Source organism: Pongo abelii, chromosome 22 (genome assembly GCF_028885655.2).
Source record: "Pongo abelii isolate AG06213 chromosome 22, NHGRI_mPonAbe1-v2.0_pri, whole genome shotgun sequence".
Lineage (NCBI taxonomy): Eukaryota > Metazoa > Chordata > Mammalia > Primates > Hominidae > Pongo > Pongo abelii.
Window position 1 is genome coordinate 43503842 of NC_072007.2, and position 121906 is coordinate 43625747.

General features: G+C 44.1%; 2 protein-coding genes across 9 annotated transcripts; both read left to right on the forward strand.

Moving 5' to 3' along the window:
- The first annotated feature begins 21196 nt into the window (after positions 1–21196).
- On the forward strand, positions 21197–56750 carry IFNAR2 (interferon alpha and beta receptor subunit 2). Of its 4 annotated transcripts, none has more exons than XM_024239377.3 (9): positions 21197–21525; positions 32993–33082; positions 34798–34839; positions 36077–36200; positions 37857–38029; positions 39840–39985; positions 43804–43972; positions 51683–51813; positions 53652–56750. In XM_024239377.3, the coding sequence occupies exons 2-9, from the start codon at positions 33028–33030 to the stop codon at positions 53805–53807; spliced, it is 996 nt and encodes a 331-aa protein (XP_024095145.2). In that variant the 5' UTR covers positions 21197–21525; positions 32993–33027; the 3' UTR covers positions 53808–56750. The 4 variants fall into 4 exon arrangements, with proteins under 4 accessions (XP_024095145.2, XP_024095143.2, XP_024095142.2 ...); XM_024239375.3 differs by having other exon boundaries at positions 53884–56750; XM_024239374.3 differs by having other exon boundaries at positions 21221–21866; positions 53884–56750.
- A 505-nt stretch (positions 56751–57255) lies between these two features.
- Positions 57256–103965, forward strand: IL10RB (interleukin 10 receptor subunit beta). 5 transcript variants are annotated; one of them, XM_054542774.2, is made up of 7 exons: positions 57256–57600; positions 59445–59568; positions 67639–67796; positions 70818–70984; positions 74124–74271; positions 79164–79321; positions 103813–103965. In XM_054542774.2, exons 1-7 carry the CDS (start codon positions 57552–57554, stop codon positions 103948–103950), a joined length of 942 nt encoding a protein of 313 aa, XP_054398749.1. In that variant the 5' UTR covers positions 57256–57551; the 3' UTR covers positions 103951–103965. The 5 variants fall into 5 exon arrangements, with proteins under 5 accessions (XP_054398749.1, XP_024095149.2, XP_024095147.1 ...); XM_024239381.3 differs by lacking the exon at positions 103813–103965 and adding an exon at positions 90836–92248; XM_024239379.3 differs by lacking the exon at positions 103813–103965 and adding an exon at positions 87628–88660.
- Positions 103966–121906: the final 17941 nt, after the last annotated feature.

Genomic DNA, 121906 nt, shown 5'->3' on the forward strand with positions numbered 1-121906 from the left:
ATTCTCAGTCATATAAGACCTCAAAACTTGAATAAGTAGAGAAACAAATAAAAGAGTTGCTGCAAGAAACAAATAAAAATAATCAAATACCTTACAAAAGTTGGTTGTAGTAAACAACAAATTTTTTAAATTCTAAGACCAGGCTGGGTGTGGTGACTCATGCCTATAATCCCAGCACTTATGGCGGCCAAGGCAGGAGAATCGCTGGAGGCCAGGAGTTAGAGACCACCCTGGCCAACATGGCAAAACCTCATCTCTACTAAAAATACAAAAATTAGCTGGATGTGGTGGTGTGTATCTGTAGTCCCAGCTACTCAGGAGGCTGAGGCATGAGAATCACTGGAACCCAGGAGGTGGAGGTTGCAATGAGCCGAGATCAAGCCACTCCACTCCAACCTGTGTGACAGAGCGAGACTCTGATTTAAAAAAAAAAAAAAAAAAAAAAATTCTAAGACCAATGAACAAGAAAAAAGAGACTTACACTTGCCCGGACTTAAAAGTATAGATCAGGAATATTTGTGTTATAATGTTAAATTATATAAAATTAGATTTACTGTATATAATTGTCTAAATCAGAATACCTTTGAGAGTAAAAGGTATTATTTAAGAATTGTATCAGGAAAAGACAAAGTAAACTAGGCCTGTCTCAGGCAAATCAGGACATATGGTCAGTCATGGTATATAAAATAGATCAGAAAATATGAAGGATGAGGAGGGCCCCCAAAATGATAAAAAGTTTAATTCCCCAAGTATACATAAAGCAAAAATTGATAGAAATATATACAGATAAATTGAGAAATCCACCTTCACAGTGGGAGATTTTAGCATACCATTGTAAATAATAGGTCAAGTAAACAAAAAAACTCAGCAGGAATGTAAAAGATTTGAACTTCACCTAATGAATACAGAAAGTTATGCCTCTAAAACTTAAGTGATACGTTTTTAGGTCAGGTGCGGTGGGTCATGCCTGTAATCCTAGCACTTTGGGAGGCCGAGGCGGGCGGATCACGAGGTCAGGAGATCGAGACCATGCTGGCTAACACGCTGAAACCCCGTCTCTACTAAAAATACAAAAAATTAGCCAGGCAAGGTGGCAGGCACCTGTAGTCCCAGCTACTCGGGAGGCTGAGGCAGAGAATGGCGTGAACCCGGGAGGCGGAGCTTGCAGTGAGATGGGATGGCACCACTGCACTCCAGCTTGGGCAACAGACCAAGACTCCGTCTCAAAAAAAAAAAAGATACATTTTTAAGCACACATGAAACTTTTATTAAAATGGATCACATACTAGACCATAAAAAACTAAACAAATTTCAAAGAATGCATATCACATAACCAGGTCTTCCAGTCACAGTATAATTAAGATGGAACCTAATATTAAAAAAAAAAAAAACGCTTGCATATTTGCTAGTGGGGATATACATTAATGCAAGAACATTGGAGAAAAGTTTGACATTTCCTTCTAAAGTTAAAAATTCACATATCCGGCCGGGCGCGGTGGCTCATGCCTGTAATCCGAGCACTTTGGGAGGCCAAGGCGGGCAGATCACGAGGTCAGGAGATCAAGACCATCCTGGCTAACACGGTGAAACCCCGTCTCTACTAAAAATACAAAAAATTAGCTGGGCGTAGTGGTGGGCGCCTGTGGCCCCAGCTACTCGGGAGGCTGAGGCAGCAGAATGGCATGAACCTGGGAGGGGGAGCTTGCAGTGAGCCAAGATCGCGCCACTGTGCTCCAGCCTGGGCAACAGAGCCAGACTCCGTCTCAAAAAAAAAAAAAAATCACATATCTTATGATATAACAATTTCAGTCTAAGAATTATACCTAAAATGCTTGCACAAGTACAAGAATATTCATAGCACCACAGTTCTCAATAACCAAAAACTGGAAACAACTCAACTGCTCATCAAGAAAAGGGAGAAGAATAAACTATGGTTGTATTCATTTTCTATTGCTACATAACAAATGACAAACGTAGCAGCTTGAAACAGCACCCATTTATTATCTCAGTTCTATAGGTCACATGTCTGGACATGTCATGGCTGGGTTCTCTACTCAGGGGCCCACCAGGCTGAAATTAAGCTGTTGGCAGGGCTGCAATCTCATCTGAAGGTGAGGGCCCTCTTCCCAGCTCACTGGTTGTTGGCAGAATTGAGTTCCTAGAGGGTGAAGGAGTGAGTCTCCACCATCTTGCCAGCTGTCAGCTGGAGCCATTCTCAGCTTCTAGAGGTTGCTGGCCCCGTGGTCCTTTCCACGACACGATAGTTATCTTCTGCAAGGCTGGCAGGAGATTTTCACTGCTACTTTGGATGTCTGACTTGCCTGTCTCTGATTCTAGACCCAGGTTTAAAGTGTTCACATGTGATTAGATCAAGCTCCCTTCCTTCAGGTCCACCGATGAAGGGCATTAATTATGTCTGCAAAACCCATCACAGTAGCACCTAGATTCAAGTTTGATTGAACACTGTATGTTCCCCAGGGCCCAGAATCTTGGCAGCCATCTTCAAATTCTGCGTCCTACAATGGTCTATTCACACAGTGAAATATTACACAGCAGTCAGGTAGAGTGGATGATAGCTGCCTGCAACAAAGGGATGAGGCTTGGCAATTTGACATGTAGAAAATATAGACCCAAAAGACTGTAAATTTAAAACAACTAAAATTTTAAAAGTACATTTAAGGAACACATATAGAAAATATAAAGCAATATAAAAAAGAAAGGAAGGAGAGGAACTGGATTCTGAATTCATTGCCCAGATTTTGGGGAAGCAGGAGGAGGGGTCTGTGGGTTCATAGATGCCATTATACTATTTAAAATAACTACTGAATAACTAACTAAATTAAAGCAGGAGAAATATGGACCAGTGAGAAGAGAATGTCAAGAATGAATGATTATGATTTTTCCTATTCTGTGCAACCTGATGTCTAACAATGAAGAAGTTCGGCCTCGATGGCTCACACCTGTAATCCCAGCACTCTGGGAGGCCAATGGGGGTGGATCACTTGAGCCCAGGAGTTTGAGACCACCCTGAGCAATATGGCAAAACCGTGTCTCTACAAAAAATACAGAAAAATTAGCGGGGCATGGCGGGGCGCACCTGCAGTCCCAGCTACTGGGGAGGCTGAGTGGGAGGATCACTTGAGCCTGAGAGTTTGAGGCTGCAGTGACCTGTGGTTGCACCACTGCACTCCAGCCTGGGCAACAGAGCAAGATCCTATCTAAAAAAAAAAAGATTAGGAAAACAAAAAAGATTTAAAAGATTTGAGAAATGAAAGAACATATTATGGAATTACAAAATGTATTCCCTCCAGGGCCGGCGAAGCAGCTTGGTTTCCAGATAGCACCAAAGAAGCGCCAAGGGATTTGTCTCCTCAGGTCAAACCTCTCTCCCTGGAAAACTTCCAAAATGTAAGTCAAAAGTATTATTTGTTCTTGGAGAAGCCTAGTCAGAAAATACTAAGGATAATCAGATGGCACTGTCACCCCTCAGACCTCAGTCGGCCTCTTACTCCTGTTTCCTGTTTCCTGTTTCCTCCACCCCCGCCCAGGCACCACTAGTTCCTTTGCATCAGCATTTAAAAACACTCAATGGCGCACTGTGGGAGGCGGAGGCAAGACGATCACTTCAGCCCGGGAATTAGAATCCAGCCTGGGCCACATAGCGAGACCCTGTGTCTATTCAAAAAAAACATTCTTTTAATTATAAAAATAGAAAAATAAACACACTCAAGACTTTCCCATTTGGGGGAGAAAAAAAAGAAAGAATGAAGCAGGACCCCTCTCCTCCCCCACATCTGCCTCCAGCTGCAACATATCTCCTTTCCTTGCCTTCCTAGCAAACTTGTCGAAAACAAGTCCTCTACATTCTTATCTCGTCCCCTCCCCGTTGCGCAAAACCTGCACTCAACCAAGTCACCAGCGACTTGTTCAGCACTTAATCCTCCTGATAACTCAGTGCCCTTGGACTCTGTCACCCACTTCCTCCCAGAACCCTTTGTCTTCGCAGCTGTGATGGCACTCTGGTGGCTTTTCTATAATCTCTCTGCTCCTTTTCTGTCTTGTCTGCTCGCTGTTGCCCTAGATCTGCCCTCACATCCTCAGTTTCTGTTCTCCCATCTCTCTGGAGTAGTTCATCTGCGCTCACAGGACCAACTGTTGCCAGACACTGCTGGTCTCCAGATCCATTCTCGCAGTCTAAATCGTGTTCACTCTGGACATACGGAAGCAGCCGCCTCCAGGAAACCTCCGCAATGCCTTTAGCAATTCCACCTCTCTGTGGAAATGCATCATTTCTTTCACCCTCAGCATGCTGCTTCTTGTTGTATACTATATTAGGGTTCTCCAGAGAAACAGAACCAATGAGGTATGTGTGTAGAGGGAGAAAGAAGGGGAGAGAGGGAGAAAGAGAGGAAAACTGATTGGTTTTAAGGAGTTGATTCATAAGATTGTGGGGGCTGGCAAGTCTGAAACTTGCAGGACGGGCCAGCAGGCTGGAGACCCAGCGGAAGGTTGATGTTGCAGCTTGAGTCGGAAGGCAGCTAGAAACAGAATTCCCTCTTGCTCAGGGACTTCAGTCTTTTCTCCTTAGGCTGATCTGATGAGGCCAGGCCCTATTATGGAGGATAATCTGCTTTATTCATGGTACATGTTTTCACATCTTTAAAATACCGTCACAGCAACATCTAGGCTGGTGCCTGACCAAACAACTGGGTACTGTGGCCCAGCGAAATTAACACATGAAATTAACCATCACACATACCATCTTAGAAAATGGTTCCACCATCTAACAGATGCCTTAATCCAGGATCCTGGGAGTTTGCCTCTCAGTTCCTTATATGACCCAAACTTCACACAGCCAATCTAGCACCAAATTTTATGTACTCCTCTTCCTCAATATTTCTCATCCATCCCCACTGCCTCCTAGTCCAGGGCTCTATTACATCTGAACTGCTACAAGAGCATCCTTGCTGCACTCAAGTTTCCAGTCTTACTTTCTCCAAATCTTTCCTAGACACAGCAAAAGAGAGAGAAAGCTTGTTAACTTGTGAATCAGATCATGCTGAATTTTCTACATAATCTGGATTCCTCGCAAATGCCACAGCTGTCACACAGTCTGGTACAGGTGGGATCTATCATTGATTCAGACATCATGAGTGTTATTGGGTGTGATTTTCCAAAATGGAGAAGAACTCATGGTAAATTTCTGAGCAAGACAGAGTACAATCTTCTCTCAATTTACACAGCAGTTACAATTCTGGAAAATGCAGTGATATTAAAACCCTACTATCTGAGTCTGCATGGCTGCTATAATAAAATGCCATCAAATGGGTGGCTTAAGGAACAGAAATTTCTTTCTCACAGTTCTGGAGGCTTGGAGGGCAAGATCAAGAGTTGGTTATTGGTGAGGGCTCTCTTCCTGGCTTGTGGATGGCCGTCTTCTTGCCGTGTCCTTACTCGTAGGGACAGTAAGAATTCTCTCCTGTCCCTTCTTATAAGGGCACTAATCTCATCGTGAGGGCTCCATCTTCATAATCATGACTTAGTCGCCTCCCAAAGGTTCAACATTCAAATACCATCACATCAGGTGCTAGGACCTTAACATATGAATTTGAGGGGTCACGATTCAGAAAGTATGGTAAAATGTAAAACACAGTTAGGTTCTAAGCTCAACTCATTAGAAACATATTTTGTTTTTGTTTTTGTTTTTTACCTACATAAAGATCTAACCATGGATTCAAGAGTCTTGAAGAGCTCAGAACTACTTTCAACATGGGAGACCATCCTGAAATTACAGAATATTTAGCATCTCTGGCCTCTACCCACCAAGTGCCAGTAGCACCTGCCCACCATCATGATAACCAATTTTGATCCCACAACTTTCCACAATGCCTCCGGGGGGGTGAACATACCCCACCACTGGACTTCTACCACTAACCCCAACCCACACCTGTAGCTTAAGCCCAACTTTCTAATCACATATCTCAGTCCTTTAGCCAGGAATCCCATTTTCCTACCATGGCAGTCTCTACTCCAGAGTCATTCATCACGAACCCTCCCCTCAAAGCTTTGGCATTCTTACTGAATGCTGATTTTTGCTGAACGCTTATTCTTCCTTTTTTCTTTTTCTTTCTTTCTTTTTTTTTTTTTTCTTTTGAGATGGAGTCTTACTCTGTTGCCCAGGCTGGAGTGCAGTAGCACGATCTCAGCTCACTGCAGCCTCTGCCTCCTGGGTTCAAGCAATTATCCTCCCTCAGCCTCCAGAATAGCTGGGACAGGCATGCACCACCACATGGGCTAATTTTTTGTATTTTTAGTAAAGACAAGGTTTCGTCATGTTGGCCAGGCTGGTTTCAAACTCCTGACCTCAAGTGATCCGCCTGCCTCAGCCTCCCAAAGTGTTGGGATTACAGGTGTGAGCCACCATGCCCAACCCTGAATGCTTATTCTTTTGCTGACTTTATCATCCTCATCTTTTTTCCTTCCCAATTTCCAGACCCAGTGGAAATTCCTTCATCCCTCCCCAATCAGTTAATCAGAAACAAAATAATCCAGTTTGGGCTCTGAACTCGAGGGGTTCAGTAAATATTGTTTGCAAACAAATGTCATCCTCACTTTTCCTGGCTACACCTGCCCGAGGGATGAACAGGAAGAGGTCTGGACAGCAACAAAATGATCCTGGAAACATTACTTGGTTCTTCTCTCACACCCAGAGAAATTATTGAAATTTCAAGTGCAAGTTCGCTCCCTGCCAGCATCATAGATCATTCGAGTCCCCAAAGTGTGGTTTAGAGCTCTCCAGAATTGCACTTTTGGCAGGATTCCCTACAGCATTCTTCTGTGAGTTTCCTACAGCTCTCCCTGTGGGGGACACTGACTGCATTCTCCCTGGGGTGAGTTTGGGGACCTTCGAAGGGTCCTATACCCAAAACCTAAGATCAAGTCTAGGCACCTTCATTAGCCCTTACCAGTCTCATTTGAGCAGCGTGCCCACTGGGGCTACTCCCATAGAAGAGCAGGATCTCCTACAAATCCATCAGGTCCTCATGCACGGCGATCTCCCAGCAGATGGGCATGGGTCATTGGGAGACCCAAGAATCTTGAGAAACAGTTGATGAGACTTGGGTTGTTGTTGTTTTTTTATGAATCTACATTTCTGTAGTAACTCACTGAATGATATTCAATAATGTCTATGCAAAATTAACTCACTGCCACAATCTAAAGCAAGCTTGAGAAATGGTCTGGACACCACAGGACTGTGGCAGCCACAGAGCCCTGGCACCTTCCCCATGAGAAGGCTGGTGGGGTGAGGCTGTGTGCAGAACCAAGCCCAAGTTAGTACACTAGCTTAAAAAGAGAGTGAAAGAGGAAGCCAATGAGCAATTCTGAGAATCAGAGGTGGAGAAACCAGGTCATGTGCATGTGGTTAAGTCACTGAGACAAAGATGGGTGTGCTGGAAGCTGTTGCCTCTTTCTCAATCTTACAAAGCCAGGAGCTTGCCAAGGCTGCAATGCCCTATTAGTAAAGGTTGAGCATCCAAATCGCAAATCCAATATGCTCCATAATCTGAAACTTTTTGAGCACTCAGCGGAACTCCTGGAGCATTTTGGATTTGAGATGTTTACATTAGAGTTGCTCAACCTGTAGCAACATGTAGCAGCTGAGCAGAAAGAAGCACTCCCTCCCCACCTCACTTCCTTCCACCTGCCTGGGGTGGCTAAGGAGGGCAGTTGGCGAAAGAGAGAGGCTAAGTGTGGTCAAATTTTAGTCTGTGGTTTCTCAGTCAGAGACTCAGTGAGGGAACTGGCCCCCACTGTCCTCACATGTGCAAATTTGAAGTTGACCTCATAGCTTCTCATGAACAATGCCATCTGGAACCTCAGCCAGGGCCTACCAAGAGGAAGCCAGAGTTGAATATTTGGCCTCACAAGCAAATGTGACCAATGAGAAGTTCATGCCAGAGTCGGGGCTAGATTTGGTTCTCCTAATTTGGCACTCCTTCCCCTGACCCCCCGGGAGACTAGAAAGTTGTAGGAGTATGGATTTTATGAAGAGAAGGATCAAACCCACATTAGTAGTCTCTCCAGCCCAGAGAAATGCTTTCACTGAGTCACCTTCCAACAGGCAGTCTTTGATATGCAAGAGTATTACATATTTAAAATGTTCTTTCTCCACCAACCTCCTTCGTGATCCTCTCGGCAGATAATATTGCCACATATTTCCTGTTAAGAGCATGTAAGCCTAAAATATCTGAGACAGGTCTCGGTCAATTTTGAAAGTTTATTTTGCCAAGGTTAAGGACACACGCATGACAAACCCATGACACAGCCTCAGGAGGTTCTGACAACATGTGCCCAAGGTGGTCAGGGCACAGTTTGGATTTATACATTTTAGGGAGACATGAGACATCAATCAATATGTGTAAGATGTGCGTTGGTTTGGTCTGGAAAGACGGGACAACTCAAGGCGAGAAGGGGGCTTCCAGGTCATAGGTAGATAAGAAACAAATGGTTGCATTATTCTGAGTCTCTGATGAGCCTTCACTGAATACACAATTTACACATGAAAGGAGAGTAGAGGAATAGTCTGGCTTAGTGAAACAACAGGGCAGAGGAAACAATCAGATATGCATTTGTCTCACGTGAGCAGAGGGGCACTTTGAGTTCTGTCCTTTGTCCACACAAGGAATTTCCTTGTGGACAAATTGTGAGAGAAGTATGTAGCTTTTTTTTTTTTTTTTAAATCATTGTTGCTGTCTTATTTAGGAATGAAATAGGAGGCAGGTTTGCCTGACACAGTTCCCAGCTTGACTTTCCTTTGGCTTAGTGATTTTGGGATTGTTGAAAGAAAAACTTTAGCTGAATTAAATTTAAAGGAGTTTAACTGAGCAATGAATGATTCACTGCAAATCGGGCAACCCCCAGTATCACAGCAGATTCAGAGAGACTTAAGCCCCTCCACATGGTGGGAAAAGTTTGATGGACAGCAAAAAAAAAAAGTGACCTACAGAAAATGGAAGTGAGGTACAGAAACAACTAGATTGGTTACAGTTCAGTGTTTGCCTTATTTGAACATGGTTCTGACAGTTGGCTACATTGATTGGCCAAAATTCAGTGGTTGACACAAGTGTAGGCTACAGTCAGTTTATACCTCCACTTGTTATAGTTCACAATGTACAGAAAAACCTTTAGGCCGAACTTAAATATATAAGAAGCCAGCTTTAGGCTAAACTTGATTTAACTTTCCCAGTGGGTTTCAAGATCAAATAAGTACCTTACTTTGGTAATAATGACATCAATGACTACAGTTTTGGTCAATCTCTCAAAATTGAGAAAATGACCAAAAGGGGGGAATTGTTAAATCAGTTGGGTCCATCAATGATAGCAAACATTTTGCACAAATGCAAGATGTTGATAATAGGAAAATTGACAGCATGGGCTGTGGGTGGGGAGTTCAGAGGAAGTATATGGAATTCTCCATACTTTTCACTCAATTTTTCTGTAAACCTAAACCTGCTTTAGAAAACAAAGTCTATTAATTTCAAAATATAAAAATAAAAATATCCACCCTTGCCCTGCAAGGCCTCCTTTGGTTCCCAGCCCATTCTTTTGCTCACTTATACAGCAAAACTTCCAAATTGGTTCCTGTCACCTCCAATTTTTTTTCTCAGCCCTCTCTCTGTAGCAGTTTCCTACTGCAGCTGTCACAAATGATCACAACCTTAGTGGCTTAACACAAGTTTATTATCCTATAGTTCTGGAGGTCAGAAGTCAAGGTGCTGGCAAGGCTGCGTTCCTTTTGGAAGCCTTCTGCATTCCTTGGTTCATGGCCCCTGACCCTTCATCTTCAAAGCCAGCAGCACAGCCTCTTTCAGTGTCTGGCCTCCTCTTCTCTCCTTTCATCTTCTTTATCTGACTTGATTCTCCTGCCTGCCTTTTATGAAGACCTTGTGATTACTTTGAGCCCACCTGGATAATCCAGGATCACATCCCTATCTCAATATTCTTCTTTTGGTCAAATCCGCAAAATCCCTTTGAACATGTAAGATATTATATTCACAGATCCTGGGGATTAGGAGGTGGACATCTTGGGGGACCATTGATCAGCCTACCACCTTCTCTAACTGGTCTCTCCTGAAATAGCTCTTTTCAGTAGGTTACCGGCAGCCTCTGGGTTGCAAAGGCCCAGGGTCACTCCCTCATCTTGCTTGAGCCCTCAGCCACATTCAGCAAGAGTGATCTCTCCCTTCTTCTCAAGAAATTCTCTCCTCTTGGCTTCCATGACATCCAGTCTCCATGCTCCTGGGTCCCCTGGCCTTGCTTCTCTACTGGATGTCTAAACATGGTCGTGACTCAGGGCCCCACCCTCAGCCCTCTTCATCTGTTCTTTAGGTGAACCCATGCAAATGATGGCTCCAGCTCTATGCTGATGATTCACAAGTTTATATCTCTAACTCATACTTTTCCACTGAGGCCCGAAGTTGTATATATCCTTGATGCTGTCTTTATATGTCTTCAATACCTTTTTATTATTATTATTTTTTTTTAGACAGGGTCTCATTCTGTCGCCCAGGCTGGAGTGCAGTGGAACGATGACAGCTCATTGCAGCCTTGACCTCCCAGGCTCAGGGGATTCTCTTGTGTCAGGCTCCTGAGTAGCTGGTACTACAAACATGCGCCACCATGTCTGGGTAATTTTTAAATTTTTCTAATAGAGACAGAGTTTCACTATGTTGTCCAGGCTGGCCTAAAATTTCTGGCCTCAAGTGATCCTCCCACCTCAACCTCCCAAAGTGCTGGGATTACAGGCATGAACCAACACACCCTGCCATTGTTACTTTTAGACAATTATAAACTTCACAGAAAAGTTGAACTACAATACAAACAAGTTGTTTTCTGAGCTATTTCCTGGTGCCCCATCACCCCTAAAGACTTTTTGTGTGTATTTCCTACAAACAAGGACATTGTCCTACCTAACTATAATACCACCATCAAAGCAGAAAATTAACTTTGATTCATTAATACCATCTAATCCCCTTCAAGTTTCACCTGCCATGTCTGTTATGGTAAAAGGATCCAGTTCAGAATCATGCATCACATGTAGTGGTTATGTCTCTAGTTTCCTTCAGTCTTGAATGGTTGCCCAGACTTTGGCCTTCAAGACTTTGACACTTATGGAGACTACAGGCCAGTTATTTTGTAGGGTGTCCATGATGGGCTTCCATGGACATCTTTTCCTTCCCCCCATGGAAAGGCCTCCGTAGAAAGGTATAAGATGGAAGTATATATTTGTGCATCATCAACATAGAGCTGAAACATTAAGCCACCAGTTGCAGGAGTCACCTAAAGAACAGATGAAGGCCGGGCACGGTGGCTCATGCCTGTAATCCCAGCACTTTGGGAGTCCGAGGTGGGTGGATCACCTGAGGTCAGGAGTTTAAGACTAGCCTGACCAACATGGTGAAACCTCGTCTCTACTAACAATACAAAAATTAGCTAGGAGTGGTGGCAGGCACCTGTAGTCCCAGCTACTCAGGAGGCTGAGGCAGGAGAATCGCTTGAACCCAGGAGGTGGAGGTTGCAGTGAGCTGAGATCGCACCATTGAACTCCAGCCCAAGCGACAGAGTAAGACTCCGTCTCAAAAACAAAAACAAAAACAAAAAAATCAGAAACAAAAAACAGATGAAGAGGGCTGAGGGCTGGGCCCTGGGCCAATTTGGTATGCACCTTTGGTGGAAGGATCACACATGAGGTGCTGCCTTGTTTTCTTCACTTCCTGTTGCATGATGCACAGTTCTGCTTTGTCTCATTATTGATGACGTTCAATTTTACCATTTAAGATGACCTCGCCAGGGTTTGCCACTGTAAAATTATTCTTTTCCCCTTTGTAATTAATAAGCATTTTTGTGATGAGACACTTTGAGACTATATAAATGTATTGTTCTTCATCAAATTTTCTATTTATTCAGTATTTAAAAAGGAAACCACAGATGTAAACTCCCAATACGTAGCTTGTCTTTTCATTATCTTAACAGTGTTTTTGACAGAGCAGAACTTTTTAATTTAAATAAAATCCAATTTTTTTTTTTTATTTCATGGATTGTGCTTTTGGTGTTGGATCTAAAAGTCATCACCAAACTCAAAGACACCTAGATTTTCCCCTTTGTTATCTTGTAGAATTTTTTGAGTTTTGCCTTTTACATTTAGGTCTATGATCCAGTTCGAGTTAATTTTTGTGAAAGGTATGAAGATGTGTGTCTCAATTCATCTTTTCACATATTCAGTTGTTCCAGCACCAATTGTTGGGAAGAGTATTCTTTCTCCATTGAATTGTCTTTACTGCTTTGTCAAAGATCAGTCTACTGTATTTTTATGGGTCTATTTCTGGGCTCTCTATTCCATTTCTTAGGTCTATTTGCTTATTTTTTCACCAATACCACACTGTCTTGATTATTGCAGCTTTATAGTAAATCCTGAAGTCAGATAGTGTCAGTCTTCCAGCTTTATTCTACTTCAGCGTTATGTTAGCTATCTGGGTCCTTTGTCTTTTCACATAAACTCGAGAATTAGTTTGTCGCTATTCACAAAATAACTTGTTGGGATTTTGGTTGAGATTCCACTAAATGTATATCAAATTGGGAAGAATTAACATTTTAACACTACTGAGTCTTCCTATCCATTAACATGGACTATCCCTCTATTTTTTTTTTAGATCTTTTATTTCTTTCATTAATGTTTTATATTTCTCCTCATACAAATCTTCTACATATTTTGTTAGATTTCTCTCTCTCTCTGTCACTCTGTGCTAATGTAAATGGTATTGTACTTTTAATTTCAAATTCTAATTGTTCATTCTTGATATATAGGAAAGCAATTGACTTTTGTATATTAATCTTATATCCTGCAACCTTATTACCATTTAAAACACTTACTATTTCTAGGAGTGATTTGTGAGGGTTTTTTTTTTTAATCAGTTCTTTGGAATTTCCTACATAGATAATTATGTCATCTGCAAATTTAAAAAGTTTTATTTATTCTTTCCCAATCTGTACATCTTTTTTTTTCTTATCTTATTGTATTACCTAGTACTTCCAGTACATTGTTGATAAGACTAATGAAATAGATATCCTTGCTTTCCTCCCAATCTTAGGGAAGATGCATCCAGTTTTTCACAATAAAGCATAATATCAGCTGTAGGGTTTTTTGTAGACGTTCTTTAGCAAGTTGAGAACATTCTCTCTTCCTAGTTTGCTCAGAGTTTTTATCACAAATGTTAGATTTTGTCAAATATTTTATCTTCATCTATTGATATGTGATTTTTCTTCTTTACCCTGTTGATATGATGGATTACATTAATTGATTTTCAAAGGATGAGCCAGCCTTGTATAACTAGAATGAATCTTATTTAATCATGGCCTATAATTTCTTTTATATATGGTTGGATTTGGCTTACTAATATTTTGTTGCAAATTTCTGCATCTATGAACATGAGAGATATTGGTCTACAGTTGTCCTTTCTTGTATTGTCTTTACTGGTTTTACCATTAGGGTGATGCTGGCTTCACAGAATAAACTAGAAAGTGTTCCCTCTACTTCAGTTTTCTAGAAGACATAATAGAGAATTGCTATAAATTCTTCCTTAAATATTTGGCAGAATTCACCAGTACAATCATCTGAGCCTAGTGTTTTCTTATTGGAAGGTTATCAATTGTTGATTCAGTTTTTTTTTTTTTTTTTTTTTCTTTGAGTCAGAGTCTCACTCTTATTACCCAAGCAGGACTGCAATGGCTAATTTTTGTGTTTTTGGCAGAGACAGTGTTTCACCATGTTGGCCAGGCTGGTCTTGAACTCCAGATCTCAGGTTATCCGCCTGCCTCAGCCTCCCAAAGTGGTGGGATTACAGGTGTGAGCCACCACGTCCGGCCTTGATTCAGTTCTTTAATAGATATAGGACTATTTTGACTATCTATTTCTCCTTGTGTGAGTTTTGATAGATTGTGTCTGTCAAGAAATTAGCCCATTTCATCTAAGTTAATAAATTTGTGGGCACAAAATTGTTCATAATATTTCTTTATTATCATTTGAATGTCCATAGGATTAGTAGTGATGACCTCTCTTTCATTTCTAATATTAGTAATTTGTGTCTTCTCTCTCTTTTTTTCCTTGGTTAGCCCACCTAGAGGTCTATGAGTTTTACTGAGCTTTCAAAGAACGAGCTTTTGGTTTGGTTGATTTTCTCTATTCATTTTCTGTTTTCAATTTCTTTGATTTCTGTTTTAATTTTTATTAATTCTTTTCCTCTGTTTGTTTTAGGTTTACATTGATCTTCTTTCTCTAGTTTCCTAAGGTAGAAGCTTAGTTTTTGATTTTAGGTCTGTGTTCTGTCAACAAAAAGAGTCAAACTCTGTAAAATACTTAAAGAGGTTTATTCTGAGCCCAAATGTGAGTGACCAATGGCCCCTAACATAGCCCTCAAGAGATCCCAAAAACATGTGTCCATGGTGGTCAGGGCACAGCCTAGTTTTATACATTTTAGGGAGACATGAGACATCACTCAGATATGTGTTAGATGTACATTGGTTAGATCTGGAAGGGTGGGATAACCCAAAGTGGGGTCAGGCTTCCAGGTCATAGGTAGATTTAAATATTTTCTGATTGGCAATTCGTTGAAATAGTTATTATCAATAGAAAAGAATGTCTGGGTTACAGTAAGGGGTTGTGGAGACCAAGGTTTTATCATGCAGATGAAGCCTCCAAGTAGCTGGCTTCAGAGAGGATAGATTGTAAATGCTTCTTATCAGACTTAAGATCTGTATTGATATTAATGCTGGTCAGCTTTTCCTGAATTCCACAAGGGAAGAGGGTATAATGAGGCATGTCTGACTCCACCTTTCATCATAGCCTGAACAAATTTTTCAGGTTAACTTTGGAATGCCCTTGGCAGAGAGGACAGATCCATTCAGATGGTTGGGGGGAGGGCGGGGGCTGCTTATAATTATATTTTTTGGTTTACACTTCTTTTCTTGTGTATTCATTTAATGCCATACATTTTCCTCTAAGCACTGCTTTCATTTTATTCCACAAATTTTGGTGTTTTATTTTCATTTTTATTCAGTTAAAATATTCCAATTCTTCCTAAGTCTTCTTCTTTGACCCATGTGTTATTTACAAGTTTTTGTTTAATCTCCAAATATTTGGGGACTTTTTCTAGCTATCTGTTATTGATTTCAAGTTTAATTCCATAAGATCTAATAGTATATTTTGTGTGATTTCTATTCTTTCAAATTTGTTAGCATGAGTTTTATGGCCCAGAATGTGATCTATTTTAATTAATGTTTCACATGAACTTGAGAATGGGTATTCTGCTGCTGTTAGATGACATATTCTATAAATGCCAGTTAGATCAAATTAATTGATGGTGCTGGTCAGCTCAACTACACCCTTACTGATTCTCTCCCTGCTGGCTCAATCTGTCAATTACTGATAAACAGATATTGAAAATTCCAACTATAATGATGGATTTGTCTATTTTTCCTTGCAGTTCTATTAATTTTTGCGTTATATATTTAGACACTTTGGAGTTGGGTGCATATACACTAAGGACTGTTATGCTTTCTTGGAAAGCTGACTTTCTTATCATTACATAATTGCCTTTTATCCCTGATAATTTTCTTTGTTCTGAAATCTGCTTGCCTGAAATTAATACAGCTACTCCAGCTTTCTTTTGATTAATGTTAGAATGTCATATATTTCTCCATTTTTCTTTTTTTTTTTTTTAAACAGGATCTGCCCTGTTGCCCAGCCTGGAGTGCAGTGGCACAATCGTAGCTCACTACAGGCTTGAACTCCTGGGCTCAAGTGATCCTCCCATCTCAATTTCCTGAGTAACTAGGACTACAGGCACCTGCCACTACACCCAGCTAAAATTTTTTTGTTTTTTGTTTTTTGTTTTTTGGTAGAAACAGGGTTTTACTATGTTGGTCAGGTTGGCATTTTTAAACATGTAATCTATCAGTGTCTCTATATTTAAAGTGGATTTCTGGTAGACAATATATAGTTGGCCCTTGATTTATTTTTAAATCCACTCTGTTAGTCTCTGTCTTTTAATTGGTACATTTAGACCATTCACTTAAATATACTATTGATAGTTAGATTAATATCTACCATATTTGTAACTGTTTTCTATTCAATGCACTTGTTCTTTTTATGTTTATTGTTGTTGCTGTTATTGTTTTTCTTCCTTTTTCTGCCTTCTCTGTTTTTTTTTTTTTTTTTTTCTTTTGAGACAGAGTCTCACTCTGTCCCCAGGCTGGAGTGCAGTGGCACAATCTCGGCTCACTACAAGCTCTGCCTCCTGGGTTCACACCATTCTCCTGCCTCAGCCTCCCGAGTAGCTGGGACTACAGGTGCCTGCCACCACACCTGGCTAATTTTTTGTATTTTTAGTAGAGGCAGGGTTTCGCCATGTTAGCCAGGATGGTCTTGATCTCCTGACCTCGTGATCCACCCGCCTTGGCCTCCCAAAGTGCTGGGATTACAGGCGTGAGCCACCACGCCCAGCCCTTCTCTGGTTTTAATTGAATATTTTATATGATTCCATTCTCTCCTCACTTAGTGCATTAATTGTATTAGTCAGGATTCTGTAGAGGGACAGAACTAATAGGACAGATGTATATATGAAAGGGAGTTTATTGGGAGCATTGATCCACATGATCACAAGGTGAAGTCCCACGATCAGCCATCTGCAAGTTGAGGAGCCAGAAAGCCAGTCTAAGTCCCAAAAGCTCAAAAGTAGGGAAGCCAACAGTGCAGCCTTCAGTCTGTGGCCAAAGGCCTGAGAGCCCCTGGCAGATCACTGAAATGAAGTCCAAGAGTCTAAAAGCTGAAGAACTTGGAATCTGATGTTCGAGGGCAGGAAACATCCAGCATGGGAGAAAGATGGAGGCCAGAAGACTTAGCCAGTCTAGTCTTTCCCCCTTCTTCTGCCCGTTTTTATTCTGGTCATGCTGGCAACTGATTAGATTGTGCCCACCCAGATTGAGGGTGGGCCTGCCTTTCCCAGTCCACTGACTCAAATGTTAATCTCCTTTGACAACACTCTCACAGACACCCCCAGAACAATACTTTGCATCCTTCAATTCAATCAAGCTGAAACTCACTATTAACCATTACATTAATTATACTTCTTTTTAACAAATCTTTAGTGACTGCCCTAGAGTTCACAATAAGCATTATAACTAATCTAAGTCCATTTTCAAATAACAATACACTAATTCATGGGTAGTACACAGGTATCTTAGAAAACAGTATTCCCAATTTCTCCCTCTCAACCCTTATAACATTGCTATTATACATTTCACTTATTCATAAGCTATAATCACCCAATATGTTGCTGCTATTATTATTTGGACAGTTATTCTCAACCTGATAAAGAACATCTACAGAATCCCTACAGCTACTCACAGAACTTAGGAAAGCACTTTACTTACTATTACTGGTTTATATAAAAGATGCAACTCAGGAACAGCCAAGTAGAAGAGATACCTAGGACAAGGTATGGGAGAAAGGGGCACTGAGCTTCCATGCCCTCTCTAAGTGTACCAACCTCCCAGAACTTTAATGTGTTAACCAACCCAGAAGCTCTTCAAACTCTGTTTGTTGTTCAGGGGTTATTTATGGAGGTTACATCATGTAGGCATAATTGATCATTAACTCAATCTCTAGTCCCTCTCTCCTTCCTGGAGGTTGGGGTGGAGGGGGTAGGGCCGAAAGTTCCAGGCTTTATTGATTATTGGGCTTGGTCTTTTTGGTGACCAGCCTCCATCCAAAATCTATCCAGGGGCTCACCAAGAGTAGCCTCATTGCTGGGCGCGGTGACTCACACCTGTAATCCCAGCAGTTTGGGAGGCTGAGGCGGGCGGATCACGAGGTCAGGAGATCGAGACTACCCTGGCTAACACGGTGAAACCCCGTCTCTACTAAAAACACAAAAAAAAAAAAAAAAAAAAAAAATTAGCCGGGCGTGGTGGCAGTCACCTGCAGTCCCAGCTACTCAAGAGGCTGAGGCAGGAGAATGGTGTGAACCTGGCAGGTGGAGCTTGCAGTGAGCCGAGATCGCACCACTGCACTCCAGCCTGGGTGACAGAGGGAGACTCCGTCTCAAAAACAAAAACAAAACAAAAACAGTAGCCTCATTATAACACCTATCACCCCTATTACTCAGGAAATTGCAGGAGATTTAGGAGCTCTGGGCAGGAACCAGACCAGATATTTTTCTATGATAATACAAAAACCTTAGCATAGCAATCATCGTGATTTTAAATTCCTAGTCTGATTTGCAAATTCTCTGCCATCTCTGAGTCTTATTTCTAAGCTTGCTTTGTCTCTTCCAATTGTGCTTGGCATTGTCTGCCTTTCAGCATGCCTTGTAATTTGTTGTTAAAAACTAGATATAACATATCAGGTCACGGGAGCTGAGATAAATTGCCCTTTAGGATAAGGTGTTAGGTTTATCTGGCTAAGAGTTAGGCTGTGTTAAATGTTTGCTGTAGTTGTAGGTGCCAGAGGCTTCAGTTTTATTCAGTGTCCTCATTTTTGTCTCCTCCATTGTCTTTGGGTTTTCCTAGAAATGCCTTCTTAAATGGAGTTGTAATCCACCGTTATTATACTACAGAGTCCTGTTGATGTGGTGGTAAGATACTGTGGAGACAAAACATTCTACAGTCTTATGATTAATTCCCAGAGTTTTCTTTAATGGGCCTGAGTCTCTGGGCTATGACCTTCCGAGAAGTTTCTTAGCTTTTGCTTTTTTCCTCCAGTCATGATAGACAGGAAGGCTAGAGGGGGCTGAGTTGTCTAATTGCCCTTCTGCTAGGTCAGTTTAGGCTCCAGTAATGTAATTCCCTTGAGGACAGGTTTTTGTTACAGAACACTCTGGGCATATCTCAAAATGGTTACTTTTCCCCTCCCACTGGCCAGTCAGGAATTTTTCTGTGGTCTTTACCATGAGAACTTGGTAGAGCTTCTTGGAGTAAACCTTTAACAAGTTGGGGAGTATCCCGCTAAGACTGAGTACCCAACAGTGTTTAATTCTCAAGCTAGTCCACACTCAGTCTCTAGCAATTAGTCAATTACAATTTAAGTTTTGCTATGATTTCAGAGGGTTCTGGTCCCTGTAAACTGTGATTCTTTGCATTTGCCTGTCTTTCAGTTTTTGCAGTTTGCCCTGTGACTCAATTCACTGATACTGAAACAAGAAGAGTTGTTAATCTTCAATTTGTTCAGCTTTTCTCTTGTTGTAGGGAGTGGAGTGACAGCTTTCAAGCTCTTCACACCTTGGCATAGACTGCATTTGCTTTTGTTTTGTTTTGTTTTTTGTTTGTTTGCTTGTTTTGAGACGGAGTCTCGCTCTGTCGCCCAGGCTGGAGTGCGGTGGCGCAATCTTGGCTTACTGCAAGCTCCACCTCCTGGGTTAACGCCATTCTCTCGCCTTAGCCTCCCGAGTAGCTGGGGCTACAGGCACACACCACCACACCCAGCTAATTTTTTTTTTTTTTTTTTTGGTATTTTTAATAGAGACGGGTTTCACCATGTTATCCAGGACTGCATTTGTTTTTAAAAAATCTTTTTCCTAATTATATAAGTAAGGATGTTTACTGTAGAATGTTTGGAAAGGAAACAAAATAAAAATCACCTACTATCATCCAATCTGCAATAAGTCATAGTTAAGGTTTTGACATAGTTTTATTTTTAATATATATGTTTATATAAAAGAGTGCATGTGGCACATGGAGTTTGGTATTGGATTTCTCCTATTTTCAGAGGGTATTTCTGCACATTCTCTAAAACTGTGGCTGAAAATATTTTCAATGTTGAATGTCTTTTATAAGAAATAGGATCCTAGATGAGTTCCCTTCAAATCGTATGGGGCTGGTGGGAATTCTGCCACGGGTCACATGACAGGCAGGACCGTGACATCCTCTTTATGATCACCCTTGTGCCTAGCCTTAAAGGAGTATCAGCAAATGTTGGTTGACTTCATAGATTAAAAGTCTCATTTTTCCCATCTACAAAAAGTATGAAACATCCTCCTCCTCCCTTTCGTAGGAGGCCAGAAAGCTGAAAGAGAGATTAAATACTCAGTTAAAATAATTTAGGTGGTTAGTGTATCTTTTCCCTCTCCTTCAAAAAGATATTAACATTTCCATTTTAGTAGCCGTAATGTTTAGAATATACATACATTTTACTTGAAAGCTGCTTCATAGTCTATTTTGGTTTTGGAATTTTTTTTTTTTTTCGTTTTTCTTGAGACAGAGTTTCGCTCTTGTCTCCCAGGCTGGAGTGCAATGGTGCAATCTCAACTCACTGCAACCTCCACCTCCCAGGTTCAAGCGATTCTCCTGCCTCAGGCTCCCAAGTAACTGGGATTACAGGCGCCCGCCACCACGCCCAGCTAATTTTTGTATTTTTAGTACAGACAGGGTTTCACCATGTTGGTCAGGCTGGGTCTTGAAGTCCTGACCTCAGATGGTCCATCTGCCTCGGCCTCCCAAAGTGCTGAGATAATAGGTGTGAGCCACCGCTCCCGGCCTCATAGTCTATTTTAGAAGTTGACAGGGTATAAATAACAAGTAGACAAATTAATGAAGAATATCTGTCTTTCTGCCTATCCCGAAACACGTTGATCAGTGGGGGGTTGAGAGAAGGGCAGGAGTATGGAGGAGAGACCCGCGGAGAAGAGGGGAAAATCTACAACGGATAATGTTGTAGATATTTACAACATGTACTCAATGGTAGGTATTTTTATCCTTGTTTTACTGGTTGGAGAATTATATCATGCAGGTTTATACAACTAACAAGTGGGGGAGCCAGGAGAGAACCCATTCACTCTTTAGTTCATTCATTCATTCATTCAGTCAACACATTTTTGGGTGTCTTCTAAATGCCAGGCACTATTCTATCCCCTGAGGATACTTCAGTAAACAAAACAGTCCCAAATTCTTCCCCTATGAAGCTTTCTCGGCGAAGGCGGGATTGGTTAGGAGCTGACAATCGGCAGCAGACGCTTTTAAATGACCGGACCTTTTTAGTATTCTCCTGCCCAGCCCCCGGCCCGGCCTCCGCCTCCGGCCCTGCTCCAGCCCCGCCCGCGGCTCAGGACCCGCCCCTGTCCCCGGCCCCGCCCCCGGCTCCGGCCCCGCCCCCGCGGCGGCGCCGGCGCCCGCGCTCCCGCAGGGCTCCTAGTAGGCCGGGGCTCGGCGCGCGCAGCCGCACTAAAGACGTTTCTTCCCCGCCGGTAGGAATCCCGCCGGCGAGCCGAACAGTTCCCCGAGCGCAGCCCGCGGACCACCACCCGGCCGCACGGGCCGCTTTTGTCCCCCGCCCGCCGCCTCTGTCCGAGAGGCCGCCAGCGGGGCGCATCCCGCCAGCGGGGCGCATCCCGACCGCGAGCGTCCGGTCCCAGAGCCGGGCGCGGCTGGGGCCCGAGGTTAGCGTCCCTCGGGAGCCGCAAGGCGAGAGCTGCAAAGGTAACGCGGCGTGGCGGGGACGCGGGAGCGGAGCGCGTGGCCAGCTGACTGGAGGGAAAACGCCGCCTCCCTGTAGCGGTTCCCGGAATCGCCTCCGGTTCCCTCTCGCTCTCCCCGACTCCTCCTCCTCCTCCTGCCCTTCCTCCGCGTCCTGAGTATGCGGCTAGTGTGCCCTTCCTGTCTCCCGGGGCCGCACCTGCGACCCCAGGACCCCTCCCGGCCCCTGCCCGGCGCCCTCCACGCGTCGCCCCTGCTGGGAGTCCGCTTTTGTTGCACCCCTCCGCGTCCCACCCCACCCCACCAAGGATGCCCAGGACACCGGGCACTTGCCACTGCAAGATGTGAGTCGTTGCTAAGTTTGAGGGTCACATTCCTCCAGGTCCACCTCGCCTTGCAAAACCGGCTCACCAGCCCGGTGCTTAGGTTCGGGATCTCCAGCCCGCCTTCTTGAGGTCCCCTGGGATTAGCCCACCTCGACCTGCGTGAGGGTCACAGACTGCAGCCTGGGCTGGAGTGGCCTACACTCCTCCGGATCCGCTGCGTGGAGGCAGGAGGGGGAAGGGGCGAGGGGACGTGGCCGCGGAGACAGAAGGGTGCACCCTCCCAGGGTCGGAGAGGGGAGATACTGGGAAGATACTCCGCGAATATGGAGAGGCGATCGGCACTTTCAACCCTGAACAAATCAATCCGTTACACGCAGTAGCGAGTTGACTCCATCAGCCCGTTTATTTGGTTAGCGATGGTTATATTGACTCAGAGTATTCCCACCTCCTTTCTTTTAACTTTTTTTTTTTTATTTCCTTGTTTTGTTTAGCAAGAAGTCTTAGAAAGGAATATAGCATGCTTGGGCGTCGAGTCAGTGGTGAGAAGTGCCCGAGCTGGCTCAGGGAGACGTGGAGTTTCCCATGTGTGCTCACTGGCCCAGGGGCTAAGTCCCACTGCTTGTCAAGGTTTCTCAGTATCCTGTCCACCCACCCCCAATCCACCTGTGCAGGCTTGAGGGGGTGAGGGGGTAGCAGAGACCCTATCAAAATCTACCCTAAGGAAAATATTCGATAAACTCCTCTAGCAATTAGGGCATTGCTGATAAGGCTTGATCTGTTCGTCTCAGAAAATGACTTGAACTTGTAAGTTCTATTGTTCATAAAGTTGTTTTCCACAATTTTAGATAATCAAAAATGTACATGACTCATTTTTCTTACCTATATTTCCTCTAAAGTTTCTCATGTATTTATTGAAAAGTTAAAGAAAATCTGATTTGGGTTCACATAATTTGACAATGGTGATTTGTCTAAAAGTCGTTTCAAAAAGTAGTATGAAAAGGATCGTAACCCAAGAGGTGCTGTCTTAGAAGTGAAACATTTATTAAAATATATATTCCATGGCTCACACTTGCACACTCAAAGCCACATTGGACTCATTTTTTCTGCTACCTTTATAAACCTTCAAACTGTTCAAGAGTCAATGGTATGTATCATCTTCTGTTATCAATCATCATGTTTGGTTTGGTTTGGTTTGGTTTGGTTTGGTTTGGTTTTTGACAAAGTCTCGCTCTGTCGCGCAGGCTGGAGTGCAGTGGCACGATCTTGGCTCGCTGCAACCTCCCCCTCCTGGGTTCAAGTGATTCTTCTGCCTCAGCCTCTTGAGTAGCTGAGATTACAGGCGTGTGCTACTACGCCTGGCTAATTGTATTTTTAGTAGAGATGGGATTTCCACTATGTTACCCAGCCTGGTCTGGAACTTCTGACCTCAAATGATCCACCTGCTTTGGCCTCCCAAAGTGCTAGTATTACAGGCTAAATCATCATGTTTTATCAAAGCTAAAACCCAAACTAAAATGCCATTGCTTATAAGATGCACTTTCATTTTATGTAATGAAGTAAGAAAAAACACTGTCAATCATGCTATGCCATGCCACCAGAATGAAAGCATTCTGATTTCAGAAATGCTCAAATGTTAAAAGAAAATTGTGCATTTTATAATTTGTGAAATATTAGTGAGTTAAAGCAGAGCTTGACGGCACTGGCCCTGAGGGTCCTTCTTCCTTTGGAAGAATGAAACTGGGGGCTATGCAATTCAGGGAAGAGTAAAGGAAAAACAGGTAATTGGCAGAGGAGATTGGCTGACTTAGAGGTACAGAAAAGACAAAACAAAGGAGGGAAAAAGAGAGGTATGTATGATGGGGAGGAGTTCAGAGCCACCGAAAATTTTCTCTGGCCCCAACAGGAAAACGAGTTACCCCACAAGCCAGGGTTTTACCATCTGGTACATGGAGATATCCATCAGCGTTGTCATTGGTTTTCATTTGTTTGTTTTTAATTCTCAAGTTTAAAAAAAAATTTAAAATTTAAATATGTCTCAACCACCAGAAACTATAGTGAGATTTCTCTGTAATAAATAGGAAAGAAGGAAACTGATCCAGTCCTTGTTTTTTTTTAAAAAAAAAAAAAAAAAAAAAAGAGGAAACTGAATCACAACATACTTTGCTTTTTTCTTTTCTCACAAAGGAGCAGTGGGCCCTTATGCTGGATGAAGGTGGTGAGTGAGATGGGGGAAGGTTCACTGGGCACCAACTTTCTGGGCTAGAGAAATTGCCCAGGCTTTACAGAACAAGCTGGAATCAGGTGCAGTTGTAAAAAGGAAGTCAGGGTTTCACTCCGCCATATCAGTAGGAGGTACTAAAGCCAAACTAGCACCAGCAAAGTGAACAGAAATGGTAAGGGGGGAAAAAAGGAAAGGAAAGAACAACGTGGCTTGCAAGGCGTCTTACTAAAAACAAAGAATTACACTTAAAAGAAATTCGTTACCATTGCCTTACACTGTACAACAACTTGATAAAAATATAAATCCAATAAAACAAACTCAAAGATGAGAAAATTGTAAATTGGAGATGAAAAGGGAGATTGCAGACCTAAAGGAAAATTGAAGACCGTAAAAACATAGTGACAGAATAAATAAGTCAGGAGAAAGAACAGAAGCAATACTGCTGAAAATAAAAGTATTTTAATAGAAGAAAGCCCAGTAAGGAAGCCCAGTGAATTCAACTGAAAAGGGACAAAGATTAAGAAGAAAGAAGCTATTATGAAAGACAAAATACAATCAAGAACTGGGACCACTGGAGTCCAAGATGTAGAGAAGTCAACAAATGGTACAGAAAATTCAAATAAAAATAAGTCGAAGGAAAGCTTATTGAGATGAAGAAAAAATGGTCTGTAGGCCAAAGGAACATGCCATGTTCCAGAAAATGTCATGTGGGAATACGGAAGCACTAAGATATCTTAAACTATTTAAATTCAAAGAAAAAGAATTATTTAGGAATCTAAGAAGAAAAAGTAAAGTAGGGAAAAACAAAGTCAAGCTCGCCTCAGACTTCAGTGCAGCACTAAATGCCAGACTATGATGGTTGTGAGGGAACAGTTCCAAGGGAGAGAAACTTTTCCGAGGGGCATATTTTTTTTCTGGAAGAACAAAGGGAATTCAGCACCCATGAACTGTTTTTGGAAAAACAAAAACTTGCTGAGTAATAAAATCCAGGAAATAGCAAATTAAGAGATAAATCAAAATAAAGAACTTAAGAGTAGAGAATGGTAAAAAGACTTGGTGAGTATTTATTCTATTTAAATATAGAAGTAATACATCTGTAGAAATTGTGGGTAGGATAGAATGGGATTGTTATTAATCTAGACAAAAATATACAGCCAAAAAAAAGGGAGGAAGATGGAAGGAAATATGAGAATACCAATATTCTCTTCTTTCAAAGAATGGAATAGTAAATATGGTATAAAATTAAAAGACGCTATGTGAATATATAATACTGCAACTTTTAATATCTTTCATAAGTTTTATTTAAAACCTTAGAGGGATATCATAGGAAATTATACTTTCTTATGGACAAAAAAATTTAAATTTTAACAACTCCTTTGACTTTATTTTAGTCTTTTCCCAAGTAACATTAAACAGCAACACCGTGTGTGTGTGTGTGTATGTGTGTGTGTTTATGCATAGAAAGATCTGTGGGATTATGTTCACCTAATGTTAATGATAGTAATAGTTTTTACAGAAGAAAAAAGAAAGATGTTTGAAAAATAAACTAGAATCAAATATGCCAAGATGTTAACAGTTGTTGATGCTGGATGGTAGGAATAAGGATGAGTGTTACTTTCTTATTTGTACTTTTTCATGCTTTTCTGATTTCCAGAAAAAGATACGTAATTGTTTTTGTCTAACATTTCTGAATCCAGTTCATTCATTATTCATTGCCTCCTTGACAATGTGCATCAGTCTGTGTCAGACAGAAGGAAAGACACAGCCATACTTTACCAGGAGACCATGAGGCAGCGAGTTCTTGGAGGGTTGTTTGTCCATCTAGGAGGAGTTGGAATTCAAAGAATCACTTCACCCAATCCATCCATTTTATCTGGGCCTTGAAAATTGGCAGGGTTTGTCTGGTCTTAGGGTGAATAGCAGGTAGAGCTCTTCTTTCGGAATGGAGAAGGCCAGAGTGTCACAGGGTGAACCTGTGACAAAATTGGGGTTCAGCCTGGGAAGCCACATGAGTTGTTGGCTTCTTACAGGAAAGAATTAAAGAGCAAGCTGACAGAATAAAGTGAAAGCAAGTTTATTAAGAAAGTCAAGGAATAAAAGGGTGGGTACTCCATAGGCAGAGAAGCAGCATGGGCTGCTCCACTGAGTATACTTATGGTTATTTCTTGATCGTATGCTAAACAAGTGGTGGATTATTCATAAGTTGTCTGCGAAAGGTGTGGGAGTTCCTGGAACTGAGGGTTCCTCACTTTTTTCGACGATATAGGGTAACTTCTGGATGTTGCCGTGGCATTTGTAAACTGTGGTGGCACTGGTGGGAGTTTCCTTTAGCATGCTAATATATTATAATTAGCATATAATAAGCAGTGAGGACACTTTTGTCACCATCTTGGTTTTGGCAGGCTTTGGCCAGCTTCTTTACTGCATCCTGTCTTATCAGCAGGGTCTTTGTGACCTCCTGTTTTATCCTATAACTAAGAATGCCTAACCCCCTGGGAATGCAGCCCAGCAGGTCTCAGCCTCATTTTACCCAGCTGCTACTCAAGATGGAGTCACTCTGGTTCCAACACCTCTAACAAGAGCAGGGGGTGACCTGTCACCTGGAGCTCAGCAGGACAATAACTCTAGGAAAAACTGGAAAAGCTGATAGCCTTGAATTTAACCCAAGGAGCTTGGTGCATTGTCAGGCAACAGTGAGCTACAGACTGAGCTGACTACATAATTCACAGGGCCCACCCAGAGCCAAATAAAAATGCATAAGAAAGTACCACTAAAGGTACTAAAATATAAAGCCTTTTCTTCCACAGTCCCTCTCTCTCAACACGTAATGTTTTTTTGTTTGCTATTTAGTATCATTCTAAGTAAAAAAATAGGCCGGGCGTGGTGGCTCACACCTGTAATCCCAGCACTTTGGGAGGCCAAGACAGGTGGATCACGAGGTCAGGAGATCGAGACCATCCTGGCTAACACTGTGAAACCCCGTCTCTACTAAAAATACAAAAAATTAGCTGGGTGTGGTGGCGGGCGCCTGTAGTCCCAGCTACTCTGGAGGCTGAGGCAGGAGAATGGAGTGAACTCGGAAGGCAGAGCTTGCAGTGAGCCAAGATCGCACCACTGCACTCCAGCCTGGGGGACAGAGTGAGACTCTGTCTCAAAAAATAAAATAAAAAATAAAAATAAAAACTTGAATTATTAGCATGAATATTGCAGTTCTTTATATTATGCAAAACGAGATTTAAATAAGAGCATTTAATTCATATATGGAATTGCCAAGTTATACCATTAGTACTTTACAGCATATCTTGGGAGGTTCCCTTGAACTAGCCAGAAGAAGCAAACTGAAGCCAGACAGAGGAAGTTTGCAAAGAGGAAGAGAGGGTCTCCACCAGGCACAGAGCCACCCAAGGGAGCCCTCCCTCAGGCACAAGGATACCGAGGGAGCCAGAGCAGATTCGCACAGGTCCCCCCTCTGCCCTGGTGACTCTAGGATGCATGTACTTGCACCTGACTTCTAGGCATCCCCCTCCTGCTAGCTTCCCCTCGATCCAGCCTGGGGCAGGCTCTGGGGAAGTCAAGCCTTGAGTCTCCCTTTCCCAAGCACCTACCATCCTAACCCACAGTGTAGTGGCCACGTCCAAGGGTCTTCACATCTCTGCCTCAGACGTGCTGGGTACCTAGGTCAAGAGTGACCCAGAGACTCATCCCTGCCAGACCCAACCTCCAGCCAGTCGCCCTCTGACTCCAATCCATGGGGCGAGGCTGGAGTGCTGACCCTGACCTCTCCAGCATCTGCACCAGGAGGGCTTCAGTGGAACGTTGTCCCAGTTGACACCCCGTGCCAACAGCAGCAGCAGTTGTTAGGCATAGAGACTGAAGCCAGACAGGGCCTGGGATTCGTCTGCTGGGAGCCTAACCTGCAGGAGATGGGGAAGGATCCAAGTATGAGCTGGGGCTCCTAGCACAAAACACACATTGAAAGATAAAATGGTTAAGAATTTCAGGATAGCCACAGGAGAACCTTAAGCCAAGTGTAAGATCCTTCTAGCTGCAGGGCCCGGGGGGACAGACTAGCCCTATTGACAGGAGCCATGCTTTAGGAAGACTGATCTATTTGTAGTCAGCAAGAGTTTTAAGGAGCTCAATTAACAATTTAGGCAGGATGCCAAGATGGGATATTATATTTTCCAAGCAAGAAGAATCTAGTAATCAGGCATATGGTTCCAAGTGAAGTATAAGTCACCAGAAAGCAAGGGAGGAAGCCATCCCCTGGCCCAGAGGGGGAGAATGGGACTTGTGTGTGTGTGTGTGTGTGTGTGTGTGTTTTCTCGGCTGCTGAAGAGACTGAATGTTCTGCACATATATAACAAAGATGAAGATGTGCCACCGTTGGAGACAAACGGAGGGACCAGAGGCCACATGTCAGAGGTCAGGTCAGGTGTTCAAGTATAAAGGAGTTGCCCTCGCTGGGCATGGTGGCTCACATCTGTAATCCAAGCCCTTTGGGGGGCTGAGGCTGGAGAATCACTTGAGCCCAAGAGTTCAAGACCAGCCTGGACAACATAGCAAAGCCCCATCTCTAAAAAAAAAAAAATACAAAAATTAGCCAGGTGTAGTGGCAAATGTCGGTAGTCCCAGCTACTTGGGAGGCTGAGGTGGGAGAATCGCTTGAGCCCAGGAGGCAGAGGTTGCAGTGAGCTGAGATCGCACCACTGCCCTCCAGCCTGGGTGACAGAGTGAGACCCTGTCTCAAAAAATAAAATAAAGAAGTTGCCCTTCTACAATCTGGATGTGGTGGTCTCTAGGGGAATGTTCACAACTAGTCAACGCCTCTGCTGTGGAGTGATTATGGGAGATGATGTAGCACATCAAGATATCTCAGCAGATGTTTCTCAATGGGTACAGTATTATGGGATTAGTTCCAGGCAGTCATGCTTGGATATCTCATGGGTGGTGGAGTCTGTAGCAAGGCTGGAAATTTTGACTTGGAATCACTTGGATTTCTCTAAGAGAATACCCCAGGTTGGACGTGTTACTGTGGCATCAGAGAAGACTTAAAAATTACATTGTTTTTAGCTTGAGCTTGGTCTTGTGAAGTCCTAATTAGGGAAGAGGAGTCAGGCTGGGGGTCTAGGGGAAAGCAAAGAGATAAAGCAGATAAGCCATAGGTCTACCTTGCTTCATGGTCCAGGACTTACAAACAAAAAGAAGAAGCAAATAAGCTATAGGTCTGCCTTTCTTTATGGCCCAGGACATACGACCCTCCTGCACACATAACTCACAAACTTCCTGCGTATCATCAAATGCTTCAACTTATCATCAAACATCTCGGCTGACAGAAGAATGCAAGTTAGCTCCCTGCTACCTTGGCGTTGTCAGTCCTCCACGCAGCACTCTTCAGTTCAAATTGCATTTTATAAAATCCCCAGCAAGCCTTTGTCTCCTGGCAGTCAGCTCCTCTCTTAATGACCTGCCCATTGCTCCCTTGCAATGTATTTTCCTACTTTCTCTAATAAATCTGCCTTTCTTGACCTAAACTGTCATGGTAAATTCTTCTTACCCCTGTGTCACCAGCCACAGACGGTCGCCACAGGCCATGACAAGTCTGATTTCATGGTCTTTTTTTATTTTGATGATATTTCCCCAGTGTTTGGGGAACAGAAGAATGCCCACAATCTATAGGTCTTAGTCACGTGGATGGGGACAAAATAGAGAGAGAAGGAACAAGATCTACTGGGGCTCCTTAAAATTCTTCTTGAATTCCTTTCTCACCTTGGAGTAGGGAAGACTTTCTGATTATGACTCAAAATTTAGAAGCTAAGAAAGAAAATACCTTTAAATCTGAAAACATAAAACTCAAAAACTTCTGGGTGTTTGTTTTGGGGGGAGGGTTGGTTTTTTTAAACAGCACAAGCAACTCAAAGGGCAAGTGACAAACTGGGGAGAGAAGAAAAATATGTGACTCATATCACAGTTTCCCTTCTACTTAAAAAAAAGCTCCTGCAAACCAGTAAGAAAATAGCAACAGCTCAACAGAAAAATTGCCAAAGGCACGAGCAGTTAATGAGAAGGAAATGCAAATCGCTCTTAAACCTATGAAAAGATGAAGATGTTCCATCACAAAGAGTAAGAGAAATACAAATTAATATTAATGTGAAAGACAACTTTTCATTTATGAATTTGAGAAAAATCCAAGAACTTGATGATATACCTCTAAGAATAGATGGTAGGGAAACCAAAATTCTCACACATTACAGGTGGTTATGTAAATTGGTATAGCCCTGAGGGTGGCCGGTGTGACCATTTCTATCCAAATTACAGATGCATAGTTTCCTTGCCAGGTCTCTTCTGTCTGCTTCTTCAGACCCACCCTCCCCTCTCCCTACTCTTTAGTTGGCCCAGGACCCTGTCTGGTAAGGATACAACTCCAGGCCCCTTGCCCTATGGCTTCTGGTTGTGTTCAGCCGATGGGGAGCCCCAAATGAGAGAAGGGAGGGACACAGTGAGGGATATTTATCCCTCAGCCTCCTGCCTGCACTGTCCTCTTGGTCTGGCTGTGTCCAGTGGTCTCATGTCATAGCTGCTCATACAGGAGTTTCTCCTTACAAATTGCAGTGTTGGCTTCTTCTCTTCCCCCTCCAGCCCAGAGTGATTACAGCCATCAATGTTGTGAGCTACAGGTTCTATACCCTCCCTTCTGCAGGCCCAGAATGGTTACAGCCCTCAATGTTGTAAGCTGCAGGTTCTGTACTCTCCCTCCTGGGGCCCAGAGTGGTCAAAGCCCTCAATGTTGTGAGCTACAGGTTCTGTACTGTCCCCTCCTAGGGCCCAGAGTGGTCACAGCCCTCAATGTTGTGAGCTACAGCTCTCAATGTTGTGAGCTACAGGTTCTCAACTCTCCCTTCTGCAGGCCCCGAGTGGTCACAGCCCTCAATGTTGTGAGCTACAGGTTCTCAACTCTCCCTTCTGCAGGCCCAGAGTGGTCACAACCCTCAATGTTGTGAGCTACAAGTTCTATATTCTCCCTTCTGCAGGCCCCGAGTGGTCACAGCCTTCAGTGTTGTGAGCTGCAGGTTCTGGACTCTCCCTTCTGGGCCCCAGAGTGGTCACAGGCCTCAATGTTGTGAGCTGCAGATTCTATACTCTGCCTTCTGGTTTGCCTACAGCCCGCTCACACATTTGTAAATATAGTCCTGCACCCCCTAATGATGTCTTTGGCAAAGATGGACCCTTTATATGACGATAGCCCCGTAAGATTATACCATATTTCTACTGTACCTTTTCTGTGTTTAAATATGTTCAGATACACAAATGCCACTGTGTTGTAACTGCCTACAGTATTCAGCACAGTACCATGCTGCACAGATTTATAGCCTAGGAACAATAGTCTACACCATATAACCTAGATGTGTAGTTGGCTGTGCTATCTAGGTTTATCTAAGTATACTCTATGATGTTCCCACAATGAAATAGCCTAACAATGAGTTTCTTAGAACATAGCACTGTTCACGGTTGCAAAGATATGGAATCAACCTAAGTATCCATCAACAAATAATTGGATAAAGAAAATGTGGCTAGGTGTGGTGCTCACATCTGTAATCCCAGCACTTTGGGAGGCCAAGGCGAGAATCCAGGAGTTTGAGATCAGCCTGGGCAACATAATGAGACCCCATCTCTACAAAAAAAGTTTTTTTAATTAGCCGGTGTGTGGTGACACATGCCTGTAGTCTCAGCTACTTAGGGGGACAGGCAGGAGGATTGCTTGAGCCTGGGAGGTTGAGGCTGCAGTGAGCCATGATTGCACCACTGCACTCCAGGCTAGGCAACACAGCAAGACCCTGTCTCAAAAAAAAAAAAAAAAAAAAAAAAAGTTACGTATATATACACACAGTATATTCAGCCGTAAAAAAGAATGAAATCATGTTTTTTGCAGCAACCTGGATGGAACTGGAGGCCATTATCTTAAGAGAAACAACTCAGAAACAGTCAATACCACATGTTCTTATAAGTGGGAGCTATTAATAAATAATGTGCACACATTGACATATAATGTGGAATAATAGTCATTACTGACTGAGAAGGGTGGATTGGGTGTGGGGAGTTAAGGAATGAGAAATTACTTAATGGGTATAATGTATACTATTCAGGTGATGGATACACTAAAAGCCCAAATTTCACCACTGTGCAATATATCTATCTAACAAAACTGCACTTGTACCCCTTAAATTTATTTTTTTAAAAAGTGTCTATCCTAATTTGAATGAGCTGTTTCCTGCCAGAACCCTAACTGATATGTCCTTTGTCTAGCAATTCTACTTCTGGAAATTTTCTCACACTTAAACTGGCACATGTGCCAAATGAAAGAGATTTCCTTGCAGAAGAGACTGGAAATAATTCAAATGTCTATAGTAGGGGTACTAATTATATAAATAGTGGTGTGTCTATAGAGTAGAACTCTATCCAGCTATTTAAAAAACAAGGTTAGAAAGATCTTCCAAATATATTTTTAGGTGGAAAAAGCAAGGTGGAACAGGGACTATACATGCTATGTCTTGTCTAAAAGATGGGGAAATTAGGAATATCTATTTGTTTTTGCTTATGCATGAAGATATACTCTGAAGGATTCACAAAAGAAAAAAAGGTTTTCTAAAGGGAACAAGACTTTTCACTATTTCTTTTTTGTATGCTTAAAATTGTTGAACCCAACGACTGTTGCCTGTTCAAAAGTTAAATTTAAAATTCCTCCCTGACTAGGTAGGGGATTGGGCCCGGACGCTGAGACCAGGCTCACTTGAATAAATGGGGTAAATGACTAGGAATTTTACTATTCCTTACAGGTCTCTCCTTATCTTGTCTTTGCTCCCATTTTTATATTTGCAATTTAATTAGACACTTCAGAATTTTGATCACCTAATGTTGATTTCAGATGTAAAAGTCAAGAGAAGACTAAAAATAGCAAAGATGCTTTTGAGCCAGAATGCCTTCATCGTCAGATCACTTAATTTGTTTCTCATGGGTAAGTGCTGCTTTTTATCTTAGCTCTTATAGAAGCAAGCTGTGATGCCATCCTCACTGAGAGCCCTGGCAGGAAGTCGCAAACTCATTTCCCTGACTAGAGAACCCAGTACCACCCTGCCTAGTGTCAGGAGTTAAGTGGAAATCAAATAGGAAACCTACGCTAGTAGTTTAGATTCAATGTAGATTCCTGTCCTGTTGTTAATTTTAGGAAAACAAATGAGTGACTTAAGGCAATAATGATCAGGACTATCCTCGCCTATAATTTGAAGAGTAATTTCTCCTAACACCCTTTCTTCCTCCCCAATCTTTGATAAATGTCTTTTACCTCTAAAGTTGATTAATTAGCAACATGCGTATTCATATTCTGTGAATATTTCTAGGATGGCCAATTGCCTCTGAGGACCCTCCCTCAGCCAGCCCAAATACTTAAACAAAAACAAGAAAATTCTTTGGTGTTAAAGATCTCGTGTGTGGCCGGGCGCGGCGGCTCATGCCTGTAATCCCTGCACTTTGGGAGGCCGAGGCGGGTGGATCACGAGGTCAGGAGATTGAGACCATCCTAGCTAACACAATGAAACCTCGTCTCTACTAAAAAATACAAAAAATTAGCCGGGCGTGGTGGTGGCTGCCTGCGGTCCCGGCTACTCGGGAGGCTGAGGCAGGAGAATGGCGTGAACCCGGGAGGCGGAGCTTGCAGTGAGCCGAGATAGCGCCATTGCACTCCAGCCTGGGTGACAGAGCGAGACTCTGTCTCAAAAAAAAAAAAGATCTCGTGTGTGTATGTGTGTGTGTGTGCGTGTGTGTATGTGTGTGTTTTGAGACACAGTTTGTGTGTGTGCGTGTGTGTGTGTATTTTGAGACACAGTTTCACTCTGTTGCCCAGGCTGGGGTGCGGGGCGTGATCTTAGCTCACTGCAGCCTCCACCTCCTAGGTTCAAGCGATTCTCCTGCCTCAGCCTCCCAGGTAGCTGGGATTATAGCTGCCACCAGGCCCGGCTAATTTTGTATTTTAAGTAGGGACAAGGTTTCACCATGTTGGCCATGCTGGTCTCAAACTCCTGACCTCAAGTGATCCACCTGCCTTGGCCTCCCAAAATGCTGGGGTTACAGGCGTGAGCCACTGTGTCCAGCCTTTTTTTTTTTAGACAGAGTCTCCCTCTGTCATCCAGGTTGGAATGCAGTGAGCGATCTCTGCTCACTGCAGCCTCCACCTCCCGGGTTCAAGCGATTCTCCTGCCTTAGCCTCCCAAGTAGTTGGGACTACAGGTGTGCACCACCACACCCAGCTAATTTTTTGTATTTTTAGTAGAGACAGGGTTTTGCCATGTTGGCCAGGCTGGTCTCGAATCCTGACCTTGTGTGATTCACCCACCTCGGCCTCCCAAAGTCCTGGGATTACAGGCGTGAGCCACGACTCCCAGCCCCAAATATATTTTTAAGTGGAAAAAGCAGGGCAGAACAGGGACCGTACATATTGTTGTTAGTGTCAGCTCCCAAATGGATCTTATTTTAGCTGAGATCACAGTCCTTGCACCATGTGCTGCTGGCACCAATGTAGAGTAAAAACCATCTATGTGGGCATTTTTTTGGCACAAGAAAAGTCTCAATCTGATACCAATAAATGTGTGTTAAAGAATTCCAGACTTAGAGTAATCGTTGCAAGTTGAGCCCAGATAAAACTATTGCCTCTCTAATGTGTTTTCTTCCTTCTAGTGTATATCAGCCTCGTGTTTGGTATTTCACATGATTCGCCTGGTAAGAGATGTTTTTTGGCTTCACTAAATTTTGTATAAGAGTGAAAGTGTTGGGGCAACCATTCAGAGGTATAAAATGTGGGAGATTTGATTTCTGATTGTATATCTGTTGCATATTTTATTGGGATTCTTTCTCTGTAAAAGGAGCTAAAATGAGCTAACTCTGGTTTTTTGAGGGATACAAAACTAGTCTAAGAAATGAACACTAGAGATCATTTTTAAACTTCTTTAAAGAATATTCAAACTCTTAATAATCTCACTAATAGAAGAATGAGGAGGCGCAGACTGTGCCAAACAAAAAATGGCCCCGAAATATTTGCTGTTTAATTTACATTCTTCCACCCTGAGGGTTCCAGACAAAGGACGATAATTTTTTTTTAACTAAACTTCTTCCTATGTATATAAATCTGTCCACAAAACTTCACTAAGCATCAAATATGTGTCCAACCTGGTGCTAAGCTTTGGTTGGGGGTGAAGAGTTGGCAGTTGAGAAACAAAGGCCTGGGTCCTAACCACAGGGAACTTAGGTGATCTTTAAAAATTCAACCATATAAGGCAGAATTTGGCAAGTGTGGCTTTAATGTCTCGTTTATCACTGCCACTTCCCACCTACATGACATTGTATAATTCAACTCAGTTTCACAGTCTGTAAAATGAATCTCTTCATAGCGCCTGCTTCAGCATTGTTTTGGGGTTTAAATGCTTAGAAAGGGCCAGTCTGGGCTCATGTTATACTCTCCTGCTCTCTGTGATCCAGGGAATAAGAGTGCTGGGGAATCCAGAGGAAGGAAAATTTGCAGCGGGCTGAGCTACTAAAGGAGGACTTCATGGAGGAGCTGGGAGCTGAGTTGAGAGAACGGCTTGGGGAGGGAGAATGGGTAGAGGAGAGTGAAAGGAAGTGCACCATTTGGGCTGGGATGGCCTGGGTTATTTTGGTCCAGTGAATCATGGAGAGGCAGTCCAAGGGCATTGTAGAAGCCCTTGTCTCGAGACTCTGCTTACACAGTGCACAGTTCCTGTTTCCCATGCTTGCCTGCCCTGATAATATGTTGCTCGTTAATTAACTTACCAGTTTATTTCCCATGTCCTGTAGACTTCCTGTTTTCAAGACACCAGGGCTCTCTGGAGGGGTTATCTGCCAGAGGTGTGGGTTCTAGATCCCAAAAAATGACTGAACAGTGGCCAGAATACAACTGTGGGTTCCAAATTTCAATGCCTTTTTTTCTTCTTCTCTTTAGATTACACAGATGAATCTTGCACTTTCAAGATATCATTGCGAAATTTCCGGTCCATCTTATCATGGGAATTAAAAAACCACTCCATTGTACCAACTCACTATATGTTGCTGTATACAATCATGAGGTTGGTTTGATATTTCTTTTTCTCTTGGTAAACATATTATTGTTCTGTTATATGGGGAGTGGGAGAAGGAGGTGATCTTTTCTCTCTCTCTGTCTCTCCCTCTCCCTTTTCCTATCTACCTCTCCTTCTCTCTGTGTTTCTTATTCAGAGCCTTAAAAAGCCAAAGACAAAACACTATCACGCATCCATTTTTAATTCAATTGAATACTTTAATAATCCAAATCTGTTTTGACAAAGCTTGTATGTGTCATCAAAGCCAATTTCTACAGGTCAGAACCTCACATACATAATAATTCTTGTGTATGGGTTAGGCAATGATTTCTCTAATTCAGTCAGTCTGAGTGTTTAAAAGTCCTGTTATCTGAGGACAGGAATCTAAAGGTCTATTGACCATATTGATGGTTTATGTTCACTTTTCTTTACTCTGGTGGGACACCAGAAAGCTGCCTGGCCTAGTCTGGGACAGGCCCGGGTCCAAAGTCTGGTTTGGTCACTAACCAGCTTGACACTTGGCACGGACCTCAGCCCCTAAGCTAATGCCTCTGCTGAGGGGTTGCTGCAAGGATTCATGACATAATGGATGGAGTCCTGTTTGTCTTTCTTCTTCCCACACCTACCAATCACTCTTAGAAGTCATTGCTTTGATCCAGCAGCCCCTTGGAGTGTCCTTTTGTTGGTTATTTATTTGGCCTAGAGCTGCTGCTGCTACTGCTTACTGACTGAGCCAGTGGGAGACCTCTTGTGAGTTTCTCTTCAGTGCCTGCTAAAAAGTTTTTCTCTGCATTGAGTGGTCACATGTATCATCCAACTAACTGAAGCTTGGTAGATGAGATATCTGCATTGTCCCTGAAATAGCCCAGGTCTGACTTAGGACTGGATCATCTAGTCTTAGCCAGAGAGGGAGGGGGTCTCAGGGAAGGCATTCATGATTGTCCCATAGAGGGAGGGAGATCCGAGGCCTCCACCATGAGGGCCCAAATTTCATTCATTCATTTACTCATCCGGCAATTTTTTTTTTTTTTTTTGAGACGGAGTCTCACTGTGTCACTGAGGCTGGAGTGTAGTTGTGCAATCTCGGCTCACTGCAAGCTCCACCTCCCGGGTTCACGCCATTCTCCTGCCTCAGCCTCCTAAGTATCTGGGACTACAGGCGCCCGCCACCACACCCAGCTAATTTTTTGTATTTTTAGTAGAGACAGGGTTTCACTGTGTTAGCCAGGATGGTCTCAATCTCCTGACCTCGTTATCCGCCCGCCTTGGCCTCCCAAAGTGCTGGGATTACAGACGTGAGCCACTGCACCTGGCTGATCCGCCAAATTTTACTGAGCACCTACTACATGCCAGGGGGTCCAACTGTGAACCAAAGTCCCTGCCCTCCTGGAGCAGACATTATGTAAATGGAGACATCAGTAAACAAAGGTATAATGTGACAGGTGTGGGTAAATGCTACGATCAAGAAGAGAGAGAGAGATTGAAAGTGCAGGGGTGGGGAGGGCATAAGATGTTCCATTTTCAGTAAGATGGTTGGGGAAGATCACTTAATACAGTGATATTTGGGCAGAGCCCTAAAGGAAACAATGAAGTAAGGCGCCCAAAAATAGATTCTCATTACGTCAATGCTAACACTTTCCTTTTTCCATTTTTTTCTTTCCAAAGTAAACCAGAAGATTTGAAGATGGTTATGAACTGTGCAAATACCACAAGATCATTTTGTGACCTCACAGATGAGTGGAGAAGCACACACGAGGCCTATGTCACCATCCTAGAAGGATTCAGCGGGAACACAACCTTGTTCAGTTGCTCACACAATTTCTGGCTGGCCATAGACAGTGAGTTTATCTCTGTTTCTCCACTTTGTCCCCATCATCAAGATCATTATTATTTGCTATTCCATGATAGAGGAGGTCTACAAAGGTATTTTAGACCTGGGGCTGGGCTCACCTCTTGGCCCTGCCACTTCCTAGCTCTGTAACCGTGGACTGCTTTGCTTCTCTGGGCCTTGGTTTTTTAAATCTGAAAAGTGGAATGATAATTTGTACTTTGCAGATTTGCCCAGTGCCTGTATAAGGCAGTAGGAGCTGCTGTTTTTCGGTTTCACAGCCTGACAGGAAGTGTGGAACCAGGTTCAGGTGGGCTGGATCTAGCTCTCTCATCTCTCGCCCAGTATTTTCCTTTTTTTTTTTTTTTTTCCGAGATGGAGTCTCACTCTGTCACCTAGGCTAGAGTGCAGTGGTGCAATCTCGGCTCACTGCAACCTCCACCTTCCAGGTTCAAGCGATTCTCCCACCTCAGCCTCCAGAGTAGGTGGGATTACAAGCACACACCACCACGCCTGGCTCATTTTTTATACTTTTAGTAGAAATGTTTCACCATGTTGGCCAGGCTGGTCTCGAACTCCTGACCTCAAGTGATCCGCCCACCTCAGCCTCCCAAGGTGCTGAGATTACAAGCATGAGCCACCACACCTGGCCCCAGTATTTTCTTAATACAGCAACTCCACCCCCACATTATAACCCAATATTCTTTTGTGTGTGAACACCAAGTGTGCATGCACCTAGTACCCAAAACTCAGAGGAGAAGACTAGACCCCAAGAACAGGTCTACCCCTTCTTTCTTTCCCTGTGACTCAAGTCAGCTCCCTAACGCACTGTGTTAACAGCCCCAGCTCAGTTACTTTTTCAGTTTCCCACTTTACAACGAGTTTCCAAGAGAACCATTTGGTCTCAGCTTCCTGTTGTAGGCTATGCGGGTGCGCACGTGCTCATACGTGCTTAGCAAGGTGGTAAGGATGACTGAATCCCACTGTGGCAAACAATTCGGATACGACATTTGCTGGATTTGTGTGCATGTTTACGTATGTGTATAAACAAACATTTGTGTGTACACACAGACAAGAAAGAAAATCAGAATTTATAGTTCATGGTATTTGGGTTGTTAAAGAATGCACATTAAAGTAACAGTGACATATGTTTCATGACTCAAATGATAAATATGAAAAATACATAAATATCCAGGTTTAGAGGGAATACAAAGAGTATGCTTTGGCATGGTCCATCTGAAGTAATTGACAGCATGTATTAAAAACCTTAACATGTGCTTACTCTAATCCAGAATTCTTTAGTAATTTGTCCCAAAGAAATTATTAAGGCCAGGCACAGTGGCTCACACCTGTAATCCCAGCACTTTAGGAGGCTGAGACCAGTGGATCAGTTGAGCTCAGGAGTTCAAGACCAGCCCAAGCAACATGGGGAAACCCTATGTCTACATTAAAAAAGAAAGAGAGAAAGAAAGAAAGGGCGGGGGGAGAGAAGGGGGGAGGGAGGAGGGGAGAGAGAGAGAGAGAGAAAGAGAAAAGAAAGAAAGAAATTATTAAGGACAAATGCAAAAATTTAATTCCAAGAATATCCCATGATACGTTAAGTCTTTAATAAAAATCAGAGACAATTTAAATGTTCAAAACAGTGAATCAATTAAATCATGATACAGTCACTTAGTGGAATAGCATTAGCATGAAAAATTATGATGTAAATCAGGACTTGGCAGATTTTCTGTACGGGGCCAGAGGAGAACCACTTTAGACTTTGTGGGCCACATATGGTCTTTGTGACATATTCCTGTCTGTTTTTGTTTTCTGAACAGTGTCTTTTGAACCACCAGAGTTTGAGACTGTTGGTTTTACCAACCACATTAATGTGATGGTGAAATTTCCATCTATTGTTGAGGAAGAATTACAGTTTGATTTATCACTCGTCATTGAAGAACAGTCAGAGGGGATTGTTAAGAAGGTAAGTGGCTTCTCCTGTTAGGATCAAAACAGTTCTGAGTGGGCAATCAATGCACTTGACTGTCTCTTTTGAAAGGAAATTTGCAGTTGAACAATTAAAGCTAAAAGGTCAGGCTTCAGTATGGTCCAACTTAGGGAAGAAGTCACTATGGTTCATTCACTATTGATCTAAACCTGCGGCACAGTCTTCTTTAAAAGAATAAGCCACGGCCAGGCGTGGTGGCTCACGCCTGTAATCCCAGCACTTTGGGAGGCCGAGGCGGGCAGATCATCTAAGGTCAAGAGTTTGAGACCAGCCTGGCCAATATGGTGAAACCCCATCTCTACTAAAAATACAAACATTAGCTGGATGTGGTGGCAGGCACCTGTAATCCCAGCTACTCCGGAGGCTGAGGCAGGATAATCGCTTGAACCTAGGAGGCAGAGGTTGCAGCGAGCTGAGATTGCACCATTGTGTTCTAGCCTGGGTGACAGAGCAAGACTCCGTCTCAAAAAAAAAAAAAAAAGAATAAGCCACACGCACATCAGGGAACACACAGGAGAGAGGGTGTGGGAGGGAGATGCAGAGTACAGCCAAATTTCAGTGAACCCTGGAGAGATTTCTTTGGAAAGGAGGGTTTAGCTGAGCCACCCATGAAAAGCATCTGTCGTTGCCTCTCGGGCCCTCACACACAGTAAGGAAGTGGCTTATCTGGCAGGTTCTGTCCTCTCCTAATTTCTGCGAAGGACCTGACTCTCAGCAACCTCAGGGTAATCTGGTATCAGACAGCCCTGCATCTTCAATTTTTGTTGTCCTTATCCCTCCGAATGCTGGAATAAGTGGAAATGGACAAATTGCTCTCACGGGTGTAGCAGCAACTTATGTCTGTAGAGCCCTTTGCCAAGTATAAAACCCTTGCAAGTAAGACCAGCCTGAGAGATAATCAGGGTAGATGCATTTCAGGCAGAGGGCACAGGAAGTTCAAAGGCTCTGAGGCTGGAGTGGGCCCGGTGTGTTTCAGCAACAGCGGAGAGAGGTGGCTGAACTGGAGTGACAAGGCAGGAGATGAAGAGGAGGTGAGGTCAGAGGGTAAATGTGGCTGGACCTGGTAGGAGTTTGTGGGTCTGGGTCTTCTGAGTGTGATGGAAGCCTGTGGAACCCAAGGCTTAACAGGGCATCCTGGCTGGGCTGTTAAAAATAGACCACAGGGGCAAAGATGCGAGTTAGGAGACCAACTAAGACACAATCCAGGGTGGCAGTCACTTAAGAGGCAGTGACAAATTATATGATTATTATCATTTTTCTTTTAATATCAACATGGATTATAATCAGTACTCTAGGAAAAGGAGCAAAAATGGGGGAAAAATAAGTTTATGTGGCCTAAGGACTATGTGGAGTGTCATTAAATCTCCTGTTTCAATCATGTCTCGTTTGTGTTCACCCCATAAGCAACTAACTCTGTTTTAGATTATGATTCCTAAAATAAGAGACTGATGCTTATTAGGATATTGACTACTCTATAAGAGGAAAAACTGTAGTTAATAGGCATCTTCTTCATAAAGAAAATTAGCCTTTAAATTAAATCAAGAAAAAAAAATAAGCTACTAGTATAATCTAAGCAACAGATGGTGGTGGCTTGGACCTTGATAGTAGAGGGGTAGTGAGTAGTGAGAAGCCATCAAATTCTGCATATATTTTGAGTTTTGTTTGTTTGTTTTTAAGATGGAGTTTTGCTCTTGTTGCCCAGGCTGGACTGCAGTGGCACGATCTTGGCTCACTGCAACCTCCGCCTCCCGGGTTCAAGCGATTCTCCTGCCTCAGCCTCCCTAGTAGCTGGGATTACAGGCACCCGCCAACACACCCAGCTAATTTTTTGTAATTTTAGTAGAGACAGGGTTTCACTGTGTTGGGCAGGCTGGTGTCGAACTCCTGACCTCAGGCGATCCACCCACCTCAGCCTCCCAATGTGTTGGGATTACAGGCATGAGCCACCATGCCCAGCTCATAATTCTGCATATATTTTGCATGTGGAGCAAGACTAACTTCCCCATTAACTATGGAAGATGATGAATGAAGCAGGTGAGGGTTAGATAGGGTTAGAGGGTTTGGGACATGTTAAATTCCAGTTGTCCGTAAGGAATCTAGGAGGAGACGTGGGGAAGGAGCTGAGATGTGCCAGTCTGTTGTCCAGGGGAGAACCCCCAGCTAGAGAGAGAGCCTGGGAGTCACTGGCTTCTTGGTGCATGTTGAATGCCCTAAGACCAGATGAGATCACCTGGGAATAGACACTCAGAGAGAAGACAAGACATCCAGTGACAGAGCCCGGGAACATTCCAAAATTTGGAGATCTGGCAAATGAGGAAGAAACAGCAAAATTGACTGAGAAAGAGCAACCAGCATGGTAGGGAGAGAAGCAGGTGAGAGTGATGTCCTGGTAGCTGAGAGAAGAACGTTCCAGAAGGTGAAAGTGGTCTGTTGAGTCCAGTACTGTAAATGGGACAATTGAAGAGGACTGACTGTTGGATTTAGCAACATCGTGTCCTTGATAAAAGTAGTTTTAATAGAGTCGGAGGCGAAGAGCTGGTTGGAGTAGATTCAAGAAAGAGTGGGAGGAGAAAAATTGGAGACAGTGAAGACAGCTCATTCTTCCAAGGAATTTTTCCAAACAGAGAAGGAGATTGTGTGCTGGCCAGTGGAGGGGAAGCTTTTAGTTTGTTGGGTCGTAAGTTTGTTTGTTTACTAACTCCTCCTCCCAAACAGAAATTTACAGAAAAAGATTATTACTGAAGGCTGTATTTGAGCTGCTAGGAATCCTCATTTATTAAACTGCTAGTAAGAATGTATTTTAAAAACTGTAAAACATGATAGAAAACTTATTATTCATGAAAGAGCCTTCATATCATCTTTTAAATTCTGAAGTGAAATGCAGCTACAGGAAAGAAGAGGCAAGGTGTTTAAAGGGAGATGGCTGGGCACGGTGGCTCACGCCTGTAATCCCAGCACTTTGGAAGGCCAAGGCAGGCAGATCACTTGAGGTCAGGAGTTCAAGACCAGCGTGGCCAACATGGTGAAACTCCATCTCTACTAAAAATACAAAAATTAGCCAGGCATGGTGGCGGGCGCCTGTAATCTTGCTACTCAGGAGACTGAGGCAAGAGAATCTGTTGAACCCAGGAGGTGGAGGTTGCAGTGAGCCAAGATCATGCCACTGCACTCCAGCCTGGGCAACAGAGTGAGACCCCATCCATCTGTCTATCTATCTATCTATCTATCTATCTATGTATCTGTCTATATCTGTCTATCTATTGATAAAGGGAGAAGATGAGAAACTAGACAGCAGTCAATTTTGTCACAGACAAGCTCTGTGACCTTGGAGAAGTTACTTAGCCACACTGAAGTACAGTTTTCTCATCTGTTGAGTGGAGGTAATGCCTATTTTGCAGACTGTTTTGAAAGTCAAAAGAGTTAATGTTTATGAAAGCACTTTCTCAAGTGTAAAGTAGACACATACTGTCCATGAGAGAAGATAATCTTGTAAAAATGACGTCACAGAGACTTTTATTCCTCTTTGAAGACTTTTATCTCATTTGTAAAATGAAGGCGCTAGACTAGATGTCATGGTTATAAAATATGTGTGTGTGCGGGTGTATATTAAAGTGCATGTAGGTGTAGTTTTCTGATAAATTACTTGCTCCAGGTGACTTATAAATCCTTTTTCTTACCAAGCCTGTGATAAATCTAACCCTGTTTGAGATTTGAAGACAAATCCTGAAAGAGATTAAGGCCTGCCTCTAAATGAAATTCGCAGAGTCTTACTGATTTTTTGCTTATGTTTACAGCATAAACCCGAAATAAGAGGAAACATGAGTGGAAATTTCACCTATGTCATTGACAAGTTAATTCCAAACACGAACTACTGTGTATCTGTTTATTTTGAGCACAGTGATGAGCAGGCAGTAATAAAGTCTCCCTTAAAATGCACCCTTCTTCCACCTGGCCAGGAATCAGGTATGTTCATTTTTTTAAATTCATGTTTTGAGTATTCATGCTTTTACTCTGAGGGCAAGCCTATTTAAAGAAAAGAATCTGAAAAGAATTCATAGAGCACTAAAGGTCTTTCTTCCAATAAACACCTCACAGAGATGTTTTCTGTTGGTTCGTGTGTACGATCTGGTAGAGTCACTTTTATGTTGTCGTACCAAAAAACAATCAGATACTACTCGATGAGATCAGAAATCTTGAAATGGAAACGCTTTTATTTCAGGAAGTCAGGATTAAATTCAGCTCTGTGTGCCCTTTGTGTGGCCATTGCTGAAGCCAAATGCCAGAAGAGGTGGAGTTGCTTGAGACAGTGGTATACAGTGGCATTAAGGGGTGAAAAGGTGGAAGCAGCGAGGTTGGGTGCAGTTCATGGATGTGATCTGGCATCAGCTCTCGCTCATAGATGAAAGAGACCCTTGCCAGGGTGTACGAGAAAATCACTGATGAAGGCTGAACGCCTTTCTGTTACACAGACATCAGAACAGTAAACAGTGTGATCCCAAACCTTCTTCCCCTTTGGAGTGAGAACAATCAAGCCTCGGAACTCCCTGCTGATTGTTTTCTCAGGAAGTAGCCAAGTTTCCACCTGTTTTACCAAAAGTGAGAAGCTATGCAAGTCTCCCTCAAAGAAGCCCTTCTAAATGTCCCAACCACAATGTTAGGGGAAAGAGGTCCCAATCCATACCGCAAGAGAGGGTTCTTGGATCTTGCGCAAGAAAGAATTCAGGGCGAGTCCATAAAGTGAAAGCAAGTTTATTAGGAAACTAAAGGAGTAAACAATGACTACTCTATAGACAGAGCAGCCCCGAGGGCTGCTGGTTGCCCATTTTTATGATTATTTCTTGATGATATGCTAAACAAGGGGTGGATTATTCATGCATCCCCTTTTTAGACCATGTAGGGTGACTTCCTGACATTGCCATGGCATTTGTAAACTCATGGTGCTGGTGAGAGTGTAGCAATGAGGATGACCATCTTGGTTTTGGTGGGTTTTGGCCGGCTTTACTGCAATCTGTTTTATCAGCAAGGTCTTTACCAGCGTTATCTTGTGCCAACCCCCTATCTCATCCTGTAAGTTACAATGCCTTAACTGTCTGGGAATGCAGCCCAATAGGTCCCAGCCTCATTTTACCCAGCTCAAGATGGAGTTGCTCTGGCTCAAATGCCTCTGACACCAATGGAAGAATCTTTAATGTTCTGATTTACCAGAATAAAAATAAGGTAGGATCTATAAAGAAATTACTTTAGTTGTAAACCAAAATAAAATTCTAAGCCCCCCAACCAACTGAATGGATCCCTCCTCTTAGCCAAGGGCCGAGTAAAGTAAAGTAAACCTGAAACACTAGTTCAGGCCATGATGGGAATGAGTGTCCAGACATGCCTCACTGGACCTTCCTACCTTTGGAATTCAGGCACAGCTGGCCAGCACTAATATTAAAACAGAAACCTTAAGACTGACAGAAAGATGCTTTGTAGCACTAATACCAGCATGATGGATAGCAGGCCCTAAAAGAAACCAAAGTATTTTACCCCAAAATACATTTCTTTGACATATTTTTAAATGGCCCTGCAAAGCTGTCTCTTGCAGGGAAAATCTGCTTTCTATAAAGAACCTCCTTCCCAGTCCAGGTCTTCTTCCTAATCCAAGAGAGAATTCACTAAGAGTCTGGCACTTTTTTAAGTCCAGTAAGAAACATTTACAATCTATTCTCTCTGAAGCCTGCTACCAGAGGCTTCATCTGCGTAATAGGAACCGTGGCCTCCACAACCCTTTGTCTTAACCCAGATGCTTCCTTTTATTAATTCCAAGTTTTTAATCAGAAAATCTTTGAATCTACCTATGACCTGGAAGCCCCTCCACTTCAAGTTGTCCCACCTTTCCAGATTGAACCAGTGTACATCTTAACATGCATTGATTGATGCCTTATGTCTCCCTAAAATGTATAAAACCAAGCTGCACCCTGACCAAGGGTTCTCGGGATCTCGTGGGGCTGTGTCATGGGCCATTGGTCACTCATATTTGGCTCAGACTGAATCTCTTCAAGTATGTTACTGACTTTGGCTCTTTTCATTGACAAAGTGATATGGTCACTTGTGAATGAAGTGAGCCACGGAACATTGCCTGGCACATAACAGTGCTGTGTGTTGGCTTCACTACAGGGCAGTATGATTTGATTCTCTAGTGTTCTTCAAGACCAGGTGATGCACAGGCTGGTTCTAAAGGAAAAAATATATCAAACACCTTTAGCGTAAGTTATTTTTATGTCAACAAATACAGGCAAACCTAAAACTGCATATAGATTCTGACTATAGCTCTTTCAAAAATATAAATCCAAAATAAATGTGCATATATTTGTGCTAACACCAGCTATCTGACACTAACTAGTTGTCCAATGATTCCATTCGTTTCTGACACTACCCGAGGTTAGCACAGACCCCACAGGTTAAAGGCTCAGTCTCACAAAACTGCCTGCCCCCACTTGAGATGCCAGCCACAAGTCCTGGGTGACAAGGTTACCTGCACTTCCATCTGACTTGGCTACAAATTCAGGAGTTCCCATGACCTCCCTTTAGGTTTTATAATTTGCTAAAATGACTCACAGAACTCAGGAAAGTGTTATGCTTATGATTACCATTTTATGATAAAGGAATTGATGGACAGCCATTGAAGAGGTGCACAGGACAAGGTCTGAAAGGGTCCCGAGTGCAGGAGCTTCTGTCCCTGGGGAGTCAGGGTGTACCACCCTCTCTGTACATTCATGTGTTCATGAATTTGGGGACTCCCCAACCCTTGGTGTTCACAGTTTGTATTGGGTTTCATTATGTATGTGTGATTGATTAAATTACTGGCTGCAGGATTGAACTCAGTCTCCAGCCCACTCCCCTCCTTGGATAGAGGTCAAATGGGGGAGCTGGAAGTTCCAACCGTCTGATCATGTGGTTAGTTTTTCTAGGGACCAGCCCTCATCCTGAAGCTATCCACACCCTGCCCCGTCACCTCACAAGCATAAACTCATATATGGCCCCTAAAGGGGGCTTGTTAACAAAAGACACTCCTATCGTTCAGGAAATTCCACAGGTTTTTGAAGCTCTGCTCCAGGAACGAGGGACAAAGACTGGATATATATGTATATTTTATTATATCATTGATCTCACATACAAATGAAACTCTTATAGACAATAAAAACTGAAATTAGTGACCTGGCAGACAGATGGTGGTTTATTGAAACTCAGTCCTCAGTTCCAAGGTGAACGTGTTGCTGATGAGAAGGCACAAGCTCCTTGGAGGCTGATGAATTCTGGATGACTCACCTTCTCCCCTGACTCTTTTCCATTTCACCTACTAAGAAATGTTCACGTAACAACATCCTCTCAGGTCATTCCATTTTTACTTGGTGTGAACGCGTCATGTTGCACATCAAGTCAGCCCTCATTCTTTGATTATTACCCAAGACAGGTCAAGTACCGCTCTCTTTAATTATCCAAATACTGTACCTGATGTCAAATTCTTGTTTGAAACTCAGGAAGCAAATAGGTTCAGATAATGTGGCCTCTGTCACTACGTGCTTGCCATCTGACCTACCCTTAACTGGCCAAACTCAGAAACCAGACAGGTTTGGATGGTGAGGGGTCTTGGAAGGATAGCCTGAGACCAGCGTTAACATAGGCTCAGCAGTAAGCACTGCGATCCAATCCTAGGGCAGACAGATATGGGGGGATTTTAGCCCAGAGATCTGGAGAAACACCTTCCCCTTGTCAAGCCCTAAAATTAATTGTTTGGCTCTTGTATTAATATTAAGGCCCTAAGGAAAAGCTCTATTCATTCATTTGACAAATGTTTATTGGGGGCCTATTATGAGCCAGATTCTTTTCTGGATATTGAGGATTTAGCAGTGAACAAAATAGATTAAAAACTTCTCACCTTGTGGAGCTTACATTGCAGTAGGAGACAGAATAACAAGATCAACATGTAAAATAGACAGTATGTTAAGTAAGTACCCCGGAAAAAAATTACGCGGGAAAGGAGGTGAGGGGGATGTTAGGTGGAGGAGAGTGGGTTGCTATTTTTAATAGGATAGTGTCTTGATTTGCATTTGCTAGAAGCAGACCCTGGGATGTGAATTCATATTCAAGTGTGATTTATTGGTGGGGGCATCTTAGGAGAAGGGGAAAGAGGGAACAGGTAGGGATAGGGAGAGAGAAATTAAGCAAGCATGTGGCTCTCAGCCAAGCCTGATCCCAAGGGTTTCTCTAAAGCATGAACTGTATCCTCAAGTCAGCAGCCAGTCAGTTACTGGTGACGATCTATGGCATGGCCTCCAGATGAGGCAGCCCCCTTCTGGGCAAGGGCAGTTCCTTATGTGTCTGGAGTTGGTTCCTGCCAGTGGGTTCCTGGTCTCGCTGACTTCAAGAATGGAGCCGTGGACCTTCGTGGTGAGTGTTAACAGCTCTTAAAGATGGCACAGACCCAAAGAGTGAGCAGTAGCATGGTTTATTGTGAAGAGCAAAAGGACAAAGCTTTCACACCCTGGAAAGGGACCTGAGCGGGTGGCGGCTGCTGGCTGGAGGTGGCCAGCTTTTATTCCCTTATTGTCCCTTCCCATGTTGTTTCTGTCCTATCAGAGTGCCCTTTTTTCAATCCTCCTCGTAATTGGCTACTTTTAGGATCCTGCTGATTGGTGCATTTTACAGAATGCTGATTGGTGCGTTTTACAATCCTCTTGTGAGACAGGAAAGTCCCTGATTGGTGCGTTTTACAATCCTCTTGTAAGACAAGAAAGTTCCCCAAGTCCCCACTCCACCCAGGAAGTCCAGCTGACCTCACCTTTCACTTAGAGAAGGATCAGCTCTGAGATATATCAGCAGACACGTGCGGCAGCAGTAGTGGGTGTGCACTGACTGGAAAAGGGGACGTGGGCAGGCCACCCACAGCATCCACAACAGATGGCCAGAGATGGCCTTTCTGAGAAGGTAGCATTTGAGTAAAGACCCAAGGGAGATGTGGTAAGCAGAATAATGGCCCCCAAAGATGTCTACATCCTAATCCCAGATATGTGAACAGGCTGACCTCTATGCCGAAGGGGCTTGTGGGTGTGATGAAATTGAAGATATTGGCCGGGCGCAGTGGCTTGTGCCTGTAATTCCAGCACTTTGGGAGGCCGAGCCAGGTGAATCACCTGAGGTCAGGAGTTCGAGTTCAGCCTAGCCAACGTGGTAAAACCCCATCTCTACTAAAAATACAAAAATTAGCCAGGCGTGGTGGCATGTGTCTGGAGTCCCAGTTACTTGGGAGGCTGAGGCAGGAGAATCACTTGAACCCGGGAGGTGGAGGTTGCAGTGAGCCAAGATGGTACCACTGTACTCCAGCCTGGGCTACAGAGCGAGATTGTGTCTCAAAAAAAAAAAAAAGAAGCAGGAGACTCAGAGGCAGAGAAGGAGCTCTCACAGCAGCAGCAGAGGTCAGAGAGTGAGGACGAAGGAGGGGGCCATGAGCAAAGGAATGCAAGTGGCCTCTAGAAGCTGGGAAAGGCAAAGAAATGGGTTTTCCCCTAGAGCCTCCAGAAGGAGTGCAGTCCTGCCAACATCTTGATATTTTTTATCCCAGTGAAACCCATTTTGGATTTCTGATCTCCAGAACTATTAATATAATATATTTATATTGTTTTATGACACTAACTTTGCATCATTTGTTATGGTGGCAATGGGAAACAAACACAGGGCAAGGGAGTGAGTCACGCAGACATATCAGGGGAAGGAGTTCCATATGCGGGGTTCAGCAAGTGCCAAGTCCCCGAGGCAGGATATGCCTGGCATGGCACGGCACGGCAGGAGTGAACTGAAAAAGGGAAGAATAGTAACAGTTCGGGTCAGAAAGGATGGAGGAGCCTGAATGATGTAGAACTTAGAAGCCGTTGCAAGAGATGGGGGCCCTCAGAGGGTTGTGAGCAGGTTGCTCTCCATGATCTGACTTAGGATGTAAAGGGAACATCCACATGTCTTGAAGTGGGAGCCAGGTGACCCCTGGGCTGATTACTGCAGTCACCCAGGGGAGAGGCGGTCTTGCTTGTTCCAGAGAGGTAAGTACGGGAGGAACTATAAGAGACTGATGTTAGTCATCACCAATCTTTTCATGAAGTTCTTTATCTTTTCCATTAAAGATCATAGTGATCAGATATTACCAACCCCATTGCTCAGTTCGGCCCTCCGCTTGTGAGGTTTCTTATTTTTTGCTTAAAATATCTCCACAGTGAATCCAGAGACAGACAGGTTTGTCCAAGGCCAAATTTTTAAGACGCGACCTGGTCTCTCCTTCCCAAGATGGGTTGATCTGGCCCATCTTTCATGAAGAAGATAGTTAACAGCAGTAACATTCAATCACAGCTTCTCCTTTCTGAGTCAGAACATTGATGGGATTCATCTCTTCTCAAATATGAATATTTAAAAATAGCATGCATGTATAATTGTCATGACCCCAAGTGAGATTTGTATTTTTTAGATTATCATCAAGCTGAAAACAAACAAAAATTCTGAGTTCTCCTAAAGTATTCTCAGACGCATGAGAATACCCCAAATTGAGGAATATTATCCTAGCATATTAACTACAATTTACACAATTTGGTTTGGACGTAGAGTGCTTTGTAGCTGTTATATGCAAGTTGGATACATGAGTCACAATCTCTGTACTATGCCATTCCTTCACCAATGAAATCACTTTGGTTTACAGTACCCCTTTCAAGAATGTAAACGCTATACATGTCAGAATTTTGTATCCTTAAAGGCGTGCCTCTGTGGCTAGATCTGATTCTGGAACTGTCATTGATATGACAGTCCAATCCTTCACACTCTCTTGATGGAGGTGAGAGTGGCTTCTTGAAGCCTGTGCTATCTAACAGTGCAAGGTTTTTTACTGAACTTCTTTCTATTCATTCCTTAACCTTCTGGAAGACTTAGAGTACATAATCCATTTTGATTTCCTTTTTTCTCCCCTCTATCTATTTTTGCCTGAGGCTATAGTTCCAGGATTAATACTAATGAAGACCTTTCTGGAAGTGCAAGAGAGCCTTAGTGATACAACTACTGATTTTTCAGTCCGGTCGCGCTTCAGGAAAATAACTATGGTCAGTCAAAAAGTTGAAATTTTCCAAAAGGAATTTTGATGAGAAACTAAGGGGAACTGTTAATAGAGCAAGGCAGGTTCTGCAGAGGCCTGATTTGTGGCCCCGGCGTGGCTAAAGTCCAGCCTCAGAATGACCCAGTTGGTTGTTTTCAAGCAAACTTTCCTTCCCCACTTCTTCCTGCCCACAGCGCATGCCAATCAGTGTAGCTACCAAACGTTTGAGATGTGTTTCATGTAACTGAGAGACCGAGCTCTTAATTCTGTTTAATTTTGATCATTTAAATTCAGCCAACTGCAGCCAGTGGCTACTCCACTGGACAGTGCAGTTATAGAATATAAACTGAAGGAAATTTTACTTTTAAAAGCTAAGTCTGTTTTATTGTTTAAAAAATGCACACTTAGATCATTCTCCAGTCTTTGGTATTTCTCAATATAAAACTGTTTTTTCAAACCTTTGGTTTCTTGATCACCTTGTAACACCAGACCAATATACATTTATTTCCATCTGCAATTGTTGATTGCCTTTTTTGAAATAAAGTCATTTAATTTTTCATCAACAGAATCAGCAGAATCTGCCAAAATAGGAGGAATAATTACTGTGTTTTTGATAGCGTTGGTCTTGACAAGTGCCATAGTGACACTGAAATGGATTGGTTATATATGCTTAAGAAACAGCCTCCCCAAAGTCTTGGTAGGTAGTTTTTTTGGTTTTTTTTTTTCTATCTTTGTTTTTTATTTTAACTTAAGAATTTGTATTTATATAAATATTTTCACAGAAGAAAATCTCATTTTCTATAAACACCAAAATGCTTTCTCACTCTGAGTTCTTTTCCATATCTATAAATATATATTTCGCAGGGGGTTTTTTGTTTTGTTTTGTTTTTTGTTTTTATTATACTTTTAAGTTTTAGGGTACATGTGCACAATGTGCGGGTTAGTTACATATGTATACATGTGCAGTTGTAAGCATATCTGTGCATTTTATGTTTTCTTTTTTTTTTTTTTTTTTGAGACAGAGTCTCACTCTGTCACCCAGGCTGGAGTACAGTGGCGTGACCTCAGCTGACTGTAACCTCTGCCTCCTAGGCTCAAGCAATTCTCGTGCCTCAGCCTCTCAAGTAGCTGGGACTACAGGCGTGTGCTACCACACCTGGCTAATTTTTGCATTTTTCGTAGAGATGGGATTTTGCTATGTTGGCCAGGCTGGTCTTGAATTCCTGACTTCAAGTGATCCACCCGCCTTGGCCTCCCAAAGTTCTGGGATTACAGGTGTGAGCCACTGCACTCAGCAATGTTTTGGTTTTTTTTGTTTTTTTGTTTTTTTTATACTTCATCACCTATAATTTATAATGATCAGGTAGAATTTCATTATTATTAACATACCATTTTTCACTTAACCATTTCTCAACTATAGGGCATTTGGATTTCTTTTCCTTTTCTTTCTTTTCTTTGGTCATGATGAATAGTACAATAAACATTTTTATATGGATCATCTTTTTATTTTGGATTATGTCAGTGGAACATATACACAAAGTGGATTTATCCTATAAAAAGATTTAAAAAGGGCTGGGCGCAGTGGCTCATGCCTGTAATCTCAGCACTTTGGGAGACTGAGGCGGGTGGATCATTTGAGCCCAGGAGTTTGAGACCAGCCTGGGCAATATAGGGAAACCTTGCCTTAGAGAAAATAAAAATAAATTAGCCAGGCGTCGTGGCACATGCCTGTGGTCTCAGCTACTCAGAAGGACGTGGTGAGAGGATTGCTTGAGCCCAGGAGGTGGAGGCTGCAGTGAGCTGTGATCGCGCCACTGCACTCCAGCCTCGGTTACAGAGTGAGACCCTAGCTCTAAAAATATATAAGTATCTTAAAAATATAAAGAAGCAGCCAAAGGAGAGGAAGTTAAGAGGAGTAAGTCAGAACATAGTCTGTGTGGCCAACAGCCTGCCTGGTTTGAAAGGCAGCTGCTCCCACTCACTAGTCACAAACCTTGAGCAAGTTTCTTAACCTCTGCACCTCATTTTCTCATCTATAAAGTGGGCATAAGAATAGTAAGCCTGGCCAGGCACGGTGGCTCACGCCTATAAACCCAGCACTTTGGGAGGCCGAGGCGGGTAGATCACGAGGTCAAGAGTTCAAGACCAGCCTGGCCAATATGGTGAAACCCCGTCTCTACTAAAAATACAAAAATTAGCCAGGCATAGTGGCGAGTGCCTGTAATACCAGCTACTCAGGAGGCTGAGGCAGAGAATTGCTTGAACCTGGGAGGTGGCGGTTGCAGTGAGCCAAGACTGCGCTACTGCACTCCAGCCTGGGCAACAGAGCGAGACTCCGTCTCAAAAAAAAAAAGAATAGTAAGCATACCTCATAGAGCAGTTGCAAGGGAAAGGTAAATTATATATAAAGCACCAAGAGGAGTCATGCCCAGCATATAGTAAGCATGGTGTAACTGTTAGCTGTTATTATTGCTGTTATCATCATCATCTGCATCATTCAGTCAATCTCATTAAGTTTATTTTTTATTTTTTTAGAGGCAAGGTCTCGCTAAGGGCTGGAGTGCAGTGGCTATTCACAGGTGCGGTCATAATGCACTACAGTCTGAAACTCCTGAGCTCAAACAGTCGTCCTGCCTAAGCTTCCCCAGTAGCTGGGATTACAAGCGTGCATCCCTGTGCCCCAATGATTAAGTTTTATTATGTAAAAAATAAAGAGCAAACAGTCACAGCTGATATGGACTCTCTTCTTTTTTTTTTTTTTTTTAAGAATTTTCATAACTTTTTAGCCTGGCCATTTCTTAACCTGCCACCGTTGGAAGCCATGGATATGGTGGAGGTCATTTACATCAACAGAAAGAAGAAAGTGTGGGATTATAATTATGATGATGAGAGTGACAGCGATACTGAGGCAGCAGCGCCCAGGACAAGTGGCGGTGGCTATACCATGCATGGACTGACTGTCAGGCCTCTGGGTCAGGCCTCTGCCACCTCTACAGAATCCCAGTTTATAGATCCAGAGTCCGAGGAGGAGCCTGACCTGCCTGAGGTTGACGTGGAGCTCCCCATGACGCCAAAGGGCAGCCCTCAGCGCTTGGAACTCTTGAGTGGGCCCTGTGAGAGGAGAGAGAGTCCACTCCAGGACCCTTTTCCGGAAGAGGACTACAGCTCCACTGAGGGGTCTGGGGGCAGAATTACCTTCAATGTGGATTTAAACTCTGTGTTTTTGAGGGTTCTTGATGATGAGGACAGTGACGACTTAGAAGAAGCCCCTCTGATGATATCGTCTCATCCAGAAGAGATGGTTGACCCAGAGGGTCCTGACAATGTGCAATCAAGCCATTTGCTGGCCAGCGGGGAAGGGACACAGCCAACCTTTCCCAGCCCCTCTTCAGAGGACCTGTGGTCTGAAGATGCTCCATCTGATCAGAGTGACACTTCTGAGTCAGATGTTGACCTTGGGGATGGTTATATAATGAGATGACTCCAAAACTATCGAATGAACTTGGACAGACAAGCACCTACAGGGTTCTCTGTCCCTGCATCCTAACTTGCTGCCTTATCGTCTGCAAGTGTTCTCCGAGGGAAGGAGTAGGAAACTGTAGAGTGTTCCGTTCTTCCAGGTGATATCACCTATGCACATTCCCAGTAGGGGGACCATAGTATCATTCAGTGCATTGTTTACATATTCAAAGTGATGCACTTTGAAGGAAGCACGTATGCACCTTTCCTTTACACTAAATGTACTTAGGATGTTTCTGCATCATGTTTACCAGGGAGCAGGGTTCCCTGTGGTTTCAGAGGTGGTCCAGGACCCTATGATATTTCTTTTTTCTTTTTTTTTTTCTTTTTTTTTGAGACAGAGTCTGGTTCTGTTGCCCAAGCTGGAGCGCAATGGTGTGATCTTGGCTCACTGCAACGTCCGCCTCCCAGGTTCAAGTGATTCTCCTGCCTCAGCCTCCCTCGCAAGTAGCTGGGATTACAGGCGTCTGCCACCATGCCCAGCACATTTTTGTATTTTTAGTAGAGACAGGATTTTACCATGTTGGCCAGGCTGGTCTCAAACTCCTGACCTCAAGTGATCCGCCCTCCTCAGCCTCGCAAAGTGCTGGGATTACAGGGGTGAGCTGCTGTGCCTGGCTGGCCCTGTGATATTTCTGTGAAATAAATTGGGCCGGGGGGGAGCAGGGAAAGAAAAGGAAAATAGTAGCAAGAGCTGCAAAGCAGGCAGGCAGGGAGGAGGAGAGCCAGCTGAGCAGTGGAGAGAACGGTGGCCCTGCACAAGGAAACAGGGAAGAGCCATCAAAGTTTCAGTCGGTGAGCCTTGGGCACCTCACCCATGTCACATCCTGTCTCCTGCACTTGGAATTCCACCTTGTCCAGCCCTCCCCAGTTAAAGTGGGGAAGACAGACTCTAGGATCACGCATGTGACTAATACAGAAAGGAAACATGGCATCGGGGAGAGGGATAAAACCTGAGTGCCGTATTTTAAGGTTAAAAAAAGCAAACACAAAGATGCTTCAGGTTCTTCAAGAGAAGTGTGGCATACAAGTTTCAGAGACCCTATTTGACAATTTTCAGAGTGCTGTCTGTGCTGATTCTGAATCGAATGTGTCAGCTGTGATTACAGTTCCTGTGAATCTAGGCCGGGTTGGGGGTTGTGGGCGGGGGAAGGGAAGTCTGACCCCCGAGCAATTGCTTCTGCCTGTAACCCCAGCACTTTGGGAGGCCTAAGCAGGCGTATCGCTTGAGGCCAGTAATTTGAGACCAGCTCGGGCAACATGGCAAATTTGTCTCTACGAAACAAAATTAGAAAAATTAACTGGGCGTAGTGGCATGTGCCTGTTGTCCCAGCTACTTGGGAGGCTGAGGTGGGAGAATGGCTTGAGCCCAGGAAGCGGAGGTTGCAGTGAGCCAAGATCACGTCACTGCACTTCAGCCTGAGTGACAGAGCCAGACCCTGTCTTTAAAAAGGGGGTTGGTGGGGAGAGGTTCTAGAATGTCATGTAGCAACCAGTTTAAGGAGTGGGACTCAGGGATCCAGCTCCCACAGTTTCCATGTGTGACCCTAGGCATTTGACTTAGCCTCTCTGAGCCTCAGGTTTTTTGTTTCTGAAATAAAAGGATTGGACTAGGTAATCTCCAAGATCCTAGGAACCCAGGAGAAAGATGAGAAAATGTACAAGAATAAACACAGGTGGAAATGCTGCAACCCTGAGAAGCTCCCAGGATGAATGAAAGGCACAGGACCCTCTTACCCCTCACCCCTCCCCACCTCAAGAGCTGGTTTCTCAAACCTTTCTCTTAGGCCCCTTCAAAGGGGGAAAACTAAAAATTATACAAGTTATAGTTCAAGGACTTTAAATAGATTATATCATTGCTCAAAAGGATAGGGCTGTGAGGAGGGAACACCTTATTTAATCTAATGAAATTCCATAGGAAAGAGACCTTTGGTATTTGAATCAATTTATCTGCCTTCTCAATGCATCTGTCATATTCTGAAAGATTCTGGGTTGATCTTTTGGGATAACCTCTATGGCTGTGAGTGTGTGTGTGTGTTTGTGTATTTTTTAAAATTTTGTATAATGGTTGGAGGTTGGTAAAAACTAATAACAACAGTACTTTTTTAATACAAACTTGGTGTGGTCTTCAGTTTTCCATTGGAGAGCGTACGTGTGCCACAGATTGGTGCACCTGCCGGCATCTCTAGGATTGCACCAACTCCCTCTAGCTCTTCTTGGTGGCCTGCAGGGCCCTAGGGCGCATTCACTTCCCTCTGCTTGACTTTACGTGGTGTTCTGGCGTCAGACATCAGGCGATGCTTGTATGTTACCCAAGACATTGGACAGCTCCGGATTTTCCCGTCTAACCACTAATCAAGTTAAAAAGAGGAAATTAACGCTTTCTCCGTAGTCTCTGAAAGAAACTAGTTATTTGCGTAAAGATGACTTGGCTTTGTGTTGTTTATCCCTGGGGAGGAGAAGGGTAAAGAAGACCTTCAGACTGGATTTGCTGCTGAAGTGCTTTTAACTCACCTGTGCGGAGAGCGGACTTCAAGAGAGAGGGCGTGCCGGTGCTCCGAACAAAACCTGGGGAACACTGAAGGCCACCACCACCACCGTCATTCCAGCATCCACATCTCAGTCCTGGGTTGGTGTTGTAGGGCATTTATTTGACTTGACGGCGCCTTTCAAAGCTTGCGAGGATCCCTTCCTCTTCCTCGTGTGCATCTGCCAAGCCGGTGCCCCGCTCCTGGCGGGCGGACCCGGGCTGGTGGGCGGGGCCTGCAGCGGGGTAGGAGCCCGGTTGCCCTGCCCCTCCCCACTCCGCCCCGCCCCGCTCCGCTGGTTCCCGGAAGTCACCGCGGACAAGCGCTCCCGGGCGCGGACGGGGGTCGTGTGCTTGGAGGAAGCCGCGGAACCCCCCAGCGTCCGTCCATGGCGCGGAGCCTTGGGAGCTGGCTGGGTGGCTGCCTGCTGGTGTCAGGTGAGGGGTCCGCGGGGGGGGACGCGCTTGGGAACCGGGAGGCCCCGCGAGATACCACCCCGATCCCATCCCTGGGCGCCCTGCAAGTGACTTAAGAGCCATCGGGGCCTCGGGACAGAAGATGCAAACGCCACGGCCGGCTGCTGAGAGGCTACTAGGCTGCTGCTGCCGTCGATTCTGTAACAGGAGAAAGCCCCGTCCGCGCCCGAATTACAGACCGTCTGGGCCCTAAACTAAGGGGAGACTCCCGGCGTCTTTTGACTCCCTGTCCTCCTGCAGCTCTCTGCTGGCGGGCGTCTAAATAAAGTAGCTTCCCCAAAAGACCCAAGATCCCACCGTGGCTGTCATCTGCTCCTTCTGGAGACCATCGGTTCAAGTGGAGGCCCCCAGCAGCCCCCGAGTGCCCTGACAGCCCTCCCCGACCTCAGTGCCAGCCCTCCCTACAGATGTGCCTCCCATCACCCACTGCACCTCCCCTCCTTCCGGTTCAGGTCTCAGCACCCTGAAATCTGGATTCTGCCCCCCAGCGCCCCAGCTCCATGGCTTCTAAACCTAAATCCATTGAAACTTTTTCTGTTCTCCTCTAAATTGACTGTCTAGGTTCCAATAACACCATGGTCACCTCCTTCCTTTCTCATCAACTCTTCCCTGGCCTTCTGGGATACCCCTCCGGTTTCCCGCCCCGTCAGGCTGTCTCTGCTTGGGACCCTCCTGCTCTGTCAGGTTTCTATGTAGCTAATTGAGATGCCCAAGGCCTCTTCTCTCCTTCCCTGGCACTGTTCCTTTGGGGGATTTCAGCCAAACCCTGGCATTAAACACGGGCTATAGGCCCATGACTCGCACATTTATACCTCTCTTGGTACCATTTGGGTGATGGGTGGTGGTTTATTATAGTCTTCTACTTTTCTACTTGCATGTAGGTTTCAAATTTTCTTTTCTTTCTTCTTCCTTTTTTTTTTTTTTTTTTTTTTTTTGAGACAGCGTTTTGCTCTGTTGCTGTCGCCCAGGCTGGAGTGCAGTGGCTTGATCTCGCCTCCCTGCCACCTCCGCCTCCCGGGCTCAAGCGATTTTCCTCCCTCAGCCTCCCGAGTAGCTGGAATTACAGGTGTGTGCCACTACGCCTGGCTAATTTTTGTATTTTTATTGGAGATGGGGTTTCGCCATGTTGGCCAGGCTGGTCTCGAACTCCTGACCTCAGGTGATTCACCTGCCTCGGCTTCCCAAAGAGCTGGGATTACAGGCGTGAGCCACCATGCCTGGCCAGGTTTTGAATTTTCTATTAAAAGGTTTGGAAATAATTTCTGTCTCTAGCCCACATCTGTTCTTGGTGTGACCTCTGGGCTCATTCATCTGGCTGTCTCCCTGACATTCCTACTTCAGCCTCTCTCCAGTATCTCCAACCTAATGCAGCTCCAATGGGACTTGTGAGTTCCCCAGCTGAGTTCCAATCGGGGCACCAGCTGCTTAAGCCCAAAATGAACATTGACCTCAGCTTTTATGCATCAAATGTGTCAGGAAGTCTCCAGTTTGTTTTTAACTCTGGAAATATATCTGAAATCCATGTACCAACCCTACCCCCTCATACCTTTCTGCCACCGCACAAATCCAAAGCTCCTTTGTCTGTCCCCATTTTACTCTTGCCCCTCCAGAAATTTCTCCTCATGGCTGTTCAAAGAAAATCTAGACTCCTCAGCACAGCCAACCTGTCTCTCTCTCCCTCCCTCACCCACGTGGCCTTTGAAGACATGGAGCCATAGAGGAGAACCAAGTGCTGGATGTGGGCTTTTTCATGGGCATCCGTTTTGAGGAAAAAGGTTGTAAATGTTTTTGTCTTATTTTCATAGCATTAGGAATGGTACCACCTCCCGAAAATGTCAGAATGAATTCTGTTAATTTCAAGAATATTCTACAGTGGGAGTCACCTGCTTTTGCCAAAGGGAACCTGACTTTCACAGCTCAGTACCTAAGGTGGGTCTGGCCTCACTATTGGCAGGAACGCACCGGAGGAGCCAGCCCTGGGCTGGTCACTGGGTTGGGCCACAGGAGGGAGTCTGACTACTGTCACCGTGTGACTGTGACAGCCCTCAGGGAGCCTCCCTGCCAGCCTTTTTCTGTCTGGGAAATTCTCATGGCCATCTTTTCTCTTTTAGGTTTTCTAGTTGTGATGGTTGATGATTTGACTGTTGATCACAGGGCTGCTGGCAGATATAGACATTTTATCATGCATACGTAGATATAATCAGCCATAGTGGTAACCTCATGCTGTGCAGATCCTAGCTTGTTTGTCACAGTTGATACATTTTAAAAGAAAAATACCACTGCTGTCATCTCCAGGTATGAGTAGTATTGCTAGAAGTCAACAATGTTGAGTGGATGCTACCCAAGAAACTGAGATATGCAAAGCAGTCAGGAAGCCCCTTGCTACCATATATCACCTGTTCCCCTCCAATGGATTATAACATCATGCCCCAGTGCCATGTGTGATGCACATAATTTGCATAATGAGTGCTCAGTTTCTCCGTGGTTCCATCCTGAAATTAAAAGTAAGACAGCTACTGACTGTTAAAAACCCCATTCTCTGACAACAGCAGGGGCTGTGAAGGAAGAGTGTCACCCTAGACGGTCATCTCAGCGGTGATCTGAACGCCCTCTACCTCTCCTGCCTGTCAGTGTTTCCCTATGCCTGGTGAAGGAAGTCAGTGCCAGCACTCCCTTGGCAGCCTGCCACCATATGCCACATGCTGGACTGCAGGTGACACACCTTTAGGCCAGGCGCAAACAGCAGCAGGAGGCCCAAGGCTGACAAGCCAACACACCTGCTTTCTAAGTGACTCAGAAACATACGAAGATAGACAAGTCCTTCAGTGAGGTAGGAGGAAATTTGTTCCCAGGTCCAGCTGTCATTTCACAAAAATCTCCAAGGCCTGCTACATCAGAGAAGAAGTAGAAAGATGAATAAGATAGTCCTCGTCTGTGCGTTGCTGGCTTTTGTTTTTTAACTTTTAGTTCAAAATAATTCCAGACTAACAGAACATTTCAAAATTTTAAGTAGAATACAAAGAATTTCCAGATAGCCTACAATCAGATTCACCAATTTTTTTTTTTTTTTTAATGAGACGGAGTCTCACTCTGTCGCCCAGGCTGGAGTGCAGTGGCGCAATCTCGGCTCACTGCAACCTCTGCCTCTCGGGTTCACGCTATTCTCCTGCCTCAGCCTCCCGAGTAGTTGGAACTACAGGCGGGCAACACCACGCCCAGCTAATTTTTTGTATTTTTAGTAGAGACGGGGTTTCACCGTGTTAGCCAGGATGGTCTCGACCTCCTGACCTCATGATCCACCCGCCTCGGCTTCCCGAAGTGCTGGGATTACAGGCGTAAGCCACCACGCCCGGCCCAGATTCACCAATTTTTAATGTTGGTCACATTCTCTCCCTTCCTCTTTCTCTCTCATGCCCTTTGTGCTGTAATATTTCACTGTGTATTTCACAAGAACAAGGATAATCTCTTACATCACATGGTACAGTGAGAAGCTCAGGAACTTTTACATTCATACAATACTTGTATCTAATTTACAGTCCATAGTCCAGTACTGTCAGCTGTCCCAAGGATTAAAGGAGGTCATATTCTATAATTGATTTTTTTCCTGATGTGCATTTTCTAGTACTGATTGGCTTTATCATTTGCTTTCTGTGCTTTCTCTACTCAGTCTGAATAGCCACAGAAATTTTACTGTGGAAAATTAACTTTCTTCTCTGTCTGTCTCTCTCCCCTGTAGTTTATGTTTTTCTTGTTCTGTTTGGGTTTGTTTGGTTTTTTTCTTTTTCTTTTTTTTTTTTTTTTTTTTTTTGAGATGGAGTCTCGCTCTGTCGCCCAGGCTGGAGTGCAGTGGCGCGATCTCAGCTCACTGCAGCCTCCGCCTCCCAGGTTCACTCCATTCTCCTGCCTCAGCCTCCCGAGTAGCTGGGACTACAGGCGCCCGCCACCATGCCCAGCTAATTTTTTGTATTTTTTAGTAGAGACGCTGTTTCACCGTGTTAGCCAGGATGGTCTTGATCTCCTGACCTCGTGATCTGCCTGCCTCGGCTTCCCAAAGTGTTGGGATTACAGGCGTGAGCCACCGCGCCCGGCCTTTTTTTTTTTTTCTTTGAGACAGGGTCTCACTCTGTCACCAAGGCTGGAGTGCAGTGGCACGACCTCTGCTCACTGCAGCCTCCACCTCCTGGGTTCAAGCGATTCTCCTGCCTCAGCCTCCTGAGTAGCTGGGACTACAGGCACATGCCACCATGCCCAACTGATTATTGTACTTCTAGTAGAGAGGGGGTTTCGCCATGTTGGTCAAGCTGGTTTTGAACTCCTGGCCTCAAGTGATCCACCTGCCTCAGTCTCCCAAAGTGCTGGGATTACAGGCGTGAGCCACCACACCCAGCCCATGCCATGCTTTTTTGCCATTATAGTCGAGGCACTTGGCTTTGCATGTTTATCTTTTATGTTAGCGATCCCAATGACTTCCTGAAGTGACTTCATGAGGGTATCCACACCCAGGTTCTAGGTCTCCCCCGTGTGGAACTACAGAGTGAGTATGGCATGTGCTGGAGAAAACAAAATATGTGCTGGGCGTGTCCTTGGGGAAGATACTTGATCCCTAAAGATGTGATTGCCCTCATGTGGCTCTACAAAAGAGTTGTTTAGAGTTTAGCATCAGCAATTGCACAGCACAACCTCTCTGTTGTTTGAGTGCATTGGGGCAGGGTGGCCAGAGCAGGGGGCACTTCAGAGGATGTACTGGTGATTTTAATATAAAAACATCCAAAACAATTAGATGTAAATATGAGGAATGGGTCATATTACCTATTTAATGCGGGGGGAAATATTTGTACATGCAATAAAAATAACCTAGTGAAGGCCAGGCGCGGTGGCTCACGCCCGTAATCCCAGCACTTTGGGAGGCCAAGGTGGGTGGATCACCTGAGGTCAGGAGTTCAAGACCAGCCTTACCAACATGGCAAAACCCCATCTCTACTAAAAATACAAAATTAGCCGGGCATGGTGGTGCATACCTGTAGTCCCAGCTACTCGGAAGGCTGAGGCAGGAGAATCACTTGAACCCAGGAGGCAGAGGTTGCAGCAAGCCGAGATTGCGCCATTGCAGTCCAGCCTGGATGACAGAGTGAGACTCCATCTCAAAAAAAAACAACAACAACAACAAAAAAAACCTAGTGAAAAGGAAGTTATTGCAAAACAACTTTTGAAATACTGCACATGCTGGACAATTGATGCATTCGTTTAAAAGAAGGAAATGGGCCAGTAATCCCAGTACTTTGGGGGGCCAAGGTAGGATAACCATTTGAGGCCAGGAGTTCAAGACCAGCCTGGGCAACATAGCAGCCCCTTGTCCCTACAATTTTTTTTTTTTTTAATTAGCTGGACTTGAGTTGGAAAGAAGGAAGGTGGAAGGGAAGAAAGAAGGGAAGGAGGAAAAAAAATATGGCCACATGTAAGAAAACCCCCTTAATGAAATGACCACTAGATTTTCCAAATGATGAGATGTTAAGCAGCCGTGAAGAAATGACTGATTGACAAATATCTGTGGTATATTAAGTGAAAAAATAGCATGATCCCAATGATCTCTATCTACTTTTTGCAAGGGATTTTTCTAGGTATCACTAAGAATGCTGTGAGGTGTGATGTGCTACCTTAGACTATGAAGTCAAACAGATCTGAGTTCAGTTGGGCAGATTTCTTAGGCTCTCCACGCCTGACCCCTGTGTACTTAATAAATGTTGGCTGTTGTTATTTTTATCAGCATCACTTTCATCATCACTTCTGGGAGCAACCAAATTGGTTTTGGCACCAGAAGATGCCTTGGGGGACCAATCCAATAGCTCCTTACTTTTTTATTTTATTTTATAAATTTTTAAATTAAATTTAATTTTTTGAGACAGTCTCACTCTGTTGCCCAGGCTGGAGTGCAGTGGTGCAATCACGTCTCACTGCATCCTCCACCTCCAAGGCTCAAGCGAGCTTCCCTCCTTAGCCTACTGAGTAGCTAGGACTACAGGCGCATGCCACCGTACCCAAATAATTTTTTCATTTTTTATAGAGACAAGGACTCACCACGTTGTCCAGGTTGTTCTCAAACTCCAGGGCTCAAGTGATCCTCTGCCTCGGCCTCCCAGAGTGCTGGGATTATAGGCGTGAGCCACTGAGCCGGGCCAGCTCCTCACTTTTTGCAGGATGAGAGCCTGGGCTTCCTTTGATCACGTGGAGGCAATTACACCTCCTTGGCTGTTGCGAGCTTAGATTCAGGAGATTGTATTTCCCTAGCATCCAACAGGCATGTCCAAATGTCATCTCTTTTCTTCCACTTCACTTTCTGTCATGTTCCCTTTGGCGGTTGCTGTCGGGGCTGGTGTTCTGACTGAGACTGATGAATTGTTTTATAATTTTTCCAGAGTAATTGCAATGATAGTCATTTATAGGACAGGACAGTCACGGGTCACTTAACAACTGGGGTACATTCTGAGAAATGCATCATTAGACAGTTTTGCTGTGTGAACGTCATACAGTGTACTTGCACAAACCTATATGGTGTAGCCTCGTATACACCTAGGCTATGTGGTTTAGCCTATTGCCCCAGGCTGTAAACCTGTACAGCATGTTACTGTACTGAGTCCTGTAGGCAATCGTAACACAATGGTATTTGTATATAGGCATATCACAGAGATAAGGTAGTTTTGGTTCCAGACTACCACAATAAAGCTAAAACCACAATAGTGAGTCACATGAATTTTTTTGTTTCCCAGTGCATCTAAAAATTATGTTTATACTGTAGTCCATTAAGTGTGTGATAGCATTATGTCTAAAAAAATGTGCACAGCTTAATTTTAAAATACTTACTGAAAAATGCTAGCAATCATCAGAGCCTTCAGCAAGTCATAATCCTTTTGCAAGTGGAGCATCTTGCCTTGATATGGATGGCTGCTGACTGATGAGGGTAGTGGTTGCTGAGTTGCAGTAACTGTGGCAGTTTCTTGAAATAAGATGACAATGAAGTCTGCTGCATCAATTAACTCTTCCTTTCACGACAGATTTCTCTGTAGCGTGAGATGCTGTTTGGTAGCATTTTACTCACAGAAGAACTTCTTTCAAAATTGGAATCCTTTCAAACCCTGCTATCAACTAAGTTTATGTAATATTCTAAATTCTTTGTTGTCATTTCAACAATGTTCATAGCATCTTCGCCAGGAATAAATTCCATCTCAAGAAACCACTTTCTTTGCTCACTCTTTAGAAACAACTCTTCATCTGTTCAACTTTTATCATGAGATTGGAGCAATTCAGTCACATCTTCAGGTTCTGCTTCTAATTCTAGTTATCTTGCTGTTTTCACCACATCTGCAGTTACTTCCTCCACTGAAGTCTTGAACCCCTTAAAGTAATCTATGAGGGTTGGAATCAGCTTCTTCCAAACCCCTGTTAATGTTATATTTTGACCTCCTCCTATGAATCACCAATGTTCTTAATGGCATTTTTGAATGGTGAATCCTTTCTGGGAGGTTTTCAATTTACCTTACCCAGATCCATCAGAGAAATCACTATCTATGGCAGCTATAACTTTACAAAATATATTTCTTTATTTTATTTTATTTTATTTTTTAAGATGGAGTCTCACTCTGTTGCCCAGGCTGAAGTGCAGTGGCATGATCTCGGATCACTGCTGCTTCCACCTCCCAGGTTCAAGTGATTCTCCTGCCTCAGCCTCCCAAGTAGTGACACCACACCAGGCTAATTTTTGTATTTTTTTTTAGTAAAGTCAGGGTTTCGCCATGTTGGCCAGGCTGGTCTCGAACTCCTGCCTTAAGTGATTTGCCCACCTTGGCCTCCCAAAGTGCTCAGATTACAGGCATGAGCCACTGTGCCTGGCTTCAAAATATATTTCTTAAATAATAAGATTTGAAAGTCGAAATAGCTCCTTGACCCATGGGCTGCAAAATGGATGTTGTGTTAGCAGGCATGAAAACAGCATTAATTTCCTTTTAAATCTCCATCAGAGCTCTTGGGGAACCAGGTACATTGTCAATGAGAGGTAATATTTTGAGAGAAAACTTTTTATCCTGAGTGGTAGGTCTTAATACTGGGCTTAAAATATTCAGTAAACCATGCTGTAAACAGATGTGCCGTCCTCCAGGCTTTGTTGTTCCATTTGTAGAGCACAGGCAGAGTAGATTTGGCATAATTCTTAAGAGCTCTCGGATTTTCAAAATGGTAATCCAGTGTTGGCTTCAATTTAAAGTCACCAGCTACATTAGCCCTTAACAAGAGTCAGCCTGTTCTTTGAAGCTTTGCAGCCAGGCATTGACTTCTCCTCTGTAGCTATGAAAGTCCTAGATGACATCTTAATAAAAGGTTGTTCCATCTACATTAAAAATCTGTTGTTTAGAGTAGCCACCTTCATCATTTTAGCTAGATCTTCTGGATAACTTGCTGCAGCTTCTACATCAGCACTTGCTGCGTCACCTTGCACTTTTATGTTATGGAGATGGCTTCCGTCCTTAAACCTTATGAACCAACCTCTGCTAACTTCCAATTTTTCTTTTTTTTTTTTTTGTTTTTTTTGTTTTTTTTGAGATGGAGTCTCGCTCTGTTGCCCAAGCTGGAATACAGTGACACAATCTCAGCTCACTACAACCTCTGCCTCCTGGGTTCAAGTGATTCTCCTGCCTCAGCCTCCTGAGTAGCTGAGATTACAGGTGCATGCCACCACGCCGGCTAATTTTTTTGTATTTTCAGTAGAGATGGGGTTTCACCATGTTGGTCAGGCTGGTCTCGAACTCCTGACCTGATGATCCACCCGCCTCGGCCTCACAAAGTGCTGGGATTACAGGCGTGAGCCACCGCACCCAGCCCCAACTTTTCTTCTGCAGCTTCCTCACCTCTTTAAGCCTTCACAGAATTGGAGTGTTAGAGTCTTGCTGTGGATTAGACTTTGGCTTAAGGGAATGGTGTGGCTGGTTTGATCTTCTATCCAGACCACTGAGACTTTCTCCATATTATCAATAAGGCTGTTTTGCTTTCTTATCATTAATGTGTTCACTGGAGTAGCACTTTAAATTTCCTTCAATAACTTTTCCTTTGCATTCACAACTTGGCTAACGGTTTGGCCCAAGAGGCCTGTTGTGGCCTGCAATATGCCGTCCTCACTAAGCTTAATCATTTGCAGCTTTTGGAATAGGGAGGCCCAAGGAGAAGGAGAGAGGCAGGGGAGTGGCCATTGGGTAGAGAAGTCAGAACACTCACATCTGTTGATTAATTTCACTGTCTTATATAGGTGTGGTTCATGGTGCCCCAAAACAATTACAACAGTAACATCAAAGATCACTGATCACAGATCACCATAACACATATAATTGTGATGAAAAGGTTTGAAATATTGTGAGAATTACCAAAATGTGACCTAAAGACATGAAGTGAGCATGTGCTGCTGGAAAAATGGCACCTATAGGTTTGCTCAAGGCAGGGTTGCCACAGACCTTCGATTTGTAAAATGCAATATTTGTGAAGTACAATAAAGCAAATCACAATAAAACGAGCTATGTGTACATCTAAATGTATTTAAACACAGAAAAGGTACAGTAAAAATACAGTATTTATCTTAGGGCACCACTGTTGTACATGTGGTCTGTCGTCTACCAAAATGTCATTATGCGGCGCATGACTTTATTGAAAATCATTGTAATATCTTTATTTTAGTAAATCTTTGTAAATCAATGTCTCATAAATCACGTGCCCCTGCTTTCAAAAATAGATAATCAAGGAAGGACGCTTTCTCGGTCAAGTATGCTGAATACTCAACCCCTTGGAGAGGCACGTAGTCATTAAGATGTTCAAGTCTCTGAGAAGTTCTGTTTCGAAGACGCCTATTTCTATGTTTAACACAGTTTCCACTCCCGCCCCGCTGCCTCCAAATTAAGTACCAGTCAGCCTCAGGGAGACTGAAGCTAGAATTCTCCTGATTGACCTGTCTTTTTGATTGTGTAGTTATAGGATATTCCAAGATAAATGCATGAGTACTACCTTGACGGAATGTGATTTCTCAAGTCTTTCCAAGTACGGTGACCACACCTTGAGAGTCAGGGCTGAATTTGCAGATGAGCATTCAGACTGGGTAAACATCACCTTCTGTCCTGTGGATGACAGTAAGCCATTTTGTTTTCCCTTTTTTTGTAATGTCATCATCTTGCCTTGTTTTTTTCCACATTGGTTGGTCCATCAACAAGAATTCTTTGAGGGCCCACAAATGGATGGCCTTGCACAAGGAGCTTAAGGAATATAATAAAGAGAGTTGTATCCCTAAAGAAATTCATGGGAGAGACAGAAAAAGATAGGCATATTATCAATGCAACAATTAAATATAAATCTAACACCTTCAGTGCCTCAAAGATGTGACTATGTTGGGGCCTGTGCTGTTAAGGAGAAGTTCTGGAAGGATTCTTGTGGTGAATTTTCTGGGAGAAAATCAGTATGGAATTATGACTTAAACAAAGAAATATAACGTGATAGGCAAAAGAATGAAGGCAGGTGTAGAGATGGAAAATCTGATGCAGACAGCCAGCTTGCCCAGAGCGAAGGACAGAGGGAGGGATAGGGCTGATGGCAGGTGGGTTGGGTCAGACTGGTTGGTCAGCATCAAAAATTGTTCCCAGGTTGGGCAGAGATTGCAGTGAGCCGAGATCACGCCACTGCACTCCAACCTGGGCAATAGAGCGAGACTTAGTCTCAAAAAAAAAAAAAAAAAAAAAAAAAAAAAAAATATATATATATATATATATATATATATGTTGTTCCCAGGTTAGATTTGGAGGGTCATGGTGACCACCAGAGTCCCCTAAATATGAGATGAGCATATTTAGAATATCAGGAGTTGAAAACTAATTAAACCATATATTAGCAATTGAGAGAGTAAAGAAGATTAGAGGTTAAAAGAACCTGATTCACAAAATTCACATACAGCCCTTCAAAACTCACATAGAGAAAAGCACTAAAAGAATTGTCTCTGGCTAGGCATGGTGGCTCACGTCTATAATCCCAACACTTTGGGAAGCTGAGGTGGTGGGTCACTTGAGCCCAGGAATTTTCTTCTTTTCTTTTTTTTTTTTTTTTTTTTTGAGACGAAGTCTCACTCTGACACCCAGGCTGAAGTGCAGTGGCTGATGTCAGATCACTGAAAACTGCCTCCAGGGTTCAAGTGATTCTCGTGCCTCAGCCTCCTGAGTAGCTGGAACTTCAAGTGCCTGCCACCATGCCCAGCTAAATTTTTCTGTATTTTTAGTAGAGACAGGGTGTCACCAGGTTGGCCAGGCTGGTCTTGAACTCCTGACCTTAAGTGATCCAACTGCCTCAGCCTCCCAAAGTGCTGGGATTACAGACGTGAACCACCATGCTTGTCCTTGAGCCCAGGAATTTAAGACCAGCCAGGGCAACATGGTGAAACCCCGTCTCTACTAAAAACAAAAAAAATACCAAAAAAAAAAAAAATTAGCCAAGCATGATGGAGTGTGCTTGTAGTCCCAGCTACTTGGGAGGCTGAGGTGGGAGAGTCACCTGAGCCTGGGAAGTCAAGGCTGCAGTGAGCCATTATCACACTACTGCACTCCAGCAGCCTGGGTGACCAGAGTGAAGTCTTATCTCAAAAAAAGAACTGTCTCTATATGGGGAGCGGTCTTTATGCCAGTCCCTGCTCTGGACCCCCATGTCCCCCACAATTACATCCTCCCTGGTAGAGAAGGAGGCTAGGATGCCTTTCTTCCCTTTCCCAATTCCATCCCAAGCCTGGGTAAAAACATCTTACTTTTGGAATCATAAATTATCAAAGTTAGATTATCTTTTCTAACGGTACCTTTACAAAAACAAAGAAAAGATGAACAGAAAAGTAAGTTTCACAATAGTTAAAAGTACAAGTTTTTGCTCCTATAATTGCTGTCTTACCATGTCCTAACTTGTCCCAAATTCTGTTAGCTCCCATCCATGGAAGTTCCCTTTAGGACCTAGGTACAACACGGTTAAGCAGCTTGTCAAAAAGTCATACAGGTCATGAGTGACTGAGCAAGGATTCAGACCCAGGCTCTTGCATCTGTGCTCTTAGCAACTACTACCCAATATTGGAGATTTGCCTCTTGAAGTCTATGTATTTTAGTGATAGGAAAGTGCTTCCAGGCATCATGCATAACCTGTTTATGCTTGGCTTTGGCAAAGTATTCCAACAAGTTTTCTTGTCTGGTTTTCAGACGAGCACTTTAGAATGATATAAGCAGGTCCATTAACAGCCCTGAAAAAGTAACAGCAGCCAAAGAAGAATACAGGACAGAACTCAAACACCATGATTGCCCGGAACCATTTATGAACCATTCTATAGTTATTATTGAGTACATCTGTGTAACAGCTGCATTCTGAGCACTGAAGCTACAACAATGAACGAGACAAAATACCTCATGGAGCATATGTGTGCTAATCAGGAATACAGATAATAAATAAATAGATACATATTATATGACAGGTAGTGACTGTGGTTCTTAAGAAGACTGAAGCAAGGTAATAGGACAGAAAGTAATGGGAGCTGCACTTCTACATAGAATGGTAAGATACAGTCTCTCTGAGGAAGTAGCATTTGAGCAGAGACCCAAATGAAGTGAAGGAGCCAGCCACATGAATATCTAGTAAAAGAACATTCAGAAGGGAAACAGCTTTAGACATTGTTGGAAATATATATGGTTAATTATATATGTTAAACATGTAAAGGTGGCCACTAAAAACAATAGAGATGCCATCTGTAGCTTCCATCCTAAAAAAGGAAATAAAATTCAAGCCAACAAAAAACAGAAATAAAAGAGGAGGAGAAGACACCAAAAACATAAAATAGAAACTTAAAAAGAAATCCTTATAGAAAATACATAATAATATAGCTGGAATAATTCCAAATGTATCAGAAACCACAATAAACATAAGTGGACTAAACTTCATTAATAGACAAAGATTATCAGATTTTTTAAAAGAAACTAAATCCAACTATCCTTCTTAGCCATGTCAATCAATGTCATGACAATAGTATATCAAAGCAGTGTACTTCCGTGGACTAATTGTTCTGCATGGTTATGAAAAATTAATGTTGAAATTTTTAAAATGTGATTTTTGATTGTCATTTTGTTTGTTCTTCTGCTTAGCCATTATTGGACCCCCTGGAATGCAAGTAGAAGTACTTGCTGATTCTTTACATATGCGTTTCTTAGCCCCTAAAATTGAGAATGAATACGAAACTTGGACTATGAAGAATGTGTATAACTCATGGACTTATAATGTGCAATACTGGAAAAACGGTACTGATGAAAAGGTAAGCTTGGCTAATTGCATTTCAGAGGTAGTAGGCTTTCATATTCTTTGCAGAATCTTGCAGGGTGGCAGCATCTTATGGACTGGTCCTCTGTAAGCCAAGAGCTTCCCAGACTGAGGGGTTACTGGTATCTCTGGCTCAAGCTTCCCAGACCCCTTAGGGATATGTGTAGAGCAGACTTTCAGGACAAAGTCTGCACAGTGACAGCAGACCTTTCCCTCCCTGAAGGGCAGTTGCAGGGGAAGGCACAGTTGAGTCAGAGTTAGCTGAGGGAACTTGGAGCTGGCTGAATTAGTTGATCAGCAAATTGACAACTGTCCCATGACATCAACCCCTGTGTCCCACACATACCACAAATCAGGGACGTCCATGGTCAAGACAGCCCCTTGTTGCTCTATTCTTTAGGGGACAATTTCTTTAAAAACACGGGCTTGGAGTCAAAAGATCTGATCGGAATATCGCCCCTGCCACCATGTGCCATTGGTCACTTTCTTGACCCCAGCCTCCTCAAGTCTGCAAAATGGGCATAATAACTTACTTTATTAATAAAACAAGGATAATAACCTACTTCATAAGATTGTTGGGGAATTTAATGAAATAATAGAAAATATAAACTCATCCCATTGCCTGGAATGATGTATATATGGTCAGTACATCAGTACATGAGGTTTCCTTCCTCTTTGCTAGACATGTTAAGGTTATTTTTATTCATCTTTGGTCAAGGTTTATTCTGATACCTAATGCTTCTGAGCTGAATGCCATTCATGGTCCTAAACTGACATATATATGTTATGTATGTCATATTACATATATGTTATCCCTTCCACATTAAATGTTGATTTTACCACTTAATTCTCAAAGTGTTTGGGAAGAAGGGATCACCCATGTTTATTATCTTAGGACTGATGTAGTTAAATTTATATACACACACTGCATAGCCCAAAAAATCTCAAGTTAATTTTTTTCCCCAAAAAATGTTCCATTAAATGATGCAGTGTCTTAGTCCATTCCTGCTGCCACAACAAAATACCACAGACTAGGTAACTTATAAACACTAGAAATTTATTTCTCACAGTTCTGCAGGCTGGGAAGTCCAAGATCAAGGCACCAGCAGATTCAGTGTCTGGTGAGCACTGGTGCGCTCTGCCTCCTAGATGGTGGAAGGCAAAGGGCAAGGGTGTAAACAGCTCCCTTGCTGCTCTTTTCTAAGGTCACCAATGGCATTCAGGAAGGTTCTGCCCTCATTATTTAATCACTTCCGAAAGCCTCCACCTCTGAGTCCTATCATATTGACAGTTAAGTTTCAACATATGAATTCTGATACTCACAATCACTGATCAAATGCAGGCATCTCTGCTAAGCCCTGGGGTATAAAGATAAGAGCAGATCGCTCCCCTCTGGGAGCTAGCAACAGACCTCAATTAAGGATCTAGTTTTACAGTAAGCAGGGTCAGTGCAAACTCCACTTACTGTTTAGCTTCTTTTCTCACACATGCCCACAACATGGGCATCTGGTTACACATTTGTCCTCTCCCTTTGGCCAGTTGTGTGGCAACCTTCAGTGTGACTTACCAAGTGTGGAAAGGCTGCCTGCTGCACTGCTACTCTCACAGGTGCCTGTGATGCCACCAATACAGGTTTTTTTGGGGTTTTTTTTGAGGCAGAGTCGCAGTCTGTCATTGCCCAGGCTGGAAAGCAGTGGTGCGATCTCAGCTTACTGCAACCTCCACCTCCTGGGTTCAAGCAATTCTCCTGCATCAGCCTCCCAAGTAGCTGTGATTATAGGCACCCGCCACCACACCTGGCTAATTTTTGTATCAATGCAGGCTTATATGGTTCCCCTCTAGAATGCAGAGATTCCTGAGGCGGTGCCAGACTAGGTCCCTAAACTCACAGCACGAAGGGCTTTTGAGAATTCTTTCTTCCTGTTGGGAGAAAGTGAGAAGATAAAACCAGAAGTTGCCCAGACGCGAAAGGGCAGAAAAAGCCCTAGCGGGGATTAAGAAGGTCCCTCTACTGCTATGCCACCACCTTACCTGCTTGCCTCTGAGTTTAATCTTTGAAAAAATTTGCATTGTAAGGTTTTAGAGGCAATGGACTTCTGGAACGGCAAGCTGCCATTTTTTTCAGTTGTTGCTTTGATTTGCTTTTGGTCTTTTAATTTACTTATTAGAAGTTAAACCATTTTCTTCATATATTCCATGAGTCTAATCCAATTATTGACCTCCATGGGCTTAGCTCCTCATGCAGTAAAGGAATATAGGCATGCTGTCAACAACCCCAACCCCAAAAGAGAAATAACCAATTGCGGCTGGGTGTGGTGGCTCACAACTGTAATCCCAGCACTTTGAGAGGCCAAGGTGGGCAGATCACCTGAGGTCAGGAGTTCAAGACAAGCCTGGCCAACATGGCAAAACCCCGTCTCTACAAAAATACCAAAAAATTACCTGGGTGTGGTGGTGTGCACCTGTATTCTCAGCTACTCGGGAGGCTGAGGCAGGAGAATTGCTTGAGCCTGGCAACGGAGGTTGCAATGAGCCATGATCGCGCCACTGCACTCCAGCCTGGATGACAAGAGTGAAACTCCATCTCAAAAAAAATAACAATTAAAAGACCGGTTTATTTTCTTTATTTCTTTATTTCTGAGACAGAGTCTCGCTCTGTCACCTAGGCTGGAGTGCAGTGTGGGGTGATCCCGGCTCACTGCAACTTCACCTCCCAAGTTCAAGCAATTCTCGTGCGCCACCACGCCTGGCTAATTTTTTGTATGTTTAGTAGAGATGGGGTTTTGCCATGTTGACTAGGCTGGTCTCAAACTCCTCAGTCTCCCAAAGTGCTGTGATTACAGGCATGAGCCAACACACCTGGCCTGCTTTATCTTTTTTAAAAAAGAAGTGATGGCTTGTATGTCATTTAAGCTGGAGAATTTGGGAACCGAAATGGTTTGTGGGCACCGCCGTCAGTCCTTGATGCACCCCCTGAGTGGCCTCAGGGTCCCTGAACTGAGAGGAGCACCGGCTACCTGCTCCTTCCTATTTTAAGTCTAAAACAGCTATTATAACTGTTAAATGTGAAAAAAAAAAAAAGGTGGTGCTCTTTCACTGCTTAGTCATGTTCTTATTTTTGTCTCCATTACTAGTTTCAAATTACTCCCCAGTATGACTTTGAGGTCCTCAGAAACCTGGATCCATGGACAACTTATTGTGTTCAAGTTCGAGGGTTTCTTCCTGATCGGAACAAAGCTGGGGAATGGAGTGAGCCTGTCTGTGAGCAAACCACCAATGACGGTGAGTCCTGAGATGCACCTCCGCTAAGCATCCTAAACAGCTTTATAGACACCTGCCCTAGACATGATTGCATCCAACTCAAACTCCAGCTCAGTTTAGAAATCTATCACCCTGACATTGTCTCTCAGCCCTGACTGATCAGCTTCATGCTGGGAAGGAGACCACACCCGCTTCTGAGACAGCTCATTCACTCTTAGATCAAAGGAGTTGCTAGAAACCTTTTCTGTCTGGTGGAGCAAGGTCTGCCTCCATGAGCCCCCCTTGGCAGTACTTATTCTGCCATCCCAGGCTCCCTAAAGCAAGGCCCATCAGTCCTCCCAAGACCACCAGCAGAGCTCGAGCCTTGTCACATACCCCAAAAGCCTTTCCTCCGCAGGCGGCACATTTCCAGCCCCTGCCGACATGTGATGGGAAGCAAGTGTCAGGAAATCTGACCGCCGTCCTCAGCCAGTGCTGCCTGATTCAGGGCCCCTTGTATGCAGGGAACCAGGACATCAACACAGTCCTTCACACACCATATGGACCACTTCTAGCTTGGAGGAAGGAACGGGAGAAGGAAAGAGAGAAGGTTCCCATGGGCCTAAACACTGCATATTTATGTGCAGACACATTGCAGTTGCATGTTGGTGAAAACTGTGGCCCAGGTGTCTGCATACAAACAGCAGGCCTTCCTATAATTTAAAGATGTTGGTGAAGGGTTCAGCAAGCTCAGACAATGGAAGGATGAAACATGGCATGCAGCATGCAGTTTGATCAAAAAGAAAAACATGTCTGCCAGACATGGTGGCTCACACCTGTAATCCCAACACTTTGAGAGGCCGAGGTGGGCAGCTCACCTGAGGTCAGTAGTTCGAGACCAGCCTGGCCAACAGGGCAAAACCCTGTCTCTACTAAAAATGCAAAATGTAGCCAGGTGTGGTGGTGCACACCTGTAATCCCAGCTACTTGGGAGGCTGAGGCAGGAGAATCGCTTGAACCCAGGAGGCAGAGGCTGCAGTGAGCTGAGATCGTGCCACTGCACTCCACCCTAAGCAATAAGAGTGAGACCCTGCCTCAAAAAAAAAAAAGAAAAGAAAACATTTCAAATAGCTTGCAAATACCAATAATCACCCATGAACTGACAAAATCCAAACATTTTACAAAACAAAAGGGTATGAGCCATTGAAAACCTGCTTTCATCAAACACCATTTTCATTTTTTCTTAAAACACACCTATCCCATTTAAATCCACAAGTTTTCAATGAGAGCATTAGAAGGATCTTCTCCCATTTTACAAACTAGAACATGAAGGTTCAGAGAGTGATACAGTTTGGATGTTGCCCTCATCCAGATCTCACGCTGAAATGTAATCCCCAGTGCTGGAGGGGGCACCTGGTGGGAGGTGATTGGATCATGGGGGCCGACTTCTCATGAATGGCTTAGCACCATCCCCTTGGTGCCGTCCTCCCGATAGTGAGTGACTTCCTGCGAGATCTGGCGGTTTAAAAGTATGTGGCATCTTGCTCTCTCTTGCCCCTGCTTAGCTTTCCACCATGATTGGGAGCTTCCAGAGGCTTCCCCAGAAACAGATACCGCTATGCTTCCTGTACAGCCTGCAGAATCATGAGCTAATTAATCCTCTTTTCTTTATAAATTACCCAGTTTCAGTTATTTGTTTATTTGTTTTTTGGATGGAGTCTCACTCTGCTGCCTAGGCTGGAGTGCAGTGGCTCGATCTTGGCACAGCCTCCGCCTCCTGGGTTCAAGCAATTCTACTGCCTCAGCCTCCTGAGTAGCTGGGATTACGGCGCCCACCACCACACCCAGATAATTTTTTTATTTTTAGTAGAGAGTGGGGTTTTGCCGTATTGGCCAGGCTGGTCTCGAACTCCTGACCTCAAGTGATCCACCCACCTCAGCCTCCCAAAGTGCTGGGGTTACAGGTATGAGCCACCACGCCCAGCCATCCAGTTTTAGTTATTTCTTTATAGCAGTGCAAAAACAGCCTAAAACAGGGAGGTTAAGTAACTTGCCCAAATGCTAGTAAATGAAAAGGATCAACCAGAACACAGGCTCATCTAAGCCCAGGTTATGTTTCCTGTAACTTACTACCTATAGATTAATTCCATAGGTAAACTGAGGCACTGTGTCCCTGTGGATAAAACAGGAAAGAGTAGTCTGCCTCATGGTGTGGTCAGATGGATCTGAAACAAGTTAGAGAACTTTATACAGAGGATGTAGATTAGTAGATTCTCCCACAGTTCACAGCCTGTGCAGAGCAGGGTTGTCTCTCCTTCCCCTTCTGGAACTCTCCATCTGGGGTGAGTAACAAAAGCATTTCTTGAATTATGTCACCGCCACCCAGAGGTGTCCTTGTCTAAGATGCTAAGATGCCCCAGTTTGAGACACCAGGAGACCCAAGCACTGCCCCAGAGGTTCATTACCCAAAATAAAATAACAGGGCGGGGCCCATGGATCCCTGTTTGAATGAGTCTCCGGGCGCCAAATTAGAGAACTACCGAAATATTAATGGAAGGATGGATGGATGAGTAGGAGCCTGGAACTTTCTCAAGACCTGGGATGTCAAATCCCAAGGAGACCTCACGTGTTCAGCTGTGGTGTGGACTGGGGGCAGCTCCAGCCAGCTCACTGCCGTATGACCCTGGAATCACTAAGAGCAGACTCATGTTTAAGCTGAACATCCTGGAAGTGTGGGCCAGACGGCACCGCTTCTGGGCTCCGGTACATGAAACAAACAAGAACCAAGAACTGGGATAAGGAGTCCTGAAACGCGCAAGGACAGGAGCTGGGGAGATGGGAGGCTGCCTGTGGGAATGAAAACACAAGAGAGCGAGGGCCATGGGGCTGGGGGCGGCACAAGTGCTCAGGTCCTTCCAGCCGCTTCCCTCATACAGACGCCACTTCCATCCCTCAGACGTTTAAGGAGTGTCCGCTGTGAGCCACGCACTGTGACAAGCACCATGTGGTGCCAGCAGGTGACTGCACTTGCTGTAGCTCCAGGGTCATGTGCTGTGTCAGGGCTCTTTGATCCCTGTGTCCCTTTAAAACGACATGCTCTTCACGGGCAGTGTTTGTTCTCTTGGCCCCTCTCAGAGCTAAATGCTCTGCTCATGAGGGCGGTGCTGGTTGGCAGGGGATGGGTACAGAGAGTTCAGGTCGCCAGGGCAGCTGGAGGAGGGACCTGGAGCCGAACAAGGGGAGCTGGGACCACGAGCAACCCAGGTGACATCCTGGACTCTATCAAAGATAAGCAAAGCAGGACACTAGTTAAAGCAGTCAAAACATTTTGTTCAGTAATGACTGGAGTTAGGAAAAGGGCCGAGTTCCATTTACTCAGAGGTGTTTTAAAGGGAGAACGAGGGCCGGGTGCAGTGGCTCATGCCTGTAATCCCAGCACTTTGGGAAGCTAAGGCAGGAGGATCGCTTGAGCCCAGGAGTTCGAGACCAGCCTGGCCAAAATAGTGGGACCCCCATCTCTATAAAATATTTTAAAAATTAACTGGGCATGGTGACACATGCCTGTAGTCCCAGCTACCCAGGAGGCTGAGGTGGGAGGATCACTTGAGCCCTGGAAGTCAAGGCTGCAGTGAGCCATGTTTGCACTACTGTACTCCAGCCTGGACAACAGAACAAGACTCTATCTCAAAAATGAAAATAAATGAAAGGAGAATGAGGGAGTAGAAAGAAAGAATGCATGGGGAGTTGAGCAGAATCAGGGAAGTGAAAAAAATTTTAAATCAGCTAAGGGGGTGGGTCAGTGCCGTGAGGCCCTCTGTGTCTGTGAACAGGCGTTTATCAAGGCTAGGCCTCTACCCTCCCACAGAGACAGGGAGACAGAGGCCCTGTCCTTCCTGATGATTTCAAAAGAATGGCTCGCAGATTGTTGAGAAAAATATCCCTGCGCTGTGGGAGATACGTATATGTCTCAAAGGGACAGAGAATGGATTCACCACTGTAAGCCCTTTTTAATAAATGCTCTCATCAGGGGCTGGGAAGAACAAATGGTAAGTTCCTTAGGCAGCCTTGGGTTTCTCCAGACAGGAATTCAAGGGGGTTGGGTCGTCTCAGGGATGTAGCCTTGGCCTGCTAGAGGCTATGCTGGGGTTTGGCCAAGTCTCTTAGTGCAGGGGTTTGTTTGTTTGTTTTGGCTTTGGTTTTGGTTTTTGAGGCGGGGTTTCACTCTGTCGCCCAGTTTGGAGTGCGGTGGTACAATCATAGCTCACTATCACAGCCTCGACCTCCCAGGCTCAAGCGACCCTCCCACCTCAGCCTTTCAAATTGCTGGGACTACAGGTGTGTGCCATCATACCCAGCTAATTTTTTAAAAAATTTTTTTGTTGTAGAGAAGGGGTCTCACTATGTTGCCCAGACTGGTCTCAAACTCCTGGGCTCAAGCGGTCCTCCCACTTCGGCTTCCCAAAGTACTGGGATTACAGGTGTGAGCCACCACACCTGGCTTAGTGCAGGGGTTTGGATAGAGTTGTTCATGCAGAGTTTCTGTCTTTCTCAATATAGAGTGAGATGGCGCCTGTGTTTAACTCAGGCTCAGGTGTCCAGGGGGGTCTCATTGGCTGTGTCAAGGCAGAACTGGTATATCCAGACCAGGGAGGCCCATTGCTACACTGCCAGTAGGTATAGTGCATCAGAATTCTTGCTTGTTATTCTTTCGATGTATATCAGCAATAATTCCAGAAACCAAACTTTGGAGAAGATAGGAAAAGGGTGAAACTCTTCGAAAACCTCTGAGTCCTCCAACCGGTTGCTGTTTCTGAGACGTCCCCCAAGATAAACGTACAGGCTCTGTTTTCAGGGATTGTGATGGTTAAAATGCTCTTGGGATCACTGTGACCCGACCTGTGACAAGAATGTAACATGCCCACTATCCCTGGCAGAAACGGTCCCCTCCTGGATGGTGGCTGGCATCCTCATGGCCTCGGTCCTCATGGTCTGCCTGGCACTCCTCGGCTGCTTCGCCTTGCTGTGGTGCGTTTACAAGAAGACAAAGTACGCCTTCTCCCCTAGGAATTCTCTTCCACAGCACCTGAAAGAGGTAGGTAGGATGGAGTGAGATGTGGATTTGAAAACCTTGATTGGAAAGAGCTTTCCTTTCAAGTTAGGGCTGCCCATTTCCAGACAACATGTTTTCCGGGAAAACACATACACACACACACACACACACACACACAGACACACCCATCTTGTGTGCTGGTCCATTCTCTTGTAACCGTTTCAGGGAAGTCTGAGGTCAAGGAACAGCCCCGAGGAAAGGGGCGCAGGTTTGTCCAGTAGCCCTCCCTGCACCTAAGGCATCGCTCCTTCTCCAGCCTTCACTGCCCAAAGCCCCAGGTCCCTGAGGAGCAAAGGTGATGGTTCTAGGGCAGGAGGGGAAAAAACAGCTCAGTGTGGAAGAAAGAGAAAACTGGAGGCTGAATGCCAGGAAATCGCCAGAGGGAGAGAATGGGAGGAAGGAAAGGCACATTTCCAGTTTTGGAATATACGAGAGCGATTGAAATTCTGGGTAGTGTTTCCTGGACTTTAGGAAGGCTATTTGTAAAAGGATTAGGAAGAAGAAACAATGCACCTGACTAATGATAACAGGACTGAAGAAGCCCTAAGAAATGAAACTCTGGGTAGTCACTGACACTTGAAAATGAAAAGATGCCAAGCCCGGACCCCAAGGAACTATCTTTGGTCTCATTTCCCAGGAAGCAGACTCTAAGATAGAGATTTGTATTCAAAAGGCTTAATGGGGAACATCCTTGGGAATAATACCCTAAGGGAGTGAAGGTAGCCAGATGAGGTAGAGAGAGGTTGAGCTGTCACACAGCCACAACAGAGGCCTCAGCCAATCCCATGTGGCCTCTCGAGCTGGGGTGGCCCTTTAGAGATGTCCTAAGCTGAGGCAAGAGGGATGGGTGTGTGACCTCCACACTGGCCATGCGCTGGATGTGGGCTACTCCCAGGAAGGGGCCCTAAGCTAGGGTGAGGGGTGAGACAGCAGCAGCCAGGAGCTAGGAGCACGAGTGCCTCATTCCTGAAGGCACCATAGCCTGCATTACAGTCATCCCTGGGACCACTTGGATCTCCTGGAAGCAGCTCCTCCAGGATCTGAGTTGATCTCGTTTCCTGGGGAAGGTTACAGGAGGGAGATGAGTGGAATGCACTCCAGCCCCCACCGCTGCTGCTGGTGTCGGGACCACAAAGGAATGCTTGTGGGCTGGCCCTGAGGGCCCGCTCTCCTCTCCCGGGAGGAGCCTGTGCTGTAGGGGCTGCTGACCTGATTGGGTGACCCAGCCCTCATCCCAGAAAGCACAGAGCCTCCAGTCCCCAGGCCCATCTCAGGCAATGGCCTGTCCCTGCACTTGTCAATTTGCTGTCAAAATCGGGCAGGGGAGTCCCAGGAGGTGCCCAGTGACTCTGGCGGGTACCCACTGTGATACAGTGGTGACTTCTCTCCTTGCCTGCCAGTCTCTTGGCCTGAGGAGGTGGCTTAAAGTTTATCGGGCCTTGTTTCATGTCCCCTGGTAGAAATGCTCCCACTCTGGGAACCTTCTAGACCAGATGTCAGCAAACTTTTTCTTAAAGGGCCAGGTAAAAAATATTTTAGAAGGCCAGGCACAGTGGCTCATGCCTGTAAGCCTAGCACTTTGGGAGGCTGCAGTGGGTGGATCACCTAAGGTCAGGAGATCGAGACCATCCTGGCTAACATGGTGAAACCCCGTCTCTACTAAAAATACAAAAAATTAGCCAGGCATGGTGGCGGGCGCCTGTAGTCCCAGATACTCGGGAGGCTGAGGCAGGAGAATGGCGTGAACCTGGGAGGCGGAGCTGGCAGTGAGCCAAGATCGTGCCACTGCACTCTAACCTGGGCAACAGAGTGAGACTCCGTCTCAAAAAAAAAAAAAAAAAATACAAAAATTAGCCCGGGATGGTGGCACATGCCTGTAATCCCAGCTACTCGGGAGACTGAGGCAGGAGAATTGCTTGAACTCGGGAAGTGGAAGTTGCAGTGATCCCTCACACCACTGCACTCCACCCTAAGCAACAGAGTGAGACTCCGTCTCAAAATTTAAAAAATTTTAAAATTTATATATATATATTTATATATATATATATTTTAGGTTCTGTTGGCAAGAAATAAAAATCAAAATTATGTAGGCACTTATATAACCACTTAAATATAATCATTTAAAAATCCTAAAGCCATATGAAAAAACAAGTGGTAGGCCGGATCTGCCCCATGGGCCTTCGTTTGCTGGCCCTGCCCTAGACCCACAGAGCCTCAAATCACAAGGCCAGGGAGCAGCGGTTTCCCCAGTAGGTCACTGGGCATGAGGGTGAACAGGGCCACTCCTGCCCCGCGCTTGCTTCCTGACCCGGGTGTTCCACCTGCTGGGGACACAGCCCCACGTGACTGTTGGTCTTGGGTGCATGCCAGGGGCTGGAGGACAATGCCCCGCCCTCACCAGGTGTCATCTCCAAGCTGGCGCCTCCCCTGTACTTTCAACAGGTGGCTCCGTCCTTCTTCCAGGCTGGCAGCTGCTGGGTGGTGCAGGGTGTGATACGACCAGGGGGGGTCCCACCTTCACTGTCAGTGGGCCCATTGGTTTGGCACCATGTGATACGGCGTCTGTATTAGTTTGTCAGGGCTGCTGTAACAAAGTAGCACTCGTTGCGCAGCTTAAACAACAGGAATTGATTCTCTCACGGTTCTCGAGGCCAGACGTCCAAAATCGAGGTGTCACTAGGGTGGGTTCCTCGGAGGCTGTGAGGGAGGAGCTGTCCCAGGCCTCTACCCTAACTTCTGAGGGTTGCTGGCGATCTTTGGCATTCCTTGGCCTCTAGAGGCATCACCCAGTCTCTGCCTTGGTCTTCGCACAGCCTTCTCCTATGTGAGTGTCCACATTGCCCCTCTTTACACAGACACCAGTCACAGGGGGAGGGCTCACCCTACTCCACTACAACCTCATTCTACTTAACTGATCCCCCAGTCACAGGGGGAGGGCTCACCCTACTCCACTACACCCTCATTCTACTTAACTGATCCCCCAGTCACAGGGGGAGGGCTCACCCTACTCCACTACACCCTCATTCTACTTAACTGATCCCCCAGTCACAGGGGGACGGCTCACCCTACTCCACTACACCCTCATTCTAACTTAACTGATCCCCCAGTCACAGGGGGAGGGCTCACCCTACTCCACTACACCCTCATTCTACTTAACTGATCCCCCAGTCACAGGGGGAGGGCTCACCCTACTCCGCTACACCCTCATTCTACTTAACTGATCCCCCAGTCACAGGGGGAGGGCTCACCCTACTCCACTACACCCTCATTCTACTTAACTGATCCCCTCTGCAGCAACCCTATCTCCAAATACAGTCACATTCTGAGGTAGAGGGATTAGGACATATGAATTTCTTTTTCTTTTTTTTTTTTCTGGAGACAGAGTCTCACTCTGTCACCTAGGCTGGAGTGGAGTGGCATGATTTCGGCTCACTGCAAGCTCCGCCTCCTGGGTTGAAGCGATTCTCCTGCCTCAGCCTCCGGAGTAGCTGGGATTACAGGCGCCCACCACCACGCCCGGCTAATTTTTGTGTTTTTAGTAGAGACAGGGTTTCGCCATATTGGCCAGGCTGGTCTCAAACTCCTGACCTCAAGTGATCTGCCCGCCCTGGCCTCCCAAAGTGCTGGGATTACAGGCGTGAGCCACCACGCCTGGCCCAGGACATGAATTTTGTAGGAACAGAATTCAACCCCTAACAGGATCCTCTGCTAGGAGAGCAAACACCTGTGAGACCTTAGGGGTCCTGACAGGCCCTGCAGGACACGAACAGCAAATCACTCCTAAACTAAAGGTCAGCTCCAGCCAGGATGCACTACTGCCCCTTCCAGAGTGATGCAAGAGTTGATGTCATCAGCTTGCTACCAGGTGGCTGGTCGGTCTCCTCAGGGAATGCCGTTATATCAGGGGCTCAGCATTGATCTCTGTCGCAGGCAGGTTGGACATTCCACAGCAGTGGTAGCTACCCAGCCGTGGGAGCGGGCGCCCCTTCTTTCAGGCCCACGCACAGCCTCCATCCCTGCCACCACGGCTGCTGTGTTCATGGGCCCTGTGCCATGTACAGGTGACCAGTGGCAGAGGCTGGCTGACATCCACTGGCTGTGTCAGCATGTCTCTCTGGCTGTCTGCTGTCTATGATACATGCTCTCAGTGGGAGTTAATATGGGATGCAGAAATCTCCACACTCCAGCTACTCCCTCAGGTCCATCCTTCTTCCCAAACATCCTTGTCCCTAACCTTCCAGTCTTCATTCCCCAGGGCCCCTGACCACCAGGCTTGTCACTAACCCCAGCCTGGGATCCCACAGCTGGCCTGATCTTGGGCTGCTTTTCTTTCCACGTAAAGGTGATGACCAGACCCATGGCCCAAAGCTCCGCCCGTGGGGAGGCTTTCTCCCTGGTTGGGGCTGAAGTGCAGCAGCGGGCCACTTTCGGTGTGTGCCCACATAGCATGCTAACCTTGCCATGAAAGCAGGCCGGCCTTTCCTCCTTCTTCTGCTAGGCATAAGTACCCGTCCCCCTTTATGGTCATCATGTGAGCAGACACAGACACGGTGCGACAGGGGTAGAGGGACAGGAGTCTGAGCCACCGCATGTGGCCGACATGTACCCTTTGACCCCATCTCAGGACCTCCTGGGTCTCAGGCCTCATGATGGTCACTTCTGGGCAGCACGATCACCTTGTGTCCCTCGTCAGAAGCTCTGTCTCTGCTGGGACCCCATAGCGTCCCAGGAGCTGCTTTTTCAAACAGAGTATAATTATCTGCTGCAGATGGCCCCGCCTGACCCCAGAACTCTCGTATCTATGTTGCGATTTTCCTCTTGGGATTTGCCATAAACTCCACCCAGCATCTTTTCCCACCCCAGACACTTCAAGGATATGCCAAGTCACACATTCCCCAGGTTGGATTCACAGGCCGTCCCTGGTGGGTAATGTACCAGTCCTGAGGTGTCCATAGAGCTGCAGGCTCCACAGCCCATACCTTCTGCAGGGCCCTTTCCTGCCCAGGGCCCCTCCATGCCGGCAGCCTCCTGTGTGGTTTGATAAACATATTGGAGCAGTCAGTATTCCTAGGCGTGGAACATGCTGCCTCCAGAACCCTGAGGCCTCCACGGCACAATGCTTCCTTCCTAGTGGTGGGAGGGGTGAGATATAATAATTGGTTCTTTAAAGAGGATGTCCTGGCATGCCCCACTGCAAGGGTCCCCTCAAATATCACAGATGTGGCAGGTCCCTGAATCTCTACAGGCTGAGTTTCTCACCTTCTGCAGTGTGTGTGCCTCACCAATGCCTTGCTACTTCTTGCGTGTCTGGTCCTATTAATGTATTGTTGTGATAGCTAATATCAGGCCCTTGTCCCCACACCACCAGTTAGCTGATGCAGGCTGCCTCTGGGAAGGGCACAGAGCCTTGACCAAGGCAATTGCCTTCTGGGAAGGGCACAGCCTAGAAAGGGACTCAGCTGTGAGCCATTTCAGCCTCCGACATTCCTGGAGGCTGGGGGAACAAGCGCCTCCACCACAAAAGGGATCTGGGCAACACAGCACTGCATCTACCCTCGATGGAAAGTGGGGCACAGGACCATAGGCAAGTGTTTCAGAGCAACTAGAACCTCCTATAGAGAGTGCCAGGCTGGGCATGGTGGCTCACACCTATAATCCCAGCACTTTGGGAAGCCAAGGCCAGCAGATCACTTGAGGTCTGAAGTTCGAGACCAGCCTGGCCAACATGGTGAAACCCTGTCTCTACTAAAAATACAAAAATTAGCCACGCCTGTAATCCCAGCTACTCAGGAGGCTGAGGCACAAGAGTCGCTTGAAACTGGGAGGCTGACGTTGCAGTGAGCAGAGATCGCACCACCGCACTCCAGCCTGGGCGACAGCGAGACTCGATCTCAAAAAAAAAAAAGTACCAAGGAGACTGTAGCACCAGCATGAACTAAGAATCCTCTATGAGCTTTTGAGAAGCCACAGCTGCAGCAGAAAGAACAAAGAATGAGGGTGGGCCCTTTGCTTGGGTAAAAGGTATTGTGTTAACTGAGAACCAAGAGGAAACAAAATTATTCACCTGCTATTTTTGCTTCTGGCTTCACCGTCAAAGAAACTGGTCAGACAGGAAAGAATAGACGGAATGAACAGTAGAGGGGCCTGCTGGCATGAGCTCTCACCTCCAAGGCTAGAAGACTTTGCAGACTTGACCGTGGAGCCAGCCCCTGTAAGATCTGAGAAATCAGAGAAGGGAGTGGAGGGTGCTGGAGAAGGGCCAGGCAACTACGGAGCAGGTCGGGGTCCTCATGTCACGACTTTCTCCAGCTTGACTCATGATGTATAGAATCCATTAACCAGGACCCAGAGGATCATTTAGAGTTTAGGGAGATTTGCTAGGAATGGAGACTGAGTTAAAAAAGCACTAGGGAGTTTCATCCTACACTCATCTATTGAGCCAGCCACCAGTTTGTGTGTGTGTGTGTGTGCGTGTGTGTGTGTGTGTGTGTGTGTGTGTGTGTGCGTGTCCAACCGGGAGACTCAGCTGATACTGCTTCCTTGTGATTTAATACACCTTCCTTTGATCTCTGCTGTCCCCATTATCCCAGGAAAATCCAGAGTAGCTTCCAGTCCATTCTCATTAATCCACTGGATCCAAAGTTTAGAGAGGTTCCCCTTCCCTCCAGCCTCCTTCTTGGCCCAACAGAGGAGCACCCCACCACCCTCCATCAGCTGCTCAAAACCCACAAGGGAAAAATCCCGACAGGTCCGTTCCAGGAGGTAGTGGAGCTACCCTCAGGTTCCATTAAGTCATATCAGAAGGCTGAGTGTAGAAATGACACTAAGAGGGGTTCCTTCTGGAGGGAAAGGGTTCAAGATGAAAAGCTTTACAGAAGGTTCTCCATCTAATTATGAAGATTAAGAGCACTGGTGGACCTAGGAAGATGAAGAATGGAGAGTGGGAAACCAGCAGAGATTTCAGGAAATGTGTAGGGGCATCTTCATCGTTCAAAGCACCGGAGAGACAAAGATTATCAGACTGTGGTCCCTGCCCTTAAGGAGCCCTGGCTACAGGTGACACAAACTGAGAAGAGTTGGTGTCTATTAAAAGTGAGAAGGCAGCTCTGTCTGATAGAGCATATTGCAAGCCATGTGTGTTTTAGATTTGCTAGTAGCCACATTTTTAAAAAGTCCAAAGATTGGGCCGGGCGCAGTGGCTCACGCCTGTAATCCCAGCACTTTGGGAGGCTGAGGTGGGCGGATCACGAGGTCAGGAGATCGAGACCATCCTAGCTAACACTGTGAAACCCCATCTCTACTAAAAATACAAAAAATTAGCTGGGCAAGGTGGTGGGCCCCTGTAGTCCCAGCTACTCGGGAGGCTGAGGCAGGGGAGTGGCGTGAACCCGGGAGGTGGAGGTTCCAGTGAGCCGAGATCGCACCACTGCACACCAGCCTGAGCGACAGAGCGAGACTCCGTCTGGAAAAAAAAAAAAAAAAAAGTCCAAAGATTGGCCGGGCACAGGCATGGTGGCTCACACCTGTAATCCTGGCACTTTGGGAGGCTGAGACAGGTGGATCACCTGAGATCAGGAGTTCAAGACCAGCCTGGCCAACATGGTGAAACCTCATTTCTACTAAAAATACAAAAATTAGCCGGACATGGTGGTGGGCACCTGTAGTCCCAGCTACTCAGGAGGCTGAGGCAGGAGAATCTCTGGAACCTGGGAGGCAAAGGTTGCAGTGAGCCAAAACTGTGCCACTGCACTCCAGCCCAGACGACAGAGCGAGACTCCATCTCAAAAAAAAAAAAATCTTCATTTGTATAGCAGTGGGTATCCCCACCTGTAAAAAAAAAATAAAAATAAATAATAAATCAAAAGATGCCAGAGGCCGTGGCTCACGCCTGTAATCCCAGCAATTTGGGAGGCCAAGGCGGGTGGATCACCTGAGGTCAGGAGTTCAAGACCAGCCTGGCCAACATGGTAAAATTCCATCTCTACTAAAAATACAAAAATTAGCTGGGCGTGGTAGCACATGCCTGTAATCTCAGCTACTTGGGAGGCTGAGGCAGGAGAATTGCTTGAACCTGAGAAGCGGAGGTTGCAGTGAGCTGAGATCATTCCACTGTACTCCAGCCTGGGTGACAGAGCAAGACTCTGTCTCAAAAAAATAAAATAAACATTAAAAATAAATAAATAAAATAAAATAGATTTTCCAGCCAGGAGTTCTGTGAAAAAATCTTTGTAAACCCAGAAAAAGAAATGGAGAAAATTGATCGTTAACTGTCCTCTTTCCCTCCACAGTTTTTGGGCCATCCTCATCATAACACACTTCTGTTTTTCTCTTTTCCATTGTCGGATGAGAATGATGTTTTCGACAAGCTAAGTGTCATTGCAGAAGACTCTGAGAGTGGCAAGCAGAATCCTGGTGACAGCTGCAGCCTCGGGACCCTGCCTGGGCAGGGACCCCAGAGCTAGGCTCTGAGAAGGAAACACACTCGGCTGGGCACAATGACGTACTCCATCTCACATCTGCCTCAGTGAGGGATCAGGGCAGCAAACGAGGGCCAAGACCATCTGAGCCAGCCCCACATCTAGAACTCCCAGACCCTGGACTTATCTTAGCCACCAGAGAGCTACATTTTAAAGGCTCTCTTAGCAAAAATACTCCATTTGGGAACTCACTGCCTTATAAAGGCTTACATGATGTTTTCAAAAGTTGGCCACTGAGAGCGTACTTTTCAGCCTCTTATATCACTAAAATAGGATCATGTTTTAATTGTGAGAAACAGGGCCGAGCACAGTGGCTCACGCCTGTAATACCAGCACCTTGGGAGGTCGAGGCAGGGGATGACCTGAGGTCAGGAGTTCAAGACCAGCCTGGCCAACATGGTGAAACCCCGTCTCTACTAAAAATACAAAAATTAGCTGGGCGTGATGGCGCATGCCTATAATCCCAGCTACTCGAGTGCCTGAGGCAGGAGAATTGCATGAACCCAGGAGGAGGAGGAGGTTGCAGTGAGCTGAGATAGTGGCACTGCACTCCAGTCTGGGTGACAAAGTGAGACTCCACCTCAAAAAAAAAAAAAAAAAAATGTGAGAAACAGAAATATTTAAAATGAGGAATAAGAATGGAGATGTTACGTCTGGTAGATGTAACATTCTACCAGGTTATGGATGGACTGATCTGAAAATCGACCTCAACTCAAGGGTAGTCAGCTCAATGCTATACACAGACTTTTGGATTCTTGGCGGTACTTTGAATTTATTTTTCTACCTATATATGTTTTATATGCTGCTGGTGCTCCATTAAAGTTTTACTCTGTGTTGCACTATATGTGTTCATGATACTATGTGTGTGTCATTGTTAGATACTGCAAAAGGCTCTAGCTTGCCATCTTGATGTCCACTCATTCCACGGGTACTTCCTAGACCCTGCCTGCTATTGACCAGGCACTGTGTTAGGTACTAGGTCTGAGTCATCTGGGAGCTCTCAGTCTAAAGCTTCAAAAACTAGAATTGCAGTCAAGGGCCAGATCTGTTATTAAAAAAAAAAAAGACCTAGAAGTAAAAAGTATAGTTGTGGAAGTTTAAAAAGCCAGGGGACAGGCTTAACAGCAGATTAGACACAGCTGAGACACTGAAACTGACACTGAGCAAAAAAGGGAGTCTCCAGGTACAGTGGCTCACTTCTGTAATCCCAGCACTTTGGGAGGCTGAAGTGGGAGGATCACTTGGGCCCAGGAGTTGAGACCATTCCAGGCAACATGGTGAGACCCCTTCTCTACAAAAAGTTTTAAAATTGGGCATGGTGGCATGTGTCTGTAGTCCCAGCTATTCAGGAAGGGTATTAGGGTTCTCCAGAGAAACAGAACCAATAGAATGAACATAGAGATTTATTTTAAGGAACTGTGGAGGCTGGCAAGTTCAAAAACTGCAGGGCAGACCAACAGGCTAGAGAAGCAGGGAAGAGTGGATGTTTCAGCTTGAGCAAAAGCAGTCTGGAGGCAGAATTAACTCTCTTCCTCAAGGGACCTCAGGCTTCTTTTAAGACTTCAAGTGATAGAAGTGAAACTCACCCACATTATGGTGGGTAATCTGCTTTACTCAAAAATCTATGGATTTAAGTGTTAATCTCATCTTTAAAAATACCTTCACACCAACATCAAGACTAGTGTTTTACCCAATCGGTCTAGCTAGGTTGACACATAAAATTAACCATCATAGGGAGGGTAGATCTGTGATTGCTTTTTTGAAATTTTTTCAATGTTTGCTGCATGTATATAGAAATAAAATTTGGCCGGGTGTGGTGGCTCGCGCCTGTAATCCCAGCACTTTCAGGGGCTGAGGCAGGTGGATCACCTGAGGTCAGGAGTTCGAGACCAGCCTAGACAACATGGTGAAACCCCGTCTCTACTAAAAATACAAAAATTAGCCAGGCGTGGTGGTGCACACCTGTAATCCCAGCTACTTGGGAGGCTAAGGCAGGAGAATCACTTGAACCCAGGAGGTAGAGGCTGCAATGAGCCAAGATCATGCCACTGCACTCCAGCCTGGGTGACAGAGCAAGACTCCATCTCAAAATAAATAAATAAATAATAAAATAAATTAATTTTGAAATTGAATTTTAAGACCTTGTTACACTTTTTTAAAGAAAAAAAGTTATTATCCTGGGCACAGTACAGAGAAACAAAAGAATGGAAAATATGAGTGGTTAGGATACGAGACATATGAAGGGTAGAGTGAGATGACCTAACACATGTCGGTTACTAATCAGAGTCCCAGAAGGAGAGGTGAGAGAATACAGCAAAAGCAGCATGCGAGTATTTGAAAAGACAATGGCTGATAAAAGACACCAGTCTACCAATTTAGGAATCTCAACAATTCTCAAGCTGGGCAAATAAGAAGAAATCATATCAGTGTGAAAATGCAGAACACCAAAACCAGAAAAGGCAGGTTACCTTCAAGGGGGAAAAACAACCAAACTTGCAGATGATTTATGAGCCCTAACAGAAGGCAAACAGTGATAGGATACCTTTCATGTGCATTACAAACTTTGTCAATTTAGAAGTGTATATTTTGTAAAAAATGTCTGTCAGGAAAAGGGATAAAGTAAAGACTCAAACAAAACTGTGAGAATTTGACATCAAAACATGTTTATTAGATAAAGATCTAAAGGATTATTTCAGACAGAAGGAAATTGATCCCAGATGGATGCTGTGATATTACGAAGAAATATAGGAAAGAAACTGGTAAATATTCTGGTTAAGCAAACATTGACTCTATAAAACAATAATTTTTTTCTCTTTTTTTCCCGAACGGTGTCATGTCAGATTATAGTTAATAACACACCACATGTTGTACAATAGGTCTCTAGTTTAAATTATTGGGTTTTTTAGTTGTTTTGGAGGGTTTTGCTGACACAATACCTTTGGGAAAAGTGCCACTGAGTCAGAGGGCGTAACAATGTCTTTTCAAAGTTCTCCACTCCTTACCCTCTCCCTTGCATCAGGAAGCCGTGGCAGAGGCACCTGAAGAAGACCTTGGATAGAGAGACCTGGGAATGAATGAGCCACGGCTGGGAACGCAGGTGTGTGTAAGAACTTGGCAGGGTCAGGGGCCTGAGACCTTGACCTCAGCTCCCTCCAGGGACTACAGTGTCCCGGCTGTGCCAAGTCAGGTGTGGGTAGGGAGTCTCCCCATTAGACCTACCAGGCCTTGCAGTTGCCCACAGCCGGGCCTGGAAAATAACATGCAGGATTTTAACCAGAAGCTGGACTTCTCAGCTTCCTGTCTACAGACCCCACCCAGTCATATACGATCGTAGTGAAATATCAGCCACCTGAAATAACCCACCCTTGACTTGCTTGCCCCACTCCAGGTACTGTCACATTTCTCTGGCAAATCACTAAGAGAGTAGATTTTAAATGTTTTTTAACACAAAAGATGTTAAGTATATGAGGTAATGCGTATGTTAATTAGCTCAATTTACCCATTCCACAATGTATACATATTTCAAAGCATCATGTTGTACGTGATAAATAAATACAATTTTTATTTGTCAATGATAAATAATTTTTTTTTAATTTAAACAATGAGTTTTAAAAACAGCTAAAACACAGGTGGGGGAAATTAAAGTACTTTAAAGTTCTTGTGTTTGGGAGAAGGATAAACACACTGATTAATCTGAGACATAGATAAGTTTAAGTATGTTAAAATTTCTAGAGTAACGTCATTAATAAAGTAGTTTTTCTCAATGGGGAAGGGGGTGAGTTTTGTCCCCCAGCGGACATTCAGCAATGTCTGAAAACATATCTGGCTGCCACAGCTGGAGATGTGCTACTGGCATCTAGTGAATAGAGGTCAGGGAAGCTTCTAAGCATCCTACAATGCACAGGGCAGCCCACACAGCAAAGAATCATCCAGTCCAAAATGTTAATAGTGTAGACACTGAAAACCCCTGTGTGGGAGGAAAAAGTGGAATAAAATTACCCAGTCAGCACCTGGTGCGGTGACTCACACCTGTATCCCAGCACTTTGGGAGGCTGAAGCGGGCAGATCACTTGAGGTCTGGAGTTTGAGACCAGCTTGGCCAACATGGTGAAACTCCATGTTTACTAAAAATACAAAAATTAGCCCGGTGTGGTGGCAGGCACCTGTAATCCCAGCTACTCTGGAGGCTGAGGCAGGAGAATTGCTTGAACAGGGAGATGGAGGCTTCAGTGAGCCGAGATGACGCTACTGCACCCCAGCCTGAGCACCAGAGTGAGACTCCATCTCAAAAAAAAAAAAAAGGCCGGGCATAGTGGCTCACGCCTGTAATCCCAGCACTTTGAGAGGCCAAGGTAGGCGAATCACGAGGTCAGGAGATCAAGACCATCCTGGCTAACATGGTGAAACCCCATTTTTACTACAAATACAAAAAATAAGCCGGATGTGGTGGCACATGCCTGTAGTCCCAGCTACTTGGGAAGCTGAGGCAGGAGAATCGCTTGAGCCTGGGAGTCAGAGGTTGCAGTGAGCTGAGATCGTGCCTCTGCATTCCAGCCTGGGCGACAGAGCAAGACTCCATCTCAAAAGAAAAAAAAAAAAATTACCCAGTAAAAGGATTACTTGGACAAGGAAGGAGAGAAAAGAACCTTAAAAAAAAAAAAAAAAAAAAAAGGAACAAATACAAAACATAAAGCAACATAATAGAAATGAATCCAAAAGTAAATGGACTAACTTATCCAGCAAAAGATAAGTTATCAGACTATAGTTTTAAAAAATAATAAAGCTTTAGTTTTTTTAAATACCCACCAAAAAAACATAATACAAAATAAAATTTAAGGCACAAAGCATTACTAAAGAAGGACTGCTATATAATCATAAAACGTTTCAGCAGGACACAGCGGCTCACACCTGTAATCTCAGAACTTTGGGAGGCCAAGGCGGGCAAATCACGAGGTCAGGAGTTCAAGACCAGCCTGACCAATATGGTGAAACCCTGTCTCTACTAAAAATACAAAAATTAGCTGGGCATGGTGGCACATGCCTGTAATCCTAGCTACTCAGGAAGCTGAGGCAGGAGAATCGCTTGAACCCAGGAGGCAGAGGTTGCCGTGAGCCAAGGTCGCACCATTGCACTCCAGCCTGAGTGACAGAGCAAGACTCCATCTCAAAAAAAAAGTTTCAGTTCACCAGGAAGGTGAAGCAGTTGTAAATGTATATGCACTTAACAACATAGCTTCAAAATAGATCAAAATGGACAAAATTATAAGAAGAATTAGACAAATTCACCATTATATTAATATAGTAATGATAGCTGGCATTTGTGTAGCATTGACAATAAGCCAGACACTATACTAAGCAGTTTCCAGTTCTGTTGTCTATTGAATCTAAGATGCCATCAATTGTAAGATTCACCATTAGTATTTGAACCACTGCGGAAAAAAGGAAAACGTCACTTAAGCTATGCCTCAGTATCAACTGTAAGACACATCTAAATGTCGGAGCTGTTAAAGTGCACTTGTGTGTGTGGAGAGAGAGAGACAGAGAGAGAAAGCAAATATGGTGAAGCATTAATAGTGATTCTAGATGAAGGGTATCTGGGCATTAAATTTTTCTAAAGGTTTAAAGTTTTCAAAATAAAAGTTGGGGAAAATTATAATGAATATACAAATGCTTACAAATAGTCATCATTCGAACATGTATTCAGTCCCCATATGTGTTCAAAACACACAGCATTTTCTCAAAATGAGCGCTGATAATGGGTCTTTGTCTCAGAAAAAGAAATCTGTTTGGGAATCTCACTTTCACTTTGCTACTTAACCTTAGAAGCGGTCTTGTTTCGGTATCTTTCTGTCTGATAGGGAACATTTCCACCCCAGTCTGAAAGGGAGGGTGTTACGGGGTGACATCTATAGGAGGGGACACTGCCTGTGCTGAGTAGTGGCTCCCAAACAGCCAGGAACCGCTGAGCACTGTGTTCAGGTGTGCAGGGTCCAGACCAGCTGATACATGAGATGGGCTGAGCCCGTGTCCCTCACCAGCATTTGCAGGGCCTACTTGAAGAGATGCAGAGAACAGTAGGGCTGATGGCATTCACACAGCACCACGAGGATGCTGGTGAGGACACTGGGGAATCAGCGCCCGCTTAGTTCCTTTTTATTTGCATTCCTGAAATAGGCACTCAGAGGCCTTTTCTCACCAGGAGAGTTTCTCTTTCCATATCACAGAACTATGTGAGGTCTAGGGAATTAAGACAACAGTTGTCTTCTTAAATGTACTTGATTTGTTTTTCTTTTTAGGTAAGTCATAATATGGACAAAGGTATCATGTATGAAGTGCTTACTATGTGCCAGACTTTGTGATAAATACATATAATCTTTCATTTAGTCTTTGTGGTTTGAACCTTCCACAGGAACCTCTGAAACCACATAACAAAAGCCTGAGGCAACCACGGGGGCTGTGCTAAGAGCTCATGGCAGATGTGTGGCCTGTGCCCTGCTGGTACTCAGGGTGGATTTCCAGTCTCTGGGCTGGAGCCCCACTGAGTTGGGAGGATGTGGGTAACACATTTAATCTGCCGAAGCTGCAAATTTTGCAGCCAGTGATATAGGAGTTAAAAAAGAAATTATTTAGGCAGTTAGTAAGGATAAAAGAGTTCTTGGTGGAATTTTCTTTTAATAAAAAAGCAGCCCCCAAAACATTTCTAACAAAAAGCAGCCTGAAAAATCAAGCTGCAAGCATAGACAAGCAAGCTGGAAGCTTGCACAGGTGAATGCGGCAGCTGTGCCAATAGAAAAGGGATACCTGGAAGCCAGGTACATCCAATATGGAGGTTCCTCATGTGTGCAGGTGTTATGGTGCTGGCCAGGTAGAGACCGCATCTGCAGAATAAAAGATTAGGGTGGGATGGCCAGCCTCTTTGTGGGCTGTGTAAATGGCACAGCTGGCCCAACCAATCCACCATGCCCTATATAAATCAAACACTGCCTCTTCAAGCTCGTCTATGAAACCAACCGTATCTTGCCGCAAACCCGGAAACCCACTCGGACCCCCTCCCTCTGCACAAGGAAGCTCTCTCTTCTTTCTTTCAACTACTAAACTTCTGCTGTTAAACCCAGTTTTTGTGTGTCCATGTCTTCGATTTCCTGTGTCTGTGTCTTCAATTTCCTTAGCATAAGACAATGAAGCTTGGGTATTTCCCCAGACAAAGGATGCCACTTCACCAGGAAGTGACTAAGGGAAGAACTCCACCTGTGGGAAAATGTCCAAGAATTCCGGGACCAGAAGGGGTTTCAGCAGAGCATTTGTGGGCCACCAATCAGACATTCTAGCAGAAAACATATGTCCAGTTGGTTTGAAAGATTCCCTGAGGGGAAGACAGTGTAAGCCATCCTCACCCCCTTCCACCCTTCCTCCTCGCTCTTTCTGGCTGCCTCGCCTTGTTGAAAATATCTCACTTCCTTGTGGGGCTCCTGCCCCTCCCCTAACATACCTCCCACACCCATCCCCAGACTGGTTTAGCCTCCAGGGCACTTTTGTTCCTTCCCCTCACAACTATGGGTCTCAGCCGTAGCTGCACACTGTGGCCATCAGGAGAGCTTTAGAAATGTGGATGCCCAGGCCTTACCATGACCAATGAATTTCAGCTCTCTGCGGAGGGATTCTTGCATCAGCATTTTTTAAAGCTCCTGGGTGATTCCAGCGTGCAGTCAAGGTGGAGAACAGCTGCTGTAGCAGAGAAGTTATAATAGATTGCAAGGACGTGCTTACCTGCACTTCTTTGTGACCTTCTGTTATCTGGCTTTCAAAGGGGTCACTTTCTTTTAATACGCAGCTAACTGACTCCACTCATTACCTTTTGCTTCCACAGGAAGATTTCTTTCCTGAGGGGTTGTGAGTGTCTCTGGGAAACGTGGCCCAGGAATGCATCCTTACCATGCACTTCAGGCTTCTCGGCTGCTCACCACTGACCACCTGGGAAGCAATTCTCCAAGTTGCTACCCCTTTCTTTATGCCTAATAGATAATCCTAAGTAGCTGGTACAAAGAAATATTTGTTGAATTAATGGATAATAAAAAATGATGGCTGGGTGCGGTGGCTCACCCCTGTAATCCCAGTACTTTGGGAGGCCGAGGCGGGTGGATCACCTGAGGTCAGGAGTTTGAGACCAGCCTGATTAACATGGTGATACCCCGTCTCTACTAAAAATACAAAAAATTAGCCAGGCATAGTGGCAGGTGCCTGTAATCCCAGCTACTCAGGAGGCTGAGGCAGAAGAATTGTTTGAACCCGGGAGGCGGAGGTTGCAGTGAGCCGAGATCGCGCCACTGCGCTCCAGCCTGGGTGACAAGAGGGAAACTCCATCTCAAAAAAAAAAAAAAAGGTAAACAAAAGCCTTCTTGGGATACATGACAATTACACATGCAGATTAAACAGAGAGCTGTAAGTTAACAAATCACCATAAAACATATGCAAGCGAAAACAAAAATAAATATGCGAGGTAAAAGAAAGCAGTAATGTTCTGTACAGGATATCCGGATGCTACAGTCTGGATGTTTGTGCCTCTCCAAAATTCGTATGTAGAAATCTTTAGGAGGTGGTGAATGGGATTAATGACCTCATAAAAGAGGAGCTGCCCATCTCTTCCACCATGTGAGGACACAGAGAAGGCGCCACCTATGAGGACAGGCCCTCACCAGACACTCAATCTGCTGATGCCATTCTCAGAGGTGTTTGAACCAGAGCGACTCCATATTGAATAGGGGCTGGGTAAAATAAGGCTGAAACCTACTGGGCTGCATTCATTGGACAATTTCTGTGGTTTTAAACCATCCAGCTTGTGATCATTTGTTACTTCTGCCACAGGAAACTTAATCCAGCACGGAAAGGCTCCGTTGTTTTACCCTGCCAGTTCTAATATCTTCTTAGTATCTTACTCTTCTCAGCAAGGGACTTACCTGAGAATGACTGGGCATGCTGCCTCACTGTCCCATTTCCTGAACTCTCTAGTTCAGAAAATGCTGTTGCAAATCAACTTCCTTAAAAAACAAACAGGAGGTAAAAAACAAAGTCTATTTTACGAACTAGAGACTCAGAGACTCAACATGATTTTTCTCCCTGAGTCAGGTCCATGTTCTGTCTCCTGACCGCCTCACCACTCCTGTTTGAATCAAGCAGACACCAAACAGTGTCTTTGTTTCCATGCCCATCAGAACTCTTAATTAAACAGCCACTGACTATTGGGCTGGCACTTCATGAGGTCAAATTTATTGCTGTTGGATTGTGATTAAAAAAAGATGCCCGGAAGGTTAAAGCTGTGGGAGTAATATCTCGGATCAGGAGGAGTCGTGGCAAGGACAGACTTTAAACTGGGTTGAACAATTCAATAAAAACGGGAAACACAAGCCAGCTGCAGTTCCCCTCCTCTTGGCCTCTGCCTGGGGCCTGCCTGCTACTGGGCTGCCCCTGAGGGTTGCATTGCACAGCTGCCCCGTGGAGCTGATGAGATGCGAGTGATAGCCAACCCTTACTTACTGCTTCCTATGTGCAGGTCTTGTTCTAAGCACTTTTACATTTTCATTTAATTCCCACAGCAACCCAGTTAAGCAGATACTATTATCTGCCTCATTTTTCAGATAAAGAAACTATGGCACAGAGAGGTTCAATCACTTACCTAAGATCACACAGGCAAGAAGTGACAGAGCCAGGACTTGAACCCAAGTGGTGTGGCTCCAGAATCTATCATCTAAGATAGCCACCCATGATCCCCACCTCCTGGTAGCCACACCCTTGAGTAATCCCTTCCTCTTGAGTGTGGGCAGTGCCAATGACCTTCTTCAACCCATGGAAAGTGACACAGGTGACAGGATGCTGTCTTAGATTCCATAGGATTGTAATTCTCGTCTTGCCAGCAGACTCTCTCTGTTGCCTTCTTGGACAGCACACTTGCATGAAGCAAGCTGCCATGTTGGAGAAGTCACATGGCTAGGACCTGAGGATGCCTCCAGCCAACAACGAACAGGGAATCGAGGTCCTCAATCCAACAACAACAGGGATGAGGCACTGTTCTAAAAACAAGAGGCTGGAGTTCAAGATGGACTTTCAGCGATTCCCTGCTCCTCATCCAGGGAGCTGCCAATCAGGCATAAGTCACGCCCCCTCTGCCAGGCAAGAGACTTCTTTCATTTCTAGGGAAACGGAAGCTAGGGGATCCCCCGATGACTGCCCCATGCAGGAGTGCCAAGGCTGGGCCCCCTTGCGTTAACTTCAGGCAACTCTGAATCATCATCCGTCTCCAACTTCTCCCTCTGCCCAATCCTACTTTCCTCACTCCTTTCAAGTGTTGTCCCCAAGAGCATCTCCAGATGAATTTCCCACATGCAAATCTTCCTTCCAGAGTGTGTTTCCAGGGAACCCAGCCTAACCTAGAGACCTTGGGAAGACCTGTTGCAGCAGAGCGATGACAAGAAAGTCTAGACTTCAGGGTATTGAGGAGTGAATGGGAAGGTGTGGAGAAGCTGGTGTACAGCAGGTGTAGCCAACTCCTTTGAGAAGGATGGCTTTTGGGCTCAGAGAAGTGTGACAGTGTCTGGAAGGGGCAAGAAGAAAGTCAAGGGGGGATATTTCAGGTGGATGATATTACACCACCATTGTATACTGTCGCCTGAAGCCTGTAGACAGGAAATGAGGAGTCCGGCTCCTAGTTAGAATCCCAGGGCTGGTTTTTCAGGACTGACCCTGGGCAACTATAAGGCTGTGACAAGGAGGCCTCACAGGGAGGCTCCCTCTCCAGACCAGAAATGGCATAGCCAGTGCACTGCAGTCCCTGGAGGGAGCTGCGGTCAAGGTCTCAGGCCCCTGCTGGCCATGCTCTTACACACACCTGTGTTCCCAGCCCCGCACCTGTGCCCAAGGCCTTCTTCAGGCACCTCAGCTAAGGCCTCCTTCTTCTCAGGGAGTAGGGAAGGGGGGGCCATGAAGACATTGTTATCCTCTCTGACTCAGTTCTTTCCCACTCCTGGCCCTCTCCTCTCTCCCTCCCCCTAGTTTCCGGGTCCATAAAACTACAGAAGCCTCAACAGAGAGATGACCTTCATTCCCACATCTATACCGATTACTTGACCCTTGACTGGAGCTCTGTTGCAGGGAGGGTAGAATCCTCTTGCTTCTGCCCCTGCAGTGAGTGATGAGGGCTTCACTGTTACTTTCTTTTTTTTTTTTTTGAGACGGAGTCTTGCTCTGTTGCCCAGGCTGGAATGCAGTGGCACAATCTAAGTTCACTTCGATCTCCACCTCTCGGGTTCAAGCAATTCTCCTGCCTCAGCCTCCTGAGTAGCTGGGACTATAGTTGTGTGCCACCATGCCTAGCTAACTTTTGTATTTTTAGTAGAGACGGGGTTTCACTATGTTGGCCAGGCTGGTATCAAACTCCTGACCTCAAGTGATCCGGCCACCTTGGCCTCCCAAAGTGCTGGGATTACAGGTGTTTCTGTTACTTTCATTTTTGGCTTATTGCTTCAATTAGCCACTCTCTCCAGCTTAGCTGAGCCCTTGACAGACGCATTGCTGACACCCATGAGAGAAGGCCTGATATCCCTGGAAAGGACATGAGAGAAGTGACCAGACCTACAGCCCCCACTCTGGCCTTTGGCAGAAGGAGGGATACTCCCAAGGTTGTCACTGGAGAGAACACAGGCCAGGGACAGTCAGGTGATCCGACTAAGGGGGTCGGGGTTAAGGAAGCCTGGTGTCTCCTATGTTCCTTGCAAAGTATAGGTCATCAACAAAGGGAGGGAAGAGAGGGGCTTGGGAGGAAATGAGTAGATGGAGCAGCTCCCTAGGGGAATGAGAAAGTAAGCCCACCTGACAAGGCAGAGGGCTGATGGGGCAGTGCCACGACCTGCTAGAAAACCAGTGACAGAAAAGCTGCAAGGTGCCCAGCTTGGTGACCAGCCAGTAGCAGGGTCTGCAAGATGGCTGGCTCCTGCGTCCCAGCACAATGAGCATTTCTGCCACAGTGGGGACAGCACAGCGCTGTTGGCCAGGAAGGGGGCTGAAGAAGAGCCCTCCCAGGGGGAATGTTGGCACTGTTGCTCTGTTTCTAGTTTCCACAGCAGTCTGGAGGAAAAAAGGACCCAGCCTGAAGATGCATCAAAAAGTGATTGATGCTAGCCCAGTTGAACAGCCAAAGCCTGAAGGCAGGGAAATTCAAACACCAAGTCAGCCAGCAAAGTACAAGCCATGCTGACATGGCCTGCTGAGCCATCAATTCTTTACCGCTGATCCAGCCAATATCCATCCAGAGATTACACACCATCCCTCAAGGTGCAATTGCGGTTTCTTTTTCTTCTGGTTCTTTCTACAGCACCAGCTAACAGAGCATCACTGATACTGTTTTCCTGAAAGCTTGCAAGGATCCCAAATGGGCCGCCCTGAAAGGCCCCCACCTTGGAGTATGCGCACTCTCCTGGGGACTTTGTGAGTCCCCCAGCTCCCAAGTATACACAGAGCCAGATCTACAGTAGCAGAGGCCTCATCATTGCAGGTCTGAATGGCCAAGAAGAAATAAAATTGCTGTTTCGGTTGACTGAATTGATCAGCACTTTCGTAATCAGTTAAACCAAGCCAGGTCCTTCTTCAAATGGCTTTAATTGGTGGCATCACAAACACTATGTAATTAGTCATTGTCTTGTCTCAGGCTCTACTGTCAAGATAAGACATTCAAACAGCATTATTTTCCTAAAGATCATAAGACTAAGGACACAAAAAAAGCAAAACTGACTGGTTAGAGCCAATAACCTCCACAGTTCCTTACATAATGAGCAAAGGCTGTCCAAAAAAGATAAAGAGCCTGTTCTACTATTCTATGTGGATAAGGCCTCGTGGGAGGAAGTACCGTCTCCTATCCCTGGTTCTGAGTCTTCAACTGTTTTTGTTGATGTTTTGAGATAGAGTCTTCCTTTGTCACCCAGGCTGGAGTGGCATGATCTCAGCTCACTGCAGCTTCCACCTCCCCAGGCTCAGGTGATTATCCCACTTCAGCTTCTGGAGTAGCAGGAACTACAGATGCACACCACCACAACAGGCTAATTTTTTTTTTTTCTTTTTGTAGAGACAGGGTTTCGCCATGTTGCCCAGGCGGGTCTTAAACTCCTAAGCTCAAGCGATCCTCCCACCTCGGCCTCTGAAAGTGCTGGGATTACGGGCATGAGCCACCACGCCCGGCCCTTCAACTGTTAACCTGTATTGATCACCCACACTGGTAAGCAAAGGTCACTCTGACTTCCTAGGTTATGATCTATCAATAGGTCAGAGTCTTAGCGGGAAACCCATGACACACTCCAACAGAGTAACTGAGAAAGGCATAATGAAGGATCTTATTGTAGCAGCATAGGCAGGGTGAAGGGAAACCAAAAAACAATACAGTAGCAATAGTGGGAAGCTCACTAGCTCTAGGCCTGTTGGGGGGCAAGGGAGGAGCCATTACCCTGGAGAGCACAGGGGTCAGCCACACAGCCCACTAATGGAGACCCTGCAGGAAGGGAGCACACCTCATCGTCCCCCACCCTCTGATCTTGGGCTGATGCCTCCCACTGGTGGAATGCACCCAAAGTCAGAGGGTAAAGGACTCTGCTGATGCATTTTTTTTTAAATTTTTAATTGTTTTTGAGATGGAGTCTTGCTCTGTTGCCCAGGCTGGAGTGCAGTGGCGCAATCTTGGCTCACTGCAATCTCCACCTCCCAGGTTCAATTGATTCTCATGCCTCAGCTTCCCAAGTAGCTGGGATTACAGGTGCCCAAGACCACACCCAGCTAATTTTTGTATTTTTAGTAGAGTAAGTGTTTTACCATGTTAGCCAGGCTGGTCTCGGACCTCTGACCTCAAGTGATCTGCCCACCTCGTCCTCCCAAAGTGCTGGGAATACAGGCATGAGCCACCACACCCACTTTTGATGCATTTTATACAAGAAGTCTCCCAGGGCATGGAACAGGGCAGGCCCAGAGAAGAAGGGATCTGGAGGGGCAGATGGAAGGCCTCCAGCACCCAGGGAAGCAATATGAGAAAAAGAATATAAGAACAGAGACTGTGACAAAGCAAATTTAGATTCACAAAATTGACATTTTTATAAAAAGGTTTTTGGAGGTTTATACTGAAAAGTTTTGTAACTATTATGTTAATGTGTATCAGATTTGTAAGGTGTTCAGACCATTTTAAAATATCCATTTGGCTTATAATTTTCATTACATTTTTAGTTTGAAAGAGTTTAATTGATTAAATTTTTAATCATTGTTTAAATACTCGAGGAACCCTAATTTGTAAAATTCTAGTTTTTGATATAATAGTTATCTGAGCCGAATGTGAATTTACATCATTGGGTTTTTAGGGGGTGGGGTTGTTTGGAGTGCAGTGGTGCGATCATGGCTCACTGCAGCCTGGACCCCACTGGGACCCAGCGATCCTCCTGCCTCAGCCTTCCAAGTAGCTGGGACTACAGGTTTGTGCCACCATGCCCAGATAATTTTTTTTACTTGCTTTGTAGAGATGGGGTCTCGCTTTGTTGCCCAGGCTGGTCTTGAACTCCTGGGCTCAAGCAATCCTCCTGCCTTGACTTTCCAAAACGCTGGGAGTCACCACACCCAGCCCAACAACATTCTTAGCTGTTTAAAAACAACGATTTAGTGTGGGTTCCCTTCAGTGTGTAAAAATTATTAAAATCGGGTAAGTTTAGCATCTGTGGGAGCCAGGAGGGAGCTAAGCACCTGGTAACCTTCCACTTCTTCTTTCCCTAATTTAGATCATGTCACTCCTCTGCTAAAATCTCCATCATGGCGTCCTATCTGGCCCAGAATAAAGCCCAAATCCTTGCCAGAGGCTGCAGGCCCCACTGACTACTGCCCTGCTCTCCATTCCTCTGCACCCCTTCTCTCCTCATTCTGCAGGGGCTCAGCCTCCTTGCTGTGCTTGTGTGGAGACAAAAGTGACCGCATCTTGGATGCTAATCCACCATGTTGACTTGTGATTCACCCCACTCCCTGAAGTCCTCCTGAGTCCTACTTTATTTACTGTCGTTAGTGTAAGAACATGTACTCACTACAAATCCTGCCTTGAGATCAAAGCAACCATAATACTATCACACCAAGTACAGGCTATGACGCACATAGCAGTCTTGCCTGTTCTGGACAGTGGTCTTTCATTGTCTCTTTGGAGTATGTACCCTCTTTCCCTCTAGTATATAATCTCTGGGTCTGAGGGTAACCGTGAGAAATCCCTCTGTCTTGCAGCTGCCCAAGACCATGCTTCTGTCTGTGAGTTCCCCAATAAACCACCCTTTACCGACAAACTGAATTTGTCTTCCTTGTTCTTCGGTTTCTCAGCTCCTTTGGCATTTGGGGGCCTTTTTGCATATAGGGCCCTTTCACAGAACAGCCTGGGATGTGCCAGAGACACATCTGTCTTGGAGCCTGTGCATATGCTCTTCCCTAAGCCTGGAACACTTTCTATTTACACAGCCCTCTCCTTGTGTCATTGCGTCCAGTGTCTCTTCCTTAGAGAGGCCCTCTCCCTCGCTGTCTCTTGTCCCTCTTTCTTTTTCTTCATAGCATGTAGCATTACTTGACATCATAATATTTCAATTCAATTCAACAAATATTTTTTGTTCACACATTTGTCCTTGTCCATACTAGATTGTAGGCTCCAGGAGAGCACAGACATTGTGTATTTCGTTCACTCCTGGATCCCCAGCCCTTAGAACAGTGCTTGGTGCTTAATAGGTGGCTCAAGATCTATTTGTTGAATGCATGGATGTATGAGTGAATGAATGCCCGGGATCTTTAAGTAAATCCGTGGCTGACTCATGCCCAGAGTTCAGGTCTTCTATGTTCCTTTCATTGATAGCTGCACTGCATTCCAGGATTTCCCATCTTTCAGATTCCCAGAAATTATGTATATATATGTACTGTGCCCTCTCAGCTGATGGCTTCCTTTTCCTTTCTTCACAGCTCTCTGGCATCAATTTTTCCACTTCTCAGAAACACTTTGGCCCACAAATTCCCAAAGGAACCTTGTTCTTCATTCTGGAAAACATGATGCCAACATATCAGAATAAAGGACAGATAGGAGCTTTTGCTTCAAAGTGAATCACTTCATGGATGTTAAAGTGTCCTGAAAGATTCTAAACTTCACAACTTTTGATAGTAACTGTACTATATTTGCAACATATTTGCATATATTAATTGTTATATCTGAAAAGCATGAGATTCCTGTTTCATAAAATTAAATGAAGTAAGTTAATATTTTATTGCTAGGTATAAGAACTGCTGATGAGGACATCTATAGAAGTAGAAAATTCTAAATGTCCTACCATCACCAATAAGAAACTTTTGACCATCCCGTAGATACAATACAATCACATGGAAAACTGTATACAATATATTGTATGTGAAGATCCCATGAAAAGAACAGGGACTGTAGGAAATATAATCATCTAAGCTACGGGTAAGAACATCAAGATTCTTTAAAGCAATGGCACTCAAAATGTGTTTCCTAGACCAGCAGCATCAGGACCACATGAAAGCTTAGGAATGCAAACTCTCCAGCCCCACCTCAGGTCTACTGGCTCAGCAACTGTGAGGGAGAAGTCCGTATTTTCATCTATGTTATAACAGGTCCTTGGGTGACTCCAATAAACATTAAAGTTGGCAAACCATTGCCTTTAAGGGTGCATAAGGTGTTAATTTAGTACAAAATTTGCAGTTTCTGTGTTGTTGTGACTTTCTATTTTTGCAGGAGTAGAAAAGTACCCCATTGCAGTAGAGGTAAGTGAATCCAAAACCCCAACAGCAACTGAAGAGGTTCTTTATGACAGCTGGAACCTGCACTCCAGTTGCCCTTGCACGTTTGTGGTTTAACAGTCCCAGAGACAAATCTGCCACTTCTGGCTTGCATCCAACAAAAGTGCAGCTGTTCATCATTAGGAGATGTTGGCTGATGTACACAGACATGTAAGAAAGATTCAAAGCATCATGGATGGATCACCAATAACACCAGTATATGCAAGACCAGAGTAGAGTGTGTGATCCAGGTCCTAGGATTGACAAATGAGGACTCAGTCCCTACTTGGGACGGTGTTTTATTTTGACTTTTTTCTGAAACAGCAGAGAAGCTTACCAAATAATCACAAGGAGATAAGAAAGTGTTTACACTTGTTTCGGTTGCTCTTCACTGGCTCCCTATGACCAACACTCACAATTCTATGACCTTAGCAGTTGCACTGAGAAGTCAGAAGAACCTGCTATCGTGGGTTCATAATCTTTTATTACCTTTCACTGAGAAACAATTTATACTACTAAACAAGACATCAGTTATGATGCTCAAGATTTTAAGTGCCTTTTGAACTAAAAACAAGCAAAAAAATTGTGACCTGCATATAATGTAAATGGTTTGTCTTCAAGTCAAAAGCCACAGGTTTACCTCTGCAGCTTTACTCTTTGCTAAACATTGCTTTCGTGTATTGCTTATGCATGCTTTCTGCATCCCAAAAAGTATATAGAGAATAACAGTTTAAGTCCTCCAGATGAGTTACTACCTCTACTATATGTTTCATCCTCATTACGTGTTTCATTGCTTATTAATATCTGTGTTTTGTAGTGGACTTCATGAGGACAGGTAATGTTACCAACTGAATTGTGTACCCCCAAAATTCACATGTTGAAACCCTAATCCCCAATGTGACTGTATTTGAAATAGGGCCTACAGCAGGTAATTAAGGTTAAATGAGGTCATAAGGGTGGGGCCCTGAATCGATGAGATTAGTGTCCTTATAAGAAGAAACAGCAGATACCTTGTTCTCTCCACCATGAGGACACAGTGAGAATGTAGCCATCTGTGAGCAGGAAGGGAGGCCTCACCAGGAACCAAATGAGCCAGAACCTTAATCTTGAACTTCTCACCCTGCAGAACTGTGAGAAAATAAATTTCTGTTATTTAAGCCACATAGTCTGTGATATTTTGTTATGGCAGCCTGAGCAGACTAATACAGATACCATGTCTATCTTGTCCATTGTCCTATCTTCTGTGTTATAGTCTCTCAAATATATGTTTAGTAAGATGCATCCTAGTTAGAAGGCATTGAACTTGGGCTTAAATAACTGTTGCATCGTGTTACATTTCCAGGATTTTTTCTCTCTTTCATGAACTCTGTGAAGAAATTTTACTTAGAAAAAACTGACACTGTCATTGGCATTACAAGAGGTGCTCTATAGGACTTGTGTGACCCACAGTAGCCCTGCAAAAAAGCCATGTCATCCACTCATGGGCAGATTTAAGCTTAAAATTCTTCCAGAGATTGCAATGAGATATCTCCCTTTATCTTCTCTGTGGTACAGAGACAGTTTTCCATTAATTTCCACATAAGGGCTTTCCATGAACATGGTAAACAAAAAAGGGAGAAAGCAACAAGTTATAGCACTCTGAGTAGGTAGGTTTCATGGGAGCAGAGAGGTGATCAGGAAGGCAGAGATGTGAACAGACCAGATGTCTTGGGGGCTCGAGACCAGTATACATGGTGTGGGAACAAATATTAAGACCTTTATTTTTATTTTTCAAATATTTTGTAAAAGGTTTTAAGCCAGGCACAGTGGTTCATGCCTGTAATCTCAGCTACTTAAGAGGCTGAGGTGGGGCTGGGAGCGGTGGCTCATGCCTGTAATCCCAGCACTTTGGGAGGCTGAGACAGGTGGATCACTTGAGGTCAGGTGTTTGTGACTAGCCTGGCCAACATGGGGAAATCCTGTCCCTACTAAAAATACAAAAAGTAGCTGAGCATGGTGGTGTGCACCTGTAATCCCAGCCACTCAGGAAGCTGAGGCACGAGAATCACTTGAACCCGGGAGACAGAGGTTGCAGTGAGCCAAGATTGTGGCACTGCACTCCAGCTTGGGTGACAGAGTAAGACTCCCTCTCAAAAAAAAGAAGCTGAGGTGAGAGGATTCCTTGAGCCCAGGAGTTTAAGGCTGCATGAGCTAGGATCACACAACTGCACTCCAGCCTGGGCAACAGAGCAAGATCCCATCTCATAAAAAGCCTTTAAAATCCCTTTTTAAATGTCTATAAAAGGCATCCTTTTCAAATGTTTATTTTGTATGTGATTTACGATGTGCATAAAAATATGTGCAGTAATATGCATATTTAACTTATAGATAAATAACAATACATCTACTGGGAATGCATGATCAATGTTGTTGTTTTCCTACTGGAATTATGTAATAAAAATTATCTAAAGGCCGCTGTTCTTGACTCAGGTGTGGCAGAAAGGTGGAAACAAAACGAGGAGGTCCAAACACTAATGGGTTAATTAAAAGTCAGTCAACAGAATAGCAGTGGCAAAAAGCTTCCCACACTCCTCTGCTGCCTGCCTCTCCCCTTCCTAAGGCAGTCAGGCATTTGTCTAAGTCACCCTTAGGCAAAAAATTATAGATCTGTTCTTCTTAATAATTGAATTAACCACTCTGGCAATATTACTGCACTCTTCAGTAGGCCAAAGGAAAGAGTTCACCATTCTGGCAGTTGGTGTCCACAATCTTGCAATGTCTCACACCCTACTTCCCTACTTTTCCTACAGGGATGCTTCTAGAGATAAGTTCTGCCTCAAAAACACATGCCTTCATTTTCTTGAGAAAGACTCTGTTAATACTAGCTACCTAAAAAAAATCAACCTGCTGTCTCCTTTAAAATATATTTAAAAAAAATACTCAAAGATTGCCAGACAATGAGAAAAATAAAAGAAAAAGACAAACAGAACAAATTGACTCTTAAAGAAACAGAATATTGGAACAGAAGAGAATGTCACAGAAACCCAAATTCTAAAAGATCCCACATTAGTGCATCCATAAAACGAGAACATGATGCTATATATTAAAAAATCAGAATAAAGAAGTGCTTTTAAAAATTAAACATATAATTACAGAAATAAATATTTCATTCAAAATCAAGTAAATCTTCCAGAACCAAGGACAAAAATATAAAGAGTTAAAAACTAGAGAGAACATATTAGGAGACCTCAAGGGTCAATCCAGGAAGTACAATTTTCTACTAATAGGAGTTCAAGAAAGAAGAAAGAAAATGGAAGGGAGGAAATCTAGCAAGGCAGGCCAACATTCAGATTCAGGAAATACAGAGAATGCCACAAAGATACTCCTCGAGAAGAGCAACTCCAAGACACATAATTGTCAGATTCACCAAAGTTGAAATGAAGGAAAAAATGTTAAGGGCAGCCAGAGAGAAAGGTCGGGTTACCCTCAAAGGGAAGCCCATCAGACTAACAGCGGATCTCTCAGCAGAAACTCTACAAGCCAGAAGAGAGTGGGGGCCAATATTCAACATTCTTAAAGAAAAGAATTTTCAACCTAGAATTTCATATCCAGCCAAACTAAGCTTCATAAGTGAAGGAGAAATAAAATACTTTACAGACAAGCAAATGCTGAGAGATTTTGTCACCACCAGGCCTGCCCTAAAAGAGCTCCTGAAGGAAGCACTAAACATGGAAAGGCACAACCGGTACCAGCCGCTGCAAAATCATGCCAAAATGTAAAGACTAGGAAGAGACTGCATCAACTAACGAGCAAAATAACCCGCTAACATCATAATGACAGGATCAAATTCACACATAACAATATTAACTTTAAATGTAAATGGACTAAATGCTCCAATTAAAAGATACACACAGGCATATTGGATAAAGAGTCAAGACCCATCAGTGTGCTGTATTCAGGAAACCCATCTCACGTTCAGAGACACACATAGGCTCAAAATAAAAGGATGGAGGAAGATCTACCAAGCAAATGGAAAACAAAAAAACGCAGGGGTTGCAATCCTCATCTCTGATAAAACAGACTTTAAACCAACAAAGATCAAAAGAGACAAAGAAGGCCATTACATAACGGTAAAGGGATCAATTCAACAAGAAGAGCTAACTATCCTAAATATATATGCACCCAATACAGGAGCACCCAGATTCATAAAGCAAGTCCTGAGTGACCTACAAAGAGACTTAGACTCCCACACATTAATAATGGGAGACTTTAACACCCCACTGTCAACATTAGACAGATCAACGAGACAGACAGTCAACAAGGATACCCAGGAATTGAACTCAGCTCTGCACCAAGCAGACCTAATAGACATCTACAGAACTCTCCACCCCAAATCAACAGAATATACATTTTTTTCAGCACCACACCACACCTATTCCAAAATTGACCACATAGTTGGAAGTAAAGCTCTCCTCAGTAAATGTAAAAGAACCGAAATTATAACAATCTCTCAGATCACAGTGCAATCAAGCTAGAACTCAGGATTAAGAATCTCACTCAAAACCGCTCAACTACATGGAAACTGAACAACCTGCTCCTGAATGACTACTGGGTACATAACGAAATGAAGGCAGAAATAAAGATGTTCTTTGAAACCAACGAGAACCAAGACACAACATACCAGAATCTCTGGGATGCATTCAAAGCAGTGTGTAGAGGGAAATTTATAGCACTAAATGCCCACAAGAGAAAGCAGGAAAGATCCAAAATTGACACCCTAACATCACAATTAAAAGAACTAGAAAAGCAAGAGCAAACACATTCAAAAGCTAGCAGAAGGCAAGAAATAACTAAAATCAGAGCAGAACTGAAGGAAATAGAGACACAAAAAACCCTTCAAAAAATTAATGAATCCAGGAGCTGGTTTTTTGAAAGGATCAACAAAATTGATAGACCGCTAGCAAGATTAATAAAGAAAAAAAGAGAGAAGAATCAAATAGATGCAATAAAAAATGATAAAGGGGATATCACCACCGATCCCACAGAAATACAAACTACCATCAGAGAATACTACAAACACCTCTACGCAAATAAACTAGAAAATCTAGAAGAAATGGATAAATTCCTCGACACATACACTCTCCCAAGACTAAACCAGGAAGAAGTTGAATCTCTGAATAGACCAATAACAGGAGCTGAAATTGTAGCAATAATCAATAGCTTGCCAACCAAGAAAAGTCCAGGACCGGATGGATTCACAGCCGAATTCTACCAGAGGTACAAGGAGGAACTGGTACCACTCCTTCTGAAACTATTCCAATCAATAGAAAAAGAGAGAATCCTCCCTAACTCATTTTATGAGGCCAGCATCATCCTGATACCAAAGCTGGGCAGAGACACAACCAAAAAAGAGAATTTTAGACCAATATCCTTGATGAACATTGATGCAAAAATCCTCAATAAAATACTGGCAAACCGAATCCAGCAGCACATCAAAAAGCTTATCCACCATGATCAAGTGGGCTTCATCCCTGGGATGCAAGGCTGGTTCAATATATGCAAATCAATAAATGTAATCCAGCATATAAACAGAACCAAAGACAAAAACCACATGATTATCTCAATAGATGCAGAAACGGCCTTTGACAAAATTCAACAACCCTTCATGCTAAAAACTCTCAAGAAATTAGGTATTGATGGGACGTATCTCAAAATAATAAGAGCTATCTATGACAAACCCACAGCCAATATCATACTGAATGGGCAAAAACTGGAAGCATTCCCTTTGAAAACTGGCACAAGACACGGATGCCCTCTCTCACCACTCCTGTTCAACATAGTGTTGGAAGTTCTGGCCAGGGCAATTAGGCAGGAGAAGGAAATAATGGGTATTCAATTAGGAAGAGAGGAAGTCAAATTGTCCCTGTTTGCAGACGACATGATTGCATATCTAGAAAACCCCATCGTCTCAGCCCAAAATCTCCTTAAGCTGATAAGCAACTTCAGCAAAGTCTCAGGATACAAAATCAATGTACAAAAATCACAAGCATTCTTATACACCAACAACAGACAAACAGAGAGCCAAATCATGAGTGAACTCCCATTCACAATTGCTTCAAAGAGAATAAAATACCTAGGAATCCAACTTACAAGGGACGTGAAGGACCTCTTCAAGGAGAACTACAAACCACTGCTCAAGGAAATAAAAGAGGATACAAACAAATGGAAGAACATTCCATGCTCATGGGTAGGAAGAATCAATATCGTGAAAATGGCCATACTGCCCAAGGTAATTTACAGATTCAATGCCATCCCCATCAAGCTACCAATGACTTTCTTCACAGAATTGGAAAAAACTACTTCAAAGTTCATATGGAACCAAAAAAGAGCCCTCATCGCCAAGTCAATCCTAAGCCAAAAGAACAAAGCTGGAGGCATCACACTACCTGACTTCAAACTATACTACAAGGCTACAGTAACCAAAACAGCATGGTACTGGTACCAAAACAGAGATATAGATCAATGGAACAGAACAGAGCCCTCAAAAATAACGCCGCATATCTACAACTATCTGATCTTTGACAAACCTGAGAAAAACAAGCAATGGGGAAAGGATTCCCTATTTAATAAATGGTGCTGGGAAAACTGGCTAGCCATATGTAGAAAGCTGAAACTGGATCCCTTCCTTACACCTTGTACAAAAATCAATTCAAGATGGATTAAAGACTTAAACGTTAGACCTAAAACCATAAAAACCCTAGAAGAAAACCTAGGCATTACCATTCAGGACATAGGCATGGGCAAGGACTTCATGTCTAAAACACCAAAAGCAATGGCAACAAAAGCCAAAATTGACAAATGGGATCTAATTAAACTAAAGAGCTTCTGCACAGCAAAAGAAACTACCATCAGAGTGAACAGGGAACCTACAAAATGGGAGAAAATTTTCGCAACCTACTCATCTGACAAAGGGCTAATATCCAGAATCTACAATGAACTCAAACAAATTTACAAGAAAAAAACAAACAACCCCATCAAAAAGTGGGTGAAGGACGTGAACAGACACTTCTCAAAAGAAGACATTTATGCAGCCAAAAAACACATGAAAAAATGCTCACCATCACTGGCCATCAGAGAAATGCAAATCAAAACCACAATGAGATACCATCTCACACCAGTTAGAATGGCAATCATTAAAAAGTCAGGAAACAACAGGTGCTGGAGAGGATGTGGAGAAATAGGAACACTTTTACACTGTTGGTGGGACTGTAAACTAGTTCAACCCTTGTGGAAGTCAGTGTGGCGATTCCTCAGGGATCTAGAACTAGAAATTCCATTTGACCCAGCCATCCCATTACTGGGTATATACCCAAAGGACTATAAATCATGCTGCTATAAAGACACATGCACACGTATGTTTATTGCGACATTATTCACAATAGAAAAGACTTGGAACCAACCCAAATGTCCAACAATGATAGACTGAATTAAGAAAATGTGACACATATACACCATGGAATACTATGCAGCCATAAAAAATGATGAGTTCATGTCCTTTGTAGGGACATGGATGAAATTGGAAATCATCATTCTCAGTAAACTATCGCAAGAACAAAAAACCAAACACCGCATATTCTCACTCATAGGTGGGAATTGAACAATGAGAACACATGGACACAGGAAGGGGATCGTCACACTATGGGGGCTGTTGTGGGGTGGGGGGAGTGGGGAGGGATAGCATTGGGAGATATACCTAATGCTAGATGACGAGTTGGTGGGTGCAGTGCACCAGCATGGCACATGTATATATATGTAACTAACCTGCACATTGCACACATGTACCCTAAAACCTAAAGTATAATAATAATAAAATAAAAATTAAAAAATTAAAAAATTTAAAAAAAGAAAATGGAAGGGAGGAAGTATTTAAAACACGGTGCAAGGATGAGACTTCTGCTTCTGGCCATGATGGAGTAACATGGAGCAGATTTATTCTTTCACCTTAAACTATAAATAAACAACCAAAACAGCACAAAAGATTTAAAATACATAATTTTAGATATTAGACAATAAAAAACTCAGGACAGTGATCCCTGAGAGAAGAGAAACAATTGAGATGATCTCTACAATTGCCCAAGCTGACTTACTGGAGAGAATTTCCAGGCCTCAGCATAGAGAGAAGGACTCCATATCCCTGTGGATCGAGGAAACACAGCTAGCAGTCCAAGGAGGCCAGGGCAGCTAGATTTCATGGAGTAGAGAACCAGGTAAGACAGAGCTGCACACACAGAAAAAGCTCCAAAGAGCTGCAAAGAGTATTAGGCTAATTACTGATCAGACAATGTGTAGTAAGGAAACTTGAGGCCAGGGAAAGAACCACGCTAAAAAAGCAAAGGGATAAATCCCCAGGGTTCATGCTGGGCTGAAAATAGTTTCCAACCAGCATGGAAAATCTCATAATTCATGAAGCATCAGGTAGCATACTCAGGGGACTATTACTTCAATAGTGGGGCAAATGTGCTCTTACACCAAACACTTCTCTGGTCCTCTCTGACAAAAGCAAGCCTCAAAAGTACCAAACCATTTCCAAGTAGCTCAGCTGGATCCCAGAATAAAACTCAAGCAATATTTATAGGAATAAAGAAATATCCAGCACCCAACAATGTGAAATTTTTAATGTCTGGCACCCAATAAAAAATTACTAGGCATGAAAAAAGGTAGGAAAATACAACCCATAATGAATGAGAGTGTTTTTTTAAAAAAAAATTTAAACAAATTAAATTCAATAGAGTTTAATTTAGCAAAGAACAATTCATAAATTGGGCAGCCCCCAGAATAAGTTCAGAGCAACTTCAGGGCTGCCACATGGTCAATAACATTTTTAAACAGAAAAAGGAAAGTGATGTACAGAAAACAGAAGTGAGATACAGAAATAGCTGGATTGGTCACAGCTGTTTTGTTGCCTTATTGAAGCTGGCTTAAACAGCTGGCCACCTGTGATTGGCCAAAACTCAGCTGCTGTGATTGGCTGAGACTCCGCTACTTGTTACAAAAGCAAATTACAGTCTGTTTACACATCTAGGTAGGCTACAGTTCATGATGTACAAAGAAGCCTTTAGGCCAAACTTAAAATGTGTAAGGAGGCAGCTTTAGGCTAAATTTAATTTAACAAGAAGAAAAGTAAATCAATAGAAACAGTAGATAGAATTAGTAGATTGGGACATTAAAACAGTTATTGAAACCATATTTTATATGTTCAAGAAGATGAAAGAAAGTGTTAGTATATTAAGGAAAGACATGAAATATATTTTTAAAAGACCAAATCCAACTTCTAGAGATGAACAGTACAATGTCTGAGGTGAAAAATATACTGAATTCAGACTAATAGCTGATTAGACACTGTAGAAGAAAAGAGCAGTGAAATTGAAGACATAGTGATAGAAACTATTCAAAATGAAAGACACAGGGGAAAGGACAAGAAAAATGAAAGAATAGCATTGAACACAACTTTAAGGAGTCTAATATATGTGCATTTTGAAGGAGAGTAAAGAGAGGATAAGAAAAAAATGGAAAGAATGGCCAATAGTTTTCCAAGCTTGATGAAAACTATAAACCCATCGATCCAAGAAGCTCACCAAACCCCAGCCACAAAAATAATACATGAAAATTTTCTTCAGCTGGAGAGACACAAGTCCTCAAATAGAAAGGGTCCACTGAATGGTGTCAAGCCATCAGGTGTCCAGGTAGTATTTAGGACAATGAGCTGAACTGAAAATAACAACCAAGCCTTTATTAACTGCAAGCAAGAAGCAAAAAGAGGTACCAGCACCCCAGTATTCCTTTTTCCCCTACAGAATGGCCAGGAATGCAGATATGCTTATGAACAGGGTTGGCCAGAGGTGGTGTGGGAGGTGGGAAAGCTGAGTCCTTAACCACAAATCCCTCTAGAAAAATGCAGTGCACTGTAGTGCACATGGAAGTCTGCTGTGGGGAGGGCAGTTTCTCCCCATGAGGACTGGCAGACAAAGCTTTGTAATTTCTGTGGTCGGGATTGAAAGATCACGCACAAGATTTTGGGATGGAGCCAGACTCCTCAAATAAGGAGCAGAATCATTAGGGGAATAAAAGCTCATCCTCCTCTTTCCAATACACAGATAGATACAAAATCTGGATATCAGGAAAGAAATCTAGGCTGAAGACCAATTTGGGAGCCATGAGCATAAATGACAGTCAGTGAACTCACAGAAGAGGAAGAGACCACTATGGGAGATGAGAAAAGAAGATGAGCCAGGACAAAGCAGTGAGGGACACTAATATTTGAGTCACAAGCAGTGGAGGGGGTTGTCCTGGAGATTGAGAAGAATGGCCAGAAAGACAGATGCAACAGCAAACGAGTATGGAATCATGAGAAGAAGAGCATGGGGAATGATAGATACCAAATGCTATGGAGAAGTCAAGTAAAATCAAGGCTATAAAATGTCTAATAGATCTGAATACTAGAAATTAGCTGATGATCTGGGTGAGAAGAGAATAAGCAAAATGCGACAGAAAGATAAGCTTAGTGGGCTGAGGAATACATAAGTGAGAAAACAAAGATAGTTGTGGACAAATGTAGACAGATTTGGCTACGAATAATAACAGGAAGGACAGCTTCTGGAGTGAATGCAGCATATACACCTTTTTAAATTGGGAGAGACTTGAAAAGTTTAACTGTTAATGAGAAGAAACTAAAGAGAGGAGATAAAGTCATGCAAAAACGTAAAAATAATCAATGGAAAGCCATCCCTATGAAGGGGTGGCTCACAGAACCGGACAGAGAGATTTTCATTTGACTGAAAGAAGGATGTCTTCCCAATGACACGGAAAGACAGAATGGAAGCAGGTGCAGGTGAGTTTGAAGTTTTGGTGATGGAGAGCTGAAACCTGATCTGTTGACTGTATTTTCCAAGAAACTAGGAGCTGGGTGGAGGAACATCTGTTGAAAATCAGAAGAAAAGTTGTAGGGTAGAGATTTGAAGTAAGTGTAGGTTTTTAATTTCAGCTCAATTGAGGTTGCAGACTATGAAGTTTTGATCATTGGGGCTATTTGATCCTTCAGGTTTTCTCCAGAAAAACTAGATCTTCCCTCTGAGCCCTCCTGAAGTAGGAAAAACAATAACCACGATGGTCAGAAAAAAATAGCCAAAATTACTGAGCACACTGTGCCAGACACTAAACTAAGCTCTTGATGTGCATTAACTGATTAAAAATTCATCACACCACTATGATATAGATATTGTTATAGTCCCCATGAGGAAGCAGGAAAAAAGATTAAGTAACTTGCCCAAGATCCCAGAGTGATGGAGGTGGGATAGCAACCTAAGTGAACTTCAGAACTCGACTCTTAACCAGTAGGCCAGTCTCTGTTTAAGAGATACTTAGTACCACTTGAAAAGGCATATGGCTGTCTTCCATGTTACTGCTTAAAAACAGACATCTTTCTCAGTATGCAGTGAGCATGCAGCCACACTCAATCTTTCCTCAAGCTATGTGAACACAGACTAGACCTTCAAATATGCTGTTCCCTTTATTTAGAATGCTGTATCCCTCTTCTTTTCCTACTTATACTCTGCCTCCCCTTAAACATCTCTTACTGCAGGTCACCTGCTGCAATCTATATCCCTCACCACTAAACTAGTTTAGTGTTCCCACTGTTTGCTTCATCATCATCATTATTACTATTTTGAAATAGCATCTCACTCTGTCGCCCAGGCTGAAGTGCAGTGGTGTGATCATGGCTCATTGTAGCCTTGACTTCCTGGGGTTCAAGCGATTCTCCAGGCTCAGCCTCCTGAGTAGCTAGGACCACAGGCCTCTGCCACCTCATCCAGCTAATTGTTTGTATTTTTTGCAGATATGGGGGTCTCACTTTGTTGTCCAGGCTGGTCTCAAACTCCTGGGCTCAAGTGATCCTCTTGCTGCAGCCTCTCAAAGTGCTGGGATTACAGGTGTGAGCCACTGTGCCAGCTTCACTACTATCTTTTACTGAATTGCCTGCCTACTGGGATGAGGAAATGTATAGGATGATAAAGCACCAAGGAGAAAGACATTCTGGAGACTCCAGAGTAGAACGGCTCAGATTCCTTCCTGAACATCCCGGAGCTAGTGTTTGTACACCCTCAAAGTCTGTGCCACTGGGCTGCTACTCAGCTAGAACTCTTCTCCTTTCATCTACCAACCTCTCCTCCCAGAAAGAAGTGAATTTATTCTTCTGGAAGTTTCTAAAGCAGTGATTTCTAATCCAGGGTGCACCCACCCTAGGGGTTTGTGTTGGAATTCAGGGTCCACTGAAGTGCAATGAAATTCTATTTACATTCTTTAATAAGAAATAAATTAAGCTTTTGATATTTGATATATAACCTAGCACGAGCACCTTCACTCGGTCCAAATGCCAGAGGATCACGTCACATTCAGTGATGTGTGACACACTTGAGAACAGAGTGAGAAACTCACAAGGTGGAAATGTGCAGCGATGCTTCTGCTTGTACATTTTTGGAGCTTATGACTATGTCTAGCCGTTTACTTGGCTTGATGTGTGTTTACAGGTCGTTAGCTAGTTTTAACTAAATTAATGCTCACAAAATGGATGTGACAAGATTCTTGCAAATAAATTGGAAATTAAAGATAGTACTATTAATACACAAGTGAATAAGATAACAGCAGCCTTGACATATTAGCTAATCACAGTATGAAGCCATCACATTAGGAAGACATTTTCCAGAAAAGCAAACCCCCACAATTTCTTTCCGAGAGTGTTTAAAGTCATATGATACTCATTCGTTTTGGTTCTTTACAAAATTTCGTACTTGGTGACAGTGTTTAGAAACTGCTTTGGGGGTTCTTAATAGCAAAAGACAAAAAGCCACATGCCCCTTGTTCTTCTTTCTACAATATGACAAACTAAAATACATTCCTTAGTCAGCAATAGTGTTGGACTATGTACAGCAAATACGGCTGACAATGTGAAGAAACAAGAGTTCAATTTCACAGTGTGGGAAATCTGCCATGTAATCCTGTGGAAACATGCTCTAAAGCACAGATGTTTCTAACATGTCTTTTTCCAAAAAGTGAAATACACAAGGAACGACTTTTTCTTTGTTAGCCAAAAAGGGAAAGATAAAATATACACTCAACAGTAATTTACTTCCTTAATTAAAACAAAAAGTTTTAGTGCCCATATATTGGTTTCTAAATACCATCCCCCAATAAAAACAACAACAACAACAACAACAAAAAGCAGGGCCCCTTGAAGAAATGGCTGATTTTAGGGCTGCGCAGGAAAAATATAAGATGAATTTGGAACATCTTGTGCTAGAAAGTAAAAAAGTGTTAGAAAAAATTATGAGCATATTAGCAGAAGGAACAAGAGTCAGCTTGAAGTGGCTGCCACTGGCCAAATCTGGGACAATTTGAGCATTAAAATAAATAAGGAAGGTGAATTGGTAGAGCACAGGAGATATTTAGGGCGGTGAAATGCCTCTGTACGATGCTGTAATGGTAGATACACGACATTATGTTGCAAGTGGTTAGGTATGAGAGGGGCAGAAGACGGCTCTTCCCCCACCCACCAGGAACGTCAGGTGATGGTTCAACAATCACATTGCCTCTCTAAAAATAATTCAGCACCCAGCGCCGAATTATCTCCTAATGGTCCACAGCGATTACATTAGAGTGTTAATTGAATGTAGGCGCCAGGGAGAAGCAAAAAGAGCTTCCAATAATCTCCGGCATTGGGTGAGTGAGCTCGAGCAGGCACATTAAGAGACAAAATGGCAGAGTATGACCTTCCGGGGGCACGCCATCGGAAAAGGGAAGAAATCTTCAGATGGGCATGCGCACAACTTCCTAAACACACTGCACATGTTCACCTCCCAAGCGTAAGAAGGGCACTGCGCAGGCGGGCAGCCCACCCTAAGGGAAGAATCATGGGAAAGGGGTACAAGACCCCAGAAGTGGGCCAGCCTATAAATCCTAGAATCACAGTTAAACGCTGCACGTGTCCTTCAAGTTGCCCGCTTGGGTCTCTTCCAAGTGTACTTTCCTTTCTTTCCCGTTCCAAAGCCTTTTAAAATAAACTTCCACTCCTGCTCTGAAACTTGCCTCAGTCTCTTTTTCCGCCTTATGCCCCTCAGTCGAATTTGCTGTGCAGGTAACTGGGATGCCTTCTACCAGTAAAAATTATACATTGTAAAAACCCATAGAATGTACAACACCAAGAAAGAACTCTTACGTAAACTCTGGACTTTAGTTAATAATAATGTATCAGTATACGTTCATCAGCTGTAAGAAATGTACCACTCCAATGCAAGATGTTAACAACGGGAAACTGAAAGCAGGCTTGGGATGAGGGGGTATATAAGAACTCTCCACACTGTCTGTAAACCTAAAACTCCTCTAAAAGTTGTGCATTAATTTTAAAAATTTAAATAAGGATAGCAATGAACTATAACCAATGAAATAAAATAAGAATCTGTGAGTCTATACTAATAATAAATGGAGAACAGGCGAGGTGGCTCACGCCTGTAATCCCAGCACTTTGGAAGGCCAAGGCGAGCGGATCACCTGAGGTCGGGAGTTGGAGACCAGCCTGCCCAACATGGCGAAACCCCGTCTCTACTAAAAAATTAGCCAGGCATGGTGGCAGGCGCCTGTAATCCCAGCTACTCAGGAGGCTGAGGTAGGAAAAATGCTGGAACCCAGGAGGCAGAGGTTGCAGTAAGCCGAGATCGTGCTACTGCTCTCCAGCCTGGGCAACAAGAGCAAAACTCTGTCTCAAAAAATAATAATAACAATAATAAATGGAGGCTAGGTGCAGTGGCTCACGCCTGTAATCCCGGCACTTTGAGAGGCCGAGGCGGGCAGATCACCTGAGTTCAGGAGTTTGAGACCAGCCTAACCAACATGGAGAAACCCCGTTTCTACTAAAAATACACAATTAGCCGGGCATGGTGGCACATGCCTGTAATCCCAGCTACTCGAGAGGCTGAGGCAAGAGAATTTCTTGAACCCAGGAGGCAAAGGTTGCAGTGAACCGAGATGGCGCCATTGCACTCCAGCCTGGGCAACAAGAGCGAAGCATCATCTCGAATAAATAAATAAATAAAAATAAATGGAAAGAAAGAAAAGCTCTTTCTTAAATTGCGTCAACTAATATTTGTAGTGAGAGGGTTGGGGTTGAAAACTTACCAGTTCATGACCATCACAGGTAGGATAGTTCAGGCAAGGATGATTAATGGATGTTAATTCTAGAAGAAAAGTTTGATGAACAGCAGAATATTTGCAAGATTTCCGAGTGTCTTCCCACCAATTAGCTGCAGGAGGTGGGGTGGGAGGGGAGGTCGATAGCGGGCGGAATAGTAACTATACAATGGAGACTGTAACTATAATACTTTGATAAATGATCAAAATTAACATCACATATGAGGTACTAATAAACTTAATGTGCCTGTGAATAGACTGAGGACACCACACAAGCCAGGTACGCATAATCTGAACTTAATCAGGAGAAACCATCAGACAAGTCCAAATTGGAGAAGCATTCTATAAAATAGTTGGCCTGTGTTTAAAAAAAAAACAAAACCCAAATCAAAAAAATGTCCATGACATGAAAGACAATGGCCAGGGAATTACTCTGGATTAAAGAAAGCTAAAGAAGTTCAGGAAAATAAATAACATACATATATGACTTCGTATGTGTATTTAAAGAGGGAGTGCAGATATGGCAAAATATTAACGATTTGCCGAATCAGGGCAAAGGGTATGTGGGAGCTATCTTACTATTTTTGCAACTTGTCTGTAATTTGAAATTATTTCCAAGCAAAAAGTAAAAACGGGACTGGGTGTGGTGGCTCACTCGTGTAATCCCAACACTCTGGGAGGCTGAGGTAGGTGAATTACTTGAGGCCAGGAGTTCAAGACCAGCCCGGCCAACATGGCAAAACCCCGTCTCTACTAAAAATACAAAAATGAGCCAGGCGCAGTGGCACACGCCTGTAGTCCCAGCTACTTGGGAGGCTGAGGCAGAAGAATCGCTTGAACTCAGGAGGCAGAGTTTGCTGGGAGCCAAGATCATGCCGTTGCACTTCAGCCTGGGCAACAGAGCAAGACTCCCTCTCCCCTCCCCACCAAAAAAGGTGAAAAAGAACATGCTATATGGAAAAACCGCCAGTGCAATCTCTAATGGACCGTTTTGACTAGAATAAAGGAGAGAAGGGAGGTTCTGGGTTAAGGTTACAGAGCTAGCACCACAGGGGAAATTAATTCATGTCTTATCCTTAAACAAATTATTACAGCAAAAAAGTTGAAACTAAAGTACACGAAGTACTTACCACAGGGTGTCACAGCTGTGGCAAATTTTATTAAAGCACAATCCAATTTTATTAAAATACAATTCAATGTTTATAATAGGTTGTATTAAGATGTGGAAGACTGAAAATCTTAGGAAAGGAGGAAGAAGAGGGGAGGAAATTGTCAATGTGTTTAAAAATCTAATTAAACGTTTCAGTCGTTTTGAGCTCATTGTTCTAAATATAAAAATGCATCCTATTCCAACTAGTTTGCAAGAACTTTTGGACAGCAGGAAATGGAAATTTTAATTTAGACATGCAGAGTCATTTGAAAGGCTTTTAAAATAAGTATTATTTTGTAATCGCAACCAGGAATTTTTCCTCTTCCATTTGGATCCACGTATCTTCATGGGGTGTTTTTCCACCTTTGATGTTGTTAAAACGAAGTACTGACACACTCAGAATCAAACCCCCAAATCGATGAATCATAAAGTGATAATTCAAAGTTTTTTAAACGATACCTAACAACTGGATAGATTGCCTAAAAATCATTATTCACTCAAACTGGGTGAATTTCATGATACATAAATTATACCTCTAAGATGTTTTTAAAATAGGCATATTTCCCCTGGGCGTGGTGACTCACGCCTGCAATCCCAGCACTTTGGGAGGCCGAGGCGAGCGGATCACTTCAGGTCAGGAGTTCCAGACCAGCCTGGGTAACACAGCGGAAATCCCATCTCTACTAAAAATACAAAAACTAGCCGGGCGTAATAGCGCACGGCTGTAATCTCAGCTACTCAGGAGGCTGAGGCAGGAGAATCGCTTGAACCCGGGAGGCGGAGGTTGCAGTGAGCCGAGATCGCGCCACTGCACTCCACCCCAGGCGACAGAGCAAGACTTCGACTCAAAAAAAAAAAAAAAATATATATATATATATATATATATATGTTCCATTG

Coding starts and splice junctions, on each gene's coding strand:
- IFNAR2 (XM_024239374.3), top strand. CDS start 21,683: ATGCGGCTAGTGTGCCCTTCCTGTCTCCCGGGGCCGCACCTGCGACCC. Junction 38,030..39,839: donor TTTCTGGCTGGCCATAGACA/GTGAGTTTATCT, acceptor TTTTCTGAACAG/TGTCTTTTGAACCACCAGAG. Junction 39,986..43,803: donor CAGAGGGGATTGTTAAGAAG/GTAAGTGGCTTC, acceptor TTATGTTTACAG/CATAAACCCGAAATAAGAGG.
- IL10RB (XM_024239378.3), top strand. CDS start 59,390: ATGGGCATCCGTTTTGAGGAAAAAGGTTGTAAATGTTTTTGTCTTATT. Junction 59,569..67,638: donor TTCACAGCTCAGTACCTAAG/GTGGGTCTGGCC, acceptor TTGATTGTGTAG/TTATAGGATATTCCAAGATA. Junction 70,985..74,123: donor AAAACGGTACTGATGAAAAG/GTAAGCTTGGCT, acceptor CTCCATTACTAG/TTTCAAATTACTCCCCAGTA.